Source organism: Mytilus edulis, chromosome 4 (assembly GCF_963676685.1).
Source record: "Mytilus edulis chromosome 4, xbMytEdul2.2, whole genome shotgun sequence".
Lineage (NCBI taxonomy): Eukaryota > Metazoa > Mollusca > Bivalvia > Mytilida > Mytilidae > Mytilus > Mytilus edulis.
This window is the reverse complement of record NC_092347.1, coordinates 35,265,789-35,409,967: the sequence shown is the minus strand read 5'-3', so window position 1 is coordinate 35,409,967 and position 144,179 is coordinate 35,265,789. Positions and strand designations below refer to the sequence as shown.

Genomic DNA, 144,179 nt, shown 5'->3' with positions numbered 1-144,179 from the left:
CAGAGCTCCTGAGGTGACTCCCACTTTTTTATGAGGTTTGTGTTGCTCAGTCTTAAGTTTTCTATGTTGTGTTTTGTGTACTATTTTTTGTTTGCTTGTCCTTTTTCTTTTCTTTTTTAAACCCTGGCATTGTTAGTTTATTTTTCGACTTATGAGTTTCAACTCCCTTTTTAATACTGAAATTCCAAATGTTAAAAAAATCTGCTATATATAACCATTTACTGTCTTTCTTGTCCAGTGGCAACCATAAGACCAAATACAGTAATTTAGAAACTGGCCTTGTAAAGTAATATTAACTTTTGATAACCTGCACAACTATGCCTTGCTTTCAGCAACATTTATGTTGCAAATGTGACCAATATGTGTGCCATTAATACACTCAATTTTAATTGAAAGTTAGAAGTTAATAGCAATTTTTCAGAAAAAAAAGATGATGCATGAATTGTGTGGACAGGAACTTAAATTTTGATTTGTGTTGTTGTTGGGTTGCTAAATGACATATACCTTGCATCATAATCTCCTTGGGCTATAATGCAGTTTATTGCAATGTGTTTCTTTATTCTACATTGGCTAGAGGTACAAGGGGAGGCTTGAGATCTCACAAAACATGTTTAACCCTGTCATATTTTTGTGCCTGTCCCAAATCAGGAGCCTCTGACCTTTTCTAGTCTTTTATATTTTTTAAGTTTAGTTCATTTACGGTATATGTTTGTGAGTTTATTGTAATATCCATTTTCACTGAACTAGTACAAAATTTTATTTGGGGGCAGCTGAGGAGCCTTCTCTAGTCTTGTATATTTTTTAAGTTTAGTTCATTTATGTTTGGGAATTTATTGAAAAATCCAATTTTTACTGAACTAATACACAATTTTATTTGGGGGGCAGCTGAGGACCACCTCAGGATGTGGTATTTTCTAGCTGTGTTGAATACCATTTAGTGGACTATGGCTGTTATCTGCTCTTTGGTCAGGTTGTTATCTCTGTGACATATTCCCAATTTCCATCCTCAATTTTTTTCCATACATGAAATAAAATTTATTTCTATATTTGGTTTTAATTTAGTTTTTTTAATTGCTATTTGAATTCCTTGGTACATTTCCTGATTATTCTACACAACATATTTTTAAACTATAAAATTATGATAAAAAAAGTGTGTTTTCTCTTTATCTTTCACTTTTAATGTCAGGATAAAAAAACAATTACATAACATCTTTAATGCTTGTATGAAAATACAAAAACAACCATAATCAGACTCAAATTACCAATATTAAAAAAAAACGATAGATAGACAAATTAATAAATGAAAAAGATAAGTTTTTTTACTGTCTTCCAGTTTTCTTATCACTTATCATTATACAGGAGACATCAATAAGCACTTATGAATTTGATAATAGTTAATGGCATAAAGAAATTGGAATTTCATTTTTCTTGAAAACAATTCTAAACCTATTTCTTAAAAGGAAATCTAAAGCCTAATATCATTTTGGTGTGTCATCAAACAACTTGTAATTAGACAGACTTTGTTTGATTATTTCTATTTCTGCTTTTTAAAGGATACAATTCAAATATACAACACAATTACAGACCTTTTTTTTAAAAAGAATCTATGGCTTTAACCAGGGGAGCTAACTATGTTCAATCGAAGGAGAGATAACTGTTATGTATTTTATTCATAAAACTTTGTTAATTATCAGGAAAGTAAGAACATGTACTCAATTCTTACCTGAAACAAAAATAAAAACATAAAAAATTGTTCAATTTATAATGCATATAATTATTGCCAGGCTATTCTCGAAAAAATACACATGTATGTATAAAATAACAGAACAGAATAGTCTCAAACAACTAGTGAACTCTTATTTCTTAAATCAAAAATTTTAACGTAAGGAGATGTCTGATAAACAGCAATGAGACAGCATTGAAACAACCCAACAAAACATAGAGACAGCAAGTTGTTAACATACACACTTCTTTAAAGGTAGACAAGCCATTAATGAATGCTCTCAAGAAAAATTAAAAGTAATCCAACATTTATATTTCTCAATATTTAACTGAAAACTTGAGTTGAATGTGTAATATTTACCGACACATAATAGTTTTTCTTTAAATGCTGACTTCAATGAAGGAAAATTTTAAACAGTTTTTAGAAAAGAATAATAATTAACTGGAGATTTATAAGAATTAGTGTTATTTATTCTTGTGATAGTTTAACAATGTACAAACATGCAAGGTTTATTAAAATGATATCAGGAATATTTTCAACACTAGTTATCCTTTCAAAACATAATATAAATGTGAGTTTGAATTAATGTGATTCTCTCTTTGTCATGTTTATCTTACTTAGAAATACTTCACAAGAGTTCTACATTAAGATTATATGTATATCTAGGATTTCCTTTTAATAATGTATTTTTTAGTACCATTTCTTTTGTTCAAAACAGCCATGCCTTAAAATGAACCACCCATTACTGTGATTTACATTTCAATAAACAAAACAATGGCTTTCTCAAAAAACTAAATACGAAAATAATGTCATGATTAATAAAAACAAATAACTGGTATATACACAGCATGACGTTTACCCCGGTACATTAAACTGTATTGTAGACATACAAAATAAAACGTTCTTAAAAATGTTTGTCTTGAACAAAAAAAAACCATTCATTACTGTAACATTCTAGCACTTTCAATTTTTTAAAATGAACATCAGAAAATGACAATTTTGTACATTTCTGATAAAGTTCCTTAATAAGGCAGAGATTCTAAGTGGTCCAAGGAAAGCCATTATAGCATGCACCAATTAGTCCCAGTCATATCTTAATTCTTTTTAACATATAATATCCACTCAATTGTCAGTCATTATAAGTACATGTGCTACATGTACCTTCCAATTCTATGTCAGAATAAGGTATAAAGTCATTATCTTTCTTATCAATGCCCATATCACAAGTCTGGTTTGTCACTTTCCACTATGCTTGGTTCCCTGCAAATATAAGCAAATTTATAGACTTACTCATTGTTTTATGTTAGATTGCTGTCTCCTTTTTCATTAATTCAGAATTATCTGTTGTATACTATGTATATATTGCCAGAGAGCCTAACTGAAATCTGAAATTCTATTTCGGTCAATATCCCTCATGTGCCTCAAATTGAGAAACTAATAAGTTGTGCATAAACAAAAAACTGGCATTTAAAAATCTTTATGTAGTGATATTGGACATGTTTCTATTTTTAAGGAGCTTAGCCATTTGTGTTTTTAAGAAAGAAGAGGACCATAGAATAAATGTGTAAAAACTATAAAGGTACTTAATGTGTTCAAAGTATTAAATTTTCAAAGAGATTATTGAGTGAAAAAAGGGATTTTTTACCACAAGGAGCCGCTGTCATATGGTATTTTGAACCCCCTAAAAAGTGAACCCGGGGTCAAAATACCATGCGGTAAAATGACCCCGGGGTCATTATACCGCATGGTATTTTGACCCCGGGGTCATTTTTCACATATGGTATTTTGAACCCCTCTGCGGTATATTGAACCCCCCTGTTTTTGATAAATAGTATTGCAGATAATCTAATTTACAATTTATTGGCTATCATATTTTTTAATTTGTGGTTTTAAGTAGGGGGTTCAATATACCGCAGGGGGGTCAAAATACCATGGCTAAGCAAAATTTTCAAAATATCTTTTCCAGCATGTTTAACATATACAAACCACTTATTGAAGTATTATGACTATGTTAAGGAGTTAGAATAGCTTGAATTTTTGAAATTCATGGTCTATAGTAGGGGGTTCAATATACCGCAGGGGGGTCAAAATACCATGGCTAAGTAAAATTTTCAAAATATCTTTTCCAGTTTATTAAATACATACAAACTACTTTTTGAAGTATTATAACTATGTTAAGGAGTTAGAATAGCTTGAATTTTTTAAATTCAAGGTCTATAGTAGGGGGTTCAATATACCGCAGGGGGGTCAAAATACCATGGCTAAGTCAAATTTTCAAAATATCTTTTTCAGTATATTAAATACATACAAACTACTTACTGGAGTATTGTTACTATGTTAAGGAGTTAGAAAAGCTTGAATTTTTGAAATTCAAGGTCTATAGTAGGGGGTTCAATATACCGCAGGGGGGGTCAAAATACCATGGCTAAGTCAAATTTTCAAAATATCTTTTCCAGTATATTAAATACATACAAACTACTTATTGGAGTAATATAACTATGTTAAGGAGTTAGAATAGCTTGAATTTTTTAAATTCAAGGTCTATAGTAGGGGGTTCAATATACCGCAGGGGGGTCAAAATACCATGGCTAAGTCAAATTTTCAAAATATCTTTTTCAGTATATTAAATACATACAAACTATTTACTGGAGTATTGTTACTATGTTAAGGAGTTAGAAAAGCTTGAATTTTTGAAATTCAAGGTCTATAGTAGGGGGTTCAATATACCGCAGGGGGGTCAAAATACCATGGCTAAGTTAAATTTTCAAAATATCTTTTCTAGTATATTAAATACATACAAACTACTTATTGGAGTATTATAACTATGTTAAGGAGATAGAATAGCTTGAATTTTTGAAATTCAAGGTCTATAGTAGGGGGTTCAATATACCGCAGGGGGGGCAAAATACCATGGCTAAGTAAAATTTTCAAAATATCTATTTCAGTATATTAAATACATTCAAACTACTTACTGGAGTATTGTAACTATGTTAAGGAGTTAGAAAAGCTTGAATTTCAAAAATTCAAGGTCTATAGTAGGGGGTTCAATATACCGCAGGGGGGTCAAAATACCATGGCTAAGTAAAATTTTAAAAATATCTTTTCCAGTTTATTAAATACATACAAACTACTTTTTGAAGTATTATAACTATGTTAAGGAGTTAGAATAGCTTGAATTTTTGAAATTCAAGGTCTATAGTAGGGGGTTCAATATACCGCAGGGGGTCAAAATACCATGGCTAAGTAAAATTTTCAAAATATCTTTTCCAGTTTATTAAATACATACAAACTACTTTTTGAAGTATTATAACTATGTTAAGGAGTTAGAATAGCTTGAATTTTTGAAATTCAAGGTCTATAGTAGGGGGTTCAATATACCGCAGGGGGGTCAAAATACCATGGCTAAGTAAAATTTTCAAAATATCTTTTCCAGTATATCAAATACATACAAACTACTTATTGGAGTAATATAACTATGTTAAGGAGTTAGAATAGCTTGAATTTTTTTAATTCAAGGTCTATAGTAGGGGGTTCAATATACCGCAGGGGGGTCAAAATACCATGGCTAAGTAAAATTTTCAAAATATCTTTTTCAGTATATTAAATACATACAAACTACTTACTGGAGTATTGTAACTATGTTAAGGAGTTAGAAAAGCTTGAATATTTGAAATTCAAGGTCTATAGTAGGGGGTTCAATATACCGCAGGGGGGTCAAAATACCATGGCTAAGTCAAATTTTCAAAATATCTTTTTCAGTATATTAAATACATACAAACTACTTACTGGAGTATTGTAACTATGTTAAGGAGTTAGAAAAGCTTGAATATTTGAAATTCAAGGTCTATAGTAGGGGTTCAATATACTGCAGGGGGGTCAAAATACCATGGCTAAGTCAAATTTTCAAAATATCTTTTTCAGTATATTAAATACATACAAACTACTTATTGGAGTAATATAACTATGTTAAGGAGTTAGAATAGCTTTAATTTTTTAAATTCAAGGTCTATAGTAGGGGGTTCAATATACCGCAGGGGGGGTCAAAATACCATGGCTAAGAAAAATTTTCAAAATATCTTTTCCAGTATATTAAATACATACAAACTACTTATTGGAGTAATATAACTATGTTAAGGAGTTAGAATAGCTTGAATTTTTTTAAATTCAAGGTCTATAGTAAGGGGTTCAATATACCGCAGGGGGGTCAAAATACCATGGCTAAGTAAAATTTTCAAAATATCTTTTTCAGTATATTAAATACATACTAACTACTTACTGGAGTATTGTAACTATGTTAAGGAGTTAGAAAAGCTTGAATTTTTGAAATTCAAGGTCTATAGTAGGGGGTTCAATATACCGCAGGGGGGTCAAAATACCATGGCTAAGTAAAATTTTCAAAATATCTTTTCTAGTATATTAAATACATACAAACTACTTATTGGAGTATTATAACTATGTTAAGGAGTTAGAATAGCTTGAATTTTTTGAAATTCAAGGTCTATAGTAGTGGGTTCAATATACCGCAGGGGTTTCAAAATACCATGGCTAAGTAAAATTTTCAAAATATCTATTTCAGTATATTAAATACATACAAACTACTTACTGGAGTATTGTAACTATGTTAAGGAGTTAGAAAAGCTTGAATTTTTTTAATTCAAGGTCTATAGAAGGGGGTTCAATTATACTCAATATACCGCAGGGGGGTCAAAATACCATGGCTAAGTAAAATTTTCAAAATATCTTTTTCAGTATATTAAATACATACAAACTACTTACTGGAGTATTGTAACTATGTTAAGGAGTTAGAAAAGCTTGAATTTTTGAAATTCAAGGTCTATAGTAGGGGGTTCAATATACCGCAGGGGGGTCAAAATACCATGGCTAAGTAAAATTTTCAAAATATCTTTTCCAGTATATTAAATACATACAAACTACTTATTGGAGTAATATAACTATGTTAAGGAGTTAGAATAGCTTGAATTTTTGAAATTCAAGGTCTATAGTAGGGGGTTCAATATACCGCAGGGGGTCAAAATACATGCATGGCTAAGTAAAATTTCAAAATATCTTTTCCAGTTTATTAAATACATACAAACTACTTCTTGAAGTATTATAACTATGTGAAGGAGTTAGAATAGCTTTAATTTTTGAAATTCAAGGTCTATAGTAGGGGTTTCAATATACCGCAGGGGGTCAAAATACCATGGCTAAGTAAAATTTTCAAAATATATTTTCCAGTTTATTAAATACATACAAACTACTTATTGGAGTAATATAACTATGTTAAGGAGTTAGAATAGCTTTAATTTTTGAAATTCAAGGTCTATAGTAGGGGGTTCAATATACCGCAGGGGGTCAAAATACCATGGCCAAGTAAAATTTTCAAAATATATTTTCCAGTATATTAAATACATACAAACTACTTATTGCAGTAATATAACTATTTTAAGGAGTTAAAATAGCTTGAATTTTTTAAATTCAAGGTCTATAGTAGGGGGTTCAATATACCACAGGGGGGTCAAAATACCATGGCGAGGTATGTATTAACCTTGTTGGAAAAGATATTTTGAAAATTTTACTTTGCCATGGTATTTTGACCCCCCTGCGGTATATTGAACCCCCTACTCTAGGCCTTTAATTTCAGAAATTCTGGCAATTCGAACTCTTTTATGAAGTTATAATACACAAATAAGTAGTTTGTATGTATTAAACTTGCTGGAAAAGATATTTTGAAAATTTTACTTTGCCATGGTATTTTGACCCCCCTGTGGTATATTGAACCCCCTACTCTAGGCCTTTAATTTCAGAAATTCTGGCAATTTGAACTCTTTTATGTAGTAAGAATACACAAATAAGTAGTTTGTATGTATTAAACTCGCTGGAAAAGATATTTTGAAAATTTTACTTTGCCATGGTATTTTGACCCCCTGCGGTATATTGAACCCCTTACTATAGACAATTCAAAAAAATCTGGCAATTTTAACTCTTATATGTAGTTAATATAAACACACAAGTAGTTTGCATGTATTAACTTTGATGGAAAAGATATTTTGAAAATTTTACTTTGCCATGGTATTTTGACCCCCCTGCGGTATATTGAACCCCTCACTCTAGACCTTTAATTTAAAAAGTTCTGGCATTTCTAACTTTTTTATGTAGTTAGAATACACAAATCAGCAGTTTGTTTGTATTAAACTTGCTGGAAAAGTCATTTTGAAAATTTTACTTTGCCATGGTATTTTGACACCTCTGCGGTATATTGAACCCCCTACTGTAGGCCTTTAATTTCAGAAATTCTGGCAATTCGAACTCTTTTATGTAGTTAGAATACACAAATAAGTAGTTTGTATGTATTAAACTCGCTGGAAAAGATATTTTGAAAATTTTACTTTGCCATGGTATTTTGACCCCCTGCGGTATATTGAACCCCTTACTATAGACAATTCAAAAAAATCTGGCAATTTTAACTCTTATATGTAGTTAATATAAACACACAAGTAGTTTGCATGTATTAACTTTGATGGAAAAGATATTTTGAAAATTTTACTTTGCCATGGTATTTTGACCCCCCTGCGGTATATTGAACCCCTCACTCTAGACCTTTAATTTAAAAAGTTCTGGCATTTCTAACTTTTTTATGTAGTTAGAATACACAAATAAGCAGTTTGTTTGTATTAAACTTGCTGGAAAAGTCACATTTTGAAAATTTTACTTTGCCATGGTATTTTGACACCTCTGCGGTATATTGAACCCCCTACTGTAGGCCTTTAATTTCAGAAATTCTGGCAATTCGAACTCTTTTATGTAGTTAGAATACACAAATAAGTAGTTTGTATGTATTTAACCAGCTGGAAAAGATATTTTGAAAATTTTACTTTGCCATGGTATTTTGACCCCCCTGCGGTATACTGAACCCCCTACTCTAGGCCTTTAATTTCCAAAAATCTGGCAATTCTAACTCTTTTATGTAGTTAGAATTCACCAATAAGTAGTTTGTATGTATGTAACTTGCTGGAAAAGATATTTTTTAAAATTTTACTTTGCCATGGTATTTTGACCCCCTCCCCCTTTTTTTACCATGGAAAATCAAAACTACCCTTATATATATATATATATATATATATATATATATATATACATATGTTATAATTACAAATAATTAAAGCATTCAAGCTACATATGGTCTAGTTATAATGTGTCAATAAGTATTTTAAATGACATTTTGTTGGTTAAGACTTCAGAGCACTTATACCAAGCAAAGATATATCTTTTAATTAAGCATGGAAAATGTACCTCCCCTTCTTGTATGAATGATTTTTTAATCTATGATAAGCTTTAGAATAATGTAAAATGTTCTAATATTCATCTAGGATGAAAAAAACAGGGGGGTTCAATTTACCATGGGGGTTCAATTTTCCATACAGGGGGGGTTCAATTTACCATGGGGGGGTTCAATTTACCATAGCGGTATTTTGACCCCGGGGTCAATTTACCATGGGGTTCAAAATACCATATGACACCGCATCAAGAAAGTATTTTCAGGGTAAGCTTATTTACGAAAAAATGAATCTAACTTTGTACCCACAAATTTAACAACATATGTGAAAATGTCTCAGCTTCGAAAAGAGCCATCATACATATTCAAGTTAATGATATGGACTGAGCTACATATAAAACGTTACCATTACCGCCTATGGGAAATCAATTGCACATATCCTGGTACTTTTGATAACTATTGACTTAATTGATTGCTTAAACTGTTTGTGTTCGTCAAAATCATCATGGTGGAAAGTTTTTAATGGTGGAAGGAGTAGAGTACAAAATTTCTTAAGAGCATACACATTAAAATATAAACACAGAGAACTTCTGATCAGATTCTGACTTGGAACAGGCAATTTTTTGCAAACTAGATTAAACTTCTTTGGATCTGTTTATTTTCTGTGGGTACCAATTTTCTTGGATTCAGAAAAAGTAACATATTCGTGGATATTTAAATTCGTGGTTTTGCCAAATTCTGCATACAAGCCTACGAAAAATTTGTCATTCGTTGAACATTTGATTTCGTGGATTGCCAGTACCAATGAAATCCACGAAATTGGTATCCCACGAATATTAATGAATCCACAGTAGTTTGAATATAAAGCAGCATGTTCTTTATGTCGGTGATCATTTCTGTTTTATGTTCTGAGTAATAAAAGACTTACATGTCCTTTTATTTTATCCAATTCTGTTTTCAATGAATGTACTTTTGATCTCTCTTTTTCTAATTCTCCTGTTAATTCTTGGACCTGGAAATGAAACATAAAATATGTAAGAACTAAAAAATAATAGTTCGTAAATAATGATGAAATACAAAATTACTTTTAATACCCGTCACAACATAATAAAGAAGAAAAAATTCCTTTTTGCCTCATAGAAAGATTATTATTTTGTGATGTTTCTATTACTGTATATATGATCAATGACAAAATGGTTTAGTTAAATTTGTGCTGTGTATAATTTTCGCTGAAAAGGAATACACATGACAAAATCAATATATTATTTTGTTAAAGAAGTAAATAAAATAAATTTTGATTGCCTAACAGATAATCTATTACAATTAATATGTGCACTACAAACTAAAATACACATATTAGGAGATCTTTCAATAATTGTTTTAATCAAGTTCATTGGGGACATGGTAGACAATGAAGGTTTTGATCTAGTTTGTGTCATATAACAAAGCATTTTGAAAGCATATTTGTATAAATATCTATGAAATTGTGATTTATTTTAATTTAATTTTTACACTAAATGCAGAATGTTTAGGTTATGTCAACAATCAATAGACGTCAGTAATTAACATTTTTTGAACATGTCACTGTCATCTGTGTTGTTAAAAGGTATGACGTGTATGGTAAGCCAATTTAATTATCATAAAAACAGATATCGTAATTAATTATACACACTCTTGTGATCTACCATCAACACAAAAGACTGATTTTTTTATAATTATAATGTAATTTCTGTAATAGGGTGAAATGAGTTTACATATCAATTTTTATGTAAGAAGCTTAATAATTAGTGGTTTATTTATGAAACCTTTTTAACAATCTAGGAATATGTATGGAAATTTACATGGGGTCAATTTTTTGGCATTTCTGTAGGTGCTACAAACAAAGCAAATATTAAACACATGCAAAAAAAAAACCTGATATACAGTATTGTGAAAATTGAAATTAGATTTGTACAGTGTTCTTTTTGTACATAGTTTGACCTTCTGTTTTGTGAGTAAAGTACATATTACAGTCTACTATTAAACCCTACCTGTTGTGTGAGCTCATCTTTAACTTCTGATAATTGTTGCACCTGCATTAATACTTCTGCCTTTTCTTTCACTGTGTAAAAAAAAACAAGAAAATGGAATATTTTTCTAAATAAAAAAAAGACAAGATGTGAAAGGTCTATATAAGGGCAACATATAAAATATTTGATAAATCAAATCAATAATTACTGGAATCCTTATAGAAGATTTCAGAAAATGTCTTGTTTTACAGAATCAGAAAATGTCTTGTTTTACAGATTCTGTATTTGCCATGCTATACATTTCTTACATTTTAATCTTACAGTTACAATACCCATTAGAGTAGACAGGGGGACATTGCAGATTTGAGGTTATTTTATTTATATCTGTGTAGTTATGAAACAGTGAGTTTAAAAATTAAACAATAATTGATCAAATTAAATCTTTAAGTCAGATGTTTGCAAATTCGTTATTTCTATTTAGATTGGTCTATGTTTTAGAACAGTGAATAATATTTCAAGATGTTTTTGTCTCCACATGGCAGACATGCATTCTTATCCAGTGGTCTCGTTAGCCCAAAATAGAAGGGCGCCGCGCCCTGGGTGCCCTAAGCCGCGCCCTGTGTGCCCTCAGACGCGCCCTTCTGCCCTGACGCCGTTTTCTGAAAAACCCTTGTGCCGTTTTGGTAAAATTGCCTTTTGTTTCATCGATTTCTTATCAGAAGTTTAATTACATATATGACACCTGGTGATTGCCCCCAGGTAACGAGGTTAATCATGTCATTAAAATCAATTATTGTGGATAAGACTTCAAAGGTGTTAATTACTAGGTAATTTAATTAAGACAATGTACCTTTTTGTCATAAATATGATGAATGGGTCGGCATTTTATTTTCGATCTCCAAGTCACAATGGAAGAGTGTATGAATGAAGACTTTCATGAATTTAGAATTGAATTGAAGTAATCAACTTTGCCTTCACAGAAACATCGTCCATCTCAACTTGTGAGCGACAAGCAGACGTAAACATGTTGGAATTTAATTTTGGAGTTACTTCCCCTGAAAAAGCTTATTACAAAATTGTGCTCCTAAAATAGTATTTAGCATTAAAAATAGGAAAAAATAACCAATTGAATACAAAATTATATAAGAATGTTACCTTAAGGATACTAACTGTCCTTGAACATACAAAAAAAATATATTGCAATTTATTTTTGATAATCATACTTTTGGCAATCCATGTTTTATACATTCTCAAGTAAAAAATATGTTACAACCATTGATTGATTGGTGTCAAGCTATCAACTTACAAAAATGGAAGTGTGTAGTTAAACTCTCATCACAAATTAACATGATGAAGCTACACTAAATAATATATTCCTAAACACAAACAATAAAAAAAGTTTTGAGGGCCAAGCTCTAGATGATAATTTTGAAATACAACTACTCTGTCATGTACACGTATGGTAAACTATGAGATGTTTAGTTTATGTTCTTTTTTTTTTGGAAGGAGAGGGGGTGAGGGAGAAAAGTAAGTTTATTTTGCCTCTTTTGGTTAATAGTATGAATGTGTATTGCCATGTTATATGAACATGTAGTATGAATGACTTTTCTTATGAAAATTTTATAGAATAAATAATCATAACAACAACTTATGCATCTTTATTGACAATATATACAGTAAAAAATGTGTGAACTCGTGATACACGCAGGGACGTAGACAAAAGAAATGAGCAGTGCCTTCTCCTATCATAACAAAGTGCCCTGCCCTCCACTGGCACCCTGCCCCTTTTGAATTCTAGCTAGAGCACTGTTATCCTTATAGTTGTAGACAAATCAGTTTCTGTGAACTAAATGAGGATAAAGACATAGTGAGGACAATAAGGATACTACCACTGTAATTTTATAAGCATCAACTAAGGCTACTCCATTAAAATATATGTGGGAGTGTAGAATGGGTAGTTAAATTATTGAATGTTGGTCATGGTTCTTTTTTCAGCATATGTTTTACCATGATGCAAAATTATATAAAACATGGATCTTGGTTGTAGGGATATTTTGCACATAGATTTTAATGAATAGCCCTAACCATTTTTTCCTGAAATTTAACTTACTTTCTCCCTGAGCTAATATAACACACAGTTGTTTATTTCTTTTCTTTACTTGTTTAAACTCTTCCTGTAAAAGATAAATAAAGAGCTGCTGAACCAACGCCTCTTATGTTTTGTGCTGGTAGAGTTCCCTTAAGTGGATACAAGATGGTATGCAGGGTTGTCAAATAAAAATATCAAATACCGCTACAATGACAACAACACTTAAGTAAACTGCATCTTTTATTGTCGACATGTTTCGCCGATTAGATCGGCTTCATCAGGACAAAGTATACAAAATTAGAACCCCTGAAGTACAAAAAAACGGTATCATGTATGTGACGTCATAATTGTCCATTGTTGACGTTGCTATGGGATACTCTATATCATTATGTAATGTTGAACAGAAAATGAATCAAACATAGTACAATGCAAATGAAGTTACTAAATTTAGAGTTAATCTATAATTTTTCGAATTGTCTTTAACTTTAAAATGGTTGTAAACTATTATAATGGTAAGTGTATAAATAAAATGTGTTTATATCAAGATTTATATGTACCATCATTCTGTGCCATCAGAAAATTAAATGTAAAATTAAAAGGATCTTTCAAAAGTCAATGGAGATGACACAAAACAGCCAAGATAGATTTCCAGTACTATTTTAAACCTGCAGCAAATTAAAGTTAAAAGAAGTAAGATACAAAGAACATAAATCCTTCCCACCACCATTTCCAGTTCAACCAACATTGCCAAGAAATTCTGCGACAGTAAACCACTTTACGGCATTCCCGACACGATTGGAAGTAGTACCTCCGGCCAAAGGGAACCCAGTCGAAGTGGTAGGGGTGTGCCCTATTAGTGTTGTCCAAATTAGGAAGAAACTTTATAAAACTGTACACTGACATTGTACTTACATACATGTTACACAAATTTAATTTCTATTTAAAAACACATTTTATTTATACACTTACCATTATAATAGTTTACAACCATTTTAAAGTTAAAGACAATTCGAAAAATTATAGATTAACTCTAAATTTAGTAACTTCATTTGCATTCTACTATGTTCTTCCTGTAAAAGATAACAAATATTCTCGTACATGTGTAATAAAAACAATTATTACATTGGTTGTATTGAATTACTGTGATCCTCCAGTGAAATAAACACATATAATTTTGTATGTGAAATAAACTCAATTATTTCACTCCTCTGACTTCATACAACAATAGGTGTTATCAAGATATTGTCGATGTGGCGTCAAAACAAATTGTGAATGCATAGATAAAGAAAAAATCCCTTACATTTTCAACTTTAATTCTATTTAAAAGCCCAATGTCAATGTAATAAAAAGAATAACTAATCACAAAATGCAAATATGGAAAAATTTCAACTAGTCACCAATAACACTGATAATTGACTCATGCATGGGTCTCATTGGGGTCTACAAGATTGGCTGATTTTTTTTTAAAGCATGATAACAGGAAAGGAAGTCCTGCAGGTCAAGGGAAATTGCATGCGCTATTAAAGCAACTAGAAGCGGCATAAGGGATTCTCACTAAACAATAAGCAGCATCCAGGATCAGACCCCCCCCTTCCTCCCAATGAGACCCCCTCATGCACTATGTGCATTTAAAATGTGTTGTTCGAGACACTCTTGAATATTTTTCTTTATTTGCATTCTTTGATTAACTATTGTATAAATATTCTGGTACAATGTAAATGTGTAATAAATAATGATATAAGTCAATTTTTAGAGCAAATTTAAAGGTTTATTTTTATACAGTTGTTTGTTGTCCTTTTGGAAATTGTCATGCAGACCAAATTATAAATTACCCTGATATTTTTATATCTCTTCTGTATTGTCTTATTATATAATTTGTTTAAATGAAATGTTAAAATTCAGGTGAATGATTATCCATTCTGACAGATTAGATTCATTTGAAATGAACTGGTAGTGACAACTCATTTTAATTGTTCTAACAGGTGTGCTTAATTTGTTTTTATCTATAGTATATTGTTCATTATTAAATACACATCAATTCTGGTAATTACTTGTTCAAATATCTTTACTGACTGTGTAAAATGTAGACTATACAGAAAATACCCTTAAACAAGAATATGTCCCCACACAAATGACCCATCCGCACAATCATTTTCTATGTTCAGTGGACTGTGAAAATAGGTGAAAATCTCTAATTTGGCATTAAATTTAGAAAGATTATGATAGGGAGCATGAGTACTAAGCATAGACCAGAAAACATAATGCCCATAAATTGGGCATAATAATGCCCATAAATGGAGCATAAAAATATTGTCAACCAACAAAAATTTGTGAACTCTAAAATAAATTCATCAATAAGGCCACGGTTTTTTAATTTGTTGGTTTACAGATTTTCTCCATGAAAAAGTCGGGTCGGTCGGTCGGGAAAAAAATAAAAAAAATACCTTTCAAGACAGAAAACTGATATGCAAAATAAATATATATTTCACCTTTCTAATAATATGTTTGTTATCCTATTTTGTCATCATTTCTTAAATTTTAGTTTAATGAAATATTATTGCTCAGTTGTAATAAAAATTGCATGACATTGCCTAATAATTTCCCGTAAAAAAGGGGGTGCACGGACAAAGACGTAATTAAATTTCATAAAGGAAGACAAATTCACATAGCTCTTAATCAATTCCAGAAAACTTGGTGAATAATGATCTTCAAGAACGAAAACTGATAAAGAAATAAATGTAAAAGCGTGGTAAGAAAATAATTTTCAACACACGCGTCAAAAACGTAATAGACTCGTCCACTGTAAAAAACGAGAATATCGGGTTAATCTGTTGTCACGCATTCCCGTTTTTATCCAAATGGACGAATTTTTTTTATGATCTATGAAACAAGAAAATTTTAAATGATCTGTTAATATTCAGTACTTTAACTTGATGTCCTGAACTTCCACCTGTCCACATTTGGACAAGTCTATTTCTATGAGAAGATACATCTTACGGACTGTTGACAAATAAGAGAAACGAACTTATTGTGTAATTGGTTTTAAAGACGAGTTTCGTTCCACAAAAATATTTGTCCAAACGACATGTCAAGGTCATTAATAATTGATTTATCTATATTTAGAAACGTAAACTGGAAGTTTCATTTTTTCACAACAGAAAGTGTTATCAATTCTGTTAGTGATTAATGCATTTCATTTTATATAAAAAAAGGCTAATTTATTTATTTTTCAGGGATAATGCATTTGTTAGGGTCGGCGGGTATGAAAAAGCATGAAAAGTCAATTTTATTTTTATTCTGGAAATAGGCAAAATCAGGTCGGCGGATCCGTAAACCAACAAATTAAAAAATCCTGGCCTAATACTAGAAAATCCCCAAATCGTTTGAAAAAGGCTACATGAGAAATAAAGAACTCACAAAGATAATTATTGATATGAAACAAAATGTCTTACCTCCAATTTTTTAACTGTAGCTTTTAGAAATTCAATTTCTTTATCTTTTTTGGCTGTTTCTGAACTATGCTTAGCTGTCATAACTTTTTCTGCTGCATATTGCTGAAAAACACAAAATATCAGAAAAAGATTACATGTATATCATTAGAAATATTATATATGAAAAAAAAGTAGTCAGTGTTCTCTCTTTCAATACTGTATGTTTGCATTATTTCTTTATTTGTATCCTTTTGCAATTGATTTGTAAGTTGACCCTTGGTAAAAGCTGAGGGAAGTTTGAATAGGCTAATGCTTATCCCGTTTGCAAACATTGTATATCAAGTATTGGCTTAAAATTATAAGTCACATTTTTACAAGATAGTACATACAACAATGTACAATGTTAAATTGTAAATTTTCTGTTATTCTCTTACACTTCTCTCTAGTCCTCAAACTTATTGTATTTAAAGCATGTATTTCAAAAAAATTCCTAAAACTCTCTAATTTTTAAAGTGATGTATACATTTCAATGATTCCATATACCAAATAAAGTTTTTACTCCAATCAACTAATAAAATTACCAAAATAGCATGCCTCCCATTCTGCCACACAATAAATTAACTGAGTATGTAGTTAGTGCATTAGCAGACTAAGCAGAGTACATTTAATTTTTACTTTTTGATATTCTTCTTGCATTTTTTCTTTTCTAAGAATTCTTTCCACATCTCCTTCAACATGACTAAAGAATTTCGGGTCTGCCTCTGTGACAGGTGTTTCTGGTTTACTGGATGGGTGTACTGATATGAATTCTGTAATAAATAAATGAAGCATTAAAATTTCCCAGCACTGAAGAACTGACAACTAGGCTCACAGTCATGACAGTGTAAAAGGGAGATAAACAAACTGTAGGTTTCACACTAGTCATATTTTAGTCCCTTTACAGCATGCTGCTCAGTGTGCCGTGGTCCAAGGCTCCCTGGTTTTGAAGACCGTACTTTGAGCTATAATGGTTTACTATTTACAAATTGTGACTTGGATGGAAAGTTGTCTCAATGGGACTCATAACACATCGTCTTATATCTATATATGATTCTGATATGTTATATAGTGCAAGTATGTAAAATAATATTAGTAGAGATTTAAACAACTGTCAAAAATATAATAAATAAGATAGTGACAAAAATGTAAGCCAACTTTCCACTTGTATTTTTGTCCATCTGATTAGTTAAGCCTTTTTCAACTGATTTTTTATAGTTCGTTCTTATGTTGTCATGTTATACCACTGTCCCAGGTTATGGGAGGGTTGGAATCCCGCTAACATGTTTAACCCCGCCACATTATTAATGTATGTGTCTGTCCCAGGTCAGAAGCCTGTAATTCAGTGGTTGTCGTTTGTTTATGTTTTTGTGTTTATGTTGTTTACATGTTTTTTTTGTTTATTTTTTTTTTTACATAAATAAGGCCGTTAGTTTTCTCGTTTGAATTGTTTAACATTGTCTTATCGGGACCTTTTATAGCTGACTATGCGGTAAGGGCTTTGCTCATTGTTGAAGGCCGTACGGTGACCTATAGTTGTTAATGTCTGTCATTTTGGTCTTTTGTGGATAGTTGTCTCATTGGCAAATCATACCACATCTTCTTTTTTATATTTAAGTTCAAAATTTTCTTTATTTTAGTTAAACTTAAATTGGTAAAGTTTTTATAACTTCTGTCTGAAAATATATTTTGTTTATTAAAAGTCAGGGCTACATTTCATTTTGAACATTAAAATAGCTTTCACATAGTTTTTCGTTCTATTAATGATGTAACAGCAAATTTTTGCTTTACCATCTGAATGTGACATTTTTCCTCCTGTGTTGAATTCTTCTAGACTCATTGTCTGTGGTTTGTCTTTCTTTTTCTTCTTCTTTTCCTTTATGCTTTCTTCATCTACATTTATACCAGCATCTTTAAATGACTTTGTGACCTGAATTAGAAAATTTTATCTATTTCAAAGAGGTAATTAAATAAGATAAAATAAATCTTGAATAATTATTCAGTACATATGAAGACAGTAAATGTCAAGACATTTAGATTGAAAACATGGTAAAGACAAATTTTAAGTTTAAATTGTTTTGAAATTCCTGTAATTGTGCTAGAATCTCATATATTTTTTCTTTGATGCATGATCAAGTTGTTGTTAAAAGAGAAACAAATAATTCAGCAATTTTTCATTTGTAAAAGGGCATACCGGTAACTCTAGAAAGTGACCTCCTCCCAAATTCAAACTTAATCTGTGTTTTGAGGTAGTAAGCATTGTGTATTATAAGTTTCATAACATTTGATTGAGGCAAACTAAAGAAAGAGAACAGAAACCAACTTCGGGGCAAGAATGACATATGGACGTACGAAGGCACAGAAGGACAAGGGTAAAACTTAATGCATCCTTAGTTTCATCAGGGGCATAAAAATATAATTATTTTTCACATAATTTAAATAACAACAATAATCTGGACAATAGAAGATAGCACTTGACATCTTAGGATCCATACCCAAGTGGATTTATGGCCTGATCAGTTTTCATTTGAAAAAATCCCATAAAAAGGACATATTAATAATTATAAATAGACAAGTTTTTGTAAAGGATCTATTGCCTCAAGAAAACATTATATATCCCCATGCCTGTTCCTTAATTCAATGTCCAAATCAGAGTAAAACTGTCAGCTTATCAGACATCTCTTACACACTTTACCTCTTTCTTTTGTTCAAACTCCACTTTACTCTGAAGTAAAGCTTGTTCCAGATCTTTTTCATATGATTCGGCTGCATACTGAAATATAAATGCTGCAATTTACTTTTTTGTATTTAAGTTTTAATAAAGCATAAAGCTGCAACAAAAATTAATATAACTTTGTAAGAATATTTTTGAGAGTCTTTTATATCTTCCTGTGTTGTTGTTCAGTGTGAACCATGGCTTCCCGTTGAAGACCGTACAAATTGTGACTTGAATGAAAAGTTTTCTCATTGGCACTCATACCACATCTTCTTATATCTATTTACATAAACCTTCTAATTGCAGTTTTTTTTAGGTCTAACCTACATGTAGGTTCCGTATATCAAAAAGCAAGGACTTGGATGTGTTGCAGTTGCTGATAGAAATGTGATAAACAAAATTTCATAAGACATGCCATGTCAGTCTGACATAAGTTAGCACCAAACTATCAACCTTCATTTGTGGATAGTGGTGACAGGCTTTAGCATGTTTAGTCAGACTGATGACATGTTTATCTCTATATCTAAGGATATGTTTTTCTTCAAACAAGAGGTAGGCCCTAGCAGGAGCTGAAAACTGTCACACAGTATTGCATTATAAACTTTTAAGTATAATTTCATTGATATCATGATCATGTTTTAACTGAAAAAATAAATAATTTTTCATTACTCATTTTCATACATCTCTTCAGCATAAATAAGATAAAAACATTTATGAAAGTCATGAACAATGATGAAGGTAAGTTTTAGTTACTATATATTTAACTATTTTAAAATATTTGTAACAAATTACATTTTTGTCTGCTTTCTTCCAGTCCTTCCACTGGTCATCAGATACTTCAGAGTGACCATTCTGTTTATTTCTTTGTTTATTAGATCCTGGTTTAGCAAATGCTAAGTGTTTGAGCTATAAAAAAAATAGACAGTTGCAAACAGCATTTATAATAATTTAAGAAACAGCTTATACAGTGTTATAAAAGGAAAGCAATTCCCACCACTTTCAATTATTTGCATGCCTATCAAAATATTTTCCTTCATTTCACATCGGTATATTGTACATTTCATTTCAGTTTTTGATTTTATTTAAAGAGTATTAAATCTGCTCTTCAATGTTCTATGTTCTATATATGTTGTGTACAAGTTGTAACATACAAATTATAATTTGTACAGATTTTTTGTACAAGTTATCAGTGTTTTATGCACTGCTTAACACAAACGGCTGATGCAAGCACAGTCTTTTGTTTCGCATATTTCTGTCATATTTTCTCAACTACATAATACAATCTAATACTGAGCATTGATACAAAAAATATTATAAGACCACAAAAAGACTTTTTATGGATAAGAATAATGGTATCAGGAGAAAAATAAAATTAGAATTTAAACCTTTCAGGTATCCTCATTTCCATTTTGAGGACATGGAGAATAGCACTAAATATTAGGTTGAAGCATACAAATTTGTATTTAAATCATTAAACTAGTACATTTTAGAAGATAAATCTGTATCACATGGTGCAAGAAGGTGTGTGTCAAAAAACTTGTACAAAAACGCTGTACAAATTATAATTTGTACAAACTTTCATCTTGTACACAACATATACATGATATGTATGTATGATTTTGGACTTTTAAATGTTAGGGCCCTGCATCACTGTGACAACTGTCTAAATATGAGAAAATAAAGGGTGGCAGTTAGGTGAAACTTACATGGAGATAAATGAAAAAAAAAACATTGATCAATGATGCCCTATTTATATAATTCCAAGGCTGTCAGTCGGCTCTAGAAGCAATGAAGCAGAGCATCTATTTCAATGGGCAAATACCCACTTATTGATATGGGACGTGCTCTGACATCCTACGGCCCAAAACAGAGTAATCTCGAACTAGTATGCTTGTTCTTAATATGGGGACGAAGTCCCCAATTACGGTAGAAAAATCAATAAAAAAAAATTAAAAAATAAAAAATTTCGGGAAAATTTCCCGAATTTTTCATTCTACTAATGAACTCAAAATTGTTAACTTTTTTTTTCAGATCTACTTCCGTTTCCGGTCTTGTTTGCATCCTTTGCATGAGACTTTGAATAAAATGTAAATTTATCAACATATCAACAAATATATGAAGGAATTCAACACCCAATCATTTTTAATAATTGTTTGATATGAAAAAAATGTTACATGGATAACAGTGTACTTTGTTTACATTGAATATGAAATCATAACTTGAATAACGTCACAACTAAATCCCTAACAACAGAACCAATATCGGAAACGTTACGGTATTTCCGTTATTTTTTTTTATCAACATGTTTGAATTAAAAAAAATAATACCGACTTCGTCCCCATTCACAGGTAATGCCTGCCTCATATTATTCATGAATATTTTTTTATTTTTTTTGAGATTCTGATTGTAATAGGAGTTATTTTCATTTTTGGCTGCTTGGTTCTTAGCCTTATGGACCCTTCCAATCGCTAATTATGGACTAGCTAAGAACATTTTTGGGTGCATAGCTTAAATGAAAATCAGTCTAGAATATAATACCGTCTGGGAATCTTAATCCGAGAAACCATAGCAATTTTCTGATTTAGCAGGATTCAAAGCCAAGGCTAGCCAAAATCAAAAAATCATGGTCAAAGATAGTCCAAATAATTATGACATCTGGCAAGGCTATTTAAAAAAATTTCTGGGACGCCTTACTCAAAGAAAAAAATATAATAGCCTTTCAAGACGTCATAATTATTTGGACTAGGTCAAAGAAAGAAACCCAAATGTGTTAGTCTAGATCCTGAAATAGTCATGAGGGCTACTGGGGATACTCAAAGACTAATGACCTATTTCTATTCAGAAGCTTCAAGAAACACAATAATTAGCTAGCTCATCACGGAGGGTTTATTAGCTCGACTTTATGAAAATATGGTAAATTTTTTGACCTCGTCGTTTTCTTGCTGTTGTTCTGCCTTTTTCTTCTTTTTCTTATTCTTTTTGTTTGCGCTTTGGTTATTCGATTTGTTAGCATTGTTTGTCGGTTTAGCATTATCGTCATCATCATCATCCTCAATTTTTAAAAGAGCAAATCTTGATTGTTCAACTTTTGCCATTTTCACATGTGTAGGATAAATGGGAGATAACCCTGTGAATTCTTTCTAAATGTAAACTAAACTCGGACTTTCTCCGTATTTCGATTTTCAAAATTTGACTTTTCTTGTCATCATCCAGAGGTCATCATCTATGGTTGTTCCTTCGTTCTCTTATTAAAGTTATTGTGAAAATCTGTCTCTCTCCCTAAGAATACCCCCTAAAATAAATAAGTGAAGAAATAAAATCTCATGCTAATATTTTAATTCTGATTTATAAGGAACCCAGGAATTGTATATTTATAAATATACAATTCCTTGAAGGAACCAACTAATTACATTATTTAAAAAAAAAAACCAGAAACAGGTCTTTGCTGAAACTTTTAACACATGTGTTATTGCACTACAGAGACATGTACTACAGCTTTTATTATACGTCTCTGATTTTAAGAAGAATGATTTGTAAAGTGCATTATATATAACTAAATACCTGAATACCTCAAAACTTCAGATAGAAAAAAAAACGCAAATTTTAAATAAACAATTAAAAAAAACCACTTTCAAATATAAGACAATGTCACATCATATTACCTGTCCCTGCATCCAGTATAGAATCTCACAGTGGACATTTTTTTAAATAAAAAAATGTTAGAAAAATTTAAATATTTTTTTTATTTAGAAGGGGGCTGGTTAAGATACAGGGGGGGTCTAGTTTTTTTTTGTATGTGGAAAAGGGGGGTTCATTTTTTTATAAATTCAAAGTGGGGGTGGGCAATATTGTTTTACACATGGAAATAAGTATTTCACATATTTCAAAAGACAGTCCAATCGAAATATAGTTTCAACACCATTCAGATACGACTTCTTTGTAAAAAGCCTCAAAAGCTATATTTTGTATTAGAAAACTGTTATTTTCTGAAGATATCAATGTATTACCTCACATAAAACTTTTTGATGCTTGTGTTAAACCTATACTTCGTTATAGTAGTGAAGTTTGGTCTCTTTATATGATAAAAGATATTGCAAATCTAGAGTCAAAATATTGGTCATTGGCTACCATCAAAGTTCAGATTAAATTTGCAAAAACTTTAATTGGAGTAAATGAATCAGTTGTCAATTTAGCAGTACTAGCTGAACTTGGTATGTATTCAGTTTTTATAGAAGCTTTAAAATTGTCAATTGGCCTCTGGTTGCATGTAATAAAATCTAATAACAATTGTTTACTTAAACATGTTAAAGATGTATATTGTTCAAACCTGCATTTAACCAATGGATTTGCTAAAAAGATTGAACAGTTACTTGCTGCATTAAATTTTTTACATGTTTGGAAAAATCATGATATTATTTCAAAAAGGCGTTTATTATATGCAATTCATACCAAACGTAATGATAGATATCTTAATTATTGGAAAGAAAATATATTTTGTGATAATAAATCAGTACACGGTAATAAGCTGAGAACACATAGACAGATTAAAGAAAATTATAAATTGGAAACCTAGCTATTTATTGTTAAATATAGACAGAAAAGTAATAGGGCATTTTGCTAAAATTCGCATTAGTAATAGTGTTCTTAGAATTGAACAAGGGCGTCACATTTAAACCCCTGTAGAAGAAAGAGTTTGTCCTTTGTTTCTCATAGAAGTAGAAGATGAATTTCATTTCACTTTAAAATGTACAAAACTAAATATAATAAGAGACCAATTGTTTCCCAAAATTAGTGAAATAGTTCCATCTTTTTTAAATATGCATGACTAATGAAGCAAGATTTAAATTTTTGTATACGTGTGGTGAGACTGATATAATTAGAATCTAGGAAGCTGCATAGGTGCTTCATAATCCGAATAATTCAGTCATTATACATGTATTCCACTCACTTTGATCACTATATAAATTAACAAGCGTTACTTCCAAGTTTTGTTCTAGTCAGCTTAATAGTTGAGATTTGTGCAAAATTTTGTCCAAAAATACAAATCATGCTGTATCATGAAAGAATGTAGTGTAGAGCAATAAATTCTCCATTAAATGATTAATTTGCATACAAACAGTTAGACTAGACTAGTAATAAACTTCTGATGATATAAAGAAATGATGACGACAGTCATGAGTCTAAGTGATAAAAAACCCAAAAACATTTATAAAGTAATTTTATTGCTATCATACTATGCCTTTGCTTAAACTATTTTTCTCCAAATCTGCATTTTTTTATGACAAATTATTTTTTTTTGATAACCACAAAAAAACGTAAACAATCTTGGCATGACGTGAGAGTAATTTTCAAAAAGATCATTTTACAATTAAATCGGATTTTGACGTTAAACAGTTCACAATCAATCAATCCTTTTCTTGTTCCAGTTAATTTCCATAATTAGTTCTTGATTGGTGTGTTGTTTTTACAATTAATCTTATTGATAAACTATCATCAAAGTTAATGGGGGTGTAGTAAATATGTTTTAATTGGATTAAAAGAAACATGACCCACGCTGGGTGCATCAGAAATAGCACTTTGAACACATTTCTTTCATAAAATGAGAAAAGTTATCATCACAACTCAAATTTCAAACATAACCGACAGACAGAAAATATAAAACTCGTGATTTCACATCTGAAGTCTCATTTTAAATTATTATACTATCTTCTACACACAATGCCAGTAAAAAGACTTTTCAGTTCGTTATCTGAAGAAGACATCTCAACGATATTGTAAGTCTTTACATTTGACTTTGTTGTAGCTGTTATACATGGTGTTTGTGTTCGATCATCCAAGCCTTTATTGTATATGGAGGTCTCAAATCAAATCAAAGTTTAATTTATTGTAGCAAATAAGTGGAAGGGGTCCTTCATTTTTGTATTATTTTATTTTTAAACCATTTTCGCTATTTTGTATGAATGTTAAACCCCATTATTGTATTATTTAGTCTTTATTTTCCCCTATATTTCTCAATTTATTATGTTTCGGACATTCTATTCTGCACTTTCCCCCCGTTATTCTATATTCTGTAAACCCCTTCCATACTCCGTATATAGGCAACCACAATACATTTATTTTCTATTGGTGGCATAGGAACGAATAATATCCTTTTTAGTCTTGTCGATCTGAGAGCTCATATTAATATGTGATGACGGCATTGACAATTTAAACTCAACCCACAGAATTTTAATATAGCGCACACATCCATTCTTTTAAGTATAACAGTAATTTCATGAACTCGTCAGTATTGAGACTACATGTAGCTCCTATGTTGCTCTTATGATGTATTTGTATATCAGGTTGAAAATTTAACTACTTATTATATAGGTCTTATACCTTCTTATGATATATTGATAGTATGAATGAATGAATGATTTTATTCTCATAAACTAGTACATAGCTACAGAGATAATAACAGTTCATATATAATACATATCTTTGTTTCGCATGTGTGAAAATAATAACATTATAATAATATTACAGTTCCTCTAACCAGGAGGACAGACTTTCAATGATATATATCGTATAAATCTACACAATTTTTCTAGTTCTACAACATTTTCAGATGAGAATACATTTTTAAATTTAATAATGTTTGCATTTTTGTTACAATAGTGTGGTAAATATTTTTCTCTTTCTATGTTAAAACAATTGCATGACATAATGTAGTGAAATTCATCGCCAATATCTTTAGAGCTACAGAGATTACAAGACCTTTCGGATCTCGGAATAGTTTGCCACCTTCCTGTCTCCACTGGCAAACGATGATTTCCGCATCTAAATTTACACAAAGTATATAAAAAATTAAAAGGCAAGGTCGACAAATACTTTTCAAATTTAAATTCAGTCTTGAAAATTCTATAACATAAACCTTTTGAAGATTGGTGTAAATCTGCACACCACTCTTGTTGAAATTGGTCTTTAAGCTTTTGCTCAATACTTAACTTTATCCATTTTTTGTTAAAATAATCTTGGCAATGCCATATATTTGACATGCCACATTCATCAAAAATTTTCTTAATACATAAAATCCATTTATTTCCAATACCATAATTGTTATAATTAATGTATAGTAATTTATATAGTATACAGGATAATTTATCTTCATTTGTATTATCAAGAAGGCGACACCAAAAATTGATCATTCGTAATTTTGCATATAAAGAAATGGGGTATCTCCCAAGTTCTCCATAAATCATAAAATTTGGAGTCGAGTTTTTAAATTTTAAAATGTGCTTACAGAATTTCAAATGAACTCGCTCAAGTATATCAAAATTTTCGTATCCCCAAATTTCAGCCCCGTATAGAAGAATGGGTACAACAGCTTTATCAAACATTTCTAGTTGGCATTTAATCGATAAGTGATTCAATCTGCTCTTCTTGATAACACTATACATAGCCTTAGTTGCTTGGTCTCGTAAATATTTTCTAGTTTCGAAAAAAGATGCATTTCTAGAAAAAATAACACCAAGGTATTTATAATGTTTAACTATCTCTATTTCTTCTTTTTCAATACAAAATTTCAAATTATTGGGTATTCTTCCTCTTGTAAAAACCATCACTTTGGTTTTACTAACATTGATTCTTAATTTCCAATTATTACAATATTGTGAAAAATTATTTAAAAGTAACTGTAAATCTGAACTTGATTCAGCAAGTAAAATAGTATCATCAGCATATAATAATACAAACAGTTTTAGGTATATATTAAGTTCATTTTCCATATCTAATGTTAAAGAATGTACACCAGTTATGTTAACATTTTCTAAATATTGCTGTAAATCGTTCAAATATAGAGAAAATAACAAAGGAGAAAGATTTTCCCCTTGCCTAACACCAATTTCACTAGCAAACATGTCAGATAAATTATTATTATGTACAATACGTGACTTAACATCATCATACATATTTTTAACAACTCTAAGAAACTTTCCTTTTACATTATTCATAAGGAGTTTATATAATAAAGAATTTCGGTGTACAAAATCAAACGCCTTTTCAAAATCTACAAAAGCGCAAAAGAGCTTTTTCTTTTTAACACTGAGAAGTTCAAAAAGTGCATATAAAGAAAAAATATGATCTGTTGTAGAGTACCCATGTCGGAAGCCGGCTTGATTTTCATTTAATATATTCAGTTCATCAACGAAAACTCCCAACCTGTCGTTAAGAATAGATGTAAATAGTTTCCCCAAGCACGACAATAAAGTTATCGGTCTATAATTTTTTGGATCTAATTTACACCCCTTGTTCTTAAATATTGGTATCACATTACCAATAAGCCAGGCTTCCGGCAATATACCCGTATCAAAAATAAGATTAAACAATTGTGTGTATATATCAATCATACTGTCTAGAGATGAAGCAATGTATTCATTAATGATTTGATCTGCTCCAGGCGATTTATTATTCTTCGCCTTTTTAACAGCTTTTAAAATTTCTTCTCGTGTAATTACACAATTAAGTGTGTCATCGTCACAAGATGAGCTCACATCGTTTTCAATAATAAATTCATCTTCAAACTTGTTCTTATTCAAATCTTTAAAAAAATCAAATAATGTTCCAATAGATATATTGCTTTTTTCCCTTTGACGTCCCTTATTAAATAATTTCCAAAATTCTTTTGGATTTTTATTTTTTAATTTTTTCATGTTGTCACTAATATCTTCATTTAATTTCTTAATATTTCCATCCATCACTTTCTTATAATAAATCTCACTCTGTCGTAATCTTTCTTTAAAAATATTTGACCCATACTTTTTATACAGTCGTTGTGATTTTCTTAATTCTTTCTTTGCTTTGTTACAATCTTTATCATACCATTGTTTATTGTTTTGTTTCTTAGAATTACGCAACATAGTTTTAGCATACACATTTGTACCAAAAGTAAGTTTTGCAGAATCAATCAATATATCAGAAACTTCCTGTACCAAATTATTCATATCATTTTTTGACATATTTTCTTTATCATTATAAGTATTCAGCTTGCTTATAACACAATCAACTTTATTTGTATCAATATTTTTTCTATATTCATTTATTTTTTCCATTTTCCATTTTCCAATCATATTTTGCTGTACAGGATGGTTTTCAATTTCATTATTTTTAATCAATGATTGACAATCTATATGTAATGATAAGGGTGAGTGCACATCAGAAAAAAGTTTGGAAAACTCACCAATTTCAAAATTTCTTACAAATTGTAAAAAATGTGAGGTACATATAATATAATCAATAACACTATTGTTTCTACTTGTAGGTTTTGCATTAACATCTTGACCTACTCTTCCATTTAGTATAAATACTTTGTTAGATTTACAAAAGTCTAACAATTTTCTACCAAAGCCATTAACTACATTATCTGGAGAGTTTCTTTCTCTAGGTATATTCAAATTATCTAGTATATGTACATCAGTATAATCAAATTGATCAGTAAAATGTTGAACAATAAACTCATCATCAGAACTTTCATTATAAAAATCGGACAAATTAGCAGTGCGACTATTAAAGTCACCAAGTAGTACAATATATTTACTATTTTGAGAAAATCTTTGAAATTCAACATCAATCTCGTTAAACGCGTCTTCTGATGTGTAATTTGTATTAACAGGTGGTATGTAAACAATGCCAAATACAATATTTTCATCAAGATCAAAAACTTTTTTGTCAACAGAAAACCAATACACAAATTTGCATTCGGTATCAAAAGTTTTAATACATTTATCCAAGCACTTCCTGTAGCCTAGAGCAATACCACCAGACCTATGGCTTGTAATTTTATGTCTATTTTTAAAACTAAAAATAAATTCGTCACAGTTTATAACATCACAATCATCTAATTTAGTTTCTGTAAAACAGACAATATCATAGGTGTTCAGCAGTGATTTAAATTCAGGGTATAGTAATCGATTTTTTATACCACAAACATTTAAGGATAATAGTTTAATACAATTGCTAGAGGGTTTATCTACAGAAAAACTATTACAATTTGATTGAAAGTCACAAGTGTCAAATAATTCGTCTGATATAACAGTTTCGTGTTCTATTCCTCCACGGTTATCCTAATGCGGTGAACTGCGCCTTTGTCGTCGTCCGGGGTCGTTTAACTTTTTTGGTCGGGCACCTTGTTTGTTGTACTGTCGTCGAGGTACATCATCATCTCTCTTCTCTTCATCTTTCTTGGGTGGGCAATATTCAACTCCTTCGATGAATAGGCGGTCCCGTTTGAAAAATGCCTTTTTCCGTTGTCTACGGGCTTCTTGAAAGTGTGGCCAAAGTTCTTTGCGCTTATCGTTAACTTCTTTAGGAAATTGCTCACTGATACCGAAGTGAGTGTCCCTCAATTCCCTAGCTGCTTTTCTTACGAATTCTCTTTCTTTAAAATTTCGGAATCTGCAAACTATTGGCTTAGTCATGAGTTTCACTGATCCATCGGGGTACCGTTCGACATATTCTTTACCAAAACGGTGGGCGCGATCGTATCCTGCTATTCGACCTAATTTTAGTTGTTCAGTCATAAATTTCTCAATAATTTTTTCAGTGGTCTCAGACTCTTCAAACTTATCATGCATCGGTATTCCGGTAAATATTAAATTTTCTCGCATTGATCTCGTCTGTAAGTCAATGTGTCTTGTATATAGTTCATCAAGATCTTTTTGTAAGCGAAATATAGCATCGTTCGCGACATCAGCATCTTCTCGAATTCCTGCGCATGCACCTTTGACATCTGACACATCCTTTTTTGCATCTTCAAATTTTTCATTCATGAAATTCATACCCTGCTCAACATCATCAACTCTTTTGGACACTTTTTCTACAGTTTTGAATAAATTTTGGACTGTTCTGTCAAATGTAGAAATCTTTTTTGAAAGTTCATCAAGTGTTGACATTTTGTCAAATATCATATTAACCTTTTGAGTAAGATCGTCTAGTTTACAATTTGTGTCTGAATAAGGATTCACCATTGGCTGCATAACAGAGTTTATATTATGTGGAGTACTGGTGTAAAAACCCACGGCCGGCGAATTTGGAGACTGTTGTATAAAATTTGGATTCTGGACTGGTTGCGTCATTGAGTAAGATTGAAATTGTTGTCTATTTTGAGTAACTGGGGTATCGTAAGCGGGAACATTAAAAGTTGCCATATTTACAGATTTGGTCGAGTCTTCATTTGTTATGTTTTTGTTTACATTTCTCTTTGTTTTGTTTACGTTTGACGAGGACTTTTGAGTATTAGTCACTGCCTTTTTGTTTGGTTTCTCACCACTCACATTCTGTGTACTTGACTTTTTCCTTTTTCTAACCTTCTTTTCTCCTTTTTTTGAATTCATAAAGACTAACTAATGTTCCTTTTGTAAAATGTCATATTCTATCACTATTAGTTCACTTGAAAACACTTCATATTCCACTAGTAAATTATTCTTTGTAGGAGAGAAAAAAAAACACGACATATTTTATACGCAAGTATTTCTGGAACAGATATGCTAGATTAATTAAATTACTGGAGGTGTGATGAGATGATTGAAGCTGTTAATTTTCTCCTTGATAATATCAACGTACGTTTCGGCAACAAGGTTTATCGACAGGTTGTAGGTATCCTCATGGGCACTGATTGTCCACCTTTAATAGCAGACTTGTTTTTGTACTAGTACTGTTACGAATCACAGCTTATGACTAAACTCAGTAAAGACCCGTCGAAATTGCATTTAATTGATAAATTCAACAACACTTACCGTTATCTTGATGATATTTTTTCGTTAAATAATCAAGAAGTTTCTCAATATACTGCTGAAATTTACCCCAAGTAACTTACTTTAGATAAATCAAATGTATACGGTAATAACTGTCCTTTCCTGGTTTTAGATATTTCGGTTTTAAACGGGAAACTCCACACTAAGCATGCTAAAATTTACGACAAAAGGGACGATTTTTCGATCCCTATTGTTAATTTTCCATTTTTATATTGTGATGTTCCTTTGGCACCATCTTACGGCGTTTATATTTCACAGCTTGTTCGCTATGCCCGTGTCTGTTCTGGTGTTTTTGATTTTAACGAACGTAATCTATGTATTATTGCTAAATTATTAAACCAGGGATATCGTTACCATAAATTACTTAAAACCTTTACTAAATATTTCCATATAATATATAAAGATTTGGTTTTGAAGTTTGGTTGTACCTGTAGAAAACTTATATCAAACGGGATAGCACATCCTCATTTTTACGGAAATGTTGTTAACCGTGCCCGGAAATTTAGAAATGATCCTTATACACTTATCGCTCCTTTAAATAAACTTATTCTAAAAGGTTACCAATTCAACACTGTAATAAGATCATTGAATATTGTTTTTATTGGTATAAATATTGATATTGTTATCAGTAAATTAAAAGCAAACTAAATATTAGTAGTATGTTATATACATATACACATTCATGGATCTACAATCTGTCGATACCTGTAACTTGGCATTGCACAAGGTCATGTTTTTGCTGACTGTTTATGACGTCTTTACACTAAATCAATTGGATGTTGGATGTGTACGGATTGATAGTTTAGTCTAAGATGCATTATTTTTTTATTAGTTGTTAGTGGCTTTGAACTAGCTGTCAGATAACTGCGAGTACTCTCAGATCTGTTCCTAGTGTCTTTTTTCGTTGTCGGGATGTACAAGTACCCGGCCACGTTTACATGTATTTTTGTTCATCTGATGACACATTTGTTTTTAAATCATTTTTTTTCTATATAAATAAGGCCTTTAGTTTTCTCGTTTGAATTGTTTTACATTGTCATATCGGGGCCTTTTATAGCTGAATGCTGTGTGGATTTTGATCATTGTTGAGTGCCGTACGGTGACTTATCATCATAGTTGTTAACGTCTGTGTCATTTTGGTCTCTTGTGATCAGTTATCTCATTGGCAATCATACCACATCTTCATTTTTTTTATACATAAAAGAAAAAATGATAAAAAGATTTAAGCCTTCGTGTATAAGCACTACGTATTTATTACCGTCCTATACAATAATATACTGAGTATATTGTTGGAAAGTATAACATTTATTTGTTAGATTTTTTAATCATGAATAATTTCATTATATAAAAACTAGGCGGGGCAAGTCGTTTGCGCTTTTATAACTTAAACTAAAAGTTATAACCAATACACACCACTAAATCACAAAACTTTAATTCAAGTAAAATATAGATAAAACGAAATCATAAATATTGGTGGTATAATCAAAATCTTGCACTAATTATAAGAAGTTTAAAACTGTATCCCCTTTATGTTCATTTCAATGGAATCGCAATAAGAGCAATTTTAATCTTAATATAAACGTACTGTGTTTTGGATATAAAATGAATTAAATTGTTAAACCCTGATAACTCAACTGTTGTGTATATACTGCTCAAATTTTCTGAAGAAAAAAAAAACGTAAATGTTTCGTAGAAAATTATTAAAGCGCAAATGTTTATTATTAAAAAAGAGACCACCCAAATTTTCTTTAAAAAAATAAACACAAATAGTTATAAGTGTGGTATGAGTGTCAATGAGACACCTCTCCATTAATCCACATTATTGCTCTTTAACTTCCAAAACAATGTGTTAATTCTGCTAGAATGATATGATTTGGACAATTCATGCCAGAATCGATATCGTCAGTTTGGGTGTCAATGTTTTGGCAAAACATTACCATTTTACGCAGAAATTGACATGCATGATTTCAAATTACTATGTTACGCTGAAATTGACATATTTGAAATCAAATTACCATTTTACATAGTTGTTTTAGCTTTAGTTAGATTAGTCAAGACGTACCTCACTTAAATGTTTTGTTTTTAGCCAAGTTATAGGTATCAACCAAGAACTCACCAAAAAATGAATCTTAGCCACTTTAAAATAAATATTCCGTATTACCAATGTCTCGAGTTAATTTCTAGGCTCATCTGTAAATATGGTTGACAATCTTTAGAATTACACCATTTTACAGTTTCATTTTACAGTTTATTTTTGATTTTTGACTTATGATTTTGGATGTCCCTTTTGTGTCTGTCCTCTCTTCTTTGAACAGAAACATGGGTACTTTTATCTTTGTTTCTTTTCTAGAGGGAGATTATTTTATGCCTTTTCAACTATATGTTCTAACTATATTCGGTAACGTTTTGGTTTCAATGAACTTACATAATTGAACAAACAAATTTACTAATAAAAACGTAAAAATATAGATAAGTTTTAAATGGTATACAGCCCGCTAACTTTCAGTTTGGTTTACATAATGTCGTACCTTACTTGGAATGCTAATGTCGTTGAGGTCACTCTAAATCCGTTCGGTTATACCTCTCCGATAATATTAACCACGCCACATCCTCTATGTGCCTATTCGAAATCAGGAGCCTTTAATTTAGTGGTGGTCGATTGTCGTGTATATCGTATTTTGTTCATAGTAGACTATATGAGGTATAGTTTTATCTCATTGTTGAAGGCTGTAAGGTGACCTTTACAGTTGTTATGTCATTTGGTCTCTGGTAAAGAGTTGTAAATGTCACATTGGAAAGCAAACCATCTTTTTATTTCTTCGTATATAATCTACTGTCGTTCTTCTAACCGATGTCCGGTCTAACCTCACATTATCAAGTCAAGTTCTAATCTTTATACGGTCTACACGATGTGGAGTTTTTCTCCCCGAGGGTATCTCAATTGCAGTAGTCAGCACTTCTGTGTTAACATACATTATTATTGATATGGTCATAATTATAAATTAACTGTTTACCAAACTTTGGCTTTTAGAATGATATCTGCACACGGAATCGATTGCTATAGCTGTATATTGCGAAACCTTTTAAAAATTACTGTTATGAATATTTTGAGTCCTAAATGCTCTTCAACTTTGTACTTTTTCCGTCCTTTTTTTCTCGAATTTTACTGTCCGATGAGTCTTTTGTAGACAAAATGCGCGTCTGGCGTACAGATTGCAAACCTCAGTATATCTATGACGAGTTGGTTTTAAAGCTCGGATTTGTGTTATTATAATACATTCTTATGTTTTATTTTCACGTTTCACAATAACTGATAAAATGAACACAAAGTGAGACAACATCGACAAAAGTATAAAATCAGCACCTAGAAGTAGGCCTTGGCCAGTATATCCCAATTTATTCACACCCGGGGTATTTTTAATTTTTCAATCTTTCTTTCAGTATTTAGTATCAAAGCTCTTCATATCTTCGGGTTTCTACTTTTAGATTTATATCTTGAAAAAAACAAGAAACAAAATCCAGTCATTACAAACGACAGCCACTGTCAAGGTTTGAATTATAAAATTAATACATTTTCATGTAAACATCATTTTTTTTTAGATAAAGTTTATTAATATTTGAAAAATACCCATATGGTCCGGCCCGTTAATAACCAAACCAGTATAGTATATACTCATCTGGTTCATATGGTCCGACCATATGAGTACGCATATGGCCATGACCATACGCGTATGGTCTAAATACTCATGGTCCGGAACATATACAAGTACATTTGTATATTGAATAGTGTATTCAATATATGTATATGTTAGCAGCATGTATTTTGAAAATATCGTCTTGCACTAGTTACATTGATTGAAATATATATTTTTCAGTTATTTCCCCTATTTTAATCGAAACGAGTTGATGTTCAACAAAATGTTTATTTGAAGGATTTAATCATATTTCATAAAATGATGAGAAGAAACAAAATTGAAGTATTAATTATTTGTAAGCAATATCATGTCATAAATTTAAGAACAAAAAGGAATTCTGCTAATATAGTCTTTCAATATACAAATGAATGGTTGGCAATTATTGATCAGGATTTTATAACTTAGTATTTAAACATTTAATAGATATCAATCGTGGAGACTAGATCTAAACCACTGTGGGTAGCTAGGGGATACACATATATCCATGCACTGTTACAATAAGGACAATTGATTCCCAATACACTACAATTATGAGCTGCGGGGTCCTTTTATAGGCGAAAAGTGAAGTTTCTGTCACAGCATGGTTTACTACCTTCCTCTATTTTATCAATTAATTCTTCAGCGGTTAAGGAGTCTTCATTTTCTGGGCTGTCAGTTATGTTTTCTTCTTTTATGTTCTTCTAGTTCACCAGGCTTAATACTTAATTTTTCTTAATATACGTAGTATATATATAGTAGGTAGAAAATTTTCTGTCCTTTTGTTACACGTCGCCACTAACTAACAATAAGTTCTCTTTTAAAAGATGGACATATGCCAGCAACTTAATTGGAAACAATTATGCTTATGAATAAATATTACTTAACTGAGGGATATTTTCTAAGAATTTAAAACATATTATGAATACATTCTATGTTCTTGAATTGACAAATATGTACATTTATGAACAGTTCATACTTAACTAGAAAGGCCGAATACTAAAAAACATTAAAGATTACAAGCTCATAAAATTTTCAAAAAGTTGATTTAATACCAGGATTTCGTTTTGAACAAAAGAAAGTACTTGTGGATTGCTTTAGAAAACTGGGAACATATTAAACGATTTTTTGTAAAACATTGTTTTCATAACGTTGTGTCTTTTAAAACATTTTGGATTTTTTGTATTTTCAATGCTCTTCAACTTTGTTTGGCTTTATAAATATTTTGATATGAGCGTCACTGATGACTCTTACGAAACGCGCGTCTGGCGTACTAAATTATAATCCTGGTACCTTTGATAACTATTTCTATCATTTATCAGGTCTACGGGCGTATTGCGTTTCCGCTTATTTTTCAAAGTTTCAATACTACTACATGTACGTTGCCGGAAACTTAAAGTATACGTTTCCAGAATTTGTATTTATTACTTTTCCAGGAAAATACCTGGTAGTAAATTATAAATATTCGAATATATGTTATTTAAATCACCTCCTGATACCGAGGAAGAGAGAACAACGAATGGTACCGAGCCTTTTCATACTTACTTTAACGAGCAGTTTAATGGTAGCCATCCTAACATTTTCGTCTTTGTCGATGTGCTATTAAAACTGCAAACAACATCATACATAAAGATGAAAACTTTATCTATGAAAGCACCCGTTCGAAAATATGAGAAGGAGAAAATGGACTTCCTTTTTTAACAAAACACAAACTGACTTGAAATCGGTGAATGTACTACTATGGTCTTTCTATGACGTGTTGGCTACAAATATTCTGCCAGAACTTATTTATGAACTAATGCGAAGATATATCTGATAAGTGCTGACTTTTAAACACTTATTTATTCATTATAGGTTAACATATAGCCTTCAACAATAGGAAAGGTATAGACAAAACTATGGCAAACCCTGAAGTGATGCGATCAACAAAATGCTGTGAAAAGCTATACATGAACTATGAAATGTCTTCCAAAACCAATGGTTAAACTAGTTATTAGAGTCTTTCGTTATGCAAACGACTTTACTTTAGACTCAAATGACATTCGAAATACTGGAATATGCATTCTTGAAGACCGGTTCGGAAATTTAATATGTCAATATAATACTTTCATGATTTAATACATATTTTAACGCACTGTTAATCTGGTTTTTTTTTCAGACCATCATTTGGTAAACGTGTCTTTTCTGCCTCAGAAGAGAATACAGACACACCTTCCAGCCCAGTATTACAAGACAGCTGGCTAAACATTGACAGTGACGATTCCGGTCTCGGTTTAGATGACGTAAGTTTTAAAATTAAACTAATTTCAGATGAAACCAATTTAGACAATTTCTAAAAAAGAATGTTTAGGTTTTGTTTTTCCTTTTTTTTCCCTCTCTGTTAGTTATGTATTTAATTTGTTCCTAAAAGGTTAAAATTTTAAATTATCCACTTTGAAACAACTCTTTTTAACACGAATTTTACACAAAAACTATAATTGTTCCGCATTATGTTACAATATAATGAGTGGATATTAACGTTTGCCGGTTATATATCAACTAGTACTGTATCAAGGACGAGACCATTGTAACATAATTCTGACTTTGGACTAACGAGTTGTGTTTTCACTTCTTGCTTGGCGGAGAAGTAGCAAATACAATATAAACAACATCGACTATTTGTACTTATCGAGTTTTGAATTACTCAAATATCAAACACACGAACTCTAAGCTGCGGAAAAAAGTCAGCAAAACATGTAACGTGTATGAAAAACTATTACGTCACAAATGATAGATTACGTCACATATTGCAAGATATATTTTTCACATGCATAATGGCTTTCTATCTAAATGAACAGGTTTTCCTCGACGACAGTTGTGTTAACATACCCCCAACAAAACGACAGAAGACGGTTTGTGATGCGAACAGTGTATTAGCCGGTGACACCAATTTGATTGCAGATGGTAGTAGTTGCTATTCTTTGCCAACAGTCCCTGGAAAGCATAAAGACCTCAAGAGCATTTCACCAGAGACCGTAAGTGACTTTTTGAACAATACCTAATAGAAATTCTTTTTAAAGAGATATTCATTAATATATTCCAAAACATACAGGTCTACTTTTTTTAATAATTCAATAATGAGTTAAACTTAAGACATCTATTATATTTGACCTTCAAACTAATCGAATTTTGTTATCTCTCTCGATGATAAAAAAAAACCTGGTATGAGACTATCTGGCGTTCAACCTGAAATGCAAAAAAGTAGACCCCAAGTATTTTTGACATTGGGACATTTGTATATTTCCTCCAATCTAAATACATAATCCTCTTTGTACTGTTATATAGTAACTAAAAGAGAAAAAATCATTATGTCGTGCAAATTATAATACTAATCTTTCAAAACCAATTCTCATGCTCTTGTCGTTTTATTTATCTAAATATGATTTTTTTCTTCAGTTGACAGATGTGTTATGTGGTCGTTACAGTGATGTCATCAGCAGTTTCCGTGTCATCGACTGTAGATATCCTTACGAGTATGATGGTGGACATATTAAGGTATGTATAAATGAACCATATGGGCTTTGTTCATTGTCGAAGGCCGTACGGTGATCTATTATATTTGTTAATTTCTGTGTCATTTGGTCTCTTGTAATCGAAGAGTTGTCTCATTGGCAATCATAACTCATCTTTTTTATGATATATACTTTAATAAAATTAGACCGTTCTTTTGCTGTGAGCGTACATGATGAAGTTTGGACCGAACAAATCTTTTAAGTGTTTTTTTAATTGTTTATTTGTGAAACAAATGTCCATTTCCTATTCTATTGATAAGTTCAAATGTCTTAAGTACGAAACCAATGTTTGGTTGTCACATTAACATACTATTGTACGGACAGTATTGGGTAGCATCAACATGTCGTTATAAAGATATATATAAAAAAAACCCGTTGCATCAATGAGACAGCAACGCAACAATAAACAATATAGAAACAAACACAAGTAGCGGTGAATTTATAGATAGACACTAGATGACGATGTCAAACATGTTTTCCATTCGTTTGATGTATGTGAAATTTTTATTTTGCGATATGATTTAAGACTTTCCAGTTCAAAATTTCCTTGTATTTCGGTGTTTTTGCTATTTTACACTTTTTTACACACATTAACGTAAACATAAATATCAGTAAACAACATCAGTTGTTATGTATCATAATTTATACTAAAAACATGAAATATATGATGCAAATACTTTATAAATGGTATTGCAATACAACTTTTAGCAATATCTGAAAGAGTTGTAACATTGAGTCATTTTTCTTTAGTCAGCAGAAAACAGATACCTCCACAGCATGATAGAAGATCTTCTACACCAGACATCTGTACAAGTCCTCATCTTTCACTGTGAATTTTCACAAGAAAGAGGTCCAGCAATGTAAGTTTAAAAGTATAGTTTCTAAAAATGAGGGAAAATTTACCATAAGAACAATCTAAAGCTATAGTTTAGTTTAGTTTTGTTTAAACATATTTTATTTGCGAAAGTAAAAAGAAGAGATTGGACACCCGTCGATATACTCCTAGCCCTACTAAACCCCGTTAACGATTCAATGCACCTTTAAGTAGCGAATTAGTACCTTTCTAACCCCCGTATAGATAGAATCAACCACTGAAAAATGATATTTCAAATACCGGTTGAGGTTCTTTTGTATTGTATTGTTGGATTGCTGTTTCATTCTAAATGTTGCTGTTTATCTAATGTCACATTTATTGCTACTTACAATATACACTGGTACAGATACAAAGCTGAAAGGCTGAATAATTGAAACTGGATAAAAAAAACACATAAAGACACCAAACTTTGTTATTTATCTTAATTACTAGTATATGAACTTATGTAAGGTAGTTACAATAAATACATTATTTTCAATTTTATACCAATAATCTTTACGCAAGAGAAAATGAATCGCACTTTTATGCTGTTTCTGAAAAATAAAATAAAATTTCAATTCTATTGAAACAGAAGATGATTGATTACCTTCAAGGGTAGTGATTGATTGATTATTGGTTGCTAAACGTCCATTGACAAATATTTCATACATGTGTAGTCAGACGATTCACGGGTAGTGGTCTACCGAACTGCTCGAAGCTATATATGACATACTATCAATGATTGATTTATAATAAAAGTACAGTGAACCAAACAGAAAATAAAAACGATCTCTTTATTCTTATAATAACATCAAAATTTTGGTGCCAAATCAGCCTAATTAGTGGCTTCCCCCTCTTAGTAATGTAAATGTCTTTCTTCCAGGTTACGGCATCTTCGCAGTAAAGATCGTCAGATGAACACCGAGAATTACCCAGCATTAAACTATCCAGAAATATACCTACTTGACAGTGGCTACAAGTCTTTCTTTGGAACATCATCCGATTTGTGCGATCCTATTGACTACAGGCCAATGCTTCATTCAGACTTTTCTGCAGACCTTCATCACTACAGACGAGTAGCAGATGTACGTCACTTCCGTTCCAAGTCCAAATCCTGGTCGTCAGGTGACAGAACATCACGTTTATCCAGAAAGGTTATCTTCTGAAATGTTGTTGTTATATGAGACGATGTGTTGTTATGTTATTGACCTTTATCTGTGATATTTATTGTTATTGTTGAAAACACAAAGTGCTATTAATTGATAAATTAATATTATACATTAATTTATTAAATGTTATACATGTAGGCTATGTCTTTTTTGTTTTAACTTTTATTGTCAGCTACCAATTGTGAATGCAGTTTCTTGTCTCTAGTGATTGCCATCAACTGTAACAGCTCATCCATAAAGTTATCTGGTCCGATAAAAAAAAAACACAATTGATTTTCAGAGAGTTTGCATTGCTCTAATGAACACTAAAAACATTCGTTGAAACTAAAAACAACAAAAAGAAATAAAGAATATGAAAAATATTGGGAAAACTATATGATATGAACGGTTACTTCATGAAAAAGTATTTTACAAATCACAAATCTTTACACATGACCTTCATTGATGTCGTGCTTCTTGGGATGACCAACACAACCAAAACACCTCATGCTTCATGCTTTACTGGTGGCACATTTTCTAAATATTGACATTATACGGATATTATTTTGCACATCTTATAAAAAAATTTACCAAGGCGAATGAAAAGAGGAAGTCCATTAAAACTCCAACACAATCAAACGTTATCAACCAAAGGAAGGAGTGTAAAAGAATTCAAAATACGTTTGGTATTGTTTCTCATGAAGACGGATCAGGAATTGTACTTGTTAATCCTAAGTCATGTTCATCTATAGACGTTTTGCAAGTTGTTTAGTTAACGAAGGAAAGTATGTAAAGATACAAAAATAAAAGGACACGATTCGAAGGATATGTGTAGTAGTGCCAGCAACCTTACATACATAATGAAAATAAACCAATAGATAAATAGACCAATATCAGGTGTCCAATAATAGAAAAGAGCTGGTGACCTCACATAGAACCCATCATTTTGCATATTAAAAGAGGAATATTAAGGTTGTCTATCGATGTTCATATTGTTTGAAAATCATTAGAGAAACAGATTCCACCATCAAATATTGTGTAATACGAATTTTATCCTCTCTCGGCTAGCCTCGCATTTTAAATTTGAAAATTTAACTGTCTCGAGTGGATAAATATTGTATCACTCTCCATTCAGTGGTAGAATCTATATGTCACAATTATAATACTGATATCTATCCGAGGCTTTGAACTCTTGAGATATGTATGATTAATTTAACAAGGTAAAAAATATATGCCAAATTTTGTGTTGGTTGAATTATCATCATGATAGTCCTGATCCTAGATGTGGTACTAAAGTCTTGAACCTAGTTTTGGTGCTAAGGAAAATTGTCTTTCAAATCTAGGCTTTCTCAAATCTTTGGCCTCGAGCGATCCCGACGAAGGTACTTCCAATGAAAGATCTTTGATAGATTTCATTAATCTAGACACAGCTTATACTCTTGACAATTAAGAAGTCGAATTAGTGTGTATACTTATCGCCTATTGTTAAGGACCTCTAAATGAGCCATTTGTTTTGTGTCGGTGGGTTGCTGTCAACTAGAAAGTTAACCTTAGTCTTATCAAGGATTTAACTATACAAATCCTTGGTCTTATTTGGCACAACTATTTGGAATTTTCGGTTTTTAAATGATTTGTTATTTGTATTTGATTTGGTTTTCTTAACTGTTTTGATTCGAGCGTCACCGATGAGTCGGATGTAGACGAAACGCATACTGACATACAGAGTTATCAGCTTGGGATCTTTGATAAATTTTCACCGAAAGTTTTCTTTTATTTTCACATTCTTTTAATTTTCAGTAACAGTAACGTAAATAGGTGACTCAAGTTTTAGTGACAAAGTTAGGGTTAGGGTTAGGGTTATATTATGACTTTTTCTAAAAGACCCATTAAAACAACTTTCTTTACAATCCCACTATGAAAAGAGACATTAGAAAGAATACAATATAAGCATCACAATTTTGTTATAAGAATAGTAACACATTGAAAAGGAATGAGATTGTTGTACTCATTGACAATGAAATAAACATTGAGAAAAACAAACTTTCTTGAAGAAAAGCTAAAAGACAAACTTATCTATTCTAGCATGTTTAATGTGGTTTATCAAATTGGATATATTAAGCGCTCCGTTTGTTTATAATCTTATATATGTAATTACAATTTTTTTTTATTAAACTTGAGACAAATTAAACACAAGCTGGCGCATAAACTTGATGTAGCTCATTCTTAAAAAACTTACATTTTACATGAAACGGACTGTTTTGGTACTTAATGTCACGAAACACTTGGAGTTAATGTGAATATAAAAGAGAGAAGAATACAAACAATATGTAGACCGAATACATAGTTAATTTAGTAATACAAAGGTTTGCAAAAAAGAAGAAAGCACCCCAACTTTCATGCAGCCCCAATTTCAGGGAATATGATTTATAAAAAAAACCGTCATTTAAAAATTAAACATTTACAAATGTGAGAAAAGGGTATATGAATTGGTCCTTATTTCTCAGTTTTATGGAAAATACACCCATCAAGGATTGTTCGTTTGACTGTTCGGGATATATAAGTACACAGCCACGTCCAGTCGGAATGCAATCCGATACCTCGTAAACTGCTACGCACGATAACGAAGTCAACCCTTGAATCAAAACTTAGAAAGTTACGCGAAGATTGTCTGTTTCAGGGTAAAATGTCTGCCCCTATACAACAGGCCTTCATTATCTATTGACAATCCAGATTTTCAGCCTTTCATCCATAAAGACCTACTATACAGAGATAAAATGCAATAGTCCTTAATATGCATGACATATTTGCAACTGAACTTCAGCAAACCACAATCCTTAAGTCAACCGATTCTACTGTACGTCTTTTTACGTAAATTTTAATACTGTTAAGACTAAGCTAGGACACATAGAAATTGATATTGTTATATAAATCTAAAATGAAATATCATAGTGTAAATTAAAGCTTTTCATTTTCAGTTGATCACAGAAGATTTGTTGGTAATTTCCACATAAACTTGCTTTATCATCTGATTTTAATCGTTCATTTATTTAACACATTTATCGTATGATTCGTATCTGTATCAAAAGTCCCAAATATCTTAAATTTTATATTAATGTTTTAATAATCAAATATAAGAAAATACCTTACAATTTATATATCTACATGTAAACATTAGAAGAAAATATCGTCTAATGTTAAATTTGCCTTTCGTGTTGTTGGATTGCTGTTTCATTCATTTATACTATACTATTTTTTTATTCTATAAACTGTAAATCCATGCTGTGTTTTTTAGGGCGTAGCTAGGCGTATATGTAATTACATATCACTGTACAGCGTTGAATGTTTTTATTAATAAGATGAAGATTAAAAAGTGAAAAGAGATTTAACATTTTTATTGTATTAAAGAAAACGAAAAAAAGCACGAAAAGTATTGAATTAAGGGAAAAAGGTATACAAACTAATTTAATTAACCAAAAATAGTACATTTAAAATAGAGGTAATTAACAACACATTCTAACATGACGTCCTTCAAACGCTTTGAGTACACACCCGTGGTAAAATATGAATATATTGGTTGGGCTGTTCTGATTGTACTCCCACGTCATATGATTGTTTATGGATGGAGTACACGACGTCATAGAATGATAACGTAATAGTTTAAGCATTTTTCGGGAAAATACACGCTTCTGATACCGAAAATCATCACCAGAATGAAACGTAAACAAACAATACTAAAATGTGGTATAAGCCCTTTTTTATATACATAGAAGATATATAAGTAAATTATCATTAAAATTCATCCAAATCTATCTAAATATATTATTGTAAATAGTTTGAGCATGTCACTAAATCTGTTTGCTCCGTTCTTTACCGCCAATCTTAAAGTGGGTTAATTTATGGGAACGGCAAATATTTGCCTCCATCCAGTGCGCTTTGAACCAAAACAATTGCTATATTTGTCTTATCAGAATCGAAATAATTCATGGGGGCTTGAATATATCTAAATTTTACCACGGGTTGTCCCTTTATGCCGATATTTTACCCCTCGCTATCGCTCAGGGTAAAATATTTGTCATAAAGGGCCAACCCGTGGTAAAATAACGATATATTCAAGCCCCCATGAATTATTTCTTAAATATAACATATTGCAAAAAATTTAAAAACACCACAATCACATGTATTATGTTTCACAACCTTTTTTCAGCTTTTGAAACTTACACGGTCCAACAAAATATCTGAATATATTTAAACAAAAGTGAAGTGTATTTTTTTTTATCGTGAAGTGGGTATACAATTTGCCTATGTAAATAGTACATCATATGACTAATTTACCTTTTGTGATCGACGTTTTACAAATTTTAATTGTTGGAAATGTTTGAATTACAAAGTTGGGATTTCAACCTTTTGTGCGTTTTGGAATGATGCAAATGTTAAAATGGTAGGTTCTTACTATTTACCGTATATTAATGCATGCACAAAAAAAAACCCTCAGATTGTTTTTGTGCCTGCAAAATTTCGTCGTTTTCGCCGGTCACAGCAAACACAAACATGAATATTCAACGGAAAATAATTTTCAAAAATTGAAAATAACACAGCACTTTTTGGGAGGGGTTAAACAACACTAAAGTTTTGTTTGATTTGTGCGTTGTGACATAATATTAACAAAGCTGTATTGGCTTTTGCAATAACGAAAATCATTTCGTGAATCGACAAAATTACATATAAGCAGTAGTTCCTGTTTGAAATGCAATTTATTCGATCAAGGTTTAGCCCTCTACGGAAATTTAACTGAAATTGAACTATAAAAATGTATAGGTGATGTCTGTTAACTTCTTTTTACTTTTAAATAACACAGTACAAGATATACCGTATGCGTGTTGTCTGCATGTGTGCCATGATAGTCCTTAATCACAATAATTCATTCATGAATTGAATAGAATACAGAATGAAAACGGGGGATTTCTCAAAGAGACAACAACTCGACCAAAAAGAAATCGGCTCAAGGACACACATGGATCCTCAACACATCGAGAAAATCTCACTTTCCGAGGCGGGTTTCAGTAGTTCACTAAATAATAACGTATATCAATTCAGCGAAAAGGACGCCACACTAAAATCCGAAACATACAAATGAACCAAACAAAAAAAATAACCGTTACAAGATTAACAAGGGATAGAGGTTCATGACTAAGGACAGAATAAAAAAATCGACAGGGTTAAAATATTTAGTGATATCTCATCAACCATCCCTCTTTACTCTTAGTCAATGTGGTTTAAACAAACACACAACAATACGCACAGTAAAACTCAATTCAAAAGAAGCCCAAGTCCGATATTAGAAAAGGTAACATAAGAAACTAAGTAAAATGACAACAGTCAACATAAATTAACAAATGACAACTAGCAGTTGAAAGCCATTTGCAGCATATGGGAAACGTGAATATTTTTTCATCGATTTTATTTAACTTTACATAGCTGGTACACCTTTAACACAAATACCGCTATTCAAATTATTTTTCAAAGCTATATCATTTTTAAATAATTGAAAATATTTGTATAAGTATAACTAGTATTTATGTTTAACTGTTAAAGTATGAGGTAGATCTTTTTATAGATTAACTTGTATTGAAAGATCGTCTAGCCTTGGACCCGAATCTCAACTTACATATACCTTTGTAAAAAACTGCTGGTATACTTAGTGATTTTAAAGTTTCAATGGAATACACTGTTAATAGGGGACAAACATGTAAATAAAAAGTTGAACGAATTCATACTTCATTGTGGTATGTGTAAATAAAGTATACAACAAATCGTAAATTCGAACGCACATTGATATACATATACTTGTGCAGTTTTATATAAGGGAATTTTGTCAACTACATAATGATATTTTGTGAAATGTTATGGAACGAACTGTTGTACGTAGTAGACGCGATAGAAGGATTCGCGTATTTTCAAGAAATTCTCACTTCTAATCTTATTCTTTGTAGGCAGTATTGGAGTATAAACAAGTTTCCTGTTAGTTTCGTTATAATGATACACCATAGAGCTGCCTCCCCTTGATATGCTAAGTGAACAAAAAATCTACCTTTTTAAAAATATAAGTAATTGTACTAAGATAAAATCACGTAAATTTTCAAGAAATCTCACCTTTAATATTTAATGACTTATTCTTTGTATAGGCAGTATGGGAGTATAAACAAGTTTCCTATTAATTTCCTTATAAATGATACACCCCTGAGCTGCCTCCCCTTGATATGCTTAGTTAATTAATATTCTACCTTTTTAAAAATATAAGTAATTTAAGAGACCATCACGTAAATTTGTCCATTTAATTTGATTTAATTAATTCCATTGGTGCATCAACATTTGATGGCTTGATGCATATCTTGACCTGTTATGTTTTGGTATTTCACAATTCAAGATGGCGGAAGACTCTCGTACAACCGTAAAGGATATACATAAGTAGGTTTGACACGTTACAAAGTGCAAAACTACGGTAAAACCAAGACTTAGACAATGCCTGTATCAAGTCAGGAATATGACAGTTGTTGTCCATTCATTTGATGTGTTTTATCATTTGCCATTTGATTACGGACTTTACGATTGAATTTTTCTCGGAGTTCAGTAATTTTGTGATTTTACTTTTTATAGGATTTTCATAATGACAATGATATGCACCTTTTATGGGAGTAAATGCTCCAAAAATAACAAAGTTCAACTATCTCCCAAAAGAGCAAAAAAATAAAAAATAAGAAAAAAATCTGTACCACATGCACACCTTCAATATATGTACAAAGAGCTAGCAAAGTTAAAACTTCCTAGCATTAAAACTATAGGAGGAGCTATTCGGAAACGCTACCTCCTATGCAAATATGTACTCCAAAAATGACAAAATTCAACTATCTCCAGAAAGATCAAATATCAATAGAAATCAAAACCCTAACCACGTGCACAGCTTCAATATGCATATTGTATGTCCAAAAAGCCAGCAAAGTGAAACTTCCTGTCATTCAAACTATAGGAGGGGGTATCTGGAATAACTATGTACCCATAATTGGACGGACTAACGAAGGGATGGACGAATGGACAAACGAACCGGAAGGACGGGCGGACAGACGGATAGACGGACAGTGGTAAAATATAAATACTTCAGTTGTGGGGGCAACGTTACAAAATAGAATTTTTAACAGTGGGAGCATTCGTCACCAGTTCAGTTCAGTCCAGTTTCTTGTATATTCCTCCATTAATTGTGAAGCACTACCCAAAGGGTATAGTTTTAGCAACTATGTACACCTTAAAACATAAGGAAACAATTAATTATATACAGATGACTGAATGTGGTTATAATCATTCTTAGAATTGTCATCATAAAGTTTTAAAAGATATATTATAATTCATATGTGCTGGGTTGTAAGAAAATGTTAAGAAACAACTGCATATATTTACAAATAAGAATTAAAATGGTCTCAAATTAAAATTACTTATAATTATTAGTTAAGAGTGCTATACTGCTATACATACATCGGGAACTATAATGAAAATTTTATTTTATAAAACTTATGTAAAATGGTTGGGGTTTTGAAAAAATTTAAGCCATAATATATACATAAATTTTCATCACAGTTTAAATTTACTATATGGAGATCTTGTCATTATTCTTTAAATTATATAACTGATATCTTACAATTTTAAAAAGAGAAGATTTATTTTTAATTACTTATAAGTCATAAAATAGTAAGATGATATACTATTAGTAACGAACTATTTTATTTTAAAAAGTTTACTTATACTGTACTTGTGATCAAGTTTTTTTTATCCTTTTTGTGCGCAGCAAGTGCATCTCATAACACATATTTCTAGCCAGAGTTTCAATGTTTTCATACACAGTTGAGTAACAGTTTATGTCCTTGCTAGAACAGTCCATTATGAGCTGCAGTAAATTTCCTTGTTGTATGATCTTCTTGTATGTTTAGGTATCAATTTCATCCATTGTCTGTTCAATTTTTGAGCAGTATTTAGATCTTATTTGCTCCAATTCTTTGCAGTGTAGAATAAAATGTTCTAGATCTTCATTTCCCTGTTCACAGATTGTACACATCGGGTTGACTTTCGAATCGAACTTAGCTCTTTTGGCTTGTAATATGTACGTTTGGGTACTTATTCTTGCTTTTATTTCTCCTGCCTTTACATCTTTAATATTGTTTTTTTTTACACTTTTCCATATATTGGGAGCTTCATTTAATGGATTGTTCTGTATCTCTATGTATTTAAGTGATGTTTTTTCCATTTGTTCATTATGACATTCATTTTTCCAGTATTCCTTGATCTTTATTCCTACTAGTCTTTTCCATTCGATTTTATTCAGTGGATTTTCTATGTAGTAGCTATTAGATTTCAAATTGTATTTTGATAGAGTTTTTTCTACTCTGTTGATAAAGTCTTTTCCTCTTTGGTCTGAAAATACTATTTGTCGGCGCAGAATTTCACATTCTATGGTTCCTGAATTTCGAACAATATTCATGAAGAAGGTAAGTACATTTTTGTCTAATGTGATGGCAGTAGGTTCTGCTCCTACCAGGGTATAGACAGCCATATTTGCTGTATTATTTGGAAGCCCTTGAATTTGTCGGAGGATTTTTCTCTCTGCCAGTTCTAGCATATCCTTTTCTTTCGCAAGTAAGTTCATCACCTCAAGTCTGTATATGCTTTTGGTACTGCATATGTTCTCCATAGCTTGTATTCGACCATGGGTGAGAATCCTCTTCTGACATGTAACACAGCTCCAAGAAGGCTGTATATTGTTGCCCTACCGGTTTTTATTCTTTCTGAGATATTTGCACGGTTTTGCTCGTTTCACCACTCGGCAGTGTTCGAACCTGCAAACGGAGAGAAGTGGAGTTACCCGAGACTAGCCGATTGCAATGATAGTTTACATTGATCAGAGGTTCAAATGGACCAATCAGTTCCGTCTGACAGTTACTTATCATTTCATGCACTTGGCAATACATATTTTGATTCGTAAACCAAAATCAGCTTAACATTATTTATAACAATTGTGTTTAAATGTTGAATCACAAAACATAGTTCAAATAAAACACATAACAGTAAGATATATGACTGAGACGCAAATATGCACATACAAAAATATGCCCATACCATGCATGCATATGTACTAAAATAAGTCTTGCATGTAGATTGTTTATATATATATATTACAAGTAACACATTGTCCACACTAGGAACTATATTCGTGAACAACGAAAACGAAAATCAAGGGACAATTACTGTGTACTCGGACCTCATATCTATTATTAACCACTATTACAGCTAACAGTTACGTAGACTATTATAAACATAAATAAAAATATATTAAAAGAAAGGAATATATATACACATGGAAAAAAGTATTGCAACACCTTGATTTGTTAAAACTTGAAAAATCAGCCTCTTTTTTTGGATGAAATATCATAAAATATGTGTATAATATTATTGAAACATAGTTTATGATAACATTGGCATTGAAACGAACAAAAATTGTTTGAAAAGAAAATGATTTATATAACCACAATTTTAATTACAAAATGAAGTGTTTTTTTGTACAAAAAAATGCATTTTACAACTTTTACTGTAGTCGAACTTTACAATGTCAGACATTTCAAAATTAATCCAATGATGACTGTTCACATCATGGTTCATCGTTATATGTCAAAGAATTAGTACTTTGTGCGCAGCCTCCATTCAAACGGATAATCGCATCTTAACGTCTTCTGATTCCTGCCATAAATCGACTAATTTGTAGCTAAGGTAGGAGCAACCATTTCTGATGAAGGGCATTGTTTATTTCATGATGTGTTTGAACTGGGGTGTCCTTTCGCGCACTTTCCGCCCAATAGTGTCCCATATTTGCTCGATATGGTTCAAAGTCGGGCTACGATCGGGCCAAGGAAGATGAATCAAATTCCATTTGAACATTGGATCTTCCTCCACGATGCTAATTTCCAACTTTGGCGAGCTCTGCACTACATTAGATACGGAAAACTGTGTGTCTATTCGTTAGCAAAGGTCTCCGAAATGGTCTTATCGCACGATAACCAGTAGCGATGAGTTGATCTCGAACAGTTCTTGTTAAAAGGCTCCTGTATTGCCATCACTCTCTTTTTAGGATTGTCTTGTATGCAATGGGTTTCCTTCTGACCAACCTTCATTATGCTTGATTTTCTCTAGCAAATGGTATAGGGGGTCTTCATTATCTCGGAAGGTCTTTAACAGCGTTTATTGCCTGATTTTTATTCTCAAAACGACTTATAGTGGAATGGTGATGACCAACAATACGTGCAGTTGTTACAGCGACATACCTGCTTCTTTTATGCTGATAATCTGCCATCTTGCTTCAGTTAAGAGTTGTCAAGGACCCATTACAAGGTGTCAATCACATAACTTTAAAAACATGGTTATTTAAAGTGTTGAAAACAATAAGGGTAAAAACATCTGTTTTGCTGTTTACGGGTACAGTAGCTGCATGTGCAGATAAAAACTTATCGAGTCGATATTTATTGATTAAACTCAGGTGATACTTAAATAATGTTTAACTAGTTCTATTTTACCAAATTATATCACAAAAAAATAAAGAGTGTTTTTTTAATTTCAATTTCAATTTGGTGTTGCAATACTTTTTTCCATGTGTATATATGAAATACACACAGTCTGAGTCACCATAAATATCGACGATTGATATTTCATTCAGTGGTAGTTGACCGCAAGATAATTATCTTTCGAGATTGTTGCCGAAGTTTACCGGAGTGTGACATTGATAAACAATAAAAAATGAGCACGTGAAAAACGTAACAGGTAAGTGAATTGAATGAGCCATGGTATTTGTTTTTATATTTTCCAAGCGTTCCCATTTGTTAATTAAACTATAATTCCTTCACAGTTTTTAAATAATTATTTGTATTATTTTTTTTTAAGAATCTGTTAAATTTACCTTCAAGAGCACGTTTATTTACATTCTCTCATCACGGGTTTCGGGCCTCCCCTCGAACTTGCGTTGTGCGGTGGCCGAAGTGATAACAAGAGGTCTCGTAGTTAAGGCTACTGCATACGGGAAAAAATCGGCTAATTAGTGTCTGAGAAGTCAACAATTCAAAATTGGTACATTTATGAAGATTTTAATAATGTAAAGGATTTTCCTTTAAAAAAAGTTTACGTTCACTTTCGTTTTTGAGTAAAACTTAGCTATTCAAGTATATAAAACAAATTCAAATTTTTATTAGTTTGAAGTATAATATGACTAACATATATAATTTCAGAAATAGAGGCGATTTTAGACTTGTTCATATAGTGAAATTTAACTGAGTGTGAATTTGAATGTTGGCAGATGCATGCATATGAGAGGACGACGACCCTGTCAACTCACATGATCTCGCCCCTCGTTTTGAAATCATGAATATCAGGAGACGATGACCCTGTCAACTCACATGATCTCGCCCCTCGTTTTGAGATCATGCATATCAGGAGACGACGACCCTGTCAACTCATGATCTTGCCCCTCGTTTTGAGATCATGCATATCAGGAGACGTCGACCCTGTCAACTCACATGATCTCGCCCCTCGTTTTGAGATCATGCATATCAGGAGAAGACGACCCTGTCAACTCACATGATCTTGCCCCTCGTTTTGAGATCATGCATATCAGGAGACGACAACCCTGTCAACTCACATGATCTCGCCCCCCGTTTTCAGATCATGCATATCAGGAGACGACGACACTGTCAACTCACATGATCTCGCCCCTCGTTTTGAGATCATGCATATCAGGAAACGACGACCCTGTCGACTCACATGATCTCGCCCCGCGTTTTGAGATCAAGTGATTGATTAACTCATTTTGTGTTTGTTGCCTTGATTTGTCCCTTCCCTATAGATTAAAAAAAAATTGAGCATCGGTAACCTACTATTGCCTAATTTGGTACCGGCACTTTGAAAATTGTTGTAATTACATTAACTGTACTAATTTTAACATGTATATATCGTCCAAATTCTGACGAATTTTTGAAATTATACATTCAGCCCATACATATGAACGACCAGCATAAAGAGTTGTTTAAAGGCGTATGTATATTAATAAGGCATAGCATTGGCTTATAACTTTTAGAAAATAAGTGTTAACTTTATTGATTTCAGACGGGATATAAACAGTGGATGTATTTTGTTATCGGATGTTTGGTCTCAAAGGCCACAACAGCCACAATTGTAAACGAAACGGATGTTAACATTACAGGATACTTCAAATGGGAACATCCTTCTATTGCTAGCAAATTTCTATTTTGTGAGAACTGCTGTAAAAAGTTCGAAAGTGGTTGTTTTCCTGATATGTATAAGAACAATAATAGAGACAGTGCGGCATGTTGTTCCACTATCAAGTCGAGACCATTTTGGGAATTTGATGAATATTCCTACTTAAAGGGGGATTTGTATATCGAATACATATCCTTACTTGGATTTGCAAAAATTGTAAGTAAAGAAAAATATCAGTTTTACGATCTTGAGCATCATCATGGATTTTTGAAGGAATTTCCTGACAATATCTGCAAATTTCCAACTATAGTTAGAATTGATTTGTCATGGAATAGAATCCAATATTTACCAAACCTTGACTGTCTAAGATCTCTCGATATTTTGATACTGTCAGATAACAAAATTAAAAGAATCTACACTTCCTCTTTCGCTAGTTTGTCCAATTTGAGACAAATTGACATATCGTATAACAAAATCGAGTATTTAGAACCCGGATGTTTCTCATACCGACCAGGAAGTCTTCTGAAATTACACTTACAATACAATAACATAAAGAGTATTGACATAAGAGATTTAATTTTGAAACACTACTTCGATTATATAAAAGTATTCAATAACGATATAAGAACTATTACAAATTTAAAGAATAATAAAGACTTCGTAAATGATTCAATTGGAGGTGGACTGATTCTGATGATGAATAACTCTTTGACTCACTTTCCTATGTATGATGATTTGGGATTTTCAGCTGATGGTGCATTAAAAATTGCGTTTAGATACACAGTTGATCTAAGAAATAATAAATGGATATGCGATTGTAAAATGTGGGATGGATACTTGATTATGGCTTCTCAAGCTATGGATCAGTACATTACATTAGGTTTGCCCAAATGTGTAAACCCACCTCATTTAAAGGGCTACAGTATAGGATATTTCAGGATGAAAACCCATACTGCAGACCTATTGATTTGCAACATAACAGAAAAAGAAAAATGTCCTCATAGATGTAACTGTTTTGATCAACCTTCCAAAAATAGAGTTGTGGTGAATTGCACATCACAACTTTATATTAATATGCCCCATGTAGTTCCTGATCTGTCTGGTCTAGACATTGACCTTAGACACAACAGAATAACATTTTTCAAAAAACACGAATACCTCGAAAGAACAACAAGGATTGATTTATCCTTCAACTTCATTGTAAATATAGATTCTTCAATATACGAAATACAAAATATGGTGTTTATTGATCTAAGAAACAATCGTATCGAAACGCTGCACAGAGAACTCCTGTTAAAAGATCCATGTGCCATAAGATTTGGTAAAATCACCATAGCATGTACTTGCAACATGTTATGGATCAAGCTTTGGTTAGATAGACAGCAAGCAATTAACTGTTCATACAACCAAATAACATGTGAAACACACAAAAGTTTCGTTAATGCTGCTCTTATTTCGAAATCTGATCTGTGCGAAGATCTAAACATAGAACGAAACTTTATTGGTTATATCTTGCTTGGAGTAACAATCATAAGCGTAGCAATAGGGACGTTACTGTGTTCTCAGTTCAAATATGAAATATTGCTATTATCAAGGAAACTAAGATTTAAAAGAAGAATTGAGATACCGTTTCACTACAGAAGTGGAAATAATGAACTGGTTGAAGTGGACGACAAAACTATTTCGTACGACGCTTATTTATCCTTTGATGACAACAATGAAATTATTCGCAAATGGGTTGTGGAAGACTTGATTAAATATTTAGAGAGCAAAGGTTATAAACTTTGTTTACCATGTCGCGATTTTGATATCGGCATGATACGAGAAGAAGAAATTCGAGTAGTAGTTTCAGAATGCAAATCTTTTATTGTTCTATTGTCGGATGCATATTTGGAAGATCATTTTGCGAACCTCGAATGGAAACTAATTTGGAATAGGTATAGAGAGGACAGATCCAAGGAAATTGCCTTAATAAACTACGATAACATGGAAAGTGGATGTGTAAAGCAAAGAAACATGAAGGCCTTTCTCCGATTAGGCTATGCCATGGATTTTTCTAACAGGAACCACCAATTTATGCAAGAGATAACACACAAGTTGGGTCAACCAGTTGATCTACAAAAATATTGAACATTTATCAAGCATACATATAAATACACTGGGGTAAAGCTGATGACCGTAACTGCATTCACGGTCATCCCAAGATGTCGGATGAAAAATTAGGTCAGTTTCTGTATTGTCTGTTAAAGTGTTTCTATATCATTTTCTTTACAAATCATACATTGAAACGATGTAAATTTATAAAAGAATCACTCGAAAATCACTAATTACTTCCGAGAAATGTGCATGAAACGGGAAATTCGATTTGAAAAAATCGTTAAGATGACCGTAAATCATAATCAAAATATTTTCAAGATGACCGTAACATAAAACAAGGATGACCGTGATTGGTAAAAAGATGACCGTAACTTGTAAAGGATGACCGTAATTTGTAAAGACTGACTGTAATTTATATAGGACGACCGTAACTTTTATAGGATGGCCATCAATTCTAAGAAATATCCGTATTGTATTCAAAGCTTTTTTGTTGAGTTTGTCGATCTCAATAGGGGCTCGTTTAGCGGATATAAATATGTTTCATAAATTTCTTTTTTTAAACTATAATATAATTGGCCATATTTAGGATTTATAACAATGAAAGTAAATTGCATATTTCTCATAAACAATGAAATATTTATTGATATCGACGTTAAAATTTTAACACAAATTTACAGCGATACGACGAAAATTTGAAGAAACATGAATGTGTCCCTAGTACACGGATGCCTCATCTACACTATCATTTTCTATGTTTAGTGGACTATGAAAATGGGATAAAACTGTAATTTGGCATTAGAATTAAAAAGATCATTCCATAGGGAAAATGTGTACTAAGTTTCAATTTTATTTAACTTGAAGCTGGACAAACGGACAAACAAACAGACGAACGGACGAACGTACGCACAGACCAGAAAAACATAATGCCAATAAATGGAGCATTAAAAACATTAATAATACATACGAATATTTGGTAATCGAGCCCATGTGTATGGGTCCAGAGGAAGCAGATTAAAATCTTAATTTGTCTTGATATATGCAGGCGGAAACACTTTTGAAATAGAACAAAAGAATCGAAGCTCTGTGTTTATCGAGAAAGCGATAAAAGTTAACTGTAATGTTTGATATAGTAACAAAATTTTAAAAAGTTAATAGAAACAAATAAAACGACAATTTTCTTATTTTAAAAACACCATTTGCATAAGTTTTACATAGTAATGCAAAACAATAAGATATCAAGTCGACGACATGGTTCTTATCGGGGCCTTTTATAGCTGACTATGCGGTATGGGCTTTGCTCATTGTTGAAGGCCTTACGGTTACCTATAGTTGTTAATGTTTGTGTCATTTTGGTCTTTTCTGGATAGCTGTCTCATTGGCAATAATACCACATCTTCTTTTTTATATATAGTATCTATAAGTTGGATGTAGAAAATGCATAACCTCCGATTTTTTTTTATCACGGACGGAGAACATATCAATCTTTTAGTTCAGAAATTTTCGTGTCTGCCCTTCCATTATGTGAATCAATAAAAAATTCCCCAAAACAGGTAACGATTGTATCGAAAAGAGAAAAATCGAGTGCACCTTTTTATGTTAGGGCATGTTTGGGGTGTATATTTTGTCTTTAAAACGTACAAAGCAAGAGTATTTTATATAGCATCTCGATTCAGATTCTATCATTATTATATATCAAAGCTACAGGTTTACTTTATAACGTAAAAAAATGACAGTACGAAAAGATGAAATATATGGGTCAATTGAGATACCTATCTAATGAATCACAAAAACAGAGTAGGTGTGTTCGAATAGCTATTTTTTCTAAAAGTACTTGACGACAGTCTTTTAATTTGGATGATGAAAATGTGTGTGTGATAACTAGGGTTTATAATCTTTAACCACTGAAAATGTTTAGTCTGCCCTTCCACGAAATATTTAATTAGAATATTTTTAAATGCTTAAGAATTTTCAAAAATTCCATCTGACATCCAAACAGACAATATTTTTAAGTTGAATCAATGCAGACAAGATCATTAACTAATGCTCATTAGCTAGTAGATACATTTGTATTTTAAAATATAACTGACATATAACGATCGATCGTAATGGTGCTATGTGGATAAATTTATCAGTTTTCAAGAGCAAAATTGGCAGAGCGTCATCCCTACAATGGCTTCAATTTCTACGACTGTGAGCATGAACTGGTGTAATGGGGAGATAATTTTGAAGAAGTAGAATCCTGACTGTATGAATAACATTTCTGTATATATACAAATTGACAACGTTCCGCCTTGTGATACGCTTTTCGTACAATACTATTTTAAGGATCTACTTTGCTGGAGCTCACCTTCACTAGTTTATTCGAATGATATTTTCAAAATATTTCTGTTATTTTATTTGCACGACAAAATGAAAGACGATATAATATCAATGGGTGTACATGCAATTTTTTGGCATTTTTAAAAATGTGTATTTATTATATGTCATTAAAAGGAATCCCAGAAAAAAAAAAAAAAATCTTTTGTCGAGCAGTTGAAGGCTGTGCACCGCATGTCTTTTGGCAAATTCATTTCACATTAAAAATTGAACCCTCTACTGTAAAAAAGATACATATGGTAATCTTTGCATTTGAAGCACGTCTTATTTTCTTCTACCTATAGGATAAAACTTTCATATTAATATGTGTATACCAACACGATTAATCATTTGATACAAAAAGATAGTTATATAAATACGGATATTTCATAGAATTGAGGGTCATCCTTTAAAAGTTACGGTCATCATTTACAAATTACGGTCATCTTAAAAGCAGTTACGGTCAGCCTTGTTATGAATCGCTGATTCTGTTACGGTCATCTCGATTGTGATTTACGGTCATCTTGGCGATTTTTTCAAATCGAATTTACCGTTTCATGCACATTTCTCAGAAGTAATTAGTGATTTCCGAGTGATTCTTTTATAAATTTACATCGTTTCAATGTATGATTTGTAAAGAAAATGATATAGAAACACTTTAACAGACAATACAGAAACTGACCTAATTTTTCATCCGACATCTTGGGATGACCGTGAATGCAGTTACGGTCACCAGCTTTACCCCAGTGTATACATATAACTTGATAATTTACGTTTTCTACGAAGTCTCCAAACAGCATAAATATAGACATATTAGACCGTTGGTTTTCCCGTTTGAATGGTTTTACACTAGTAATTTTGGGGCCCTTTATAGCTTATTGTTCGGTGTGAGCGAACTTGAAGGCTCCGTGTGAAAGGCCGTACATTGACCTATAATGGTTTATTTTTTATAAATTGTTATTTGGATGGAGAGTTGTCTCATTGGCACTCACACCACATCTTCCTATATCTATATATGAAGATGACAACAATGCAAGTGTCAATTTAAAACAATCAACTAAAGATAAGAAAATACATGATAAACAAAAAATAAGAATAAAAGTTCAGAAAAAGTAAAATAACAAAAATAACGAACTCCGAGCAGAAATTCAAAACGGAAAGTCCGTAATTAAATGGCAAATCCAAAAGTTCAAACACACCAAACAACTGTCATATTCCTGACTTGGTAAAAGCTTTATCATATTTAGAAAATGGTGGATTTAACCTGGTTTTATAGCTAGATAAACTTCTGACTTGTATGACAGTATCATTAAATTCCATTATATTGACAACGATAAACACATAAAGGTAAAACGTATGCAACCGAACCAAACTCTATGGGTAAACCTAGGTGCATGAGAAAAGTAAGCAGTGTCTGCTTCATTGTAGAGAAAACCGTTAGTCCAATGACAGGCACATACATAATGTTAAGTTGTTTTCTGTGGATATATTGTATGATAATCTGAGCTGGTGTTTTAACTGATGAAAGATACCAGGCTTATCGTTAACAACGCGAGACACACTTTTCGTTTTCACAAGACTCATCATTCGTGCTCGAATCAAACCACTGGAAAGCTAAATCAAAAAGATATTTGATGAATAATGAAAACAGATTTTTTTTAGTGCCATTATGACTGGATACTACATGAACTACTAGTATATGACCGAAATAGAATTAAACGAAGAGCCAAATTAAGAGATTTAAAAGATGCAATAAGCTTAAGAGAGTTGTCGAGTTGAAATCTTATTTTGAATTTTTTTTTAAATATATCATCGGGATATTTTAAAATTTATCTTCTAAATTATGTCAACACAAAGCACTTCTATATACTAGTAGTTCAACAGATTTATTGTTGTTCAGATTATGTGCAAGCGTAGTGTATAAGGTTGAAAAATCCGTACTGTGCACAATGTTTACTACATGATCAATGATATCGAATATTCCTACGACTTGAATGATTTATAATCCAACGCAAGTGACAGTTGTGATTTAATTGATTTAATTGCAATTTGAATTTTCATATAGTAAAATAGCTTCTGACATCTCAATTAGATGTATCGAAATTTATAGCTACGCTTATCCATTATCACATCTATATTAATATGGTTGGCTTCCTCGTTGTGTTATTGTGCTGTTGTTGAATTTTTGTATTTGTGTGTTTCATTTTTGCTTACATGCTTTGTCTATACATTTTCATGTGTTTCTCAGTTATAACGGTATATGACGTGGCTCTGTACTTATTCATTTCGTCATTGTGTTATTGTGCTATGGTAAATTTTGGTATTCTCGTCTTTCATTTTGGCTTATATGCTTCGTGTATATGCTTTTTTTGTGTTTCTTTGTTACATATTCGTTTGTTTTTATAGTTAATATAATTATAACACAATATTGACCGCTGAATCCTATTTTTGAAATTTTTACCCATTATGTCTGGGTTTTTTTCACACATCGTTGTCATACTTTGGAATTTTATACGACTGTAATACAAGTTAGAGGTTTAACTAGATATAAAAGTTAACCAGGTTTAATCCATCGTTTTCTACATTAGAAAATGCCTGTACCAAATCAGGCAAATGACAGTTGTTGGTGCGACTGTCATACAAGTGAGAGGTTTAGCTAGCTATAAAACCAGGTTCAATCCACCATTTTCTACATAAGAAAATGTCTGTACCAAGTTAGGAATATGACAGTTGTTATCCATTCGCTTTCATTGTTTTAGCTTTTGATTTTGCCATTTGATTAGGGACCTTCCGTTTTGAATTTTCCTCGGAGTTCGGTATATTTTGTTATTTTGTTTTTACCATGAGTTTGTCGGAGCTAAAAAGGAAAAACGACATAGAATGAAATTCAAAACAGTGTAGCTGTGGCCATTGATTGACACATTAAAATCATCCATTGACTGGGACAATTTACGTGAACGTTTGTCTGTAACGACCACTGTTCACGACGTACCTACGATAGACATTTAAACTGTGGGGTCACCAAAGGTTTCTTTACGCCTTTAATTATAAAATAATTCGAAAAATTAATCAGAAATAACCTTTGTGTTTTGATTTATATAATTGGTATAAATCAAAATATCGTGTTATTTCTGATTAATTTTTCGAATTACTTTATTTAGGTGTTGAAAACCTTTGGTGACCCCATAGTTTAAGTGTCTTTAAAAAGTACATAGTGAGCATTGGTCGTTACATACAAACGTTCACCTAAATTGTCCCAGTCAATGAATGATTTTAATGTGTCAATCAATGGCCACAGCTACACTGTTTTGAATTTCATTCTAAATAGAAATCACGCACGGGTTCCATCACCATAGACTATTAAAGGCAACAGTTGTATACCGCTGTTCAAAAGTCATAAATCGATTGAGAGAAAACAAACCCGGGTTACAAAACTAAAACTAATGGAATCACATCAACTATGAGAGTGAAACAAAGGAATTATAGAATATCTGAAGTGCAAAAAAAAACACCAAAAGACGAAACGCCAGTGCAACATACATAGGAACGAAACGACTGCCAGATTACTGATTTGGTACCGGACAATTGAAGAAAAAAAAAACACCGGGGGGTTGAACCTGGTTTTATGGCTAGACAAACCTCCGGCTTATATGGAAATGTTTTAAATACTTCTGCAGCAAACTACTGTTGCCCTTGAATTATCAAATTTTATGTTATCTATAGATACAAATTGCACATGAGAAATGGGAAATAACTCTTGTTGGATACGGAGACTAGTATTTTACAAATGACTCATATATTGTAGTTGGATATAACCAAAAGAAGACGTCGGGTATATATCAATGATACAGAAACTTTAAACAATAAAGATAAAAATATATCTACACGTTAAGTTTATTGATGACAAAGCAATATCTTACATTATGTACAATACATTAACATGCAAATCAAACATATACACATGGCAAAAGATGAATTTCATATAACTAAATGTAGCACGGTAATATTAATATACAAATCTCAAAAAGGTGAAATATAATTACTAAAAGACAAGTCATATTACAGAATCTTATATCTGCAGATCTGGTATATTTAGAGCAGCCTGAAATATTTTTTTTATATTGTCGTAAACAGAAAATGTTGCACCCTTTTGTAACTTTTATTTTAGTTGAAGAAACTCAAAGGTTGATGATCCAACTATAACAAATTATACCCAAAAGTGAACACACGATATGTGGCATTCTGCCGTTTTCTGATCATTGGTCGGGTTGTTGTCCTATAGACACAAATCCCATTTCCATTCTCAATGTTATCACACATAAAAAAAAGTTATCACGAGTTCGTTTGACAGTTATGGAATACCGGTGTCACCGATGACCACCGATATATTCAAAATTTCTTATTTCTAATCCCGTCATCCCCTCCTCGATCGTGATATCTTCAAAAGAGACTTTTCTTATAATTTGTCCTTTTCATGAGTTTAACGACGTGTGCCTCCAGTGGAGCAGGATCTGGTTTCTCTGTTCAAGCATCTGGTATCACCAACAGTTTATGGTTGGATCGTGTTGTGTCGCTCACGCTTTAGTTTTCTATTTAGTGTTTATTTTGAACATGTTTATTTTTGTTAGTCTCTCATTTTTTGCCATGGCGTTGACAGTTAATCTCGACTTATGTGTTTTGAATGTCTCCTTAGTATCTTACGCCTCTGTTTGATACATAGAAGTTATTATTAATGAATATTGATTTAAGTTTTGGAATCCGCACGCTGTTATTTAACGTTTAAAGAAACACCAAATGTAATGTTTTGAGACTTCGTTGTGAGGCATAAATAAAAGTTTAAATGTATAAAGCATGAAAATATAGAATAAACATGTATCATTTCATAGAGATAAATTCAAATGAGATGTAAAGAGAAAATAGCTATATTTGATTAATAAAATATGAAATCCTATTATTTTGTTTGCAAAAAGAGTTGAGCATTCACAGGTACTTAACTAATTCTTCTCAAGATATTGGAATTAATAGGCACTTTAGTAAATTTGAATTAAAGCATAAATAGTGAATGCTGCCTGCATTTAAATATGATAACGTTTGGGTGTTGGACCGTGTTTGCGTCTTTTTTCTTAAAGCAATGTTTGTCACGTTCCCTTCCATTCTACTACTTTTCTCTCTTTCTATCATTCAATACTTATATCACAATGTTTATATTTTATACAGCATTTCATCAATGACCAACGGTCAGTTTTTTTGGCAATACTATAAAACATTAAATACATGTAAATAAACAAATATCAAATACAACTGTTCTTTACAACCAAACAATAAACCATCAATTGTTGTATCATTGCAAATTCCATTTAGTCTTTTACCCGTTTTCATATTTTACCATTGTTTATAGATTTCAGGTGACCATATCTAAATCAAGGCAGTATTTATGTCCTTTCAATTGTGTGACAAACACGATTGACAGCAGACTGCCCTGTATCCTTTATGCTTACACATTCCTGCTTGAATAACTAAAGGACAGTTTGGATATGTATCTTCACATCTTTCTGTAAAACAAAATGTCTTTTAGTATAATACATGTTTGTAATATATCTGATCGTGAAACTTGATACATAGTATAACTTTGGAATTACACAAATAATGATGTTAACATAGCGAGATGAACATTATTGCTCTGCCAAAACATCGGTACCTGGTCTTAAATGTTCGTAATTCAGTCGATTTTTGCTATTGTTTTGTCGTGTTTTTATAATTCGGAATACGTATGGCTTATGTCTTGATGTGTATGAAATTCAATGATTACAAAAGATAAACTGTTGCTTTTATTTTTGATACTTCATTAGGAACGGTCAAAACCAAAAGATGCATCTATTTAATATGCATTAACTTTCCTATCCGATGAAATCAGCAGAGCAGTGTAATCATGTAACATTAAAACTGTCACAATAAAAGTCTTTCTGACGAATCAAATTTATAAAGTGTATATACTACAGGTGGATTCTAAATCGCCGTGGATGTCAATAAAAGAAATTAGAAAGAGGCATGAAACACCAGGGGACACATTCAAAACTCACAAACCTAGAAAAAGTAACAACTCAAAAGTCTCTTACCTCTAAGCAATTTAAAAAAAAATAATACAAAAAATGTCAGACGACGAAAAGACAGTGTACACAAAACACTATCTGGAAACCTAAGACCGATCCACACAAACACCACCAAAACTGCTATGTTTTTAAAAGCCCAGAATGGCAAGCATATTCTGCTTCAATATTTTCACCCGTTATTTCAAGGAAATCATGATAGAAAACACACCTCTGAGGTACATACTCCATTTGGAGGCGCTACTGGAATGTTTCTTCACAGAAATTGGAAAGCTGAAATCATCCCTTTTGTCGTAAAATTTCTTTTTAAATTGCCATGGTCAATTTTCAAACTGAAAGTATCAACCCTCGCTTTCGATTTCTTAATGTTAATAAAGATATGTAATGTTTATTGGTCGTTATGGTTATAAATCAATCTGAAGAATCTTGTATCATATATGCATATTTTATACAGAAAGAAGCGTTGTCTGGATTTAGACGTTTGGCGGGGAAATTTGTGGCAGGGTCGAAAGTTATAGGGGTGATCGTGAGGGACTCTATGCTCCGTAAGGGTAACATTTAGAGAACACCCCTATCCAGAAAATAGTATATTCGCCCTGTGGTATATAAGAGAGTGAGAAACGGCATTAGAGGCTGTCAGTTGGCTGTCGATGAGCTGACATCATTCAACAGAGCGTACGTCGGATATATTAAGTGCTGGAAGAGCCTTGATATTCAGAGGACACTTTGTACTGGGTATAAAGTGGACGTACACGTTGATAGGATTGACATAGCAGACTGTCCCACTCGGAGGACAGGCTGTACCAGCCCGCACTGTCTGGAATTGACAGACTGTCCCATTCGGAGGACAGGCTGTACCAGCACACACTGTCTGATACAGACAGACTGTACCAGCCATACTGTCTTTTAGTGACACATCGTCCCATCTTGAGGACAGGCTGTTCTATTGTATTATATATAGTTGTATATATATTGGTCTGTTGTAACTTTATTTCGACAAAGAGTCAGTGTGTATATTTTAGTTCATTGTGCATAACATAGATAGTTGTAGTTTTTAGTTTTGCCGTATTGTTTGTGGACAACTTGGATCCAAGTATTGACTGGAACGGACGTTTGAGATATAAACGCCTGGTTACACGTTACATATTTGGTGGCTAGCGGTTGGGATTCAAGTTGTCTATCAAATACTATTTGATTGATTGATCGTTATTTAATTTATTGTCAGTTAACATCAATGTTTACTTAAAAGATTAAAGTGAATCAACCGTGAGGCATAGTTGTAAGTTACGGCTGAGTTGTAACACGAGTGTATTATTTAATAGAAATTGTTTCATTTTGATTACACTGTATTGCAATACATATGTCGAATATTGACGATCAGATTGCTGAAATTAGTAGGCAAATAGTCTCTTAGCGAAAGCACAATACAACATGTACAAAGGTTAATATCTACACCTAAAGATCAGGGTGTACGTCCGAAGGTTGTTGAAAATAAAGATCGATATTTTCATCCTAAGCCGGAATTAACGAAAAATCAAAGTACTGCTCATACTGTTTGCTCTGGTTCGAATAATGTAAAAATTAAACCTTCAAAATATGATGGCACTACTCCATGGATAGATTACTTATCACATTTTGAGATGTGTGCCCTAGTAAATGAGTGGTCTGAACACCAAAAAGGTTTGTACTTGGCCGTGTCACTGATTGGACAGGCTCATGCAGTCCTTGATGATTTACCAAAGGAAAAGAGACAAATATTTTCAGACCTAGTTAATGCACTTGAGGAACGATTTGCTCCTTCAAGTCAAACTGAATTACACCGGGTTCAATTTAAGGAATGTCGTCAAAAAGCAAGTGACACTTTGCGGGGGTTAGGTCAGTCAATTCGAAGACTTTCTAATCTGGCATACCCGACTGCTCCGTTAGAATTAAGGGACACGCTCGCCAAAGAACAATTTATAGAAGCGTTAGTAGACTCTGAAATGAGACTGAGGATTAAACAGTCTCGTCCAAAAGGTCTTAACGATGCTATACGGTTGGCAGTTGAACTTGAAGCTTATAACACGGCTGAGGGCAAAACACTGAACAGTATGGGTCATGTACGACATACTACTAGTGACAAACAGACAGAGACACCTTATAGTCCTGTTACGACTGTATCTATAGGACAAATGACGACATGGATGTAGACGATTGAGAATAATTTACTGACCATAACAAAAGAGATTAAAGATTTAAAGTCCCAAAGAAAGTTCCAACAAAGGGAGAAGATAAATAACACACAAAGTAAAAGGAAAAGGTGTGGTCCCTGTTTTAGTTGTGGAGAGAAAGGGCACTTTGCAAGAAATTGTTCTAGTAATAACCAGAAGCAAAGTACTCGGGAAACAGATAACAACGGAACATATACGAACGGTACAGTTAAAACACTAAAGTCTGAAGTTAAGTATAATGACAAAGGCGCTGTTGTTGTTTCAGCATCAGGTGATGCCGGAATGTTTGTCGAGTTGAACATTCAAGATGTACCAGTCAAGTTTGTGGTTGATACTAGAGCTACACTCACTTTGGTCTCTTCAAGAGTGTATGATTTAATTTATGACTTGTGTAGGCCACATTTGAGTGAAACTAGTTCACAGATTAAGTCAGTCAGTGACAAGTATTTAAGCCTTCGAGGTAAAGGTAGTTTTAAAATGGATTTTGGTAAAGAGAAGTTTACTTCAGAGGCTGTTGTAACTGATCTACAAGTCGATGGAATTCTAGGTTTAGACTTTATGAAGAAAAATAAGTGTCTAATTGACGTATCTTCTAGCGTATTACACATCGATAACGTTAAGGTCCCCCTATGTGTTCAAAATACCCAAAATAGAAATGCTGATGTTCAGAGAAAACCTTGTCAGATAGCGCCAGACAGACAGTCAAAAACGGACCGTGAGTGTTCTAAGAGAGAACAAAGTCAGGTGAATATAGTTACAAGTAAGATGCCAGACATAGGTAAAGACTTGACTTTAAATGAGTTACAATCGAATGACTCGGACCTTAAACGTGTTAAGCGGTGGCTGACAGAGGGTCAAAGGCCACAGTACGATGAGGTATCAGGTAAGGGATACTTTATAAGGTCATTGTGGAGTCAGTTTGATTGTTTAGAGCTTCAAGGTGGTATAGTGGTTAGACGCCACGACGATCGGGAACGGAACATTGTGAAATTACAAGCGGTAATTCCAATGTCGGAGCGAAAGCAAGTATTAGAATACTGTCATGACAAAGAGTATGCTGGTCACTTAGGTACGCATAAGACTCGAGAGAAAATATGTCAGTCTTACTATTGGCCTGGTATACAGCCCGACGTTAGGGCATATGTCGCCAAATGAAAAGGAGGCATGTCTCAATAAGATTAGAGGAGGACAGTGGTCGTCACCAGAGTAAGAGACCAGCCTGTATTGCTGATTGTGTAAATAAGTAAAATTCATATTGTGTATAAATTTTGTTCAATTACATTTTGTAATTTTGAATGTATCATGCGGGACGCATGTAGATTGAGGCGTGGGTTATGTAATGTTTATTGGTCGTTATGGTTATAAATCAATCTGGAGAATCTTGTATCATATATGTATATTTTATACAGAAAGAAGCGTTGTGTGGATTTAGACGTTTGGCGGGGAAATTAGTGGCAGGGTCGAAAGTTATAGGGGTGATCGTAATGGACTCTCTATGCTCCGTAAGGGTAACATTTAGAGAACACCCCTATCCAGAAAATAGTATATTCGCCCTGTGTTATATAAGAGAGTGAGAAACGGCATTCGAGGCTGTCAGTTGGCTGTCGATGAGCTGACATCCTTCAACAGAGCGTACGTCGGATATATTAAGTGCTGGAAGAGCCTTGATATTCAGAGGACACTTTGTACTGGGTACAAAGTGGACGTTCACGTTGATAGGATTGACATAGCAGACTGTACCACTCGGAGGACAGGCTGTACCAGCCCGCACTGTCTGGAATTGACAGACTGTCCCATTCGGAGGACAGGCTGTACCAGCACACACTGTCTGATACAGACAGACTGTACCAGCCATACTGTCTTTTAGTGACACATCGTCCCATCTTGAGGACAGGCTGTTCTATTGTATTATATATAGTTGTATATATATTGGTCTGTTGTAACTTTATTTCGACAAAGAGTCAGTGTGTATATTTTAGTTCATTGTGCATAACATAGATAGTTGTAGTTTTTAGTTTTGCCGTATTGTTTGTGGACATCTTGGATCCAAGTATTGACTGGAACGGACGTTTGAGATATAAACGCCTGGTTACACGTTACAGATATAGAGAAAGCTTAACTGTAACTGTGTTATCCTTTATTCAAAATTCGATTGGATAGATGCGGTGGACACAGTCACCAAACTTATAACTAATCTAGGGAGAGGAGATCATCTCTATAGCGGAACATGAACTTTCTTTTATGTAGTATTCATTAATGATATCGGTATAATATAGGAACTATTTCTATCTATATAAGGTAGGTAAATGATACCAAAGAGATATTCACAATCGTTAATCAAAACACATTGACAATGCCATGTAAAAAAATGAAAAGATAAACAACCCTAAACAAAATACAACATAAAAATTCAAAAACTGAGCAACACGAACACCATCGTGAGTGATCTCCGGTGTACCAGAATGGTAAGGAAATCCTGCTGCACATGTTGCACCTGCTTATGATATAAATGTTACTCACCCGAAGGATCTGTATAACTATTACAAGGGTTAGTCCCACACTCCTCTGAATTGCTTGGTTTCATGGTAATATCACAGGCATTCACTTCACGGTTATCTGTGTCAATACACAACACGTCACGTGATCTCTCTCCTTTACCACATGTCACAGAACACTTCAAAATAATAATGTGAATTTTGAAGTTAATTTAAAATTTGTAAGTTTTTTATCATAAAGACGAAGTGGACATACTTTTTGTGTGTTTAAACAACCAGTTTTTGATTTACGTAAAACTACAAAATGAATTAATCCTTCTTATTTTTTCGTTTCAGTTGAAACTATAATATAAACTGCAATTTTTGTTTTAAACTAAATATGATCTAAGGAATAAAATATATGTCTGTAAGTGTAATTTAGTCATAAAACATCCCTTCGTGGACTTGTTTACCATTATGATGTATACACGTGCATCTTCCTAAAATATATTCATTAGAACATTTCATACCTGACTCCATTCAGTCATGAACCACTCTGGCGGACATGATGAGGATTTACAAATTTCATGCTCGACAGGTCTCTCATCCATATCGCAATAACTATTTGGTATAACCTCATAAGCTGTATTTCCATTTTCTCGTAAACATAGGACCTGACGGCTTCTAGTTCCCTCACCACATGTTGAATTACACTGAAATATGAAGCAAACAGATAACAATTTTTTTCAATCCGATATTAGTCATTTAAAATATACACAAGAACCATACAGTTTCCAAAAATTGATCGCCCTGAAGATCATAAAAAACATTTTATTAAAATAAAGTATGTCAATAAAGGTTTTGATTTTGTAAATATTGCCGGTATTTTTAACGACCATTCTGTTAAAGACCAAATTCCTGGATATTTTGATAATACTGAACTCCCTCTCATTTGTTATATTTACAAGAAATCTACCCGAAAATATGTGTTTAATTATAGCCAATTGTGTAAAGATGTAAATATCACTGACAATACACCTATGTCGTGTAATTGCAGTAATTCAGAATACACCTATGGACCAATTTCCCATGTTATAACAGGAGACCTTAACATCGTTCGCGACCGAGAGTTAAAATCATTCCTCAGTAAAGGACCTAAATATCGTCCCCCGTCAACTGTTAACTGGAATGAGTGTCGTAATATCATCAACGACTCACTCCGCGCCTACTGTTTGAAATGGGTAAAACGGGAAAAAGCTGACAAAAAATCTTTGGACTCTTTTTTTAATTCAGTAATGAAGATAGTTGATATTCGAATACAACATTTTAAAGAACATTTTACCCTCAACAAAAACTATAAAAACCCTATTTCGCGTATCAAAAATAAACTAACAGAACTAGCCAAGGAATTTGTTTTTGTCCCGGCTGATAAAGCTGCTAATAATATCATTATTGTTTGACGTAAATTTTATATAGAGGTTCTGCAAAAGGAAATCACGAATTCACCAACATTCCAACTGACTTCATTTTCAGAAAACGACATCTGTAACAAACATAAACTTTTAGCTACTTCTTTACAAGCAGAACCAAACACAATGAAAGTCCCAACTATGTACTGGCTTCCGAAGCTGCACAAAAGACCTTACAAATATAGATTTATTTCATCTTCCAGCCATTGTTCAACTACTAAATTGTCTGTTTTACTTACTAGTACACTTGGTACAATAAAAAACCTGATAATAAATTGTTCAAATAAGGCCTTTGAAAATAGTGGAATTAATTACTTTTGGAGTGTCAAAAACTCGTTGGAAGTACTTGATAAATTGCATGCATATATTGGTGATTTTGAATCTGTTCAAAGTTTTGATTTTTCTACCCTATATACCACTTTGCCTCATATTCTTATTAAGAAAAATTCACATCCCTAATTAACTGGGCATTTAAAAAGTCGGAATGCGAGTACATATGTTCAAACTCTTTTAGATCATTTTTTAGTAGCAATAAACAAAAGAACTATGTCAATTGGACATGCTTTGATACTATTTATGCACTTGAATTTTTACTTGATAACATTTTTGTTCGCTTTGGAGATTCCGTATATCGTCAAGTTATTGGAATTCCAATGGGGACTAACTGTGCACCACTTATTGCGGACCTGTTTTTGTATTGTTATGAGTTACAATTTATGACTAAAATTAGCAAAGACCCATCAAAACAACATTTGATACAAAAATTTAACAATACTTTTAGATATTTGGATGATATATTGGCTCTAAATAATGACGACTTCAGTATGTATACTAAAGAAATTTATCCTGTAGAACTTACTTTAAATAAAGCTAATGATAACAATGACCACTGCCCTTTCCTCGATCTTGATATCTATATCATAAACGGGAAGCTTAATACAAAAATTTATGATAAAAGAGATGATTTTTCATTTCCTATTGTTAATTATCCATTTTTAGATGGTGACGTTCCCTTGTCACCATCTTATGGTGTTTATATATCTCAACTTGTACGATTCGCTCGTGTATGTAACAATGTATTAGATTTTAGCGAGAGAAATTTATGTATTACTGAAAAATTATTACACCAGGGTTTTCGATATCACAAACTGGTCAAAACATTTACTAAATTTTATCACCGGTATAAGGAAATAATTCGTAAATATAACTCAACATGCAGACATCTTATACGTTCAGGTATTTCACATCCAAAATTTTATGGAAATATTCTTTATAAAGCACAAAAATGTCAGTATTCTCCTCAGAAACTAACAAAACCTTTAAATAGACTTATTAAAAGGGGATATAGTTACGATACTGTTGTCAGGTCATTAAAGATTGCATATTTTGGCTTTAACATTGATTCACTGATAGGGTCTTTGCATCGGAACTAAACACATTTATTTCTAAAAAAACAGTTGTTGGCATGACACGGGTTATGTTCTTCTCATATATTTTATGATAGTATGATACTAAACCCCTAACGGGAGGGATTGTACCTGATATTCATATGATGAAGACATAATCTTTCAATCAGTTTAATTGAGGTCTGGAGCTGGCATGTCAGTTAACTGCTAGTAGTCTGTTGTTATTTATGTATTATTGTCATTTTATTTATTTTCTTTTGTTACATCTTTTGACATCAGACTCGGACTTCTCTTGAACTGAATTTTAATGTGCGTATTGTTATTGTTTTACTTTTCTACATTGGCTAGAGGTATAGGGGGAGGGTTGAGATCTCATAAACATGTTTAACCCCGCCGCAATTTTGCGCCTGTCCCAAGTCAGGAGCCTCTGGCCTTTGTTAGTCTTGTATGATTTTAAATTTTAGTTTCTTGTGTATAATTTGGAGTTTAGTATGACGTCCATTATCACTGTACTATTATGCATATTTTAGGGGCCAGCTGAAGGACACCTACGGGTGCGGGAATTCTCGCTACATTGAAGACCCATTGGTTGCCTTCGGCTGTTGTTTGCTCTATGGTCGGGTGGTTGTCGCTTTGACATATTCACCATTTCCTTTCTCAATTTTATTAATATCTAAGCATGAAATGTTCTTCGGGACTTACTGAACTAAAATTGCAACTCTAAGACCCACAACAAAGTGTGCTTTAATGGTAAAATATAAACTTGTGTAGTTAGTATGAAAGCCGGAAGAAGTATTCACCAAAGTTTTCAACTGTTCTGGGTATTACTTTCTGGTTATGGGGTTCACAAACACAATTTGACTTTCCAGAGTTTTAACTTAAAAGAAAAGACGGTAATCTCAGAAACACGTGTCTTACGCTACGACTGAAATATGCTTCATATCTTTATATGAATAATGATAGTTATACTCTAGCTATAAAAAAAAAAAAGAAAACGGAACAAAAGACAACACAAAAATAAATAAATACAATCCGGTCACAAGACAATGATTACCGATTTGCTAAAGAACTAGTCGGAACACTTGAACATTCATACTTTTCATCAAGTATTGGTAAAAACAACCGAACCTGTAGTATGAGCAAAACAAACCTGTAGCCAAGGACCACTAAACCAGTAGCCATTACAATTCTGACGTGCTCTGCATTCACGTTCATCCTCTGGTTTCCTGCCCTCTTCGCAGTCGGGACCTGATGGATTTTCACTCACACATACAACCCTGCGTCTCTGCTTACTTACTCCACATGTAACTGGACACTGAAGGGATGAAAAATAAAATATATAACAAATAATAATTATCAGTTAAATTAGGTCCGCAATTTTCAAACTGTTTTACAGAAAATAAAAGAATAAATGAAGAAAATACAAAATCGCAGAGTGATAATTAACGAATCTGTCAAATCATTTTAGGCATAACTAAACATTAATCGTTTGATTATTAGTAACACTTGTGATTGTAGATGACTATCCATTTTATAAAATATTAGAAGAAGCATCTTATCACCCCTAGTTTTTGGTGAGGTTCGTGTTGTTTATTCTTTAGTTTTCTATGTTGTTTCATGTGTACCATTGTTTGTCCGTTTTTCTTTTTCATTTTTAGCCATGGCGTTGTCAGGTTATTTTAGATTTATGAGTTTGACTGTCCCTTTGGTATCTTTCGTCCCTCTTTTATCAGCCTGAGATGTTGAATTTTACTACTGTTAGCTATATGCATAGCTGATGAATGTTAATCAAAAACAAAGTGTTGCACATCGTAATATTTGGAAACATAAAAAGAGGAGCGACAAGTACCAGAGGGACATTTGAATTTATATAACTGCGTTTTATGAACTTAATTACATGTAGGAATGAATTGCATAAAAATGAAGCAAAAAAGCACACAACAAATAGAAAGAAATGGCATACCTGTTCCTCCCAACTCGTGGAATACCAAGCGGCACTGTATTCATATTCTTCGCAGGTCGTAGAATAACATCCTTCTTCTTCCGGTGGTATATCTGTGCTGTTACAGTATATGTCGTTTACGATATTACCATCAGCTGAAGTACAATTTACGGTTCGTGTCTTTAAACCTTCACCACAGTTCGTAGAACACTAAAGTCAATAATAAATAGCACATGAGGACTTCAAATGAACAGTATAAATGTTAAATTAAATTATAGTACTGTAATAGTCATACAACAAAAAAGTTGTATCGTGGAAGGTGATCATAGAATGAAATCGCATTTCAATTTACAAACTAGGCTTCATATTGTGATATATAAACTTCATCTTAAACAATAAAAAAAAAGTACCAAATTGAATTAAAATTTAATTTATTCTAATATAAAAATGTGGAATTTTGTTTATCTGATATTTTAGATGCATAACCATTGCAGATACAGCAAAACGTGCATCTTTTTATATCGATATACAAGAGAATTGTTTTAAATACACAATGTAGGCGACAGATCGGTTTAAAACAATCTCACCCCAAAAGGCAATAGGATATAAGAGGGCTTGTATACGAATTCCGCATCAAATATACCATAAAATTACCTCGCTCCATTGATCTGAGGACCATTTGAAGCAATCTTCAACTTTGCAATGTCTAAATGTTTTGGGTGCATCTAGATGTGAACATTCGTCCAATGTACTTTCGAGGAACAGAGAATCTGCGACTTCTTTTAAACAGGAAATGTTTCTTATTTGCATTCCATCATCGCATGTTGTGCTACAAGAGGTCCATGGGGATGCTTCCCAGCTAAAATAAATTAACAATAATTATATTTTAGTTGCTTTCCCCTCAATATAATATTAACTAACAATTGATTGCTAGGTGCTGCACTCAACATAAGCGTTCTAAGAGACATGAAATAAAACTAAACAGAACACCCGTTAACCACAATATGCTTTAAAAGGGATCAAGTAAAATGAAAGCAAAAAAAAAAATCATTTTATCAAGAACAACAATAAAAAGGTTTTTTCTTCGAAATTTAAGCCACCATAATAAAGCAAAGTTTAAAAATACATGTAAAGCAATCGAAATTGCATTATTATATCCCAAATTGTGTATCTTTATTGAATATCTTTACCCTAGTATTATCATTTCATCATCTAGTATATTTGAAACGGTAAAATTCTTTACTTTCAAGTTCAGTGTAACAAGTACACAATCACACCTATTTAAACACATAAAGTAGATTTTCCCGTCATTAACTTTTATGTGCTCATTAACTTAATATAAATTCTAAGTTTAAGATTAAATTTGATTTAACGCATAAAGAAGGCTAAAACATTTATTAAAAGGATAGTATATCTTATTCACTTCTAACCTTGCAGGACAGCCCTGGGTGTTACAATCTCTTGGGTTTTCGTCAGGTCTTGGTAATCTTCTACAATGAGTTTCAAGAACTTCTTTTGAAGCACGCACGCACTTTACGATAGGATGTTGAATCCCTGTCAAGTATAGTAAGAATATGTATAAAGTATACACCTAGTTCTAAATAAGAAAGCCTACAGGATGTTTAAATAAACGATCTGCAATTTTACAACATGTATGCCAATTTAAAGTTCACGTATCTATATAGCGGTCTTTTATAATTTCTTTCGTTTTTCATTGAGCCAATTTAAAATCGTTAAATCTAAACAAATTCAGACATGTTTTAATCCTCAATAGTAAGTAATGTTACGTTGTAAAAATATAGAAATTTCTACATAACTTTTCCATACTTATGTGCATTTCGGGGCCCTTTATAGCTGACAAGCCGTATGGTAACCTATAGTTGTTAATTTCCGTGTCATTTGGTCTTTTGTGAAGAGTTGTCTCATTGGCAATCATACCACATCTTCTTTGTAATATATGTTTTTTAAAGCTTTAGCTGAAAACACGTAACAGGCCGGACGGGTATGCCCCTATATTTTACAATTAAACCTGTGAGTGAGATTTCACATGTTTACAATATTACCGCTATTTTGTGCATTTTTCCTTTGATCTTTTTTGTGATAATTTTACATATCATGCTTCTCGCTTGAGATGGAAAATTATCGCTAGAAACTAAGGAAGCACGTGGCGTTGCTAATGAAATTGACACGAAATTGACAAACGTGAAATTGACAAACGTCGTTGAAGGTAAAATAGCGATAAACAGATTAGCATTGGTCATCTCAACGATAATCTATAACTATAATATGTATGTTTTAGTTTGATTTACGAAGATTTATTTTTTATATATATTTTTTTATAAATGACTTTACTAGTAATTATGTTTCATTTCAACCTAAGATTCATGTTTTCTACACATATGAAATTAAAAACAATTGCAATACGGTTGCATTTTTGCTAGGGAATATTTCATTCATTTTATACACACGAAGAACATGTACTATATACATGGAATGATATTTTTTGCAGACGCATGACTATATATGTGTTTCTAGATTAATCTTTCCAGGTTTGCAGGAAGTCAATACAGCAAAAAAAGGAGATAGAAACACAGAGAAGCAAAACTGATTTTCAAAACAAGACATCAAACAAAGAGGCAAACTATATTTTTTAGGAAAATGACTAGATGTTCAACCAGTGTAATAATTACCTGATCCACAAGTCCTATTACAATCTGTGTATCCAATCACTCTCCAATTATAGATAACTGGAGCCGTTTGTGGGTCTAAGGGATCAGATACAATGATAGGTTTTCTACCATTATCACTTAGAGCTCCAGTTTTTTGGTACATAGGATCATTTTGACCATTTGCTAAAATTCCGTTTTTGTGCATTTTATCCTTCATTTTATCCATAAATGGAAAACTTTGTGTGTAAGCAGGTATCGGAAGATTTTTCCCACCAGAAATAGATGAAATATAGTAACTTTTCTCCATTTTGTCCTTAGGTTGATTCCTATCAGGCCTTCTTTGACTTTCCTCTATGACAACTGTTGCATCATATCTTTCTGTCTGAGGAAGTCCTCTGTTGTTAGTATATCTATTCCGAGTTCCGTCGTTCCTGTTCGTATTTCTATCTCGGTTTCTATTCCAATCTGCATTTCTATTCGGATCAGTATTTCTATTTCTATCTTGATTTCTATTTCTTTCTTGGTTTCTATTTCTGTCTTGATTCCTATTTCTAACCGGATTTCTATTCGAATCAGTATTTCTATTCCTATCTTGATTTCTATTCGAATCAGTGTTTCCTCTCCTATCTGGATGTCCATTCGATTGAGTATTTCTATTTCCAGAGTTACCTAAGACAGCGTTGTAATAATCATTATTTCCGTTATCATCATAATTTCTGTTATTTCTATCACTAAACCCGTTACTTAAATAGTTTGTAGTAGAGGACTGTCTTTTTTCGCCACCTTCAATACGAATAGAATTCCCAGAGTTTCCATTAGCGAGTGAAAGATCTTGGTATTTTAGCATACCATTTCGGTCAATGGGATATCCAAATTTGTACAAAACACCAGTGTTTCGCCCAAAATATAACAACTGAAATAATATTGCATCATAACTGAGAAGTAAATTCAAAATACACAACATAAAACAAAATAACAAAATTAAATATGGAGAACATGTTGCACGTGGAGCAGGATTCGTTTACCTCTATAGCACCGGATATCACCCCGTTTAAGGGGAAGGGGCTTGTGTTGCACGTTCTTTAGTTTCTAAATTTTGATATTTACAGTTCATATATATATTGTCAGTTCGTTTTCGGCATCGCCTCGTATGTACGCTTAACCGAAAATCATCAAATAACAATTTTAAATAGTAAGTTTTATTTGGTGTAGTCTCTAAACACTTCCGTGAATTATAAATCTAGTTTTTTTTTAAACTTAAGTTCAGAAATCTGTAAGTGTGTTTTGAAACTCAAATTCAGAACAATCCATGTTCGAAACGGTGACCTCTCGAACAGGTGCTACCATGCGCCCACTCGTCTGATTTGGAAAAGACATCGTACATCTATACCCGTACAAATGTCGACTCTGCATGTCGAAACACGTCTACAAAACAGCTATTATAAAAATATAAGAAGATTTGGTATTATAACTAATGAGACGACTCTCAACGAAACGAAACGAACGAGAAACAACCAGCCTGAATATACAGATATATGTACAAAAAGCAAACAGAAACAACTCCCCACCAGAGATACAGACGAGAAAACAACGGGCATGAATATACAAATATATGTACAAAACAACAAACAAAAACAACTCCCCACCAGAGATACCGAAGAGAAAACAACTGGCATGAATAAACAGATATACATGTATGTCCAAAACAACAACAACAAAAAACCAACAACTCCCCACCAGAGATACAGACGAGAGAAAACAACCGACATGAATATACAGAAATATGTACAAATCAACAAACATAAGCAAATATATATGATATACAGCATCAAACAACAACAACTGTATTAAAGGCTCCAGGTTTTGGGTTGGTTTAAACATGTTTGCTGGTATCAACCCCTCACCATAACATGGAGTAACAGTACATCATAAAACAAACTATAAGAATCAGTTGAAACGAGCTTAATTCATCAGACCGATATAAAGAAAAAAAAACAAAAAAAACAACCTCATACAACATAAACAACCACCATTAACACCACAAACAGAAGACACAAACTACATATTACTCAGAGTAACTGACAGCGAGTTCAAAGCCAATAACAACTTTTGAAACAATTATGTTTCTTAGACTAAAATGTCAATCATGATTTCAAACCCTGTAAAATCGTCATTAACGGTCATAAAAATAAAACATGACCTTGTATTACCAATGTGTTTTCAACTGATCGGGCGGAGCTTATGTTTTAATTTGCATAAGGACAGTCTATTTGAAGATATGTGTGATAAGGATGATTGCCGTTATAATACTAATTTAATTCTAATCACTAATCAGTGTCACCAAACGCATATACAAAAGGACTGATTGTATGATACGAGACGAATAACTGGACACTTCATTGATGAACTTATCCCAAAACTCCTATCTATAGATGGACTGATCTTAAATGAGCGAACTTCATAAACTCCGCCCAGTCAAGTGAAATAAATCTAGTAAATTTTTTAATACAATGGCAAAATGTGTTTCTTTAAAAATATTCTGATGTATTTAAAGTGAAATTTGACTTGTTCGGTGTTCACACAATGTAATGTACATACAGTGGTCATTCTTTACTTAAAACAACCCTGAGGCTCACTTTTTATGTTTACAATTCTTTAAAAAAAAAGTCGGATGTATTGTTTCAAATTAGATTAAATCTTTCTTATGTGAGTATCACATTTTGAAGTTATAACTTAAACAGTTTTTATGGTAGTCAGAAAGCATTGTGAAAACTGTAATAATAAATAATAATAATTATAAATAACAAAATATTAACTTTAGCGACCTTTTGAACTTTCGTTTGTCTTCACAGCAAGACTGTAAGTATATCCCTCTTTAAAAGATTATTTACTTTTTAATACATATAAAAAAACATTGAATATGCACTGAAAGTTTCACCTTCTTATTTGCATATGTCAAATATTTTCTCTATATTACCAAGTTCTATGGTTTCAAACATTATCCAAACGAACATTTATTGCCCATAAAACAAATATTATTACTTATTAAGTGGCCAGTAAAATTTAAAAAGACCATAAATTACCATCACTTCTAGGTCTTCATTTGTTGGACCATCTGCAAGAAGGCATTCACCAGGACAATGTTTTGAAGCACGATTTTTATACGTAAATGTGGTTCCCGCACCTTCGTACTGACCAGGTGCGGACAATCTACGATGACCATTAATAATGTATTGTCCATTCTTTAATTTTAGAGCTGAAAAAGATGATGAATTATAACATCAACTTATTTTAATACAGAAAACATAAAGAATATTTTGATATGATAAAACATTTTGAAAATAATACATTATTAATTTCGTGTGTCCGGATCGACTTCCTTGATGTACCTTTACTAGGAACGCCCAAAACTGATAATTAGAATTTACAAAACAATGAATAAAAATTGAACATGGAAATGGGAAATTTTTTAAAGAGACAACATCTCGACCAATGAGCAAACACAACCGAAGGCCACCAATGGGTCTTCAACACAGCGAGAAATTCCCGCAATATATATGCACTAATTCAGTGATATTGGAATTAATGCCATTATTATGATTAAGATAAAATTATTTGAACTAATTTGGAACCAGTTGTGTTTTAATGTTGAACACATCTGATAAAGCATTATCATCATGGGAATTCAACAATAACAAGCATAAAGTATCATAATGATAAATAATTTACTACCTCCTATATCCCCACTTTTTTTATCCCCTATATCCCACATTCCCATTTTGTTTTACCCCTGAATCCCACATCTCTCCGTTATTTGTACTCCTTATATCATACATCCCAAAATCGTGTCGTTCTCGTTCTTGTACACATGATATAGGTTTCTTCCATCTCATAATCAGGTACGCCTGAACGCCTAACATACAGACACATAAATTTATATTTAATTACCCAGATAATTTCTGCCGATTCGCAGTTGTGTAACGTTTATTGCTGTTGCTCCAGATGGAATAATGGTTACTAAGTTATATCCGTATTTCAATTTGTCATCTTCATAAACATCTTGTACCATTTTACATGTAGATCCATCTCCATCGCATACACCACATATATCCTTGGTTACTTTGGATCCGACTATTCCATCACATCCAAATTTCTAAATAGAAAATAACAATAAGAGCATGTATTTTTATATGTGTCCATAATATAAGCATAATTATGTAAATGCCTTGCTAAAGTGAGGATCCGTTTGGCTGTGCGGAATGCACAAGTACACTGCCACGTCCGGTCAGATTATGGACGTGTTATTTCTAATTCCTCGTGTCAAGATAGTGCCACGCTCTCTGCACGTTAAGAACCCTTGCAACAACTCTTTGAAGGATTGGTAAATGGCCTTTTCGCAGTCAACATTTTTATCCCTATCCAACATACACTCATTTCTCCAGTGGAAGTCGAAATTCCTCCTACCTTCATTCCGGCGGACAGCCGGCTTCTATTGCAGAACCTTGTATATATCGGTAATTTGACCTCGTCCTCAACATGCACGAACTACTAGGCACTAGATGTTAAACAACAATCAATAAATAAACCAATCAATTCTAATGTGTAAAAATTTATCCTTGTGTATCTAAAGAAATGCACCAGTTATGCTACGGGGCAACGGCAGAGGAATGGATACATGAGAACTTTATATAACCAGTGGAGGACTACAAATCAAAACATAAAAAGACAACAATCCTTGCCTGAGAGACTTTGGTAAAATACAAGAAAGAAACTGCTTGAAATAACGTTTTTTGTCCATTAGGAATGAAAAAACAACATGTAATATAACATATACAATTAAAAAATCTCTCCTTTAGATGTTCATACGATATTGAAGATTGCAATATCACCAAAATAAATTGAAGTCTGTATATACAGGCGTTGTGGCTTTTATACCAATGAGACAATATAACCCAATGACACTAATAAACTAGAGGCTCTAAAGAGCCTATGTCGCTCACCTTGGTATATGTGCAAGCAGCATGTTAAACAAAGGACACAAATTATAGACGAGAATATAATTCATGATAAAATTGTGTTTTGGTAATGATGATGTGTTTGTCAATCTCTCTTTACTGAACATTCTTGCTGTTTACAATTTTCTCTATCTACAATGAACTTGGCTCAGAAGTTTCAAAGTAAAACATTTTGTACATGTAGAGGTCAATATACGGACTTGAAGATCGGTCAACTTTTTAGCATATCATTACATAAAATCTTCAAACCACTGATATAAAACATCGTAAAAAAAGACAAAATTACAAGAATTGCTTTACTTCGAGATATTCCTACTGATATCACATGCAATCTTATACAATCTGGTTTATATGGTTTTTGGTAAAATATATCAATAGTTGTGATATATCTACAATATCATTCTATACTTCTATCAATAAGATTTATATGTTTTGAAAGACAGACAAATATTCAATAATGGCTTTTTTCTTAAACACTTTAATAATATAAGAGCTTTTGTTTTTTAGTGTTTGAAATAAGACATAAATAGCGCAGGATTATTACCTATAGGCCCGTTTATAGCAAAGGAATTTAACAGTTTACCAAATATGCATCAACCGAATAGTAGCAAATCTACGTAAAACCAGGAATTAAACAAAACAAAGCATAAAATAGGCTGTAAAAGAATCAGCGTGAACGTTTCTAGCTATGGACTGGGGTACTGAATACTTAAATATTCAATCTTGGCAACTGCAATTTGATTTAACATAGTACGTGCGTTATAAATGATGACCAATGCAGAAAACATTTTGACAACTTGACGAAAACGATTCATAATTTTTCATTTTTTTTTCTGATTAAGGAGTTTTCTTCCTGTCTTGTGGTTTAATGTTAACTTGCAGTATTGTCTACCTGTTTTAATGAACGATAGACATACGACCATTTTGTTTAAAATTCAGTTTTTGCTGTTATTTAATGTACTCCCGTTAGGACATGTATAATGGTTAATGCTATTTATAGTCAATGTTAGAAACATGTTGTAAGTCATACGGTGACCTATAGTTGCTTTCATCCGCGTCATGTGTGGGCTCTTGTGGATAGCTGTCTCATTTACTATCATAGCACATCTTTTCATTGTTAAAAAGTTGTAAGATTAGACGTATAAGTCATTAATTAAGACCGAAATAAGTATCATTAACATTTGACAAAGAGAAATGAATTCCTGATCAAATACATGTATGTAACTCATATTAGAATATAGAAATATTTGAACGTCATGAACTATGTTGCATACATATGTCATTTAATAACTCAAGTATATAATTTTATTTGGTACTAGCTGCGTAGAGAGATCACGATTTGTCCTGCAATCTCTTCCTACAGTTTTTGTGCTACCGACTTAATATTTTATATTAATTAAGATTATTTGTACACATAATTGAAGTATGCATGTCAAAAGAATTTAGATTTTTTTTAATATTCACAAATGTTAGTATTTGAACATAGCTAGTCATTCTTTGGTACTAACTGCATAAAGAGATCATTGTTTGTCTGGCTGTCTCCTCCCATAGATTTGAGCTACAGCTTTAATATTTAATAGATTGTTTGTACACATAGTCGAGATACAAATTTATACAAGTCAACCGTATTTTGATGTTTTTTTTAATATTTTAAATTGGAAAGTTAGATATTCACAAAAACCGGTAATGGGACTTCATTTTCCTTCTGTCTTGCTATATAATTGAAAACATGGTTTGCACTACAACAGTTTAATGTCCAAAATGCAATAAATATGTTTTTTTTTACCAAGTCAAATATTTACTCAATATCGCGAAGTTGAACCCTGATAACTACTGGAAATAGAAGGTTGAATTTGGTGACTACTAAAACTGGAAAGTTGGACACTCAGAATACAATTGATAATTGTTCATCAAAAGTTGTTAAATTTACAATTCATTGTGGTCGTGGGTGGCATGAATTGTGTCTTACAGACAGCGGAACAATTTCAAGTTGTACTTCAACATCACTGTTTGTCAAATCTAAAGTATGTGGAACTATACTCATGCATATGGCAGAACAGAAAGGGACACCGCTCATATCAAGACTTTCTTATTAAAAATGAATTCCCTTTGTAGTTATCATTATATTTATATATGAGAGAAGCAAAAACAATTACGTATAAGACATACGAGACTATAATAATGGATACCCTATACGTACATGGCAAACTCCCTCCACACAGACTGATGAGCCATCGTTGGAACATGTTGTACCATTTATTATAAGGTCCTTAAAGCTGTTGTAAAAACCTTGACCGCCTGCTTTACACGTCAACTCACATCTAGCGGAATCTAAATTATTTGATTGTAATTAGAATATGTTTGATTGTAATTAGAATATATTTGATTGTAATTAGAATATATTTAATCGTAATTATTTTTTTTGTAATTTAAATTTAAACAAGTAGTGATTGATGTTTTTCTGTTATTAATATTGATGTATTTTGTGATGAAATAAATGTTTGCTGTTTAGTTGTGGTGTCAAAAGAAACCTTCCTTTAATACCTCTATATAATAACACAATTAAGATGCTATTAATGATATGAAATTGACTTAAACTTCATGAGAGTTTGAATGTGAATTTTACGGCCTTTCTATCAGTTATAAAATTTTCAGTTTCAAACATGTGTTACATAATTGAATGATGATAAGAAAATAAAGTAATTTAACATATATTGTTACACGAATTAAAAAATATAATTAAATTACCTACGTAATAGATAAGGAAGCCATCGATATCGTTTGCCGCCTATGACGTCATTATTGTGCTTTGAACATAACTGCTCCCTCAGAGTTTCTTGCCCTTGTGTACAATCCTAAAAGAAAAGATGAAAGTAAGGATTCCCCTTATTTTTGTTCAGACACAAACTTTTATCTCCTATCTACGTTATCTTATAATCCTAGCTGATTTGTTGGTCTACTTAATCGTAATGGGCATTTAAAATTGGGTCGGATTTAAAAAAAAAAAAGAAACAGATATTTGCAACATCAGCTAAAAGAGAGGCAAAATGAATAATCAAGCTCATAAGTTGAAAACGAACTGAAATTGCGACAATGTTTTGCTAATAAACAAAATAGATACAAAGACAAACAACAGTAGAAAAAACATAGAAAACTAAAGACTGAGCAACACGAACACCGCCACAGACGAGGTAGCCTCATATTCTCCGGAAGGGCAAAAGTTCTGCTCCACACATGGCACCCGTCGTGCTGCCATTTTAGTAAAATCACGGTGATAAATATAACTTGGTAGTTAAGTTACATCCTAGGAAAAGAACAAATTATTATTAAAAGCTCTAATAGTTTGTGGTATGGAAACAGAACGAAATGATTTTCATAATTATTGCTGATCTCGAGTTTCATCCGCACTCTTCTAGGAAAATGTTCTAACTTAAGGTTCGAAACTGTATCTATGTAATGAAAGAAGGCATGCAAGTCAAGTATTTGACCTGATTTTGTTTCATGTTCTTTCCTCTCTTCTGGTTTGCTACAAATCATGGCTTATACCTATTTCTTATTCTAACCATCTTCAGACTAAAATTAAAGAGAATTTTATCGTCTGTTTATAGTATTAGTATAACTAATAGTGTAATTTTTGTTCGCCTCGTAGACTTAAATACTATTAATTTCTAATCTTTTCTTAATACTTTGAACATTTATATTGATGGTAATCAGCTGGTTGTCATATTTCAGACTCACTACTACAGACAAGATCGTGCACCTAATGGTGCATCTGCATATTAATCATAATAATTGCCAGTAAATACATAATTTACTATACAAATACACATAGCAGACCTTACCTGAGTATTACATATCTTAAACTGATGTCTCTTTCCGTGGCATTTATTGGAATAGGCCCTGAAATTTAAATTTAAATTTTTATAATTATAATTTATGACTGATTTTTATAAATCCCTTTCATTTTTCAGATATTTGTGTCCCATTGAAATATTTCTCATCAATTGATGTGCAATTTGTAAAAAAAAGATGAAGTCGGTAGACGTAAACAGTTCCTTCATTGTAGAATTATTTGAAATCCTATTTAGCCGAATTAATCAGATGAAATTATTATCTTTCTGTTTAAGTCATCTCATGACCATCACTTGGTTAAACCATGATTAATGTTGTCTGTTTATATAATTTAAACATAGATGTTAAATGGAAAGATGTCTGATACTAATGGGTGAAATAAATAAATGTTTATCAAGACAACAAGTTTGCGGACAGAGAAGAAATGGCAGTGAAAACTATGGAAGCGCATATATGGTACACCCATTGTAAAGTTATTTCGTTGCTAATAAGTCGGAATTATAAGTTATTTTGTGTGTTATAAGCTGGAATCTAATTATCATGTGGAGTCAACTTGTCGGAATTGACTTGATTACTTAACAAGTAGAATTCAACATGTCGACATCTTATTATTTTGTCATTACATTATTCTAGCAAGTCGACATTGTAATGCAACTTTTTCATTATTATTCCGACAAGTTGACTCCTCATATGCATTTGATTCCAGCCTGTAACACACAACTTAACTAATAATTCTGACTTATTTGCGACAAAATAACTTAACAAGGGGTGTACCATATGCGCTTCCATAGAAAACAGCTACTCTGAATGTTCCTATGTAGTGTTTTGTAATCTTGTCTTTTCGTCGTTTTACTTTTTTGCAATGTTGGTGTCAGTTTCTTTATTGCTGTCAAACGAGTTTTGAAGTCCCCTTAGAATAATCCGCCTTTTTGTTACAACACGGATTGATGATAATTGATTCACTCTTTGACTTTTCTAACAATACAACATTGACCTTTAATTCCCCCTTTGCATAATGACAGAACACGCAATCTGCCAAATTACCATACATGTAACTTTAGATCACTCTTCATTCAAATATTTTGATTAAAATCGAAACATAATCGTAAATGACGAAGCTCAATGTGTTATATGTATTTTGACATCTACATGTAGATGAAGTAATCATAAGGTTTATCATTTTAAATTCAATTGCTGTCAGATTGACACATATCTCGAATCTACTTTTATTCTTTTATTAAAAAATACCATTCCCAAATTAAAATAATTCGTGCACATTGATAAAATTAAAACTGGTGATGTCACAATCAAAGATGGGCGGACAAAACCTTGCCAAAAATGAAGAAACAAAATTATAAATAATCAGTGCATTTTATTCAAATTGATGACTAAATTCAGGGAAAAACTGAATTATTCTTAAATGAGAAAGAATACCTTCACTTTGCATCTATAACAATTCCATAATTGAGTCGGTTGCTTTATTTTCTTTTTTAACCTTTACCACACTTAGTTCACTATTAAATTTGATCTGCCTCCGATCGAGATAAGACAAGCGAATGTACGTTACGTAGTACTAACACAACGTTTTCATCTCAATAACTTTTATAAGCATGTCTGAAGTCAGATATTGTCACTTGTGTTGTTGTTGGCTTTCGGTTTAAATTCAAAAATTAAGTTATGATGTCAAATCTTCGGAAACACAATTTACATTTGTGTAAATATCTATAAAGCGCATCAGATTGAGAATTATGGTGCCTTTCGAGTTTGTGAAAAAAAATTAATCACACTTCATACTAAAAAATTACAATCTCTGAAAATGTCTCAGCTTAGAGACGAGCTATCATAAATTTATGATATGGACAGAGGAATGGAAGAAAATAAAATTGAGAATAAAAACACGGAATGTATCAAGGAGACAAAAACATACAAAAGAGCAGAAAATAGCCCAAGGCCACCGATGGGTCTTCAACACTGGAGGCGCCTGGGCTTCATATAAAACATGCAATACATCAGTTCAGAGGTTCTTGACGTGGGTCAGGCTCAAACATGCGGCGAGATTAAATATACTTTGTATTATCTCAACGCTCAACTATACATGTAGCCAATGTGAAATAAACAAACACACAGCAATACGCAGAGAACAGTTACGTTAAAAAAGGCCGAGTCCGATGGTAGAATATGTGACAGAATAAACTAAGCAAACGACAATGATACACATCCAATAACGAAGGACTACTAACAGTTACCTACACACCAGATCAAAACCAGAATTAGACTGATTGAATGATTATGTCTTCATCATATGAAAATCAATCACTATCCGTAACGTAAAAGGTTTACTATCATACCATCTCATGTCAACCACTGGTTTTAGAATAAATTTATTTCCGATGCAAAAAACCTATGAGTGAGTCAAATTGCATACAAGTGTAATTCTAAAAAATACCATTTTTAATTACCTGACAACAGTATCGGTACTATTATATCCTTTCTGAATAAATATGTTGAAATGTTGGGTTAGCTTTTTGAGTTGAATGACGACATTTTTGTGCTTTGTATAGAATATTACGGATATGAAATACCTCAACGTATAAGATGTCTGCACATTGATTTATATTTACGAAAGCTGTCATTGCACTGATGGTAAAATTTAGTAAATGTGTAGCCTGTTTAAATGAATTGCCATTATCCCCTATTTGATTTTTTTTTAGTTTCAAGGGGAAAAGGAGATCAATAGAAAGTAATAACTACCGTTGCCTATCATATGTTTCCGTTATATTTGGCCGAATTGTTTTGTATGATTGCTGTCTCATTGGCTTTCAGTAAAATATTTCTTTTTTTCATCCAAATGAAATCATATCTTCGTAATTACATTTACAACTGGTTAAGCACTCAATAAGAATTATGACAATGACAATAGCATAACCTACATATTCATATACATTTGCACTTTTCACCCAATTCATTATGAAAACATGTGATTTAGGTATTTTTTTTATTTGTGTTTATTTTGGGTAAAATAACAGTACAGGTGTTAACACTTAGATCAAAAGTGTTACTTTGAGTTCTACATTCTAGTGACATTACACTTCACAGTAAAGATGCAGTATATTTCGTAGATTCTTTTTAGCTGTAATTAATGACTTATCACTTTTTGAGATAAAATGAAAAAAATAAGAATACTTTTAATAGCTTACATATTTTTTTAATACATTTCTGTTCTGGAGAATTTGTCTTACCTATTTTTATTATTTTCCACATAACATCATTATATGTAATGCCAAGTTTTCCTTTGTTATTAACCCTGCAATTCAGTTTGAATGCTTACATAACAACACATATCTACTTTGACAGAAATTGTGTCAGAATATAATTTCTCTGTTGGTTTTTTTACTCGTGTTACTAAAATATTCTAGATCGAAAATCACCGAGGTAACATAAATTGTTGAAAAGTGTATCTGTTGCAGTCAATCGGGCATTGTGGAATGTTATTAATACCGTTGGTTCGATACCTTTGCACGTTTATTTTTAGTCACTGAGAATATAATGACCATGCCAGGACTATGGTATAAGCATTAAAGTACAGTAATATTTCTTGAAACAAAATTCAGGAATTTATTGAGTTTTAGGAATATGTTTTCCTCGGTTTTATTCCTTGTCGTGTTTCAATTACTAGGATATAATAATGTTTCGTTTTGGTAATAATAGCGTTTCAACGTTTATATCAAGTTTTGACTTTCAAAATTGTTTGGCCTCAGTCATCCCCTAAGAGGCAAATGTTGTCGAAATGCCTACCTAATACAGTAAAACTACAAATGTGCAGAACTGAAAAAAATCACAACCGTGAGTAATTTAGTTAGAGACAGTAGAAAGCTAAACTATAGTTGCTTGAAGGACTGCTTACATTTTAAAAGGTGTCACGAAATATTTGCAATACCCTTTTTAATAACTAAGATTGTCTAAACAATCAGCAAATATTGATTTTTTTTAGTAACAATCGTTATTCAAAGACACCTCATACAGTTGCGGAGTTCATAAAGGAGTCGATTGACGATCACAGCTATCTTGTTCAATTTTTAGTATTGAAGACTATGTTGGGTGACAGGCCGATTCACCGGGCACAGTTAAAAAGCTTCATACCACAATGATTATGGACAAGTTTGGTTTTATTTGGTTCAATAGTAAAGAGATTTTTTTGTAAAATTAAACATATGATTAACTACGACGTACAATCGACGACGAACTACGAAATCAAAGTAACCCATATTGGCCTTACGGGTTATGTGAGCTAAATATGATTCAATATTTAAAAACTTAAACACTTATGAGCACTCTTTTTGTGGCGGTTAATGTTTGAGAAATAACCGTTTATTTATGAACTTGGTATTTTACTACACATATACATGTTTAATGTAAATTTTATTTCTTTGAAGGACCGCGAAGCATGTAACAAGTCAGTAATATGACAGTTGTTGTCCATTCGTTTGATGTGTTTGTGCTTTTTGTTTTGCCATTTGATTACGAACTTTCCGTTTTGAATTTTCCTCGGAGTTCGGTATTTTTGATATTTTACTTTTTGAAGCAATAGCTATGCCATTAAAGTAGCGCGATGTTACCATGAACAGCCACTTATACATCCTAACAACTATTTACAGTAAAAATTGAATCTGGCTGGCAAACTAGTTCACTAGACACAAGAAGGAAGACGTTATTATATAACTTGGTATCTCAAGAGCACATGAATTGCAATAATGTCCTATTTATTTATAATTAAAACGATAGTTTTTACTTTACAAAAAAATAACTTAAAAGAGGTGTGATAAGGGTTAAAACTCCTAGTCAAACGAAGATTTAACCTCAAACTAATTGCAACAGAAAATGTTTTTAGTTCAAATCTATAACATTATGCCCTTTATATACACAGAAAAAAGTCCCATAAAATCTAACTTGAGGAAAACTCAAAATCAGCATTTTTAATTTCCTATGGAAATTAACATTGTAAGGGGAGATAACTTTGCTTTTTTGGACAGTTTTTGGTTGTTTTTCTTGAAATTTATGTAAAAGTATGATACTTTGATGGGGTTATCAGTTTGTATTTGACTTACCTATATAATCTTCTGCTCATGAAATGTACAAACTGAAGTGTTATGGGTAGTTTTATATTTTTCGTGCAATTTTCATTAAAGAAATTGCAAATTTGAAGCGTTCTAACCATTTTGAAAAAAATATTGTGAAAATTTGGTAATGTTTATATCTGTATATTATAGTTTTTCAGCAACTTATTTATCTAAAGAAACTTTAAACCACAAAAAGAAGAATACATGCTTAATTATTTTTATTAAATTTGAAATTCTTTACCTTGACATGTTGAAAAATTCAATAAATGGTCAACTAATGAATTAGGAAATCTCGATTATAGCTTGATTAAATATATGAAAACAATTTTTATTGATATTTCTGCCTTTTTTGCAAGAGTTATCTCCCTTTTCAATGCAAATCTTCGTAGGAATTTTAAATGGTGAATTTTTTAGTCTTCCTCAAGTTAGATTTTATGGGACTTTTTTCTGTGTATATTTGGGGTATAATGCTAAAGATTAAAAATCTTCTGTTGCAATTACTTTCGGGTAAGGGTAAAATGTATGCTAGATTGACTGGACTATCCGTTGAAAATAATTTACAATTCGAGCTCCACTATTGACGATTAATGCATTGTCTTACGAATGTTAAAACAAATCAAAATTCAATGATTCGTATAGTAGTAAGAACTAGTACAAGAAGTTATTCTTACTATGTCTGCTATTCTCCTTGGACAACTGACATTTCGTTATTAAGATTTCTAGTTATTTTCTCTTTAATACGCAATAAAAACCGATGAGGCGGGTTAAAATTACGAAAACTTCGTTTAGTTAGGAATGTATTCATTAAGTGATTAAGATGGAAAAGTTATCAATACACATCTGTAAAATCCGTTGTGATATGAGAACGGAAGCTCTGCTCTTTGTCTCCTTTTGCTAATTAGAAAACAAAATGCTTGATATAGTTATTACGTAACACATCAGTAATGAGATTGTTCTGCGTATTTTCTAGAGCTTTAAATCATTAATTTTCAATCATTTAATGATTCTATATGTTTTATTTGCAGGTGCAAACGTTTTAAAATAACAGCGTAATATGTAAATAATCAACAATTCGTACAATTGGCTTTGTCATATTCCCCCTTCAAACATGATGTAATAAAACTACTGTTGCTATTTTGAAAACAAAGGCTACAGTTTTCACACTAGGCGTAGTAGTTTCTGTCCAAGTGTTTTTAACAAATGCTTTATTATTTGGCAGCATATATATAGATTACAATTGAGGTTAGCCCTGTTTGTGGACCTGGATCGTTTATTTTTTGTTATACCTTCAGGTAAAATGTATTGTATCAAACGTTGATATGATGTTGCTTAAATTTTATGCATATTAAAATTAAACCAAAGGCGGAGAAAGCTAGACATTCTCGTAAAATATTGATAGAACTAAAATTCCCACTTTGATCGACAATCTCTTAAATTAACTTTTTATTGATAAGATCGTGAAAATGCATGAAATATTTGCCAGTTGTGAAAGTTCCAAATTATGCACAACAAATGTACGTGTATAAACAAAATCAAGTCTGATTATATACAAAGAAAACAAAAGCTTCAAAACAATAGTGCGTCATAACACTAAAACACAAAAATGAGAAAAGATAGGAAGAGAGAAATATAAAAACAACAATTTAAAAGATTCTCTTATACTCAAGATTGGACAAACACTTATTCCACATTAAAATAATAACGGAAGTGCTCCTGGATGGTCAACCATTGCAGCACTTATAGTGACACAAGGCGTTTTATTCTGGTTAACGCGTTTCTTAACAAGAATTGTGTTCATAGTACACGGATGCCCCACTCGCACTATAATTTTCTATGTTCAATGGACCGTTAAATTGGAATAAAAACTATAATTTGGCATTAAAATTAGAAACATCATATCATAGGGAACGTGTGTACTAAGTTTTAAGTTGATTGGACTTCTTCAAAGACTTCATTGACCAAAACCTTAACCTACAGCGGGACAGACGGACGAACGGACGAACGGACGAACGGATCCACATATCAGAAAACTTAATGCCGCTCTACTATCGTAGGTGGGGCATACTAAAGAGATAACGCATCTTGTATCGGGGAAAATCTCTTGCTCAACCACAAAATTCATCACATGTAAGAAACGTCAACTTGACCTATTGTAAAAGTTTGAAATGCAAACATTGGATTTTCAGGAATTAAGATAGAAAAAAAGATAATTGTCAGAAAAAAACAGACATTAAAAGATAAATCAGCACTAAAAACAACAGTTAAAAAAGCAAAATATGAACTTTACTGTAACAGATGCGCATTCCAACAACTAATGTCTCTGTAGAGAATTCTGCCTGCTCAACCAGAAAATTGAAATAAAACTACACTAGACATAACAAACATAATTGAAAGTAAATAAACAAAGAATCACTTAAGAAACAAATGTACCAATACTCTTGTTTACTTTTTTTCATTATTTACAATACGATGTAATCATAATTATTATTATTTCTGAAATATAAATTGAAACAATTATAGACCAACAGGCAATTGAACTAACACATTGCTAAAGATGTCCTGTTTTGAGAGGTGGTTATTCAAAACAATAATATAAAGTAATAAGTATAAAGAACGTTATGTCCCGCTCAAAGTGTCACATTTATATGTCAAGTGAGATGCCAATTCAAGTCAGCACCATAATCTTAATTTGAAAGGCCAACCACTTCAGTTGTTATCAATTCGTTTGATTTGTTTGATCAGTTTGAGCTATTAATTTTGCCATTGCATTAAGGACTTTTCGTTTTGAATTTTCCTCGACGTTCGGTAATTTTGTGATTTTACTTTTTTCATGGTAACATACTTGAAACCAAATATCTTATATCATACTTGACAAGACAATCGGACAAATGGAAACACAGACCGGCAACATCATATTGCCATTATTTTATAGTTTATAGGGAATAACAAACACGAAATATTACTATCCAATTATAAAAATCAAACCGACTTAAACCAGAAATAACACTTTCTTCTACTATAAAGTCCAATGACTCGCAATAATAGTATAAAAACATAAGGCAGGAATAGAAAAGACTACTCTAAACGGAACTGACTATGATTTGACGATAAATGTTCATCTGGTACCTTCAAACTTATTCTTTAGTTACTTTGTCTGCTTAAACTTTTGCATTTTGAGAATGGTGACATGAATACAATGTTCAATCATGCCATGTGCCCGTAGATTTTGATTTCACATGCGTCTAGCTTTTAGTGTTCATGAAGTGAGATTGATCTATCATCACCTAAAACCCACAAAAGTTACATGTATTCTAAAGTTTATTATTTATACATGAGGTCAAGCAGTTGGTTGATCTATCAAATCGGAGTATTATTGTCACTACAATTAAACTGTCAAATAGTTTAAATATCGCTGCTTTTAATATCCTTGCTATATCGACTGGCTTTTGTAGTATATTTAATGATGTCTTAAAATTAATATAATATTGAATGAATTATTCAGATGCACATTTGTACTTTTCAAATTTTTCTTTTCTGATTTGCAGATTTAGTTTATAAGCATTGAATGTGAATATTAAGAAAAGTTACTGGAATTTGACCTACCTCATTCGTCGGTCTATGCAGTGTCTTTCTCTGTACGCAGCACCAGTTCCACATTGAGCCGTACATGATGACCATTCTGTCCAACCACTCCAGTCTAAATGGTTATTATGCCGCCGATGAGCATTTCTCTAGAAAAATACATAAAAAATACAAACATTTTGTACAAAGAGTTTCCATAGTTCTATTCATTTAGCCTTCTACACATATCTTAGATATCTTTGATACGGACACATGGATCCTTCTTTGAATTTGTTAACTATTCAGAGATACCAAAATTCTTCTATCAAAACAAAAATCATACTTCAACAGGAAAGACCCCTGAGGAAACTATAGCCACATTTATTGATTTTCAAATACTTCAATTTTACGCAAAGATGTCACTTTTACAATACTTAAAAAAACATTCAAATGTTACTAAAAACTGAAAAAATAGAAACTGCTGTACTATCAATAAAAATAGAACTGAAGAAAATTTTGTAAACGAACGTTATATCACGATGTAATTTCTAATTTTATACAAGTAGGTATACACATACAAGTAGAATATATTTCATTGAACTCTACATGCAGTGACAAGATATTAATAGACAGAATAAACATCCTCAGTTATCATATGCACAAGATGTTTAGATACAATTTTGATGTGAAAGAACCTGCATAAACCAGAAATTACTTGCTGAAAACAGTTGATTGTTGTGCATGCGTCAAACACGCAGTTGAACATAGATTTAAAATGTTTTTCTAGGAACACGAGCAAATTAGAACGTTGTCGGTAAATTATTCGTGATGGCGCCAATAAAAATTGGGCTGTAATCATATCAATCTTTACGTCTTTTTACAATGTTGGACTTGTTTCGCGTTAAGAGAACATGTTTTTAAATTTACCAAGACTCCGTATGAGAACAAGCCACACCATATAATTTTAACCTATGTAAGTAACTGTCAAAATTTCGAGTCCCCCAAAGACCACATTGTATCTTCTGTGAACTATTAATTTAGAGTCAAAGCCCCTTATTTGGTATATATTAAAAGAATTTCATGATATGAAAAAATGTGCAAAGGTCTACTTTAAAGTCTGTTTTTTGTCTCTCAATGTTGTTTTGTTATTTAGTCATCTTATTGACGTAAATGTACACCAGTTTGGTTATTTAGTCGTTTCTTTGGCCTTTAGTATACAACACAAATCTTTTAATTATTCTTATAAATCATCTGGTTGATGACGACACCAATTCTGCATCACGGCCAATTTACACCCATCACAAATACGAAACCATTGAATATACATTTAGAATACAAAGTCATACACATTAAATATCTACCCTGGAATGTCTGGAATTATCTCAAAGGCATTACCTGAAGAAAACTCATTTATATTACGAAAGCGTGAGAACCCTCATGATCGTTTATTTCATGATGTTTAAGTTACGTAACAAAAAAGTGTGACATTTTTATTATATAATTATAGGCATTATGTGATTATACACTTAGCTCTGCTATCGTTAGTTCGCGTTGCCTTTCATCAGAATGTAAAAATGCAAACATTTTTTATTTCATTCTACCTTTTATGACTTTAAATTTAGGATGACTGTTCATTTGTTATCCATTCGTTTGATGTGTTTGAACTTTTGATTTTGCCATTTGATTGGGGACTTTCCTTTTTTGAATTTTCCTCGGAGTTTTTTTTGTGATTTTACTTTTGACAAGTTACTGTACATCAAAATAACACTTTACTTTCATACTTGTATTTATTCATTACAGTGCATGTCTTTACTCACTTCCTCTGTTGTGCAATATGTTCCTATACAGAATTTAGAAAAAAGGAAATTCTTAATTAATACTTGGTCTTAATTGAAATTGTTTCCCTCCACAAATTGCAGTTCTCTTAAAATTCTGATTAAATTGCAATTGGTTTCTTTAAATCAAACTGTTCACATTACGATCAAGACACATTCATATTCAAGAATCTGTTAGAAACTTGTCACACAATTGTTAATATATGGAGTAAAGATTTCCATCTATAACGATTTCAGCTTTTGAAACAAATCTTGTGTTTTGTATACTGTTGTTGTAGGTTTTTTTTTAACATTTTTCGTTTTTTTTTTCCATTACATTGTCGGTTTGTTATTAAAATATGTGTTTGTTTTTCCTTCGGTATCTTTCGCCTCTCTTTTACAACTGTCGACAAAATTGTTTGATTGCATAGAACTAACATCTCGAAAAAATTGCATACGATTTAAAAATAAGCTAAATAAATCGAATTGAATTATTGTGTCATTTAAGTGGAGTTTCGGATAAAACACTGACCTATGAAAATGCACGACAAAACAAAAAGTGCAATCAAATAAGGTGTAGGTTCGGAGATATTTTCATCAAAGGCGTTCTGTTAAATAAACTTAGTCATATTTTCTTTCCCACGACCTACGCTACATGTAATAAGAAATAAGGGTTGAAAACTAAGATACATGTAGTCATATGTGAACAACTGAATATGCATTTGACAGTTAATGATGTAGTCTTAAATAAAACGTATATGTAAAGACTTGTAGCATGTAGACGATGGGAAAAACAATATCAAATAATTGACCTTTAAATTGTCAGAGTTTACAACTAATCATTTCACCTTCTGTAGCTAACAAGATGTAGTAATATTCACAGGTCATTTGAGAAAGATTGATGAAGGTGTAATTATGTAGTAATTTGTAAACACGTAATTATAGAAGTCCCCTGTGGTTAACAATTAAAGGTATACTATACTGACTCACAATCATATCGACATGGGAAAATGCTTAAGTTTCTAGAATTTGTTACAATGTTATATCTTATTTTAAGTTTATATTTCTTTTTATCAGGAAATTAATATAATACAGTACGATTTGCGTATAAAGTGTTTTTGTTGTTTCGTTTAATTAGTTTTATTCGTTTAATTAGTTTTATTCGTTTTTAATTCAATTGTCCAAAAACTAATTACACTGTATGAATATGGTTTAAGTAAGTAAGCAACCTCTTTATAAACTTTATATAACCTGATAAAAATATCAACTGGTTTAAAAATTTAATTGCAATGGTATTTGGTATATAATTATAGCTTTGTATAATTTGTTTTTGAGCTTATTTCAGCATATACTTCTATACTTCTACAAGCGAATGTATACTGACAAAAAGTATGATATTGCAAGTCATGGACATTTTTCAATAAAAAAATATATGTTATTGTTGTTTTCATCTTTATTTTTCTATTTTAGAGGGGATGGTTCTTTTTATTGAATGTTGGATCTGTAGACTAGAAGCTTCCGCTTTAGTGTGATTGGTTTTAATTCATTTAAGTCCCGCATCTTCAATATTATTTTATATATTTACAAATTCATATAAGTGTGGCCAAACAATCTGTCAAAAAAACAACTAATATGACTATAATGCATCAGTTTATACAAGTACATGTAAATATCGTTACATATTATTGACTAATGTGGGTCCGCCAAATTCATCAAAAAGAAACAATATATTATAACATGTAAATGGCTATCAGTTTGAATTTCTACCTCCACTATAGAGTAACTTTGCTGTATTTAGCAAAATGTTTATGAGTTCTTGGTCCAACTGTGTCTCATTCGCGAAAAACTAAAGTGGATGGAGGTACCATCTTTGAAAACCTGATTGTCATTCCATGTCCAAAGTGCGACAGAGCTTTTTGAAATTTGACGATGTAACCATGAAGAGAAGACACCAACGAGCATTCGAAAACGACTTCGAAAAAAGAAATAATACATGCAGAAGCGTAATACGGACAAAGGTTTACAGAAAAGCAACACACAAAACGAAAGACGGAGTGAGACGAAGCTCAGGAAGAAGTGGATTAACATTTTTTGCCGAGGAGTCAGCAGATATTTTCCCAATATTGATATCTGCCGTGTTATCACCTGTTAATCACTTTTATGTATCATATCTATATTGATTAATCATCCCATAATAGGGGATTGGTCAAAGAAGTTTGTCTAATCCTAAGACGTCACCAAATTTGAAAAAAAATAAAACATCACAATGTGAAGTTCTTAAAACTAAGGCGATATAACCACAAGCCCCTTCAAACCAAAACTAGCTGGCGGAAAACTCGGTGTCTTTCCCCGATGCCGCCAGTCCTCCATACTTGCAGATGTGTATGTTTGCATGATGTTCCTTATATGAAAACTCAACAGTCAACTCATCATAGATTCCAGAATTAAAACTTCAAAGGACTCAGAAGAGGTACTCTAATACAAAAAAGTTAAAAAGACCAAAATGGAACCCACTGATGACCCAACAATGCGAAAGATTTTGACAACTAAATCTAATGAAATCTATTCCTGGGTTACATAATCCTTATTATTTCGAATATTTAAAGTTTTTTAAACAGTTTATTAAAAAATTTGACCATATCAGTGATATTCATGTCCACAGAAGTGTTGACTACTGGGCTGATGATCCCTTCTGGAGAAAACATCCGCCAGCAGTCGCTACGACCTAGTGATTGTAAATACTCTTATTATAGATAAACCCATCATAAATGCCAGGATTCAAATTATGTACGTAAAGCGTGCGTTTCGTCTACAGAAGACCCATCAGCGAAGCTCGAATAAACATCAGTTAAATAGGCCAAATTAAGTACGAAGTTGAAGAGCATTGAAAATTCCAATAGGTTTGGTCCAGTACAGGTTAGGAAAGAAGAGGCATACCAAAGTTACAAACAAACTCTAAACCAGAGACAAAATTACTTAGAAAATGATCAAAGTCCGTAAGGAAAATGGGACTCCGACCGGATATCTTTTTAAATCTTCAAATCTTTGCTTTAAAATAAATTGAAGTAGCAAGAACTATAATCATTTAAAAAAGTATATCTCTAATAGCCTAGAGCTTAAAATGATGGGGAACTTTAAATTAATAAAGATCTATTTCCTGTCAGTTTTGGTAATTGAAATAACTGAATGTATTACAGGATGTTTGAAGGGACAACATTCGATCGTCATCCTATGATAACTGACACCTTATATAAATGATTCAAATAAGTTCTTTAATACAGTTTGATTTCATTCCCCTATAACAAGATAGCAGTAAGGTAATAATGTTCTAATTATGTTCGCATATAATCTTTTCATTACATAATAAACTAAGATGACAACAAGGATGTTTCTACTGACAAGTAATCGTGGTCATTAATCATTTCTTAAATTGAATTTCTGTTTCAAACGATAGCTAGGACTTCTTTAAAATCAGAATACATGTATATGTCTGTGGTTAAACGTTTTTCTTATGAATAAATGAAAGATGTATTCTCATACACAATATATTTGTTGTGGATATCATATTTTGTTTTCATTCAGGTTTTTTTTTTATACATAAATCAGGCCGCTAGTTTTCTCGTTTGAATGGTTGTACATTTGTCATTTCGTGGCCTTTTATAGCTGACAGTGCAGTATTGGTTTCGCTCACTCTCGGAGGCCAATCTGTAGTTGAAAACTTTTATGTAAAATGGTCTATGATGGTGAATTGTCTTTTTATATATTCCATAAAATTAACATTCAAAATAATAATTGTTGTCTTTGATGTATTTGAGCTTTTGGTTTTGCCATTTGATTAGGAACTTTAGTTTTGACTTTTCCTTGGAGTTAGGTATATATGTTATAATACTTTGTATCTGCCTTTTAATGGGCACCTCGACGATAAGTAAAAATAAATGTGTTTTTATCTGTATAGGCAATGTTTTTATGTAAAATGTGCATTTGATGTTGCAAAAAGATAATGATCCAAGAAACGTTTTTCTACGTTTTCCATTTACTTTTTTATAATACAGCTGATGATTACTCGACGAAACTTGGGTTAGTTGGTAGTTACATGGCGTTCACTCGCGCCTAGTCGATATAACCATGTCTTAGTAATGTGTCTTCTATGTTAAAGACAATAAAGACAAGTAATCAATGTGAAAAGGGAGTGACTCTGAAAAATAGCCAAGGAATTCAAAATGCCCCTAGATAACAAAAAAAACAACAGATGCCTTAAAAAGACGAACGGCTTACCAATCGCCACCTAGAAAATTTTAAAATACCGAAATTCGAGGAAAATTCTAAATGGAAAGCAAATGACAAAATCAAAAGCTCAAACACATCAAACTAATGGATAACACTGTCATAATTTTGGAAATAGGTCTGTTTAGTAAGAATGTATGTAGCCATACTTGTATACCTACTCCTATGAAATATTAGGAAAAAAAATCTAAGAGAGCTTACAAGACTAGACGATTTGTCAAAGAAAATAAAAAAGCCAGACAAAATCTGACAAACCTGTTTTGATGTGCGGTCTAGACTTTATAAAATGTGCATGATCAAGAATGTTTGATTTACAAGTGTCTTACGACAAGCTAGGATGACTTCTATATGTACAATGTAAAGAAATATTGTAATAAATAAAACTTCAATTCATTACTTAAAAACTTCTTATCCATATGCTCAATGTCACCATAACCAACGTCTAGAGCTATATATCTTTTTATAACGGATAGGTTAGTCTTTGTTTACATTTTTTATATTATCCTCTTAGGATGTTACTAGCAATTATTTGAATATAACAACTTGATAATTCAATTTTTCAGACGCCTAACCTGCAGGAACCCTAGTGCAGATAGATTTGAACAGTACAACACATTACTTTGCTTAAAGTACATTTCAGTAGATGGCCACGTTCCAGCAAATTAATTCCAAAATAAACTGTTAAACACATTAGCATATTTTGTCATAATGTCAGCATCGCGATACACTTGACAAATAGACAACAGAGCCAAAGAAAAATACCCTTGAAGACGTATTGAATGATCTGAAAGTTGTTTTTAATAGAAGCTATGGCAAGAATGCAAGGTAACATGTAAAAACAATAACAGAAATACAAATATTGACTTTTCCTGAGCCTTAACGATAATTTTAAGGATCGATCGAGGGTACTTAAAAGTATTTTTGTGATTCGAGATTTGAACATAAATTCATTGCCGATGAAACAGAAACAACAAAATCCACACATTAATTGTCTGCAAAAAATGTAATTGTGAAGCTTCTTCAAAGATTAACAGATTGATAGTGTCTATACAAATGTAAACAATACCCTATTTGCAACTTCCAAGTTCCTTTTGATATAGCTCTTGAATTCTTTCGATTTTATACATCCTTGGCTTTCAATATTCGGCTTTAAGTGTTCGTGGTGAAGGTAAAACAAGAAAGCATTGCGGGAGCATTCAATTTATTACGTGTTGTTATAATAATTTGTATTTTGTTTAATAATGCTTCTTATTTATTCTTTTTAATCAGACAACGTCACTTTTATTATAATGTGTCTGGCAATAACAAGATCACAAATGAATGCTCACTACAGAAACATAAACGTGTGATGCTGTGTTGGCATATTAACTGTGATAGAAAATCTCAAAAGAAATTCTTCATATATTTTGAAAATACATCACAATGACTCCACAGTATTTGCAATATAAAAAAAGTACTCATTTAGAAACGTATATAACATATGCAATGGTAATTGTGAATCTGTTGGGGGGGGGGGGGGGGGTATTAACAAAAATACCGAATTAAATGGTATATTAAAAACGAGGGAGTCCATGAACTTGCCAAATCAAATATTAGCCAAAATAAACCAACGGAACGAACGGAAAACAACTGACCTGGTACATGGAAAATGTAGGCTAAACCTAGTTTGATAGCTAGCTTAACCCGAAGGTATCCCCAGTCCAGTAGTCAGCACTTCGGTGTTGATAAGAATATCAATTATACGGTCATTTTTATAAATTTACTGCTACAAAATTTGATTTTTTCGGAAAACTAAGAATGTTTTTATCCCAGTAATAGACTACCTTAGCCGTATTTGGCACATTTTTTTGGGGGGGGGAGGGGGGGGGGAGAGAATTTATGGTCCTCAATGTTTTTCAACTTTGTACTTGTTTGGCTTTATAACTACTTTGATTTGAGCGTCACTGATGAGTCTTGTGTAGACGAAACGCGCGTCTGGCGTATTAAATTATAATCCTGGTACCTTTTGATAACTATTAACATCTCACTTTTAGGACAGTCATGTATAGTTACATTTCATTGACAAAAGATGATTCGATCGTGGTGAATCAAGATCTTTCCAGTCTATTTGCAGACCGTTTAGTAATGGCACCAACCAGTGAAACATGTACATCTAAATATTAAGGATCAATTCTATTAGCAAAAAGGACTTTTTTTCGGTTTTGGTTTCTGACACGTATCTGTTGTCGCTTAATCGATTTATGACTATTGAACAGTGGTATACTACTGTTGTCTTTCTCTGTATAATTATTAGTACGGTGACCAAACCCAATATTTTTAAAATTTAATCGTCAAACATACTATATGGCTATATTATATATCATTGGATTCGGAAAAATGAGAACTTTTGGAAAATCGATGTCGTCAAAAAGAAATGTGGTAACAGTTTTGCATAAATTAAGGTCAAAGATAAACATACTGTTTTCTTTTTTTCTTTTTACATTTTCAAAATTGAAAGATATCAGCAGCATTTTATATTAAATTTCAAATCAATTGACTATGAACTATCTCTAAAATGTAAAAAAAAAAAAAAAAAGGATCTTATTACTTTTAATAATCGATTATTTCTGAAAATTGGCGTTTTTCAAACACTTGTTCTATGAGCCCATTCTATTATACAAGATCAATAAAAATTCCGTTGAAGTTACCTTGTCGGGTGACATTCAACCTCAGCAATAATGATAAATGTTGTTTTCGATTTAAGCTTCTATCCCGAACGTTTATTTTGCAAAAGCTCATGCATGTAATTCATTGCAACCAAATACCACTTATTACCTCTCAAAAACAGTTACAATTAAAAAATCCAATCAAAATGATTCATAAAGCAGATTATTTTCAGGAATATCTTCCGATTCGTCTGTCAAGGAATTTCTACATAATTCTGACCTTTGACAGGAGAAAAGCTCTGTACATGTTAGGTTTTAATTGTTGTGAACAAACACTTTTCACGTGGAGATTTTCCCTCACATGAACACACAAGATCCTGCAAGAATTCTGCTGAAATATGCCCTTCACGATAAACGGTGTGTAAATAATTAATTAATTTTCGCCAACCTTATTCTAAAGATGACGGAACAGGGGGTTTTAGCAATGTGTGATGCGGTCAAAATTGCCGATTCAAAGAGAGGTAACCAGACTTAACATACATCTTTACTGGTGGCAAGCTTGACGCCCATTTTATTCATATCATGATGAAATGGTTTAAAGATATTCTTCAGATCATGAATCTTCGAAACTAAATTCTTTCACAAACAAGGGCTTCATCTTCGTCAGTACTCCCAAAGCTCTGTAACTACAATAGTCGTGCGTGTCCTTCAAAGTCCTGCATACAATTTTCTCACTACCCCGGAGACGAAATTGTGTCGCATCCGGTAAGTGTGTGTACAGTAGGAGTCAGTTTATAAATTTTGGGGGAAAGCAAACACATAGTTGGTGAAGGGGTAAAATTCTTCAACTATTCTTTACACGGCTAATGTTCCCCATCTGCACCTACAACTCGCATACATGTCTCATCTGTTTGTAGTAGTGAACATACAGAACAATCACATCCGTATCAGAGGTCCGTATGATTATTCTGTCGCTCTTTCCTGGTTCTTTTCTGTTAACTTCATGTCCATGTATAAGGCATTAGTTATTATACGAGTATTGGCCCTTGTTGAGTGCTTACCAAGTTACGACAGTTATTAACACTATTGTCTGAAATAACTTCGACAATTTCGGATTTACAACCGTTCCGGCTAAGTAAAGCTCACTATAAGGTGGAATTTTAGGGAATTTGTCATAGTTTTGAAGAAGAAAAACTACCACAGAAATTAGGGAGAAGAATCCTTCTCCCTTCAATAGTATGATACACTTTGGTGGAAGCTGAAATCTTTGTGCGGCTTTACTTTGGAGCAGACAACTTTATTGAGTTTTCATGTCGTAGCGGTAAAAGAATGTCTGCTACTGTGAGCGCTAGAGAAAATCAGTGTGCCATATTTTTATAATAGTCAGCTGCAAGGTCACCAATTTTTTTACTTTTCTGTTATCATCAATACATTTAAGCAATTCCATACCACCTTTCAGACTGGTGTAAGTTGTGAGTGATGGGACAAAGGAAGGTAGAGAGAGTGCACAAGAGACATTAGAATCGAATTGGATCACCAAATCAGGAATTTCATCAAACGACCCATACTCTTTAACACATTGCTAGCAGATTCCATCATTAAGTCTTTCAACAGAACTTAAGAAGAAACGTTTACTCTGTACAGTAAAGGAAGTGATTCAGTATTTCTTCTCTGGCAGACGATACACTTTTCAAAATTAAAACGCATGTGTTGCTTTTTTTTACTACTTGGACCTAATCGTAAAGGACTTCATGATAATTCAATCATTTTCCAGATAAATACATGTCCAAATTCAGACTTGGTTCTTACTTTTTAAAATATATCAAAAAGAAAAAAAACCATATCAAATAAACATACGAAAATAAGAAATCTTTTAAAAATACATAAAAAGATACGATAACCAACACGAAATAGGACTATGAACTAACAAAAAAGATCGAATTGAACAAATTTTGGCAACGAAAAATCGTTGTTATACGAAATATCATTTATAGATTAAAATAATAGTATCGGTCCGGTTCAATATTTTTGTACAAGTCAAATTTCTAGAGAAAAAAACTTGTAACCTGTATCTTCTATTGTAGTGTATATTTTGTTTCAATGCACAAGTCGAAATAAGACTTCTGAGATAAATGATTTTGAAATTGTTGTTTAATAAAGGTTTGACATATCATTTAAATGTTGATTATTTTACATTTTGCGTAAAAATAAATGACGAAAATGAATTGAAACGTACTCTATTAAATGCAAAATATTCGGTGTGTTCAATTTTTACAAAAACTCTTCAATAACAGATTTATTTTGCTTGACTTTGTTTGAAATTGTTAAAATAAGGTTTTACAACAATTAATGTAATAACAAAAAGCATATCACGAATGTTCTTTTAGAATGTAGGCCTAATTTTTTTGTTAAAGTAATTTTTTCTTTAAAGTAAGGGAACGAACTTCAAAGCCCATTTTACAAAAATTGCACCATACGATTTTTTGACGACAAGTCAAAATGTGAAGCGTAACCTTTGAACTACCAATACTGTGATTTATAGCCGTATAGTCCGAATGACGATTAAACTCCTTAAATAAGCGACTTTTCCTTACTTGGTCACCGTACTATATATACTCGATGATGTCTTATGTTCATGTCAATTCAACGATGACGACAGGCGTTATTTTATCAGTATCATGACTGGGAATAGTGTTCAGAAACGATTGGGTTCTTTAGTTTGACCTCGGAATATAATATGAAGTTGATACAAGGGAAACACTGCCTTTTAAAATTAAGATTTAACAACTCAATGAATTGTGTTTCTGAATGGAGACTATGCAGAGTTATTTCGGTTTATGCTTAATATCTAAATCGTGTCATTTACAAAAAGCGACTTGACAAATCATGTTGACTTTTTACAAAAGAAAATGGGTACTTGAGCAAGCCGATCATAATGTCTTTCATGTTTCTAAAGAATTTCCACGTGTTAAGAATCGAAAGGGTAATGAAAGAATGTCTGACTGTTGAATTTTGGAAACTTGATTAATCAAATAATTTAGAAAAAAGAAACAAAAACAATTTCTTGAACATAAGCATATAAGCTTGTCCTTTGGGGTAATATAATACCAAGTATTTCACAAGATAACTGAAGAGTATATTTTGAACAGGTTAATGTCAGCTATTAACTGCTCTGCTAACAGACTAGCCATATCGTTATTTACGGAAAGCATATTCTAACTGAGTTTGGTTTACTCTAGTGGATATATCCAAATAAAAAAAGGAAAGACTGGCTGAACGTGACATGTTGATTTATATTCAGGTCTTTTAAGATTTGTTTTGTTCAGTAAAAATTCATATAACAAAAGTCAGAAAATTCAAATTGGAAAGTTTCTTATCGAATGGCAAAATCAAAAGTTCAAGTATATCAAACGATTGGAAAACAACTGTCATATTCTTGACTTGATAGCTTCTGATCAAATGAATCAAAGAGGATATAAAAAAAGTGAACGTCAATGAGTTCCCAACGATTAAAACATATATGCATTAAATGTTGATAACAACTCCGCAGTGGATTTTCAATACTATAAAGCTGTCATTTCTTAGTGGTAGATAAACCGAGGAACTAAGGGCGTTAATTTTGAATCAAAAAAGTTTACAAATCAATAAGCAAAGACATAAACTTTATAACTTCCAGTTACAATAACATTAAACAAAGTAATATATTCCGGAAATAAGAATCTTATCTGTTCAACAATATTCATTTTATTATTATGTTTAGGATTTTCTAACATGGAATTATGAAGATCAAGAACAGATATATCAACAACTGGCAAGCACATGTAAAAGAATAAAAGATAGATTGGCATTGTTATAGCCTTAATTATCAAACATAACGATCTCTTCTGAAGAAACAATTGATGATTATCTCTCTGCTACGTTGAAATAGATAAATTGTTCAATCATTTCTTAATAACTTTAACTTTTGGTCCTTTCTGTTACATGGTTCGATGAAAAGATGCAATCGGCGTATCAGAAATTTTACCACAGAAATATGCAACCGCGAAGTAGTTCAAGATAATCTATTTGAACAGGCGATTGGTAAAAGTTTAAAAAAAATATTCAATTGAAATTGTTTCTTAACAGAAGACTTATTTACATTTAAAGATAAACCCATCGTCTGAACTGTGTATACAAATGATTTGATGGATTGTTTTATTATTATGTTAATATGTAATATCAAGATTGTGTGATGTGTATCTATTGAATATCTTTACGAAAGGTGCCCATAAATTTGTCACCAACGTAGAACTACAAAACGAAATCTTGAATCCTATCAGATTATCAATTACCTTCAAAAATACATATTCAATTACCCATATAATGGTATAAATAACGATGATATAAGTGAATTCCATATGGTTCGACAACCCTGCTTGTATACATAATGTATATGAAGTGTTCATGAACCTGTCGAATTGAGTGCAAATAAATACGTGTTAGGCATTTTAACACGTCGTCCAACCTACATGTACATGCAATTCAGTGCCTTTATCATCTGTACATGAGTTGTATCAGGATTTTAAACTGATATTTAAAATGTTTAACACTTGTTGGAGTCCATATGTTTAATGTTATGCTAATTTCCCCTTTTTTGCATTTCATAACAATAAAACCAAAAGTATACATAATTTTCCAAATAATATTTATCTACTATTATGTACATGTATCATTAGTATGTATGTTTATTAAACATCTATCAACCCATTAAGTAAATTGGACGTCTATCTTTCAGTCATGTATATAAGTTTTTAAACTTTGTTGAAATATATTACATACTTGTTATAAATGCTTTTGAACAGAAACATATACATGTAATAGGCAGTCACACTCTGTGAGCTACATGTATAGGATATGCAATGAAATTGGATCTTCATTTAACGATTAACTGAATACTTTCTATAAAGATGAACAAGCAAATCGAAATACGAACGGATATTTCAATTGCAGATATTTTATTAATAAGATGTGAAAGAATTTCAAAATAAAAGATGAAGAATTAGTCGGAAATTGAAATTTAAATTATTTTCTTTTGTGACTATTTGTCAGGTAAATGGCAAATGTTATATTATTATAGTTCGTTTCTGTGTATGTTGCATTTCGGTGTCGTGTTTCAGTTGTGTCGTTGGACTCCTCTTACATTTGATGCGTTTCCTCAGTTTTAGTTTGTAACCCGGATTTGTTTTTACCTCAATCGATTTATGAATTTCGAACAGCAGTATGCTACTGTTGTCTTTATTTGTAGATAAGCAATCAGAACCATTTTCAAATAAATAGTAAAGCAACATTGGTACGGTTACTTTAAGATACGATAAAAGAACTGAGATAAAAAAAATGTAAATGACAAAAAATAAAATCTGTCAGCTAGAATTATCTGAACATACTTCAAATATACCAAATAGATTTATGTAATAAAACTATATGATTGCCTAATGGATTATAGGATTATTATATTATGCTTTATGCAGGAAAAGCAAATATAACAGTTAACCAATTAGTAGGTACTTAAACTATGTGCACTGTATTCCAGAAAAAATGTTTTTGTTACTGATGGGTATTTAAGATTTTGTCGAGGTACAGGGCATTATCTGTTCTTTCAAAAAACACTCCATTCCTAAAAAAGGAACGTTTAATGCAACTCAAGTGTAAAAAATATAACTAAATTAATATATAACAATAAGGAGAGTGTGGAATGATTGCATGAAACAACTTTCAACCACACACCAGGTAAAAATGTATCCCGATTAGAAAACGTGGAATTAGGATTCATGGGAAACGCATCCAGATTATACTTATATACTGTTACACGTTATTTATTAATTGCTTATTGGAATTTGGATCCTTCCGTGGATTTCGAATCTGGATACATAGTGTGCAGAAGAGACCAAATGAGGAAGTAACAACAATTTGCATAGGTCACCGTCCGACTAGATACTGGTCGACATAAGTTTCTTTTCAGGACTTTTACAGTCCAGATATAATGTACCTACCTTTCTCCTTGCTTCTGTATGACCCACATGAAGAAGAGATATGAATCCAATATACACTAGCATACAACTATACCTGAAAACAAATATAATGAACGTTAGTTGTGTTTTACTAAATTGAAACTGTAGATTCCCTATAGAAAGTATAATATACATTACTTAAGTATATAATATTTGAAGTAGTTAATATCAAAGGTACCAGGATTATAATTTAGTACGCCAGACGCGCGTTTCATCTACATAAGACCCATCAGTGATGTCCATATCAAAATATTTATAAAGCCAAACAAGTACAAAGTTGAAGAGCATTGAGGATCCAAAATTCCAAAAAGTTGTGCCAAATACGGCTAGGGTTATCTATGCTAGGGACAAGAAAGTCTTAGTTTTTTTTCGAAAAATTCAAATTTTGCAAACAGGAAATACATAAAAATGACCACAATATTGATATTCATGCCAACACTAAAGTGTTGACTAATGGGCTGGGATACCCTCGGGGCATCGACCCAGTGGTGTAAATAGTTATCAAAGGTACCAGGATTATAATTTAGTACGCCAGACACGCGTTTCGTCTACATAAGACTCATCAGTGACGCTCATATATGACGCTGAAAATACGTCACGAATAACTGGAAAATAGAGGTTGCAACACGCACTGGGCATAAGTGACATATTTAAAACAGTTCGAGATTTGTTTGGAAAAAGAAGAGTCTAGGAAAGAAGCTCAAACAACTGCAGTTACAAGTTATGTGTGAATTTGACATAAAGATGTACAGGACTAAAACCTGATGAGATTTTATCCTTTTGTAGCACTTAAAATTAAGTTTTGATATACAAAGATGATTTTGTTTTTATAAACAGATTCTAATAATATTACAAGGCAATACTGGTTTTGCTACTAACAATCCGACTTTTAAACAATAAACATTGCCTCATTTGTTATAAAGTAAATTTTCTAGAGTGTTTATTGAAAAGTTGTTAGTAGTCATTCCTCAATCGAAATGGTCTTGGGTCAGTGATGTACAGCCTACGATATATATTATACAAGAGGTTAAATGTTTATTATCAGCAAAATCCTACCCTCCCCCCTTTTCCCAGTATTAATACAGTTAAAGTGATGGTTTGGTAAATTATGTAATTGATATAAGCATATATTGTACGAAAGACTCTCTACACTTGGTTCTTTTTTCTTCGAAGAGTCAAAAAGTAAAATTAAAAAAAATATCGAGCTCCAAGGAAAAGTCTTTTATCAAATTGCAACCGGGTTCACTTGTATGACAGTCGTATAAAATTCGATTGTATTGACAACAATGTGTGAACAAAACAAACAGAATAATAAGTACATCTATAAATGTCAAAAAAGGGGTATGTCAGTCAACATTGTAGCATCATTGGAACTCTATGTATAATACATACTACCGGTATTCCCTTTAGCATAGAAAACCAATTACTCTTTTCTTAACTACACGGAAATTTTGATCGAATTGCACTGCTTTATCAAAAATTTAGGTAAAGCATTAAAACCAGGTTATTTTTTACCTGGTATTACGCAATTTCCAATAATGTCTACCTATTAGATGAGCCATATCAATTTCTTCTAATTTGAAGATTTATTTCTCCCTTAAGTGCAGCAAGTTGCATAATGTTGTTGTTTCTGTGCATAATGATTCTGGCAGAATTAAATCAGTTGTTCGAAGGAGTTGTAAATGGGAAAATTTGAAGAAATACTCAAAGACTCAAGATACTTATACCCTTAATTCACTAACTATAAACGATGACTGCGCTTTAACTGGTACATACTTTAGGCAATTGCCAATTCATGAACTATTTATAGACAAAATAGTACATTATAACGAGATCCGACAATTGTTGGTTTTTAGATGTTTCAATTCAGTTTAGGTACAATGTTAATAATATAATTAAAATGCCCGAATAATTGCTTAGTGAAATCTTAAGTGTATTATATGCTTCTTTTGAAATACACAGCCTGCCAATTTATTTGTACGTCAATATTAACATTGAATCTAAATATATTGATGACACAAATTAATGACACCTTTCTGAATTTTAAGAATAAACTGAATGCTCCCTTGTCAGAAAAGGCTATCAAATCGTCAATTAAAATATTAACTTTGTTCAGTATTATTGTAGTTTTATTATCTCAGAAGTAGAAATGGTATTTACTGTCGTTGGTATTCAAGAAGAATGCCCATTGAATGTCACCTTTTAAACTACTAAAAATTTACATTAATTGAACATCAAACTGGTCATCCAATTCTGAACCCCATACGATGGTCTACGATCTTCACAAAATGTTGTTAATAATAAATGATTTGGTTAGTAGTTCGAGTGGATCGTGACAAATACCCACTCTTTGATGTTGTATATAATATCTAACAAGGTTCTCCTTAATACATGTAGGATGATATATCGCGATATATATTAACTATTGCGACATCGTACAATTTTAGCAGCGAAATCGTGATCACATTTACCCATAATGCCCGCGTCACACTGTCCCGATTTTTATATACGATGGACACCCGAATGCAAAAATTGTAAGTTCGTACGAAGTTGGTCCCGATCTCGTTAAAATACCAAAAAGTGACCGAAGCAAGTACGAGGAATAACGAAGTCTATATGATGGTGCCGAAATTATATACGATAGCAAAAGATGGACATACGAAGGTTAACCGAAGACGGGTATTTAAGCTTCATATCTCAGCCGAAGCCTACACGAAGGTTCACGAAGACTACACGATGGATTACGAAGGCTACACGATGGATTACGATGATGGCGCGATGGCCATACGATGTCTAAAAGATACGAACAGAATTTCGTCAACATATCGTTTCTGTACAAGTCTGCCATGCATGGCGGGAAATCGATCCTTTTGTCTAATTCTTATAAAACTTAGTTTATTATCCCCTCGCCTACTACATTTAAGTTGCGTGTAGATAAAATTGTTATGGACACTCTAGAACCAAAATGCTCAGAACTTGGTATGGTGTTACTCGTTAAGAATATCTTAAGCGCTATTGACTTTAAAGTTCAAAGGTCAAGGTTACAGTGGCAGTTGCAATACAAGGCAATATCACCCTTGTGGACACTCTAAAACCAATATGCTTCAAAAGACTTTAACCACATTTGGTATATTGTTCCTCCTTGTAATGATCTATTTCTAAAAAAATAGTTTATGTATCAAATATGCATATTCAATTTACCATTTTGCATGTGTCATATACAAATAAAGTGTCCATATTTGTCCCAAATATGTTACATACGAGGGGATGCCACGCTCGGCATTGCCTTGTTTGAACTGTAAAATATGTGCACTAGTCTGAATAATCACCCATAATTATGCCCATGTTTACTGATCTATCTTAAAGGTAAGGTAATGGGTTCGTTGATCCCTTTTATTCAAAAAGAGCTCATTCCAGGAGAATATCATAATAATATAGACAAAAGGAAGGATGTGGGGAAAGCAACAAATGCGGCAAAATATGACATATAGAAAACAAAATGGTTATGGAGTAAACATTTGTGTGACAACAACTCAGACGATGCATACAAAATCAGAATAATGAAGAAAAAGTTGGTTTCCCTATATACGTGTACCTGCAGTGTTGGTGTACGAGGCGCGATTATGATTTTCATTATGTTACTTGATATGAAAAATTGACAAAAAATAATATTTTACTTGTAAAAGTAAATCCTGAGCCTGTAATAGCTGCTCTTCTTGTTCCATTTGAATTAATAGAAACATTAACTGTCGTGTTAGACTGACTGACCAGTGCATATCGCGCATGGCACTTAAATGTATTTTAGCGCGAAAATTAACTTACATTTAGCTGGATTTATTGCCGTCGTAGTTTCATCTTGTCGCCTTCGTACTTTTATTCGATGGCAACACGACGGAATTACGAGGTCATCACGAAGTCGTGTGGCCATCGTAAGACCTTCGGGTATCTTCGTGATTCATTCGTGTAGACATCGTAATGTCAAAACTGCCCGATGGAAACACGAATGCAATACGATGTGCAAAGATGCATTCCCGGTGACATTACGATGGTGAGGATGGTGATACGAACTCAATACGAACCCTCAACATCGGACGCACCTTCGGGGATTTTTTAACATGTTAAAAAATTTAGAACCCTTCCCGAAGTTGTCCCCGAAGGCTAGTAAAAGTAGCCGATGGTTCTACGATGGTTAAAGATGGCACTACAAATAGCCCGATCTGGATACGATCAGTCCCGATTTTGAAAATTTCCATTATCGTGTTGCCATCGGCGTAAAAATCGGGACAGTGTGACGCGGGCATAAAGCAAGAGCTAAACCAGGACAGTGGTATACTATGTACCTGCTTTCTAAAATACCAAATACTTATAACATTCTGTTTTAATTGAAATTAATTTTTTTATATCGGCTTGCATCATAGTACATTACACTGCATTTGATTCCGATTTCCAGCTATTTACTTTGAAAGGTAATAAAATACCGTCATCGCATTTCTTGTTGTATATATTATAAAATACATGTATGAACACTAACCTGTACAATTCAATTTCTTGTAGACGGTGACAACGTAATGCAAACCGATTTGATGTGAGGTACTTAAGAATAATTTGACTGATATGTTGGAACGTGTATAACTACCAGTGGCATATATTTCATGTATATTTAGGACGTAAAACTAGTATTAAATATACTTTCTTGACCAAAATCGAGTTTGACGTATTAAGAATGATTTGACTAACATATTGGAGCTTGTTTAACTTCCAGTGGCAAATATTTCATTTACATTTAGGAAGATGTTTAAGGATCAGTGTACAATTGCTTACATAGTTAGAAAACTCGGACGTTTTAACTGCATCCGATTAATTCTAGCCATAAATTGGTCAGTTATTGATTATGCATCATAACAAAAGACTTGACAGTAATTCAGTGCAGTGAATGAAATTAACCCTTAACAAATTTCGTTCGTTTGAATCGCTTTTCTAGATTTATCTTCTTTATCAACATTCGAACTTAACACCCGAAAGCCAGGGATGCTTTATAACGCTACAACGTTAGGACCTTCATTGTATATAATGCATTCGTTGGTATCTGCATGTAACCTGTCGAAAGGCTCCATTTACAACCTATACCAACGGTCTCGTTTTAAGTGAAAGTTCACACTGTAATTATTTATCAAGATTCATCCATATGACAGCTCCTATTAACTGATACATTACTAACATATTTTCCGAATTTGCATGATTTTGATGCAGACAAACAGTAACTAAAATGTATTAAACTTGAAGATATACTTATTTTACCCTTATGATATCTAAATTCTTTAAAATACGATTAGATACTAATTATAAATATAAGTACGCAATTGTGTCTGTAATGACTGTAATCAAAACATGCCATAGTAATTAGGTTTTAAAAAACTGGTATTTTATACTGACTAAGAACTGTGTCTTATCAATAAGATAGATATAATTTTATTGACTCTTTGGATAATCAGCTTCATGCTTTCTTTATGCATACATTCACCTGTTTGAAGAACATTTCTCTTCAGAATAACAAGGCATAACCGATTTAATCTATCACTATAATGCAATTTTCAAAGTATTAGATTACAAAAATACCAGAAATACAAATTGTAGGCGTAAATATTTTGTTTACTTTACCTATGCTTTCGTCATGTGATTCTAGCTATTGTACCCATTATACCTAAAACCAGACCTAACTTTAAAGTCTGCATTTTGCATTAATAAATAGTAATATTAGCTTTTAAAAACGAGCAAAGGTGGTTCGGGGAGATTAGTCGAAGACATAAGTTTATGTAGAATGAACGATTACCATTTATTCAACACCGTCAACCGTGATTATAACAAAATATTAAGTTTTTTTTTGTAACTTCATTTACATACATTCTTAACTGCTTAAGTATGATATAGAACATTTATTATTTTCTTTAATTTCCTTACTATAAAAAAAACGAGATGTTGTCTCTTTGACACATTCATGTTTCCATTCTCTATTCTACTTATTAAACAAGAAGATAGGAAATACTTAAGATGGGGTCGAAACGGTCTTCACTATAGTGTCAGCGACGTCCAGCCGCCGATATTTCAAAACCTTAACTAAACAAAGAATAAACCATTAACTGAAAATTGTATACATAGTTCCTTTAAAATCATTAAATCAAATAGATACGTATTACTATAAAAACAACAAAACATGAAGAACATGAACAAAAAGAAAGAAAGAGAGAAAGAAAGAAAGAGAGAAAGAAAGAAAGAAAGAAAGATTGCAGCTGATAAAATAAACATGAAAGGATATTTGTCAACTGATAATGAGATGGTGGTTTCTTACACTCTTATATTAGTTCTAACCACATACGTTATAGAAAGGGTATGAAGTGTAGTCTTTACATAGAAGTGAATCTTTCATTTGAATAGACTAAATAGATATAGGAAGATGTGGTTTGAGTGCCAATGAGACAACTCTCCATCCAAATAACAATTTATAAAAGTAAACCATTATAGGTCAATTTATGGCCTTCAACACGGAGCATTGGCTCCCACCGAACAATAGGCTATGAAGGGCCCCAAAATTACTTGTGTAAAACCATTCAAACGGGAAAACCAACACCTTATATAAGCATATCAAAATATTAATTCCAAATTCATATTATCAAAATACATGATTCAAATGATTTCATTAGAAAAGAGTGGGTGTGTATTTTCTTCTGAAATGAAGAAGAGAAAAAAGACGGACTTTTCAATATGGTCCTCCTACGTGCCACTGTAAAATGAGGTAAGTACCTCATCCCAACTGCATTCATAACCCTTTTTTCTCACATATTAACTTCTTCTTTCTATGTGATGCGGTATGATTATTTACTGGTTATAGAGAACAATGGGCCTAAATTATAATGATTATAGAGAAAAATGGACCAAAAAGATGAAGAATACAGAATATCGAGGTGCTGAAATATAACAAATAGTCAAAAGAATAACGCGGACAAAAATTATAATGGATAGAGAAAAATGACTTAAAATGTTTAAGAACATGGAAATGAAAGACCCTCATCCCGACCCTTACAGAGGAAAGGCGAAAGATACTCATAAGTCGAAATCCAAACAACAATGCATAGATCGTGATTCAATATCTTTTCACTTATTGATTATACCCCCACATTTCATTTTATTCATATATATTTAATATATATATATGTCATCCAAATATACCGTTTATCTTAAAGACGCTGGTGGGAGTTTTCACAGCACATTTAAGATTTACAAGTTTAATATGTAACTGATGTAAATGTAATCTACATTGAAATCAGATCGACATAAAATTAGACATTTAAATTGATAGAAATGTACAAAAATTTGTGTCACGACACAATAAGAGAACAGAACCAGGCACAAACAACGAGTGCATGATTTTAGAGAGCCATAATTGTTTAACCCAAGAAATTGCAAAAATAAAATTCTTTAAGCGTTTCAAAATTTTGTTGATTTATTGGTGTACATTTTATAAATGAGATTATATAATATCTTATAACTTTGATGTGATACATATTACGAATTTGACAAACAGTGTATGTGATCTAATATAGCAATTTCTCATATGTAGTCTTTGAACGTATTATTTATGATTCAAGACTTTGCCCAATATAGATCTATATATATATCCCACATTTTGAAGAAAACGTCGAGTAGCGAATATCTTTTAGGGACAACATCTGAAAATGAGGCTATTTTGATTATTTTGGGTTTTTTTCCATCAAAAAAGGAAGTTGGAGATAAAATACTAGTTTGTCCTAATAATTTATGATAAATAAAATCAAAATTCAAAAATTTGAATACGGATTCCTAATATATCTCTTTTTATGAACATATAAAGCATGTTATTTCATGGAGTTAAAAAAATAATAATTAAGAATTCAAGGAGTCTTTAAAGTGCAATTTTCATTAATTCGTGAAATTAAGAAATACGGCTTAATAATTACTCAATATATTAATGGATCCATGGTAATTAAATGTTCCAAGTTTCAAGTCTTAAAAATTTCGATTTAGGTGCAATACAATTTTATTTACTTTTAACTAAAAGTTAGCCAATTACCGTCCTTTTTAATTTCATTTTAATTTCAAACTATTCTAAAAAGGTTCATAATATATACCTGGTTATAAAATTTAGCAAATGTTAATTGTCAAAGTTAGTGTAATTGTGACGTTTTATGCATGTACAAACGAGCATAAGTGTAATGAAACCTTGCATGTTTCACTTGGTTTCACTTGACTTAAATTTGAAACTTAACTGTACAGTAATTTAATAAAAAAAAGTTATGTAATAGCCTACATGTTAATTTATAATATGTAAAACATGCAGACACGGTTTTTATTAAAATGGAATTGATTTTTTTTTAAATATTTAATTCAGCATACTTCACAGTCCATGACTCGATCTCACAGGTGATAATCTTCGAACGTGCCCAGAATATACAAACACATATATCTGCTATATAATTATTTCGATCCTTTACAAATAACAAATTGTAAATATTGTATTTGAATAAATCCTTTGACTATAAATTACATTTTTAGCATAAATATTTGCAGATTTTTTCATATTTGTGATAAGTAAACATACGATTATTGTTTCCATATACGAAATATGTGTAAGTTGTATTCATACAAATTGAAATAGAACAAGTTACACTTTTAACTTTCATTTACATCTAATGTATCGAAAAGAAGAATATTTAACACAGATTGGCATGTACAATGTAAAAAATGAGTACATGTTTATTTCAGTAGGATTAAAGGGACCCTCCAGAGGCAACTAAAGATTACAAATAGAACGCACAGATCATAATAGTATAATAACATGATATACATAGTTATCATAGCAGGTTTCATTGTATTTTTAAAACATATCTATTTATGACATGCTTAAATTTTATAGATATTTATCTACGCATCTATACAGTCATGCACAATTTTTGTTAATTTGACAGTTTAAAATGGTAATCGTTCAGATCTCTCCATGAGTTTTCGAAGAACATGTTGCCGGGAACAACACTTCTCGAAAATAAAGCACAATCGAAATAGCGCTTGTAAAAAAGATATGAAAGATACAAAGGGAACATTGAAAACTCACAAGTTGAAGAGAAACTGACAAATTTTTAGGTGGTATGATTGCCAATGAGACAACTCTCATAAGAGACAAATTACACAGAAATTGACATCTATATATCACCGTACGGTCTTCAGCAATGAATAAAGCCCATATCGCATATTCAACTATAAAAGTCCGCAAACACTACACAGAAAACCACCAGATATCAAATAACGTAAGCAATTATACGTGAGCTTACGCCCTTCATCAACATCGTTTGCGCAAACTGGACGTTCAAATCGAACAGATAATAAAAATATGAGAATTATGTATGTTCTAGTTGCTCTTACTGTATCTTCTGACATATTTGGTGATAGTAGCAATGTTTTGAACATATATGCATTAAAGTTTGGTTACACTCGAATTAAAAAAAGGAATCAACTACAACAATGAAGCAAACATAGTTGGTTTTTTTTTGGATTTGCCTTCACCTAGAACTTAAACAACCTAAGAGTTATATGAGAAAAAAAAAAGACCTTCAAAAATTTGACACTGTCGATTTAACACCATAAAATGAAAATTTGTAGCCAAATAAAACTGGAGTGTCATCTGCGAAATATCGACTGTCTTAAGGCTCAATGGTAAAAGCTAACATTACCACCAGGGACAGACAACCACGTCTGATCTCTAGTATATGTACAGTATTTGATAGGTAATTATGTCACTGAAGTAGGTCCACTACTTTAAGAGAAGCGAGTGTTATAATGACATGCCGAATCCTCTAAAAAAAATTAACCAGTGAAATCGAAAAATTAATAGCGTGAAAACTAAAATATAAATCTGACATTTTAAAGACTTTGATAAACTCCATATAAAAGCTTTAAAATTGCCGAATCATAATTCATTTGAATAAATTTGGTTTTTTAAAGACTGTAACTATCATCAAAGATTTTTTACGCAGTTAAATACTTACATTTTGTATTAGAGGCTTTCGATGTCTGTTACAGAAAACGAAGATTGCCAAAATACATATTGCTTTTGCTATTTGTGTAGAATATATTGAACGTATTATATAACCACTGACTGGAATTCATGATACATGATAATTAATTTCACACAGACAAGAGAACGTTGACACGACCATGTATAAAAAACAAAGTATATCAAAGCAAAGCGTGTCCCGTTTTTTGTATTTGATGTGCACTTCTAGATTGACCTTCAATACGACAGAATTAAAAGTGGGAAGTAAAAATCGAAAGAGATACGTCATAAGTCAATACTATGAGCCACCTTGAACTTCTTTCATTTTTTGGATTATCGCTGAAAACTCTGACGCAACTATCAAGACGAAGAACATCATCTAAAGAGCCAAAAGGTTGTGATAAATTAATTCTTATAGTGAAATAGAGTAAAGTGTTTATCAATGATATATCCGGGGCTAACGTCGACTTTTATTTTTTGGTTGATCGTCGGAAAAATCCCAGCAACGATGAAAGACACCATTAAAAGAGCCAACAGTTCGGAAGTCAAGCTAAAAATTAGGTACAACAGTAGTTGATGCTATCATCGAGACACCGCATGTCAGTTTTTACTTCTTGGACCTTCGCAAAAGAATTTTTAAAATGAAGAATGGCAATACATACGACGTTCTTTTGGTGTTAATTAGTTATTCCTATAAATTCATTTGGTCTCGTGTATATTAACTTCATTTCCTTAATTTTCAAATATGCTGTGCAGTATATTTAAAAGGGACCATAACACAGTTGCAAATACAAGTTTAGGTTATCTAACGACATTAAAAACATTCTATTTCACAAAAAGGCAAATTTCAGTTATCTTAACGATAGTATTTATTTAATTGATTCAAAATCTATTGATCGGAGATTAAGGAGGATATGTAGTTTCTCATATACTTCGCTTATCTATATACTAGTATTAATGATGAACAAAAACCCGTTTGAAAATCATTATACAAGAATATACAAGAATAAATTGTATAAAGATTTTAAGGTTTAATATAAGACATGCTAATGTATACATGTAAGTAAATAAAACACATGTCCTGTTAACATGACATGCCTCAATACCTTCTTTCTGAACATGAATTAAAGTTTGATCTGGTAATAAATTAGATAAAATCTAAACAACGTGTAATTGTTAAAAGATATGCAGATTTATATTTACTTACCTAAAATATATCATTTTGTGTCTTTATTAATGTACATCCGAAAATCGAAATTAAAATCACAAAAATAAAATCAAGTTAGTTCTCTATGTAATAAAAATCTTATCTTAGTCATTTCACAAAGTATGAAATATGTTTGTCAATGTAAATATTAAACACACTATTTTGCCTATAATCAACGAAATGTACCACATCAAAGTATGAAATTCGCCCCGATAGTTAGATACATCGTATTAATCCTTGGAGAAAGTTGAAGAGTCACTACGCCTGTTGCAATACTTAATGTTTAACTAACGCTCCAACACACACGATGGATGAGAGACTCCCCTTTATAACAACATACTATAACTTTCTCAACAATGTGAAAAAGGTTATGAAGTTTTTCTTTGTCAAAAAGGTCATCAAACAAAATATTTTCTACATCTAAAGGCTGTGCATAACCTTTACGTATTTGTAAACTTAATGAATGAACAATGTATAGTTAAAGAAAAGGTGTGCCTTTTCAAGTCGGCGAATTATACAAATTAATTTGACGGTAGAATGAATTAATGTTTTCAGTCTACCTATCAGTAATTTATATATATCATTTATAAGAAATTTGTGTAGGTTCATATACATAGGGAGTGGTAAAAGACCCGAAATGAAAACAGTACGAACTTTTTGTAGGTGTAGAACTTTATGTTTCTTATATACATTAGAAATCACATCAGATAAGCTAGCTAAGTAAATTAATACTTAATCTAAGTATTTTAGTTACTTATTTAAGTCGGTGTATTATTAGGCGAGAAAACGGAGGCAGACGATACCAAAGGACCAACAATAAAAAAATATTCATCGTCAAAAAGAAAACAACAAAACGCCAACCAACAGTCTATAAAACGTTACACGGAAACCTATAGACTGTGCAATTCGAACCCTGCAAAGAAACGGATTTGATCTCAATTGTTCCGTAAGAGTTAGCATAAACTGCTCGAATAATTAAATCGGTCGTATTGTCCAAGGCAAGTCGAAAATCGGTTATTTGGTAACATCACAATCGTCGCATATAGGACAGCTTTTGGCTACAACGAGATAGAGCACTAGGAGGGGCCATCATAAAAACTTTAAACACTTCGGAGTTAAAACGTTCGAAAAACTTTTCACATCGTTTCCAATGTCATGTCTAGACCTTTAAGTTCTTGGAATACATGACAATTAAGGACTTTGCTTAAATCAAAATCAAAACAAAGGCATTCGTTGTTTTTTTGGTGTCCACTAATTTTCACCGACATTGACAGTTAACGGTGTATGATGGTTTCGAAAACTTCGAACGGAGAGACTCATAAAATCCGATTGTAGCAAAAGATCGAAGTAAGGTTAGATCAGGTGCGGCATTCTTTTACTTTAGATTAGAACCTTGTTGTTTTGTTGGTAAATCAGAAGATGAACGCGATTGTGATGACAACGATGTAGTATAATGTAATTATAACAAGTATTTATGACCTCAATATTTCTAAAAAAAAAATAAAGGCAATTGATATATTCTATCAAAACATGAACAGTGTGGATATTTACTTTGTCAGTATCCGAGAAAGAAAACTACTAAATAGCTATTGGACGCTTTCAATAGGGAATTTCAAAGAAATTTTGGTATGAAAATTTACGAAATTGATATTTTTCGTCGTACAGTAAGTACGATAGACATTTTTAAAGGGCATTATAGTCCCAAAGGGTCTGGTGTTCTAATAATTGTTTTAACTAGTCTGTGTTGTACACTTGTCACAAACCCATGTTACTATAATAAATAATTTTGTTAGTGTGTAAGTTATTTAATCGCATCGAAACAAAGAGAGTACTGAAAGTGTATAATCCAATAAATAATTAGTTTTGTCAATTTTACCTAGTAATTATAAGCTGACTGATGTTGATTATGGTTTTGATGAACGTCCAGCGGCAAATATATTTAGCCTATTCAGATCAAACACAATTAATTCATTATAAATTAGTGATGTAGGTTCTACTTATTTGATGTTTGTGATTCAAAGAGTGAAAAAAAGACTTAAAGAAAACGTGGAAATGTAGGAAATGTGAAGTATACGTCAATTGAACGACAATCTTACTAAAAAAATAACCAAGACATGTTTTTTAAGGACAACCTAAATTATACATTGTGTTAACCAGAATCAAATTATTTTTTCATTTATTTATCTCACTAAGTAGTTCAACATCCATTGAAGTGGCTACACATAAAGCTACATGTAAAGGTGTATACATACAATCGCCTTAAACTTCATATCAAACATATTAAACATAGAGCACATTTTTTATAATAAACAATTTATCAGATCCTGTCCGGAATTTATGACACTACCCCTGGCTAAGGCGAACTGATTTTCTGTGATGTCTTCATCCTTGGTAATGCAATTAAGATTAAGTATTAATATACATTTTTTTGGTTACAATTTAATAAAACAAACTATATCTTAGTGACCTTATAAGGTAGTATTTGGTTAAAGCTCATACATATGAGAGATTAATAGAACGAAATTTAGAAACGATCTTGGTACATTGTAAGCTTATCGATCCTTTAAATAAACTTAGTATTATAAAAGGTTACCAATTCAACACTGTAATTATATATTTGAATATGGTTTTTATTGGTATTAATATTGATTTTGTGTACTTAGTGTCTTTTGTTGTCGGGATGTAAAAGTACCCGGCCACGTCCACTCTGTGTTTTTGATAGATGTATTTCGATTTGTATCTATCTGATGAGTTAAAATTTTTAAAACTGATTTTGATACTTCGTTCTTATTTTGTACTGTTTCACCACTGTCCCAGGTGAGGGAGAAGGTTGGAACCCCCTTAAACCCCCTTAAATGTTTAACCCCGCCATATTCTGTATGTATGTGGCTGTCCCAAGTCGGAATCCTGTAATTCAGTGCTGTTTTACATATTTGTTTTTCGATATTAATTGCTCGTTGTTGTTAATTTCTGTGACATTGGTTCTCTTGAGAAGAATTGTTTCATTGGCAATCATACCACCTTTCTTATATATATATATATATAAAATGACTGAATAAATAGTCAACGATTAATCTTACAGGGCGATGGATCATGTAATATGATTCTGTACACTACAAAATATAACATATAACAAGTCAGAAAGGGTACAACATCACCATTAAATAACTATAAAATGAACAAATATTAGATATTTCGGATATCAGATATCCTTCTTCAATAATAGCACGATGTCAAATGAATTATGTCAATATATTCAAACTGAGAAACTATCAATATCTTGAAATTTATACAATTTAAGCCAACGCCACAGACGCTGGTACAATTTTAAAATTTCCAAACACGGCGCAAAGATTACAAAGATATGCCAAATAAAAACAGTCATTTGCGAAGTGAACTGGCACAACTCTAAATTTCCAAAGGTTGTGAAGTTTAGATCAGTAAGGGCAAAAAAAAAAAATCAAAAATGCCCTTACCGGTCCAAGTTGGTATAATATTTCAAATTTGACAACGGTAGGGCAATAGCAACAGAAACTACATATTTAAGCCTCCCAAACGAATAGCAGTTAGATAATGATAGAAAATTAAGTTTTATCTAATAAGGTAAAATAATAGAACGTGGCTACGTACTTATACATCCATCCCAAATGAATGGAGCCCTGTAATTTAAACTGGTATTTAAAAAAAATCTTCGAACTGTAAAGCCAGTACGGAAGCCGGAGTTACTGGAAACGAAGTCATGACAGACAAATGAGTGACTCATTTTATGTTTTTTTCATTTATGCCCTCTGGGGAAACTGTCACAACTTTCTTATCCAAAATCTTTCCCGAGCGACTCTGTCGACCTTCGACCAACCCTCGTTGTGGTCTATGATTGTGATGGTAAGGTTTTTGTGATCAGCTTGTGTGTGCCCAGGTGATCTCAAATGACGACTTACGGGTAGGTCGGGCTTGCAAGTGTAGTCACTTCGATGACCATTCATGCGTTTGTTGAATGGCTGTTCTGTCTCGCCAACATACTGCATGCCATATCGACACTGAAGGAGGTATACAGCATTCTGGGTTTTGCAAGTTACATTGCAAAATATAGTGTACACAGACCCAGTCGAGTGGCAAGTAAATGTTTGAGTATTTAATATATTTGTTGACAAGTCAGACAACGTCTGTTACCACATGACTTGCACCATCCTGCAATTGAACAGCTTTTATTTGAGGAGACGTCAGCTCTAACAAATAAGTCTTTCAGACTTGCTGGTCTCCGAAAAGCTACGACCGGAGGATTGGGAAAGATTTTGGATAATTTAGGGTGTTTGGCAATAGTTTGCCAATTGGCACGGATCAAACGTGAAAGGTTAGCGAAGGCTGGATTGTATGTTAGAACAAACGGGACTATTTTGCTGCGCCTCTTCCGTATTCTATTATTGCACATGAAATCAAATCATTGATCAAAATCGAAAAAAATCAAAGTAGATCAAGGTCTTTTGTAAGCCCGTCATTTCGTTTTGTTCGTCTTCAGACTTTTGATTATTAGATCCTATAAAATCGTTACTTTATCATTATGTTTTTAAATAAATGGAGAAAACATAAACTATATTTTCTTTGACTTAAAACTCAAGTTATCGTTCAATTTCGGAAGTTCTTTTTTTTTTTTATAAAGTTATAACTATTTCGTTCAATTTGGTGCGTAAACAGATGTTGGAAACTCGAAACATACCAGATGTGCTTCGACTTTTTGGAATTTATTTATTTGAAACTAAAGTTATCCATGGATTATAATTTGAATTAACAGGAAAAGTTGTTAGTCTTTTAATTATAACTTCTGCTTTGAAATACCGTAAAACAGAGTAATTTCTGGACTTACACCTATCAATGTCAACTTTTTGTAGCTTGTATTGCGGTTCATGGGTTTTCGTACGGTGACCTTTGTTTGCTGACTTTTGCGTCATTTAGACGTTGGGGGATATAAAAATCTCATAGAACCAAGTGACAAATAGTTTAAGCATATTAGGGAAGAGAACAGAAAAAGGATAAATGCAATAAATGTGTTTTGCGAAGTGGATTGATGGATGTAAAGTGATAGAAATTAAGACTGCTACTTAGAAGAAAAAAAACTCGTTGGGTCAGGACAAGGAGGTTATATTCCTTTCAACAGGAAACACAGGAAACCCGGCGAAAGGAACCTTATTTTAATAAGTTTATTAATTTGTCGTCATTTATCGCTTCTTTCATGTTATTTCTTTATATTAATTCCAGCTCTCACAAAAACCTGTTAGGTATCTAATACCGGCTAATTATCAACTAAATCTGATAAATTTGTGTCAATGATTGCGCGCTGGTTTGCATTCGTATGGGGGCGTCTTGTTCTTCATGGATTTTTGATATGTCGAATTTTCTTTTTAACAATTGCAAATCCAATCTTCTAGGTAATGCACATACCAAGATTTAGAGTTGTGGTTTTCTCGCAAAAAAAACCCCAGAATATGAAAATATGATTTAAAAACGTCTTAGATTCACACGAGGCAAAAGCGGTTTAGGCCTTATGCAGAAGATTGTCTTGACAGAATCTAATATTGCAATTGGGAATTGATATATAGCTTAAGGTCTTGCACTTGTTCACTTGAATCCTTATGTCCATTTGTCCTGTATGATTAAACAAGGTTCAAAGCTAGACAGACCGCATTGAATGCAACAGTAATTATTTCATCCAGTGTAATCTTTCTTATCAAATGCGGTTGGAAGATCGTGGTAATTCATCTATTCAAATATTTTACAGTATATCATAAAATCTTTCGACTCGAAAATTATTGAGAATAGTAAATATGTGAATTAATTTCATATCACTTGAGCAGCGATGACATTTGATAGACATTTATATAGATTAACTGATTTCGGCGTTAAAAAGATAGACTTATTGTGTGTTTGGTGACTGTTTGATTGATATCTGGGCCGGTTAAAATACCATTTTAAAATATTTTATTATTAAGAGTTTATTAAATGACGTCTTTAGATGATGACTTATGATTGATTCTATGTTGTATTTACTTTAGTTACTGAAAACGATATTTATCATTGTGCTCCTTGTTTACTTCTGTTCTATAATTAAAAACCTTGCTAACTATATATGACGGATATTGTAACAAAATTGTATTTGAACTGGAAAATGTATAGTTGGTGGTCGCCGATGAGACGAAAATCTCACAAATAGTCATTCTTTGTAATTGTGAACGCGAGCTTGTAACAATAGATATTTATTTTGGTAATATTGTGTTTGTTTGGTTGCCTTTTCAAAGATATTTTTCCATTTCCTTACTTCTAATAAGATAAGGTCAGTAATATTTCACTTGGCATCAAAAGTTCAAAAGTTGTGTTAAGTGTTTTTTTTTCTACCAGATACAATACACGAATGTTTAACTTACTAAATATTTAACATAAAAAAGACAGGCAGTCTATCCATTGTCTTACCTCGCCAGTCGGACACACGGCGCAACAATGAAATATCTTGCATATATAATTAATTTCATTTCTATGACCTAAATAATTCTGTCAGTCGGAGGACGATTCGTATTGGCAAGGTTTTGAAAACAATGTGGATATTATGTATTGCAAAGTCTGTTCGATTCATTAGACTTCAAATTACATGTACCCACGTACAGATCATTACACATTTCGTTATTTTTAGGACTAACAAGGTCTTCCAGACATATTTTAATTTAATTCTTGAATAATATGTATAACTAAGAATACCTATAAAAAATTATGTAAGATATCGATTTTATAGATGATTTATCTAGCAGACACAATGAGATTTTCTTTTGAAAACTTAAGTCTATGACTGAATCTTTAGTTCTTAAAACGGCCAGTGGCCAATATGTGGCACATATTCAAGAATGATTGGAAAATTAAATCATAAGTGATAGATTTCTGAAGATTGTTCAAGAAAAGGAGAGGCTATTAATTAATGTTGTTGCTTGCGAATTGTAAATGTATGAAAAGATGGCTGCACACATGTGAATTATATAAAGGTCTGTGTTGTTTTCATTTACAAAACATACAAAACATGTACAGTGACCGCATGTTTTAATTCATCCTGACAACCTCAAGAGAGACTGGGAATATACATATTATGGTAACGTTTGGTCTTCTCCCGAACGATTGAAAAGCCCTTGCAAAAGCTGTATCAATACACAACCATGTTCAGTCAGAATAAGGACGTTAATTCTGACGCCTCGTGTTGATAGGGTGTAATATTCTCTGTAATTGAAAGAAAACTTTGAATATTCTTTCAGGGGTCTTGTTACAAAAGGAAAGGAGTAGGTTCAGTAAGACCCCTTTTTGGCCCAAGAATTAAGCAGTTTTGCACAATTGTGAAAATGTAATCTGTTAGCTATTTTTTGGAAAGTAGAATGCTTCTGCTACATAAATATGTGCTGTTTTTGACAATACAATGCACATATATCGTGTACTAGCATCATAAAGTCATGCTAAATTACTGAAATCTTCACAATTATAGCATTTTAGTTAAATTTTAGACGGTTTCCGTCTTAAATGAAAGTGGCCGCATTCGTGTTCATTCATAATATTGAAATGTAAGTTGTATTTGATGATAATACATAACATATATAAAGGTTGAGGATGAACACGGATGCGGCCACTTTCATTTTTGACGAAAACCATCTGAAAGGTGACGTTTTTTGGCATATTTGATAGATTTTTCATATTTAAGCTTCAGTCGGAGCGTTTTTAATGACTGAATCAGTTAAAATCTTTTACATAAACTAATCGAATCAATTGAAATAGACACTTAAGTGTTTAAAAAGTGTCCTAAATATCTCGTTAGATGAAACTGAAGTTTGGGGCCAAAATCGGCCCTTACCGGACCTACTCCTTTCTGCCCTATTCCAATATACCCACATTTTCTGGTAGCTTTTCAAATTTCACTCTTTCATCGAGGTACTCACAACCTGACTTCCGTACCGAACACTGGTAGCCACATTTAACCCTTAAACACTTCTAAAAACAAGAACCTGTTATTTGTTCAAATCATTTGGACAACTAGTATATAAATAAACAAATACAAAATATTTTAAAATTTTGTTTTTCAGTGTTTTCCATTGCGAACAAGATTTGATGTACACTTATCAAATGCTATAACATACATTAAATTTAGACCCCATCAGCTCATTTTGAGATTGATGCGTGCATTACAAAATACTAAATATGTGGTTTATTGGAAATTGGAATTTTGGCAGAAGACTTTATATATCTATCAATTCATGTATTAGACAGATGCTTTAGGTCAAAGGTAAAACACGCAAATGAACATTACAATTTATACCACATATGTATTTCATATGCTAATTGAGTATTTATATCATTTTGAAAATCTCATAGAGTTCAAAGAGTGTTGAAAAAGACATTTGATAATTTAGTTAAAGTATTTCTTAATTTCCTTTTAAGAATCTGTTTTTGCACTTGGACGTAAATAAACTCATCATAGATACCAGGATTAATATTATATATTTGCGCCAGACGTGCGTTTCGTCTACAAAAGACTCATCAGTGACGCTCGAATCCAAAAAAGTTAAAAAGATCAAATAAAGTACAAGGTCAAGAGCATTGAGAACCTAAAATTCCTAAAAGTTTTGCCAAACACAGCTAAGGTAATCTATTTCCGAATAAACAGTTTATTTATAATCATGACCATATCAATGATAATTCATGTCAACACAGAAAAACTGATTACTGGGCTGGTGATACCCTCGTAACATATAGAAAGCAGACCAGTAAATGTATTCATACTTGAATTAATTACATAGTTATATAATTTTATATGGTATAGAATAGAGGCGAATTATACAAAACGGATATGCAAACTCATAAGAAGACAAACTGACAATGCCATAGCAATGACACACCATACAACAATCTATAAAGGCCCCAAAGACTGAGCAACACGAACCCCACACAAAGCACAGTTACATCAAGAAGGGTAAGCCGAACATACTCCACATGTTACACCCGCCATAATTGCTCATGTAAGTGCAAACCTGGTGATAAGTCTCATTCTGTAGGTCACATTTGAGGAAAAGAGAATTTCGAAGTTATCATTATTTTTTTTGTTTTTACTTTCCAGTGAATCCCTGCCAATCTCTCACTTCAAATATTTCACTTTAAGGTCGAACATTGCAGTTTTAATGTATGATCAATGTTCCTCTGTAATACTCGTGATACGTATGGTTTCAGAAAAAAAATAGTTTGGATAAAGAATATCCCTCCCCAACTGATTACGTTATACATGTATCTGAACAAAATTATTGTTACTGTAACTGATGTGTTAATCGCCGTTTAAGCTGTTTCAGCCTCTCAGTATTAATGTTAGTTCAATATAAAATGAGTCTATATCATCAAAAAGTCAGTCATATAAGTCTAAGTAAAATATTTTCAGCCTTTTTATGATCTGCACCAGAAAAGACTATCTATATAGACGAAAGATAGAATGGTTGCTTTTTATAACTTTTATGAAAAAATAATTTGAATTTATTCTAAAAGTTTTGCTAGTCAGATTGTTAAATTTCATGATTTTAATATTTCTCTTTAACTGAAGTTACTTTTCCTGTACTATTTGAACACAACCAAGTTATATTTAGTCGCATAGTGAGTGTTTTGTGTGTACAACTGTGTAAATACCCTGCCAAGACCAGTTGGTGTCTTTGTTATATGTTTTTTTCTGCTTTGTATCGACATGATGTGTTAAGCCCTATTCAATTGATTCAATAGTTCGTTCTTTTGTAATTCAGTTATATCACTTACCCGGATTAGAGGAGGGTATGTGCCTTCAAATTAGCTTAACCCCGCCAGATTCTGTACATGCCTGGGGCAAGCCAAGATCATGTAATTCAGTGGTTGTCGTTTGTTGTTGTATATCATATTTGTATTTCGTTCATTATTTTGTTCATAAATCAGGCCTTTAGTTTTCTAAGAGTCCTTTTATAACTGACCATGGGGTATGGGTTTGCTCATTATTGAAGGCCGTAGTGTAACATATAGTTGAATTATGTGTCACTTTGGCTTTTGTTGAGAGTCGTCTTATTTGCAATCATGCCACAACGTCTTAATTTTATATGTAGGAAATGAAAAGAACATTTTTATATATTTGCGGCTTCGAAAGTGCTTTTGTAATATGCCTCCACCAGAAACGCCTATCTTTAACAATTTGGATGCAGTATAGTATATAAAGTAATAGAATTATTGATGGTGTAAAGTTACTGCACAGAAGTTTTAGTCCATGCCATTTTTCCTACGACTTTTGTCAGAGACAACTTGTTAAAGACGGTCAATTTCTGCTATCAATTTAGAATTATCAAAAAACTATATGTTGTTGTTGGATTTTCGATGTTATGATTGTTTAAAGATCATTTGAATTCAGGCATCAGTTATGACATTAAAAAAATGATAAAAATCTGTCTGTTTTATTGATTTTGTTATGACATACCCATTATGTAATATAATAAATGAATCTGAATTTTTCGATATCCAAAGACCTTTCTTTTTCAATAATTTTTACACAATGATATTAGATATATCATTTAATTCAGTATTAATATATCAATTACAAATATAGAGAACGACATTATAGCATTGCCAAACCAGGAGAACAAATCATGGTTCGTGTAACGAATATCTTGCTGTTGTGCTTTGTACAATTCAGTAATTCGGTTGCTTTGCAAGACAAGTCAAACTGTACGACCGCTGGAGAATTTCATACCTCTGGATTAAAGCGTTTTCGAATCACGTCAATTGGTGGACCATTTCCTAGCATGTTACGAGTAATTGATTACGAAGATTATTCGTCATTCGTTCTTAAATCAAACGAACCGAAGTGTGTACAATTACTGTGGAAATATGTGGAGACTGGCAAGCGATTTTACGAAATGACAAATTTGAAAATGGCTCAAATGCTTAGGACTTCATCTTGTAAAAACAGTACACGGATTTGTCCCTTAATTCCACAAACAATCACATTAAATTTTGAAGATAAGAAGATTCATGAATTTAGAATGGAACAACAACATAATTCAAATATATATTTCATAGATTCAAAATGCATGGCATGGTTTTCAAATCTCTATGACATCAAACCATTGCTGACACAATCTCAGTTGAACGTATTTCTTATGGAGTATTCAAACTGTCAACGATTTTTAAGACTTGTGAATGAAAATAATTTTCTATTCTCATCACATAGCCATGTCAGTGAGAATGAGAATGGTTCGTTGTACATATTAAATGCGTATGATATGGTTGATGCGAAAATCCTTAATGTTAAGTTCTCTGACAAGGTTTGTGCAAATGAGTTCTTGAGTCAAATTAGAAAACTGACTAACCAAACAATCTTACTAAGCGTTTCAAAAATCGGCAACATTTTAAATTATACAAACTGTACAGCAAGATTAGATTTTGAATGTTATAATGAATGGTCTTACATGCCAAAAGAAGAAATAGTATACGCGGAATGTGCTATAGCTGTGGAAATTATACTGGTTAACACCATAGTAGTTTTCATATTCCTGAAAAAAGAAAACCGGTCACCAATTACAGTTTGGCTGTCCGGGTTGGCTTTGACCGATCTTTTAACTTCAATCTCAACAGTTTCACTAGATGTGTTAGGACTTTACAAACCCATGCAACATCCGGCTGGAGTATTAATGTGGTTTTGGTGGTATCCGTCATGTGTGACATACACTATTATAAGGACAAACTCATTTGCATTTCATTTGATGTCAGTACTTTTTACAACAGTACTTTGTTTGTACAAAGCTGTGGCAATTTTATTGCCATTTTGGACAAAACGCAATATCAATACAACGTTTTCTGCTGTGTCGTCTGCCGTAATAGCCATCTCATCAATTGTCATGTTCTGTCCAACTATGGTAGATAAATGCAATATCCTACATGATCTCAATGGAATGTGTTGTTCTGAAAATTTACCACGTGACATCCAACTAGCCACGTCACGGATTATGCACATAGTAAACCTCACCTTAATGGCAGTAGTAGTTTTCTCTACAATTTTCATAAGCTGCAGACTCACTTGTTTCAGGAAAACTGTTGCTACATCAAAATCATCGGCCATTCGTAAAAAGGATAAGAGATCTGCTATAGTTATTTTGATAATCTGTATCTTATTTCTTATGTCAGAATGCATTCAAACGATCCTTTATGTAAAGTTTGCCATGTTTCCAGACTTTGCAAACTCTTACGAATGGTTCAGTATCTTAGTAAATTTCAAAGACATTAGTTTACTAATAGGATATGCTTTGAATTTCATTGTATATTTATTACTCAGCGAAAGATTAAGAACAATAATTACTAAAGGCTGTTGTAATGTGTGTAATATTTTCAAATAAAACATATATACTTACACCGAAATCACTAGACTCTTGTATTTCTAGATGTAATAACAATACTGTTTTAATTATTATATCAGATACATTGTAGTTTTGACCAAGCTTAGGCCAACCATCAATAAATTCGATACAAATCAAAAGTGTAAAGCTGAAAAGACACACGAATTATTTTTATGGCATGTTCCAGTTAGTAAAAGCCTTTAATATGATTTAACATGCCACCAACGATCTATTTTTGATTAGAGCAATATATATATTATAAGCACACAAATCATGTTTTGTACAAAATCAGGCCATATAGATTTCTAGTTTGAATTGTTTCACATTTGTAATTCTGGATAATTTTATAGCCAACTATGTGTTATGGGTTTTTAACATTGTTGAAGGCCGTATGGTTACAAATAGCTGTTAGATTTAACGTCATTTGGTCACTGCAATGGTGGAGAGTTATCTCTTTGGCAATTTTAACCAGTCTTCTGAGTTTTATATCTACTATAACACTGGTACACTATATCCACAAGTCCAATTAAAAACAGACAAATAAAACGAAACAATCACAATGGTATAAATCCCAAATTGATCTGTTCACCACAATGATCTCTATAGAATTGTACATATTATATTAAGATTCAATAAACTTTGAACTCTCAATTTAAAAAAAATAAAATTGTACATACACTAAATACAAAATTGCACAAAACTGTATCCAACTACATTTAGCTGTACTCGACACATTGTAAATGATTAAAACCATAGGATTACCCAATTTAATCTGCACTTGACTTAACTATATACAGTGTTATGCTCAGTCTTATTATTATTAAAGAGCTCATTCAAGGCGATAATTTGATGCCATTATTTAAAAGAAAAATCGAGAAATTTCATGCAGGGTATCACCGTTACTATAGTCTCTGTTTGAGAGCTTTAATGTTACGGTAATACTCTTGATTTATATTGTTCAAGTGTGATACCTTCTGAATATATTTAATACACTTTTTCTAATGCAACATCTAGGAATGGAGAAAACTTACATTTCGTCAAGTTTCAAACTCCCAATTCTTTTTATTGGTTACCATCGGATCGCAGGGCAATATAATATTGCCAAAAAGATTGGTCTGATATATAAAACAAAATGTTTTATTTAACTAACAACTGGAGTAAAATATGTTTTACATACAATGTAGTTTCAATCAAGTTTTGGGAGGAAGCTTGATGGTTCGTGGTAATGCCTCTTAATTCTTCGACTGATTTCAAGTTGTTCTCTGTCGAGTCTGATTTTAATGTAAAAGCTGAAACATATCAAACAAATGAAAAACAAACCGTGTATTCCTAACTTGGTACAAGCATTCACATGTTAAAATGGTGAATTAAACCTGATTTTATAGCTTAACCTCTCACTTGTATGAGAATCACATATAATTTCATTCTATTCAGGAGCGGATACAGCCATTTTCAAAAAAGGGAGGGGTTCCAATCAAGGATAAAAAGGGAGAGGGTGTTCCAACTATATGTATCCAATCGAATGCATTCATCGTCCAAGAAAAAGGGGGTTCTAACCCCTGGAACCCCCTCTGGATCCGCCACTTCTATTAACAACAATGTGTAAGCAAAACAAACAAACATACATGTAATAGGTAAAAATGTCAAAAATTGCGGTCACAGATCACTATAAAAGCAGAAACTATTTGAAGAAAGAAATTTCAAATTAAAAATCAACTTAATTTGTAGAGTATCATGTTTTCTATTAACATACACAAATCTAATTATGCGCTTCAAACGTATCAAATCTGTTAAGCGTAGTTCTCTTTAAAACATTTAAGTTTCTTTACCAATAACATCAGATATCAGTTGAAATTAATGTTCAATGGACAGGAGACTCTGAAAACCACATCAAGTTTAATTGGAACTTATATTGATAAGTGCAAAATGTACCATGCTTATCAAGGAGACAATATCTTCATTTAAGACCGAAAGCTTAATATTATATAATATAAAAGTTCTGCAAAAGACCTTAATTTTGTCTACCATCTAAAAATAAATTAGGTCTTAAAACACGGTGAAATCCAAAAAGTTTATTAAAACAGAAATTATTTTATTCCTGTTTCGGCTATTGGTACTTTACGGAACGGAACGGAACGGAACATAATTTCATTTAAGGTATCCAAAGGGGGCATTTATCAAAATTTCGAAAAATCTTTAAAACAAAACAAACTTTAAAATTTCTGTGTTTTACGGTTTTCCATATACAAATAACACAAATGTATACTTAATCTCATCTTCACAGGTGAAATGTGTAATAATGTATAACATCGGGAAATATTCTGTAGACGAATATGTCGGATTGTCCTGATAAATTATCATGAAATTAACGCATTTGCAAGTCATGCATTATGATATCTAGACTGACCTCACGTCGTCCTTGATTAGAGACAGTGATCAAAATGAATCTGATTTAAACTTTTTAATTTATTTTTCCGTTCCGTTCCGTTCCGCAAAGTACCAATTGCTCTGAGGAATTGGTATTTAACGGAAAAAACGGAAACAGACATCTTTAATGTAATTAAAGCAGTATGATAAAAAAAAATTGTCTGACACCTCTTTTTGCATGAGTGGTATGTGTTTTAGATAGCATTTTCGACTTGATCAATAATAAAAAATTTAACACAAAGGCAGGTTACACAAAAAGTCTTTCTCCTTCCATCGGTAATTATATTTTAAAAAAGAGGCCTTCAACAGCCCGTTCCGACGATGATTAGAGACAGTGATCAAGTTGAATCTGATGTAAACTTTTTAATTTATTTTTCCGTTCCGTTCCGTTCCGCAAAGTACCAATTGCTCTGAGGAATTGGTATTTAACGGAAAAAACGGAAACAGACATCTTTAATGTAATTAAAGCAGTATGATAAAAAAAAATTGTCTGACACCTCTTTTTGCATGAGTGGTATGTGTTTTAGATAGCATTTTCGACTTGATCAATAATAAAAAAGTTTAACACAAAGGCAGGTTACACAAAAAGTCTTTCTCCTTCCATCGGTAATTATATTTTAAAAAAGGGGCCTTCAACAGCCCGTTCCGACGATGATTAGAGACAGTGATCCAGTTGAATCTGATTTAAACTTTTTAATTTATTTTTCCGTTCCGTTCCGCAAAGTACCAATTGCTCTGAGGAATTGGTATTTAACGGAAAAAACGGAAACAGACATCTTTAATGTAATTAAAGCAGTATGATAAAAAAAAATTGTCTGACACCTCTTTTTGCATGAGTGGTATGTGTTTTAGATAGCATTTTCGACTTGATCCATTATAAAAAATTTAACACAAAGGCAGGTTACACAAAAAGTCTTTCTCCTTCCATCGGTAATTATATTTAAAAAAAAGAGGCCTTCAACAGCCCGTTCCGACGATGATTAGAGACAGTGATCAAGTTGAATCTGATGTAAACTTTTTAATTTATTTTTCCGTTCCGTTCCGTTCCGCAAAGTACCAATTGCTCTGAGGAATTGGTATTTAACGGAAAAAACGGAAACAGACATCTTTAATGTAATTAAAGCAGTATGATAAAAAAAATTGTCTGACACCTCTTTTTGCATGAGTGGTATGTGTTTTAGATAGCATTTTCGACTTGATCCATTATAAAAAATTTAACACAAAGGCAGGTTACACAAAAAGTCTTTCTCCTTCCATCGGTAATTATATTTAAAAAAAGAGGCCTTCAACAGCCCGTTCCGACGATGATTAGAGACAGTGATCAAGTTGAATCTGATGTAAACTTTTTAATTTATTTTTCCGTTCCGTTCCGTTCCGCAAAGTACCAATTGCTCTGAGGAATTGGTATTTAACGGAAAAAAACGGAAACAGACATCTTTAATGTAATTAAAGCAGTATGATAAAAAAAATTGTCTGACACCTCTTTTTGCATGAGTGGTATGTGTTTTAGATAGCATTTTCGACTTGATCAATAATAAAAAATTTAACACAAAGGCAGGTTACACAAAAAGTCTTTCTCCTTCCATCGGTAATTATATTTAAAAAAAAAGAGGCCTTCAACAGCCCGTTCCGACGATGATTAGAGACAGTGATCAAGTTGAATCTGATGTAAACTTTTTAATTTATTTTTCCGTTCCGTTCCGTTCCGCAAAGTACCAATTGCTCTGAGGAATTGGTATTTAACGGAAAAAACGGAAACAGACATCTTTAATGTAATTAAAGCAGTATGATAAAAAAAATTGTCTGACACCTCTTTTTGCATGAGTGGTATGTGTTTTAGATAGCATTTTCGACTTGATCCATTATAAAAAATTTAACACAAAGGCAGGTTACACAAAAAGTCTTTCTCCTTCCATCGGTAATTATATTTAAAAAAAGAGGCCTCCAACAGCCCGTTCCGACGATGATTAGAGAGAGTGATCAAGTTGAATCTGATGTAAACTTTTTAATTTATTTTTCCGTTCCGTTCCGTTCCGCAAAGTACCAATTGCTCTGAGGAATTGGTATTTAACGGAAAAAACGGAAACAGACATCTTTAATGTAATTAAAGCAGTATGATAAAAAAAAATTTGTCTGACACCTCTTTTTGCATGAGTGGTATGTGTTTTAGATTGCATTTTCGACTTGATCAATAATAAAAAATTTAACACAAAGGCAGGTTACACAAAAAGTCTTTCTCCTTCCATCGGTAATTATATTTTAAAAAAGAGGCCTTCAACAGCCCGTTCCGACGATGATTAGAGACAGTGATCCAGTTGAATCTGATTTAAACTTTTTAATTTATTTTTCCGTTCCGTTCCGTTCCGCAAAGTACCAATTGCTCTGAGGAATTGGTATTTAACGGAAAAAACGGAAACAGACATCTTTAATGTAATTAAAGCAGTATGATAAAAAAAATTTGTCTGACACCTCTTTTTGCATGAGTGGTATGTGTTTTAGATAGCATTTTCGACTTGATCAATAATAAAAAATTTAACACAAAGGCAGGTTACACAAAAAGTCTTTCTCCTTCCATCGGTAATTATATTTAAAAAAAAGAGGCCTTCAACAGCCCGTTCCGACGATGATTAGAGACAGTGATCAAGTTGAATCTGATGTAAACTTTTTAATTTATTTTTCCGTTCCGTTCCGTTCCGCAAAGTACCAATTGCTCTGAGGAATTGGTATTTAACGGAAAAAACGGAAACAGACATCTTTAATGTAATTAAAGCAGTATGATAAAAAAAATTGTCTGACACCTCTTTTTGCATGAGTGGTATGTGTTTTAGATAGCATTTTCGACTTGATCCATTATAAAAAATTTAACACAAAGGCAGGTTACACAAAAAGTCTTTCTCCTTCCATCGGTAATTATATTTAAAAAAAGAGGCCTCCAACAGCCCGTTCCGACGATGATTAGAGAGAGTGATCAAGTTGAATCTGATGTAAACTTTTTAATTTATTTTTCCGTTCCGTTCCGTTCCGCAAAGTACCAATTGCTCTGAGGAATTGGTATTTAACGGAAAAAACGGAAACAGACATCTTTAATGTAATTAAAGCAGTATGATAAAAAAAAATTTGTCTGACACCTCTTTTTGCATGAGTGGTATGTGTTTTAGATTGCATTTTCGACTTGATCAATAATAAAAAATTTAACACAAAGGCAGGTTACACAAAAAGTCTTTCTCCTTCCATCGGTAATTATATTTAAAAAAAAGAGGCCTTCAACAGCCCGTTCCGACGATGATTAGAGACAGTGATCAAGTTGAATCTGATGTAAACTTTTTAATTTATTTTTCCGTTCCGTTCCGTTCCGCAAAGTACCAATTGCTCTGAGGAATTGGTATTTAACGGAAAAAACGGAAACAGACATCTTTAATGTAATTAAAGCAGTATGATAAAAAAAATTGTCTGACACCTCTTTTTGCATGAGTGGTATGTGTTTTAGATAGCATTTTCGACTTGATCCATTATAAAAAATTTAACACAAAGGCAGGTTACACAAAAAGTCTTTCTCCTTCCATCGGTAATTATATTTAAAAAAAGAGGCCTCCAACAGCCCGTTCCGACGATGATTAGAGAGAGTGATCAAGTTGAATCTGATGTAAACTTTTTAATTTATTTTTCCGTTCCGTTCCGTTCCGCAAAGTACCAATTGCTCTGAGGAATTGGTATTTAACGGAAAAAACGGAAACAGACATCTTTAATGTAATTAAAGCAGTATGATAAAAAAAAAATTGTCTGACACCTCTTTTTGCATGAGTGGTATGTGTTTTAGATTGCATTTTCGACTTGATCAATAATAAAAAATTTAACACAAAGGCAGGTTACACAAAAAGTCTTTCTCCTTCCATCGGTAATTATATTTTAAAAAAGAGGCCTTCAACAGCCCGTTCCGACGATGATTAGAGACAGTGATCCAGTTGAATCTGATTTAAACTTTTTAATTTATTTTTCCGTTCCGTTCCGTTCCGCAAAGTACCAATTGCTCTGAGGAATTGGTATTTAACGGAAAAAACGGAAACAGACATCTTTAATGTAATTAAAGCAGTATGATAAAAAAAATTTGTCTGACACCTCTTTTTGCATGAGTGGTATGTGTTTTAGATAGCATTTTCGACTTGATCAATAATAAAAAATTAACACAAAGGCAGGTTACACAAAAAGTCTTTCTCCTTCCATCGGTAATAATATTTTAAAAAAGAGGCCTTCAACAGCCCGTTCCGACGATGATTAGAGACAGTGATCCAGTTGAATCTGATGTAAACTTTTTAATTTATTTTTCCGTTCCGTTCCGTTCCGCAAAGTACCAATTGCTCTGAGGAATTGGTATTTAACGGAAAAAACGGAAACAGACATCTTTAATGTAATTAAAGCAGTATGATAAAAAAAATTTGTCTGACACCTCTTTTTGCATGAGTGGTATGTGTTTTAGATAGCATTTTTGACTTGATCAATAATAAAAAATTAACACAAAGGCAGGTTACACAAAAAGTCTTTCTCCTTCCATCGGTAATTATATTTTAAAAAAGAGGCCTTCAACAGCTCGTTCCGACGATGATTAGAGACAGTGATCCAGTTGAATCTGATTTAAACTTTTTAATTTATTTTTCCGTTCCGTTCCGTTCCGCAAAGTACCAATTGCTCTGAGGAATTGGTATTTAACGGAAAAAACGGAAACAGACATCTTTAATGTAATTAAAGCAGTATGACAAAAAAAAAATTGTCTGACACCTCTTTTTGCATGAGTGGTATGTGTTTTGGATAGCATTTTCGACTTGATCAATAATAAAAAAATTTAACACAAAGGCAGGTTACACAAAAAGTCTTTCTCCTTCCATCGGTAATTATATTTAAAAAAAGAGGCCTTCAACAGCCCGTTCCGACGATGATTAGAGACAGTGATCAAGTTGAATCTGATGTAAACTTTTTAATTTATTTTTCCGTTCCGTTCCGTTCCGCAAAGTACCAATTGCTCTGAGGAATTGGTATTTAACGGAAAAAACGGAAACAGACATCTTTAATGTAATTAAAGCAGTATGATAAAAAAAAATTGTCTGACACCTCTTTTTGCATGAGTGGTATGTGTTTTAGATAGCATTTTCGACTTGATCAATAATAAAAAATTTAACACAAAGGCAGGTTACACAAAAAGTCTTTCTCCTTCCATCAGTAATTATATTTTAAAAAAGAGGCCTTCAACAGCCCGTTCCGACGATGATTAGAGACAGTGATCAAGTTGAATCTGATGTAAACTTTTTAATTTATTTTTCCGTTCCGTTCCGTTCCGCAAAGTACCAATTGCTCTGAGGAATTGGTATTTAACGGAAAAAACGGAAACAGACATCTTTAATGTAATTAAAGCAGTATGATAAAAAAAATTGTCTGACACCTCTTTTTGCATGAGTGGTATGTGTTTTAGATAGCATTTTCGACTTGATCAATAATAAAAAATTTAACACAAAGGCAGGTTACACAAAAAGTCTTTCTCCTTCCATCGGTAATTATATTTTAAAAAAGGGGCCTTCAACAGCCCGTTCCGACGATGATTAGAGACAGTGATCCAGTTGAATCTGATTTAAACTTTTTAATTTATTTTTCCGTTCCGCCCAGCAAACATCCATGTAATTTATATTTATTGTAGCATGCTAACATAAGAAATCAGAGCTATTTAAAATGTTTCTTAGGAGAGGATCTGTTTTTGCCAAACTTTTAACAATTATTTAAGAGTGATCAACTAAATAGAAATTTGTATAGTGAAAAAGTCTTCTCTATAATGATAACAATTATCTTTGCTGTTTCTGAACACCTCAAATATATGTACACAACTCTTAACATGCCCGATCTAATATTAAACAGAATTTTAATTTAACTAAACAAGTTGTACTATTACACCATTGCTCTTGAGGGGATAGAGCGCTCACGGCGACTTGAACAGCGCCTCATTATATAGATCAAGATCCGAAAACGGCAGCTTTTAATTATGCGTGTTATATTTGTTTATTGCTTTTTTTTCTAGAAACCGGAAACGCTGTTTTTCTCGCTTTGGTTTACATTTAATAGTGAGTGCAAGTAAAGGGGTCTCTTATAACTTACTATATTGGATGTGCTTTGTTCATTGTTGAATGCCATTAGGCATACGATGTTTTATTGGGGTATACATCTTTATTAGTTCGTCTTTTGATAAAAGTTGTCTCATTTGTAATCATACCCATTATGTCTGCTATGTTTATATAGACTACACTGCATTGGCTCTGCGATTCCAGTTTCCTTCTGTCGTCGTCAGGCAAGTATAATATTACGAAATTGTCTAAAATGCAGGTTGCAGGTTGCGGGTTGCGGGTTGCAGGTTGCGGGTTGCGGGTTGCGGGTTGCCACAAGGGTATAAGCATGGAATGGTGTAATCTACATAATTTTACTTGTTTCACTTGTTATAACAATTTTATGATCAATGTTTAAGGCATGGTATTTAATTACAATACACATCATTCTTATGTAAATAATCTTACACCTAAAAATAGTAATCTATCAATTTACATTAATTACAATATCTTGATGGGTTTATGTAATATTATACACACATTTTCGTATGAAGAAAGAAAGCTTAACAAACATTTGGGTAAAACCTTCAACAAACGCGTAGATTCTAACCACTTACTAATACATATTAAGCATCAAGACTTGACACAGTTTTAATTTTAAGTGGTAAATTAAAGACTTTTTGCCTTTAAACTAGATATATATGTATGTATATCATTGTATATATTTTTGATTAACAGTGTTTCTGGATTCTTTAGCTAAGTTCTATTGCATTCGTAGCAAGGGTCCTCCTCAAAAGTCTACCTATTCGAAGTCTTGTTTTCCCTTGATGCTCTTTTAAATTTTTATAAATACGCTATGAAACTCAAAGGCATTTTTTAGTAACGTGTTGCAGGGGAAATAGAAATACCTAGCGTCTGTTAGTCCTTTCTTTGCCGATCTCAGTGAGTATCCGGCTTTTGTTATCGCTCCCACGTGTACAACTTTTGCATTTTTTTTTATAAAACTATTCTATAAATAGGTTATAATAGGTTAATATCAGCAACATCTATGACAAGTTCTAAAAAGGTTGACGTATTTAAAAGAGTTATGCCCCTAAGAAGTATTATTTTTTTTTAGAAAATGTCCTGTGAGCTGAACATATACATGTATCTCTGGGATTTTTTGTTGCTGTCCTTGAGTATAAAAGTTTCAAAGAAACAAAGTTTTAGTTTGACTTGAGAGTTGAGAAACTATGATAATTGCAAAAGACAAGAAAAAAATTCTGAATCACTGAATATAGACCATCAAACAGAGCTGCCCCTTCTGCCAAAACAAATCTCAATTTTTCGGAAAACATTTGAAATACTCTGTAGAGCCTCCAGGGTTACTATGACATGTCTTCCCATTTGAAAATTTCTGTATTCGGTCCTGTCTTTCATGTATTGTCAAAATATTAATTTACATGTATATATATAAGAATTGCACTTCCAATTTTAATCAGGACGCAAAAATAAGCCAACTTGAAGGTTCTGTGTTGAAGGCTGTATTGTAAAATAATACTGCTTACTTTAACTTCATTGTCTTGGATGGAGAGTTGTCTCATTGGCACTCGTACCACATCTTCTTATTTGTGTACTAGTGTTGTACTCATGTTGTTTTTGTATCAGGATTATATGTTCTACTAACCTCTAGTTTTCAGTAAGTGTTTATTTCTGCCAATTTAAAGCACAAAAGTGCACACGCTAAAATGTATCGCCTTCTTTACTTGTCAGTGATATTATGTTGATAGTCCTAAATATATAGCATTATTGCAACTGTCACATAAATTTAACATTTACCAAGAATACTAAACATTGACCAATGAACCATGCCTGACAGACAAACATGTACAGCTAACAATTCTTCAGTACAACAAATATAGTTGACCTATTACTTATAAATTAAGAAAAACAGACAAAACACAAAAACTTAACACTGACCAATGAACCGTGAAAATACATATAATATTTATGGATGACCTGCAACCTGCAAACTTCAACCCGCAACCCGCAACCCGCAACCTGCAAAATAGTACTTCCCACATATTACATGAACATTCCTTCTGTCATCGTTGTTTGAATTTATTTCCAAAAGAAGAATCATGAAATTTATAGTAGGATAAACAAAGAAGATTAACACATAAATTTGTATTTATATTCAAACCAAATTGATCAAAATTCAAATCCCGTGTCTACTCTTAAAAAGTTTGCGTACAAGGATCTGACAACACTCCGTTTTACTTTCTGTCCTGGTAGTTTTTACATCAGCTAATAAAAATTTAAGCTTTCAAATTTTAAAAGTGTGTATTAATCCGACAAATTAAGAGAACCTCAAAAGATCTTTAAACAGAAAGTAAAATTGAGCGTTTTCAGATCCTTATAAGCAACGTATCGACACATTTTATATGATCTTTAGGCACGGACCATTTAACTTGCAGAGGGGGAGGCATGCGCGCATTTTTTTTTATTTTTGGGAAGTGGCGCGACAAATTATTTTTTTCAAATTTATCATTATTTTTTATGGTAAATATCCTCTGTCAAAATTTTTTTTCTCCCTTTGCTGGCCAAATTATTTATTTTCTCTATTCAGAATCAACATATTTATTTACGAAAAAAAACATGCCCCCCCCCCCCCCCCCCCCCCCCAATTGCAAGTTAATTGGTCCGTCCCTTAGTTTAGTCCGATTGTATTCAAACTGACGAAAAGGTCAGTCATTCGATTTTTTGGCCTTCGCAATAAGGTAATATGTCCCGGGATATTGAATTTATGTCAGTTTTCAAATTTCTTATGAAAATGAGATGAAATAATGAATTTATTTTTCTTTCAAACCAAACCCCCAATAAGGTTCTCGTATTGCTTATCTTTTTTTAAAAGATAGCAACCTGTTTTAATTACGGAGTGCAGGACTCCTCCAAATACACGCCTGAATACAGTGTTTTTACTTTTAAAATTGCATTAAGACAGTACATATTCCAACTTGTTTGAGCACGCCTAAAGATTTTTGACGTGAAATTATAAGTGTATAATGATAACTTGCAGATTGGATGCATTTTATGTTATAATTGGCCTTATTGGAATTACGATCCATGTCAACTTTAACTTGCATTAACCTCGGGGTCATTCGTATAAATAAATAAATAAATAATTAAATAAGAATAAATAAATAAATCTTTATTTAAAGAGAGTCACTCATTTGGATTAAATCAATTTTCAATAAGGCTCTCTATAGACACAATATTAACAACATGAATAAACATAATCTACTACTACGGGTTTTTTTTTTTAACGACCTTGACAAAAGCCCTTGCACGGTTGATATAAACCAAATCAATCTAGCAATACACAATGATGAATAATAGTATAAATATTAAATTACATAAACAAATACATGAACAAAACGGATTACATGATAGTGTTTTGAGTTTTATTGTTAAAATATATAATGATTTGTAAGTATACTTGAATGACGATACATTTTTTTGTTTTTTTGATTTCTTTGGATAGTGAATTCCACACCTTTTGACCACTAAAAGAAAAGCTTGGTTTGTATAATTCTGTATTTGATTTTGGAACAATAAAATTATCTGAAAATGAGAGTCGAGTACTGTATGACTGTTTGCTATTTGTAGTTACAATAAGATTTGACAAGTATTGGGGTACCAATCCATTGTTTTATTCATACATTAATAAGGACTTGTGGTATAATATTCTATTACATGTATATACTGGAATTATTCCAGATTCTTTAAAAAGTTCAACAGATGGTTTTTGAAAATCGTGTTCATTTAAAATAATTCTAGCTTCCATTTTTTGTAATTTAAGCAAACTGTCGATTAAAAATGTGTTACAGTTGCCCCATATTGAACAACAGTAGTCAAAATTTGGAAGAATGTATGCATTATAAAATAAAATTCTTGCATTATGATTTAAATATTTCTTGATCCTTTTTAGTAGAGCTAAAGGAAGAATTTACCTTAAAGTTTTTAATAACATATTTGATATGATCAGACCAAGACAGAGTTGTGTCCACAAAAATACCAAGGACTTGTTCACGCTGACTTTCATTAATATATTGATTATTAATGAAGATATTAAAAGGTTCATTACACATGACAGAAAGTTTGTGTTTTGAACATAAACACATTTTCTTTGTTTTGGATACATTGATTAACATTTTGTTTTCATCACACCAATGAGAAATATTTTCTAACACAGTATTTAGTGTCTGGCTATACAACTTTTGTTTTTACCAGTAACAGAAATAGTACTATCATCAGCCAAAAGATCACTGTTATGATTTGG

General features: G+C 32.2%; 4 protein-coding genes across 6 annotated transcripts; 2 read left to right on the top strand and 2 right to left on the bottom strand.

The window, feature by feature from the left end:
- Positions 1-1,155: 1,155 nt before the first annotated feature.
- On the bottom strand, positions 1,156-22,417 carry LOC139519609 (G kinase-anchoring protein 1-like). Of its 2 annotated transcripts, XR_011663633.1 has the most exons (11): positions 22,208-22,416; positions 20,073-20,186; positions 19,260-19,337; positions 18,356-18,494; positions 17,204-17,337; positions 16,550-16,651; positions 13,119-13,182; positions 11,030-11,100; positions 9,928-10,011; positions 2,213-2,983; positions 1,156-2,058 (listed from the first exon to the last, which is right to left on the bottom strand). XR_011663633.1 is itself a non-coding variant. In XM_071311800.1 (10 exons), exons 1-10 carry the CDS (start codon positions 22,373-22,375, stop codon positions 2,960-2,962), a joined length of 978 nt encoding a protein of 325 aa, XP_071167901.1. In that variant the 5' UTR covers positions 22,376-22,417; the 3' UTR covers positions 1,156-2,959. The 2 variants fall into 2 exon arrangements, 1 of the variants encoding a protein (XP_071167901.1); XM_071311800.1 differs by having other exon boundaries at positions 1,156-2,983; positions 22,208-22,417.
- Positions 22,418-37,519: 15,102 nt separating this feature from the next.
- Positions 37,520-40,428, top strand: LOC139519563 (M-phase inducer phosphatase-like). The gene is made up of 4 exons (XM_071311734.1): positions 37,520-37,754; positions 38,176-38,274; positions 39,042-39,151; positions 40,028-40,428. Exons 1-4 carry the CDS (start codon positions 37,554-37,556, stop codon positions 40,308-40,310), a joined length of 693 nt encoding a protein of 230 aa, XP_071167835.1. The 5' UTR covers positions 37,520-37,553; the 3' UTR covers positions 40,311-40,428.
- A 4,200-nt stretch (positions 40,429-44,628) lies between these two features.
- On the top strand, positions 44,629-54,808 carry LOC139519562 (protein toll-like). The gene is made up of 2 exons (XM_071311733.1): positions 44,629-44,730; positions 52,479-54,808. Exons 1-2 carry the CDS (start codon positions 44,728-44,730, stop codon positions 54,720-54,722), a joined length of 2,247 nt encoding a protein of 748 aa, XP_071167834.1. The 5' UTR covers positions 44,629-44,727; the 3' UTR covers positions 54,723-54,808.
- Positions 54,809-60,920: 6,112 nt separating this feature from the next.
- Positions 60,921-119,521, bottom strand: LOC139519607 (thrombospondin type-1 domain-containing protein 4-like). 2 transcript variants are annotated; one of them, XM_071311797.1, is made up of 16 exons: positions 118,945-119,521; positions 107,639-107,711; positions 92,909-93,036; positions 84,179-84,236; positions 83,089-83,191; positions 82,537-82,667; positions 79,270-79,474; positions 78,405-78,577; positions 75,343-76,234; positions 74,083-74,206; positions 73,307-73,511; positions 72,674-72,862; positions 71,861-72,025; positions 68,366-68,548; positions 67,882-68,035; positions 60,921-62,596 (listed from the first exon to the last, which is right to left on the bottom strand). In XM_071311797.1, exons 1-16 carry the CDS (start codon positions 118,956-118,958, stop codon positions 62,487-62,489), a joined length of 2,907 nt encoding a protein of 968 aa, XP_071167898.1. In that variant the 5' UTR covers positions 118,959-119,521; the 3' UTR covers positions 60,921-62,486. The 2 variants fall into 2 exon arrangements, with proteins under 2 accessions (XP_071167898.1, XP_071167899.1); XM_071311798.1 differs by lacking the exon at positions 118,945-119,521 and adding an exon at positions 117,730-117,921.
- Positions 119,522-144,179: the final 24,658 nt, after the last annotated feature.

What these genes read in the sequence shown, in the direction of transcription:
- LOC139519607 (XM_071311797.1), bottom strand. An exon ending in TTAAGATATGTAATACTCAG is followed by an intron (nt 83,192 to 84,178) that starts GTAAGGTCTGCT and finishes CTTTTCTTTTAG; the next exon opens with GATTGTACACAAGGGCAAGA. An exon ending in TAGTTATACAGATCCTTCGG is followed by an intron (nt 62,597 to 67,881) that starts GTGAGTAACATT and finishes TTTGTTTTACAG; the next exon opens with AAAGATGTGAAGATACATAT.
- LOC139519563 (XM_071311734.1), top strand. Translation starts at nt 37,554, where the DNA reads ATGGCTTTCTATCTAAATGAACAGGTTTTCCTCGACGACAGTTGTGTT. An exon ending in ATGATGGTGGACATATTAAG is followed by an intron (nt 38,275 to 39,041) that starts GTATGTATAAAT and finishes ATTTTTCTTTAG; the next exon opens with TCAGCAGAAAACAGATACCT. An exon ending in CAAGAAAGAGGTCCAGCAAT is followed by an intron (nt 39,152 to 40,027) that starts GTAAGTTTAAAA and finishes TCTTTCTTCCAG; the next exon opens with GTTACGGCATCTTCGCAGTA.
- LOC139519609 (XM_071311800.1), bottom strand. Translation starts at nt 22,375, where the DNA reads ATGGCAAAAGTTGAACAATCAAGATTTGCTCTTTTAAAAATTGAGGAT. An exon ending in TGCAAGAAGAATATCAAAAA is followed by an intron (nt 16,652 to 17,203) that starts GTAAAAATTAAA and finishes TGTGTTTTTCAG; the next exon opens with CAATATGCAGCAGAAAAAGT. An exon ending in TGGATAAAATAAAAGGACAT is followed by an intron (nt 2,984 to 9,927) that starts GTAAGTCTTTTA and finishes TTATATTTGCAG; the next exon opens with GGAACCAAGCATAGTGGAAA.